The sequence below is a fragment of the Mangifera indica genome, chromosome 18, assembly GCF_011075055.1.
Source record: "Mangifera indica cultivar Alphonso chromosome 18, CATAS_Mindica_2.1, whole genome shotgun sequence".
Classification (NCBI taxonomy): Eukaryota; Viridiplantae; Streptophyta; class Magnoliopsida; order Sapindales; family Anacardiaceae; genus Mangifera; species Mangifera indica.
The window spans coordinates 10,435,669-10,545,271 of NC_058154.1; the positions used below are offsets into that span (position 1 = coordinate 10,435,669).

The following is a 109,603-nucleotide window of genomic DNA, read 5'->3' on the forward strand; positions in this document are numbered from 1 at the left end:
AATATAATTTTATCTTTAATTTTCAACTATTCAATCATATGATAATATATTGTTATTTATGTATAAAATTATACATAGAACACTACTAAAAAATAATTCAGAAATAACTTTACCTAATATGCATTGGCCCCAAATAATTTTTTTTTGAGTAGTGTTATCTGTATAATTTTATATACAAATAATAACGTGTCATCATATGATTAGATAATTAAAAATTAAAAATAAAATAATATTTAATTATATAGAAACATGTTATTATTTGTGTCTGAAATTATACAAAAAAATTCTATACATAGTATTATTGGTTTTTTTCTTTTTGGGTTGTCAACCATTTTAATGGGAACCCATTCTGTCTTTAAATTATTGCTAATGGAACCAACAAAAGCAATAATTGGATTCTATAATTTCATAGTTGAATCTAGTTATTAAAATGCTATTTTACACTAACAAGAAAAAATGTTAGTATCTTATAATAAAGAAAAGAGAGGAAAACAATCAAATCGAATTGGATTCTTATTTATATTTAAAATTATAATAACAGGCCAAAAGACTTATTCCCACCCAATATTTAGTGAAGTCCAAAACTCTCGTATATTAACTTTTAAAAATTTAAATATCTGTTTTTTTGGTTAAAATTTATTATTAATGTTAAAAGTAAAAATATAATTTAGCTAAAAATATAAAAAAATTAAAAATTTATCATATTCTCTCTTTTTCCTTTAGTTTAAAATTTTAATAATTTTTTTACATCTAAAATTTAAAAAGTGACCATTTTTAAATCATTGGAGACAACAACTTCTCTCTCCCTCCCTCTGACAAAGATGAATCAAATGAAATTGAAATCAAAGGGAAGGAGAGAGACTGACCAGGGAGAGAGAACACGTTGGAGACACAAACTTTGTCATCTCTGGTGAGTTAAAAAACTCTAAGAGAGAAATTATCACTTTTTAAACTTTAAATAGAAGAAAATTGTTAGATTTTTTAACTAATAGAGGGGAAATGTGATAAATTTTTAGTTTTTAAAATATTTTTAACTAAATGATATTTTTACTCTTAACTTTAATAGTAAAATTTAACAGAAATATAAGTATTTGAATTTTTAAAAGTTAACAGATAAGAGTTTAGGATTTCACCAAACCTTGGGTGGGAATTAGTGTTTTGGCCATAATAAAAATTATAAGGCGAGGGGACCAAGTGTCCATTGCCAAGAACAATTTGATGCTGCCAAAGGGATCACATTCTTTCTTACCAAAAATCATTATTGTGTAGAGTGTTTAGTGCTTAATTAATCATAAAGCAAAAAAATTATTAAAAGATTAATTAAGCTTAATGGTACAAGCATTTGTTCAAAGCACAAACCCAAAAACTCACATGTCATTTATACAAATAAGTGATTTAATTTTTTATTTTATTTTTAATTCAAAATCACACGATAATATGATAACAAGTCAGTTTATTATCGTTATTTATAAAGTTTAATATTTGTACATATGATTGTTGTAATACATTATTTTATGTTATACTATGTTTTTCAACTCATTATAGATCTCTATTTTGATATTTGAGATTTTTTTTAATCTCATTTTAAAATTTAAACAGAATAAATTTAAGATTAAGAGTGTACATGATTCAGTTTAAGTCATAAAACTAGACCAAATCATTTAAAAAATATAGTTTAGTTTGGTTTGAGTTGTTTAATTTTTTAAATATAGTTTTTAGTTTTGGTTACGGTTTAGACAATTTTCAAACCAAATTAAATCATATACCAGTTTAGGCAATTTTTAAACCGAATTAAATCATACCCCATATTTTTTTAAAATATAATGACTATAATAGATTCATACTGGATCAAACTATAAATAATATATATTTAGAAGTGAATGATTTTAATATATTAAAATCGGACCAAACGTATTTTGTTAGTTTAACCTGGTTTCAAACCAAAGTGGTTAGTTTTGGTTTGAAAATTTTGCAAATTATTATTTTTTTTTAAATTTAGTTTTAAAAAACTCTCAAATTATACCAAATACACAACCGTATTTGGGATGAGACAAAATTTGGAAGTGGCTATTGTATTTATTTATATTTAAAAATCTAAAATATGTAAATTTGAAACATCACCACACAACATTAATTAATTTTTTGCAATTCTATTATTAATAGAATTTCTAGTCCATGACCAGTGAACTTTTATGTTAACCAACAACCAATATGGAAAAATTGCATTTAATAAATTTATATTATTATTATTCTAAATATATTATATAAAACTACGGTTAGATTCGAACCGAGCCAAGCTGAGAGCTCGACTCGGTTTACATATAACTGAGCTCGACCTCATGAAAACCAAGCTAAAACTCTATTCGAATTTAGTTCGACTGGTTTTACGTTATTAAAATAACGTCGTTTTAACACATATTGGTTAAAACAACGTCATTTTGTATCAAAATTTTTAACTGAAAAATTTGACGAGTAACTCGAGCTCGACCGAGCTCGTATAGGGTTAGCTTGTTTGAGTCAAACTCAAGCTTGAGCTCGAACATGCTTGGTTTGAGTCTAGCCCTATATAAAACAATGTTACACGTACTCACTTTTGAGTACATACATGATGGTTATTATGTGATTGAATATTATTTTATTTTTAATTTAAAATTATTCAATCACTTGATTACATACATAAAATATGTACGTATTTATATACTTAAAGTAGATACACATAGTTTTATTTTATTACATATTATGATTAATAATTAGATGACTAGAGAAATAAAACAAAAAGTGGTCACATGCAATTGTTAAGTTGTTCCCTAAAGTTGTGACAAAATTCCATGAAATTTCAATTGACCCATTAATCACTTTCTTTAATGACACTAATGGCATCCATAACCATAGGAACCCAATGTTATAATGACCATTTCCCACCCAAACTTTGTTGAAATGACAATTTACTACATTGAGTTTGAAAAGCTTATTTTTTATCCATTTGTAAACCATTATGTTTAATGTAGATTTGATAAAAAGATTATATTAACCTGTAATAGTTTCAAATGAATGTTATATAATAGTAAAACAATAAGTAATTAAATAATAAAAATATTATAATATTACGACATTTAAATATATATTATTGATAATAAAAGAACTAAATAATCTAAGAGAATTAATGACACATAGTTAAAAAAATTATGTTCCATTGTATTAAATAAATATCTTCCAACTAAATATGGTAATAAGGTTTGATTAAGACAAGACTCCGAACACGGTGACCTTTCTCTTATTAGTATAAAATTAATCTAATATTAAAAATTGTTTTTGCTATCCATTCTTACATTATTATCAAATTTTTAATAGTTCTCAAAAGCAACGTGTAGCTTTTGAAACCTAAACATGAAGAAATATGCTTCTAATACTTAGACAATTGAACGAATATCAACATCATAACCTACGGCAAAATAGTGATTAAACATGTGGCCAGGAGCACGCACGTGTTATAAAATGCGCGGTAATCTTCACCTTGTAGTTTTTAGCAATTGAGTCGTTTTTCATATCTTCAAGTAGCCACATAAATTGCCCCAACTTTTAATCTTCGGTGGCATACGACGACATGCATGTCACTATTGTGATAATGGTTTATGTTAAATATTCGACCCCAAATCCACTTTGTTACTTGATTTAATAGTAATGAGCACTCAAAACTATACGATATGTGTTGATTGGAATAAAAGAGGGTTTTATAAATCTGACAGTTGTGGCAAGACAATAACCTATTACCACCAGAAAACCCATAATGCAAACCCTCACTAAAACTTTTTACACACTCATCTATTTCGTAAATTGTTTTTATCAATTGATTTTCATAAAAATTAACCTTTATGCCCTTCTAATATTAATCTTAAGTGTCGAAATTGACGGACGAATAGAAAAATAAAAAATTATTGTAGCAAAGTTTGGGTGGGACATAGTGATTTGGCCTTATTAATATGAAGAAAAGTAGAATTGGCCGGCCTCTCTGATTGGGCTTAATAAATTGCAAATAGTATTAGGTGGCATTAACATAAATGTTTTTGTGACTTCGTAGGGTCCGCCGGAAAAACAGCCTTATAATTTGACCATCGCGGCCGCTCAAATCTAGAATAGCTAAGTGCTGTCTTGTGCTCTGGTTGAAGAAACCGGCCGCTTTAGGTAATTAGGCTCAGAGTTTATCTTATTTAATATAATTAATTTGATTTTAAATATAATAATTAGATTCAAATAGATTCTTTATTATAAAAAAAAAACCGACCACTTTATTCCACAATCATAAACTTTTTTACCAAATAAATTCAAATGCATAGTATTATCTATGCAAATAATCGGTATAAATTTTTATACAAAAGATAATATATTATTATATGATTAAATATTATTTTATCTCTAATTTAAAATCGTTTAATCATATTATGAGATATTATCATTTGTGTATAAGTTTGTGTTCATTATTTGTGTACATAATTTTATTGAATTCAAATCCCTCTCACCTTTTGTTTGGAAAATTTTTTCAATATATAATCAAATAATAAAACTATGTATATGCATTTTTAAGTACACAGACGATATATTATTATATGATTATGTGATTTTGAATTAAAAATAAATGAATATTTAATCATATGATAATATATTATTTATGTACCTAATTATATATAAAAAATATATGAACATATAGCATTGCTCATAATCAAATTCAATTTTCTTAGTTTTGAAGGATGATATTACCTTACATTAAAACCCATCTAACAAATTTTTCATGCCAATAATCCTTACGAATCATATATTATCCAGTTATATTATATGACTTTATTGAGATTTGTTATGGGTAAAAAATTAAAAGTTGATCCTTATAGTTAGCAAAATTAGTGGAACATTAAAATTTTTATAGAAAAGTTTTGGGTTTGAGTCTCGGTCACACATGTCAAACCTTAACTTATTTGGTGTAATAATTGTGTATTAAAAATCTAATTTTTTATAACATGCATTAAGTATCGTATCATATCATATGATGCGACTTTTAAAAATAAAAATAATAAAATATTAATAAAATAATAAAAAATCTAATCAACACATCAACATTTTGAAAAATATCATAAATATCCTTAAAAATTTTTCATAGATATTTCTATTACATCATCATTTTCTTTAAAGTGTATTAATTCGTATTAATAATATATATTACATCATATGATATATCTATTATATTGTATTGATTTAATACATCTCATGATTGTATTGTTTTACATCTATATTGTACCGTATAATAAGATACGTATCATATACGTAGGATAATGATAACTATATTGGTAAAAGTTTAAAAAAACTAAAAACTATAACAAAATAAGATAAAGGGCTTATAGAATTTTCAAAAAAATTTGTTAGAAAGTATGCAAATTTGTCATAAAATATTTTGAAGAAAGTTATAAAGGTTTAGTTCAAAGTAGATAATATATTTATGAATCAAAATAAATGGGTATAGATTTGATTTAAAGTGAACAATCCCTTTGTTTTTCTTTTTTCTTTTTTCTTTTGGGTAGAAATAATTTGCATAAAGAAAGATAAAATTTGTATTGTTTGAATGGTAATAAAACTATATGTATTTATAATAATTTGGGTATCAATAATAATATGTTATCATATAGTTAAATAATTTTAAATTAAAAATAAAATAACACTGATAAATAAGTGTGTATGTAACATTGGTACTTAAATTTGTACTATTCCAATTGTATGTAACATAACTCGTTTAATTAAATAATAAAACTTTGCTGCACATTTTGAGTATATAAATAGGAATACACGAGATATGTTATCATGTGATTGAGTAATTTTGAATTAAAAATAAAATAATATTTATGAATAAATATATATTTATAGATTTAAAATAAATATATATAATATTATTTTTAATTAAATACCCATATATAATGTTGATGGTTAGAAAGTTTGCCCTTGGAGAGTTCATGGACAAAATTGGAAGATAACAAAGTAGATTTTTCCTGGTGGGTGAGTAATATGGTTGGTTATCAAAAGTTTGGATGGAAAATGGAGGAAAAAGACCTTAACTTTCTTTCCTTTCTTATCCAAGAACTAAGAAATTTGTCCATAAGGTGTCAATAACCAAAAAAAAATAGAGGAAAAAAATTGGCAGAGACATTGAGAAAGAAAGTTTGTTCACAACTTAATTGATATGAGTAGCCTTATGTATATAAATAATATTTATAATTTTATATATAAATTATAATATATTACTATGTGATTGAATAATTTTAAATTAAAAATAAAATAACATCAAATTATATACTGATATATTATTATTTGTATATAATTTGTATATATTATTTGTGCACATAATTTATTGTATTAATCAATATTTTTAAAACTAGATTAGTGATCAAATCGGTTATCTTACTGCTTTACGGTTTGATCGGTTCAATCTATTATGAAATTATTATGAATTTTTTTAAAAATATCAAGCATTTATCCTATTTTTGATATATATAAAACATAATTTCAAATATATTAATTAAACAATTGACACTTTATTACATAAATAAAGTGAAAACCCCAATTATAAATTATTGATTTTTAATAATTTTTTCGGTTTAATAAGTTTATTAATTTTAATCAAATTTTAAATAAATTAATATTTATATATAAATTAGATTAAATTATAAAATCAAACTAAATTATAGATTGGTTCAAACGCTGCCTACAAGTCAAAGTTTGATGGGCCTATTTGTCTCTTGGGTTGTTCTCAACAATCATCATAATAAATTTGTTCATCAATTCTAGTTGACTTAAAGAAAGAAAGAAACAAAAGGGAAAAGAGAAAACAATAAAAAGTTAACAGGGTGTTGATTAATTATTAACAATCTTCAAGAAAAACTTTTGTGAAAAGATTACTTTGTTCCATAATATTCTTTTCCCCCACTTGAATTTCTCCCTTTCAAATGATGTTTTTTTGGGATTTTCCTCTTGATTTTTTTTCTTTTCTTGATTTTGGTATGGAATGTGATGATAATGTCATCATCTTACCTATCATGTTGTACAACTTGACCTATATATTTATTGATTTATAAAATATTTAAAATTAGAATTATGAAAGAAGGTTTGAATTTAAATTTTTATTATATTTGTAAAACTCTAATTTATCTAATACAATAGTTATAAGTTTAGTCATTGTGTCTTGGGATTTATCTGTCCTGTCAATACAGACAGGATTTCTTAGTTAACAAAAAAAAAAAAATTTAAAATTATTCTATAATTTTTCATCTTTTCAATGTGAATTAACACTATTATTTATATCATATTGAATCATGTTTATACATTGTATGGTGTGATCCCTTTATTTATCTAGTACAATAATTATGAGTTTAGTCATTGTACCTTAAGGTTTATCTGTCCTACCAATACAAATGGGATATCTCAGTTAACAAAAAAAATATTTAAAATTATTCTGTAATTTTTCATCTTTCCAATGTGAATTAACACTATTATTTATGTAGTATTGAATCATGTTTATATATTGTATGGTGTGATCCCTTTATTTAAAAAAACTCAGATAAAAAAAAAAACTCCTACAAAACATTAATACTCTTTATAATATAGTAAAATAAACCCAATAATAAAAGAATAAAACTATACATATAAATAAATTATACAAATTTACATGTGTAAACTGATAACTTGTTATTGAGTAAGGTTTTTATTTACTATTTTCTCTCATTTCAAAATTATCCAATTGTTCCGGATTGTTCAGGAATAAAAGATAAAACCTAGTTTATGAAAAGAGTATAGGTAGAGAATTTATGTTTATGAATTTGGATATGACATGGAATCTTGCATGTAATTGTTGAAATTGAAATGTCAAAAAGGAAAGAACAACATGATGAAGCAACATGGTAGAGGATCAAGTTGCAGAAAAAAATATTTGTTGTCTCTAATCATTGTTAAGTTGTTGTCTTTCAAATATGTCATGAGTTGAGACTATAAATTTGGATTCAAATTGATTTTAATGGAAGAAGGCAAATCATAAGATTCTACTCAAATTTTGAACCAAACAATTTTGTCAAAGGATAATGTTTCTTCCAAGTGAATTACATTTCCCACCCAAGGTTTAGCGTTAAAACCCTTTTCCACTCCTAGTTAATGTAAATAACATTTTTCACCTAAAAATCTAGCATAAATAACAACTTTCCAGCCAAAATTAAACTCGGTTTATGAAATAATGGTATTAGGAAGTAAAATTACTATTGTATCCCTACTATTTTATCTTTCAAGATTATCATATAACTTTAAATTAACAAAAATTTAAAACAACATTTAAATATCTAAATTATATAAGAAATTTTCTTTTTTTTTTTTCACTCTCATTCTTTCTTCATCTCTTTCTATAGAAAGGGATGTCTTTATCGTATAGTCATATGTTATGAGGTAAACTATAATTTTTAAAAATGCCATGAGTCTTTATGAAATTTTTAGAGGGTTATTGAAAATTTTAAAAAGTTTAGGGGTGGGGTGGGTCTTTTGAAAATTTTTGAGATATCATTTTATCTTTAATAATTTTAAAAATAATAGTTATATTTTTAATGAATTAAATAAACTGTAATAGTATTTTTTTAAGATTAAATTATCATGTTTAAAATATTTAACTCTAACAGAAATTTATTATTTTTTATTTTTAAAGTCAATATGTATTAAAATTATTATTTTATTTTTACGCAATTAGTTTTTTAACATGTTATTTATACAAAACTAGGAATGGAAAAGTGTTTTTAGACCAAACTTTGGGTGGCAAGAATGTTATTTAAATAAATTGATTATATTTTTAAAAAAGAATTTAAGAAATTAACTAATAAATTAATAGAAATTAAATTAAATTAAATTAAATAGGAGACATAAGGGAAATAAAAAGGGTGCTAAATAGCCATAGGCATGCCCCATGATTGATGAAAAAGAGCTGGCACTGGCTACCCTTTAGTTTAAATAGGCCGAAGGACTTATTCCCACCCAAAATCGTTGTTTTTTAAAATTTTCACCCTTAAATTTTGAAAAACTTTTTTGTCCCCCCCATAGACTATTAAAATTAACCAAATCTATTAATTTTAAAATTTTATCTCTTATCTCTTAAACTCTAAAAACTAATAATCTCTCTCATAGGCCAAGTTTTAAAAAATAATATTTTCTCTTTAGGATTTAATTTTCAATCTTTAGTTCTATCGTTAACTATTTTTCTCTTTTAATGTTTCCTCTTCCTCCGACGGCCTCTCTTTCTTTATTTGTCCTTTTGATAGCCCATCCAAGTCAGGAAGATGAGGAAGACACTTGTCTTCATTTGAAAAGACAAAGAGTTTTGTCTTCCTAATGAAACTCTTCTTCTTCTTCTTAGCTTGTATGGGTTGCCAAAGAGAGAGATAAGAACTACGAGACCGTCAAAAAGAGATGAAACGTTAAAAGGAAGAAGCCACCATAGATGACACCAAAGATTCTTTAAAATTAAAGAATGAAAACTTAAAATAAAACGACATCTTTGGGTGGGAAAAGTCTTTCGGCCTTTTAAATGTAAATATATTTTTATTTATTTGTTCACGTCAGAAGTTTCATCCTTAACCATTGGAATTTCAGCTGACCAAATTCCAATCATTTTCATTTCATTTGACAATCTAACTTTCAATTTTCCGGGGACCCAAATTACCAGCACAAAAACAGGAAAACCCTATCCAAAATTTGCTTTTCATGTATGATTAATATAGGTAAACATAATCTATTCAATACAAAGGATATTCCATTAAAATTAAGGATTACTAAAATACCTTATTGAGTTATGCTTTCTAAATCTGTATAATTTTTAAAATTTGTATAAATACGGTGACTGAGCATCTTTTCCTAATACATTTTTAAATAACAATTTTCACTGGATAAAACTTTTTTATTTTCATTTTGTGTTTGGTTTTGAAGAGAACACTTGTCCAATATAGAATGAGCAATGTTATACTACCCACTTTTAAGTACATACATGAGGTGTTATTATGTGATTGAATGATATTTTATTCTTAATTTAAAATAATAAAACGGGTATTAATTTATATACTTAAAATTGATATTCATAATTTTATTGTGTAAAATAGACTATTGGATTATTTTGATCAATGGTATAATAACCGTTGAAGCCCAAATTGATGTGGTTAGATCAAATTATATTATTTATAAAGTGTATTGGATAGTCCTGATTGATTGTATGAAACCCATCCAAAAATTTCGTTGGACTTTAATCTACTTGGCTTCACAACATTGAAACATAACTAACGTTGGGGAAATTTTCTAATTGTTGTGCAATCCAAAAAGGTCCTCCAAAAGTTGTGCAATCAAAATGGGCTCTTCCAAAAGTCCATTTTCGAAGTGCAATCAAATGTGACAACTAATGGGCAATGACTAAGTAAATTCTCCGGCATGAACCCTCAGCTCTAAGGAACTCAATCTATGGCTTAGACATCCTAATAGGTGATCGATTGTTAGGTGACTCAAACTCTACAATTCATGACTTTGAAAGATTCTCCACAAGATAAGGCTACATTTACAATTTTATCAAAAGAGAAACTCATCCAAAGTCTATCAAACAGTACCTTTATAACGGTCTTCTAATAACATGTTAGCTTTCCCCATAAATAAAATGTCGTTGATATATAACTCTTTCCCATTCAAATTCAAATAATCAATTTGAATTTGACTTTGTTTGAACCTTGCCATGATCGATTATTCTCAAGTAAATGTAATAGATCTTGTGACATAGTATGTTTATCTCACCCATGACTTCTCTTGTGAGTTATTTGAGTAGAAAACTTCAACCTGGACATGACTTGAACATAAATCTGAGCATATTCATAAATTACCCAATTTTACTTGAAGAATGTGCATTTTGGGTACAATGAATCCCCAGTGATACATATAAAATATTGCTTAATGAAGATAAGGTAATAGGTGAACTTCTTAAGTGTAACTTATACACAACTCTTCTGAATTATACAGAAGTAAACAGGGAAGCATAAGAATTCAGTAAGACTGGCATGTGAATCTCTTCAATCTAATTCCAACCAATTTCATAACATCCAGGATTCCAATGTACAATAAGAGCGAAACAAGAAGAAGATCGAATTAAAAAGAAAAGTGCAGCACAGCAGTCCTAGCATCACAAATACTAGAGCTTCAGGTTATCTATGATGGTAAAAGATAAACCCGACTGCATCCATGGTTTTAATTTCATATGTGTAATGTCAAACAAATTGTTACTCGTTCATTATGCGATAGACTGGTAATTCCATTCTAGCCACTTCCATCAAGCTGTCCTTGAGAAAGAAGGTGTGCCATGTATTTCTGCAAGCACCAAGAAGAAAAGGATAAAAAGAGCTTTCAAGGGAAAACTGGAGAAATGAAAATCTTATTTGATGCAGAGACCAATAACTACCAACCCCAAACTTATCATAGTATGTATCACGAATTTGCATGAACTGGAAAACATCCTAGATTCATCCATAACAGAGATGAGTATCGTCCTCTATTATGTGCAAACTAGAATGTAGTAAAATATTGATTGGGAAAATGACAGCAATCCAACATGCACAAGAATAAGGTGTACATTTGAGAGTGGATTTAAGCTGTAGGATGTAGTATTACGTTTGATTCAATGATTTATTGAGCTCCAAAAGTTTTAGAAAATAACAGAATTCAACAAACAAGATTTTGAATCTCATTTTCAGTAATAGAAACTATCAATCCGGGGAATCAATGAACCCATACACACAAAACCACCCCCCCAACCCCCAAAAAAAAGAGGTGATATGCAGGTAGTCTACACAGAAGGCATTGAACACATGATACTGTAAAATCGGAATTAAGCATATCCATGCCATTTCATATGTTCACTGTCAATTTTCATCATAGTCTTCTCATGTATACAATGGTACAAATGATAAACAAAAAGCAAAGAGCACATATGAACAAAATGCTAATCAATTACTGGCCTTCAATAACTTACCGAATGGTAAGCGTAAGGTGATTTCCCTTGTCGCTCAAAGTGTTTAGCCATGATGCAATACTCAATCGGACCCCATTCCTCAATTTCGAAACAGTTACCAAGTGCGGCTTTATATAACTAACAATGCATCAAACAAACAACTATCAAACTAGACACGAAAGAATAAAACAAATTGTACAAATTTATTTGTACAAACTGATAATCACAAACTACCTAGTCAGTTTGTAAAGAGAGAGTTATATAATTTATTTGTACATATAATATTGCTAGACACACAAACACTTAAAAAACTACAAAACAAGACCTCTAAAATGCAAATACTGACGGACCTTAGTTGCGTCTGTTAAAAGCTCAGTCCCAGCTGGGTATGCTGCATACCATTGATCAGCATTAGAATAACCAGCTCTTTTCCTGCAAAATAAATAAACCCCACAAAAAGCAAATGAGTAACAGCAGCTAAAACAAAATCAAAGACAACAACAAACCCACAACAAGAAAAGAAGAAAAATTAATAACCTACCAGTGAAAAGAAGCAAGAAAACTTACGTGTTATTAGTGTAAAAGTAGTTCAGGGCAGCAGAAAAGCAAAAGAATCCAGTATAAGATATCACCCGTCGAAACTTTTGAATCTTGAGAATTTCCAGGAAAACATCGTATATCATCATTTTGCTTTGAAAGATATAAGTGAAATTGAGATGCGAAAACAGAGTTAATGTTGTGATATTTTATCGAACAGGATGTGGGCGTAAGCTATGAGCCTGTATACGTATCCTTGGCTGCTTAATTGAACTGGCACTGATTCTCCTGTTTTTTTTTTGGTTAAAATTGACTTACTTTATTGTAAAAGGCTCATAGGAAAAGAAGTTCTTGGCCCATGGGCCTTCTACCTTACTCTGCTGGGCTTTAACAAATTGTGGTAACTTAGCAATGCACCGGGACGTAGGTTTTAATATTCAATTACTTATAAAATAATGTGAGATCATGTTAATTGATATTTTATATTTAATTTAAAATTATTTAATTATATGATAATATATTATTTAAATATGTTAATGAGCATTCAAAACTTAGTACAAATCGGATTAGATTTGAACCGAATTTGCTCAATCTTGAAAATTGACTTGGCTCGACTAGACTTTGTTTGATTCAAATTTGGATTGAAAGATTCGGCTTATTTTTTAAATCAAGTCTAACTCAAGCTACGAGGCATTCAAATCTGTTTAGCTTGAATTTATAGTTCAATTCAGTTTAAATTCATAGTTTAAATTAATGGTTTTACTTAGTATTAAGCAAAACGACATTATTTTGTAAATAAGTCACAAACTCAAACAATTGATTCAAAACATAAATTCGAGTTAAACTGAGTTATGAATTTAAACCTTCAATTCAAATTTATGAATTCAAATCAAACTTGAGTTGAATCATTTTTTATTCAAACCAAATTTGAGTCATCCTTAATTTTGACTCAATGAACTCGAACATTAATATTTTTTATTTGCATGAACTTGAACTAAGAGGAGTCTGAACTCAATTCAATTCGTATCCACCACTAAGTGCATATAATTTTATTGGTGGAAAATTCGAAACTTAGTTTATGTCTCAGTTCCAATGTGGCTGATCATCCTCTCGGATCAGCCATTGAGAAGGCGTTGGAAGACAAGAAATATACTTCAAATTTTTTAACAATACCTTCTATTCTCAGATTAAGATTGAGAAGTTCAAGTTTAAATTCTAAGTTGTAATTAATTAGTCACCTTCAAAGTCAAAGTCCAGACAGATGGAAGTTGGGAAGTGGTTAATGGGGGGCCCAAAGATTGAGACGAAATTACCAGGCACCAAATCATTTTCACAGCATGTGACCACAACACTGTAAATTATACATTAACTTAAGTTTATGAAAAATGGAGAACAGAAATTGAGAAGATTTTGCATATTCACTAGATGTGAAACCATGGTATCAACAGGAGAATAGAGTTGTGAGTTGCCATCATCAGAGTGACCGAGCAACATTCTTGAACTCATTTAAGCAAGATTGTAGTATCTTATGGCGTTTTTCAAGAGACTTTCTTTCCTTTTCTAGCACCTCCATGGCACCAGGTGCAACAAACATGTCCATGAATTTTTCATCATTCACAGCAAACAAATCCAATCCCATTGCCACCACAAGCCGGTCTCGGCTACACAGAGAAAAATTCAGAAATCTAATCCGTTAGATAAAAATGGGCAAGCTCATTCACCAACATAGACAACTTGAAATGATATGTTGCAAGATACTGTAAAGAAGAGCTTACCAAGGGGTTAAAAATCCAGAGTTTAAAGTTGATGTAACACTTCGCTCTACAAGAGCTTGGCGTATCCGGGCAAAATGTTGGGCAGCTGATAAACATATTTCCGAGAATGCTGAGTTTGACCTTGAAACAGTATCACCATTTCCAAATAAAAGACCTCCACCGTTTTGAACTCTTAAATTTTCAGCATTTCTATTGCTTGTAATCCTTGAAATTCGTTTCCGGGGTCCAACTTCTATGAAGTTCCCAGGCTCCTTCTTGACAGCATAAACTACATCACATGATTGGTCAGGAGATGGGGTCTCAGGCACTGTCATCTGGCATTCTCTTAAAGCTTCTCTGCCTTCTTCACCTTTTCCTGGAGTGGTCTGCCGTGTGTTTTTTCCAGAAGGTATGTTCTCCTGATCTCTCGTTGTTTCATCTTGGGATGCAGCCCCACCATCAGATAGTTCGAAACAAAATAAACTATGGTTTAATTTGTAATTAGAAATTCCAGTGCCAAATCCTCCTTGAAATTCATTCTCATAACAAACCAGAGAATATGGACTTGTGACCGAATCAAGGTGGTGTCGAACTAGTTTCTTGCACTGCTTGGCTAGGTCATTAACAAACCGACTGAAAGCGTGCCTCAAAGCTGCATGAAAACTAACATATCCATCCATGTTTCCAGATTTTCTTCCATCTGCACAATCAAAATACAACCGATATCAATTTCTAGTAAGGGCATTCAAATCTAACAAAGAGGAAGAACACAAAATGGGCAGACACTTCAAGAATCAAAAGTTGATCACATATCTCAAAGGTTTCTTATCTATTTCACCCTGCCATCCTAAATGGATCGATGATGATTTTATTTTTATACCAGAATCTGAGTAATATTGAATAGAGACCAGCCATCAAATTTGAAAATGAAGAGGTGAGGTATATTGAACCATATGTACTGTTGATATAATGGAAACATAAGAGGCTTGAAGGCTTCTCACAGTCAGAATCTCTGCTGCGATTTCTTTCAAGAGCAAGATCAAAGAGGTTCCCTAGGACAAAAGCAAGCCGATCACAAGCTGTGTCAAGAAGAGGAGCAAACCATGACCCGGCAGCCTCACGTGCAATCTCTGCAGCAGCCTCTGTTATTCCTCTACTCCCGCCTCGGCCAGCATGGGCTAGTAATATATTTGCCACCTGATTCAGTAAAAACAAAATATTTACTAGTTCTTTACTTTTGAAACCAAATGCTCCAACTACAAGTTCGTGGGCTATATGGGTTCTTTGTGTGTGTATATGTACCTTCTCCCTTGATACTGAGGGGCACTCAATGGAATATGCAGCACAACGAAATTCATGAATCACCCTTTCAAAAGCAGCTCCTCCATAGAGCCGAAGAGTGGCATTAGGAGGTTTTACATCCACAATAACGCCGGCCCAACCTCCAATACCACTCTCTGACTGTTCCTCAGCTGTGGTTTTCCCCCACTGCTCTGGTGCAGGATCCGCTGCTCCATCAATTAAAGCTCCCTAATATGAAGACGAGAATGTTGGAAAATTTTTTTCATTGCAATTTCAATTTCTAAAAACCACTTATTGCTGTGTAACTATGACATCTGAAAGTAAAAAGGATTGGACAGATAGCAAATTTAAGATGAAACATGAGTAAACAGATTCATGGGTAACTATGATCTCATGTGAAACCACTGGCTTTGTTAATTTGAGTAAAATCTTACTAGAATAATAACCCACCACATGATTGCTGATAGAAGCTGCATGCAACATGGCATATCTACGGAGATAAGCAACATCAGAAGTGGCCTGTATTTTAGAATCCATTTTAGCCAACTCAGTGGTAACTTCAGTGCATCGTTGCTCAAGCAAAGCTAGAGTTGCCGGAGCAGCTTCTTTGTATCTCTTCTGAAGCTCAGACTCCAAAAAGTTCCTCAGACGTCCAAAACCTATATTGGATTTGAACTTCTCTTCATCATATCCTCCCTGGATCCCTTCACGCAGATGACGCTGGATGTCTGAATCGACCTGAGAAATTTGTCTGCGAAATTCATCATTTGAAATAGTGCTCCGGTCCTTTGGCAAGGCCACAAAAAATGGGTGAGTATTCTCCCCAAGGTATCCACTAGCGCTCAAATACCGATCTACTTCCCACCTATCACTGAATTCCTGCATTGGTTTAACAAAGAACACAAAAATTATACACATAGTTTCAATTCTATCAGGTACAGCAAGTCAGACAATATAAACAAGGTCTCTTTAACAATTTCATCATCTAATACACAAACACAAGTTTGAGCTTTTCTACTATTAGCATCATTATAAACCAACGATTATGAGCAACATGTAAACGATTTTTCCAGTAATTTTTTCAGTCTACAATTTTTCCTAGATTTTAATCAATATAATTAGAACAACCATAACTATAACAAGATGGTGATTCTGCAAATCACAATGCAAATTACAGAAAATGCATTACTCTCAATCATTGATTTCAACTGCTTTTTGTTTCTTTAAGCTCAAACTTATATTCCAAGAATAAGTGGAAAAAAATTGTTGATTTGTACCTTGAGCCGATTATCAAACTTTGAGACAACAATTATTGTCCTTCTGAAGGTAGGATCAATTTCACGAACTGCATCCAACCACAATGATGAACACCATTCCACACTACTCTGTTGAAGAAACAAGAGAATCCGATGGGGAGGACTAGCCAGTGACCTTACCATTGAAAGAATTTCATCAGGCGTGTTCTCTGGCTCTCCCTTCTTTGCCTGCCAAAAATTTTCAAACCATAAATGAGATAGTCCACATGCGAACATAATTTATCTATTTGAAAATTCAAACTTCATCTACCACTGTTTTCAACATACCTTGAGAACAAAGCCCGGAGTATCAATTATTGTGATATTAGGACAATGTGCATATTCAGCTCTCATTACAATTGGCTTGGAAGAAACTGAAGTTTTAGTCTTTTTCAAAAGTGCCTCAGTTCTTGATTTTATAGTATCCGCAATTGCAGATGCCAAAACAACAGGACTTCCATATTCTTCAGAATCCTCTTCCTGTTTTCAATGCTAAATTTCAGCATACAAGCATTAAACCATCATGAATGGCAGAGAAGACAGTAAATAAATGAAAGAACCAGCTGGGACTCTATGCACATGAATCGATAGTCTCATCAAGAAAAAACTAAAATTTTTAAAAATAATTACCACAAAATAGCCAAAACTAAAATTTCAACACTGTATTATCTAAAGAGCATGCAGCAAGTTCTCGTTAAACACCATTTCAACCAAACAATACAAATCCTAGAACTAACATTTTAATCACGACCATATATGACATTAATGGAAACAATCCAAACAAAGGAGAATAAAACTAAGCTTTGAAAATCTAACGGGATGACCTGGAACCGGCAACGTGGATCGAGAGCAGACGGGTCGTGAACCATTTGTAAAATGAGAGGTCGTCGAGTACCCATCTCAACTTCCCGCACATTGAACCGGAATCCGAGGAGGGCTTCGAGGAGAGAGCTCTTGCCATCAGATTGGCCTCCCAATGCCACGATTTCAGGGATCGGCAGCTTCTCTCCGAAAGCTACCGCCGCCGCTTGCAGGCGGTTGTAGGCCTCGAATCGGGAGGAGCGAGCAGAGGCCGACTCCGAGGAGGCATGGTAACGCTTTGAAGAGGATCTTTCCGATGTATTTTTTGTTGGCGTGGTGAGATAAGAATCTGGAGTCGCCATTGAAGAAGAAAAAAGTCACCGGAGGAGACACGGCCACCGGCGAAGGTGAGAGCAGAGCGGAATATTTTTTGAATTTGAAATTCTGAGTGAAGCCTGATAAAGCCGTTGGGAAGGGGAAATCATGTTGGGCCAATCTCGTGGATTATAAATAAGCCCAATAACTAGTTTGTGCTTAGACAAAGCCGTAGTGTACTTAGCAACAATGTTTAGATTAGTTATATAATCCAATCTAATTGGGGTGTTAAGTATGAGCCGAATATCACATCCTACACCGTTATCAAATGAATTCGAGATTCACATTATAAAATTTTGGGTCTCTATGACTAGAGTTGGTAGTTCATGTTAACAAATCGTGTCATGTTTTTTCATGTTTTTAGTAAAAAAATATTTAATTTAAATCTGACTCAAATTAAAATTGTATCAAAAAATTCAACCCAAACATGTCCATTTGATTGAAAAACGAGGCTTCTAAATTGACAAAGACATTCCTTCAACTATCATATGCATCCTCATATGATAAGTTATCTTTTGCATGTCAATGGTCAGTGTTTTCATGACATGTGTTAATATCTATATGTCATGAATTGACACTTAGATGACATAAGGTATGTTATGCACATTATTAGTTAGTGTCATTAGGACGTATGTTATGTTCTATATATTGTTGATTAAAAGATCACTGATATGAGTTATATTCTACACATTAAGAGTCAAAATCGCCTAAGTATGAGTTATGTTATGCATATCATTTACTGGTATTGTCTTGATGTGAGTTATGACCTACATGTGGTATGTTGGCATCTTCATGGGTGGTAGTAAGTTTGTTACATAAGCTATCGTCCATACGTTGAAGTGGACTCTAAGTTAGTGGTTTAGGGGCATCCTAGTACTGTCTTTGCTAATTATGATAGAAAACAATCATATAAAAAATTCATTACTATAAATTGACTAATGGTTGATAGGGAATCAATGTCCTTGATGTTTGTTGTTATGGAAACATTGTCCATTTGTTAGATTAGGACAGTGATAACATCGGTAAAACCTTCAATGACGTCATGTAATTGTGTTTGTATGTTAAGTGATATTGGTAGCTTTTAAAGTGGTTTAATATTCAAGAATCTACATTTACTATTATTATGTTATCGAGTATTCTGATATAAAACTAGTAGAGTAATAGTATCTATATCAAAACTTTTCGTGCCTAAACCTCTATACAATTCTCAATTTATATGACAAAAAGGATGATGTTATATGTGTTTACGTAATTGGATATACGAAGTCTTAATACACTGAATTTAAGCTTCTAATCCACTTCCGTTTATATGAGAAGTGGATAATTGCATGATCCCATGATAGAAAATGATTACTATCCTTTATGGTCCTCAACATGAATCTAACATGTTGGAGAGATCATAAACATGGTTGAAACCGTTGAATTTCAATTGTCTCGTTTGAGGTAAACGATTTTTATCCGTATTTTGGATTGATGTGCAATATATAACTTATATTATGCAAATTTAACTTAGAAGGTGTTTCCTGGCACACATTGCAAGAACATGCTTATGTAATTAATCTAGAAAAAGGAGAATTATCCATAATAAAACTATATATATAATTTTACATATAAATAATAATATATTATTACATAATTAATTATTATTTAATTTTTAATTTTTAATTATTTAATTATATAATAATATATTGAGCAATACTATGTGTACCTATTTTTGGTACATAATTCATGTATACAGTGATGTATTATCATTAATTAGATGATTTTAAAACATGTGTTATCATATAATAAAGAAATATTCAATCACATGATAACACCTCATCTGTGTATATAAATTATATATCAAAAATAAATATACATAATTTTATTATAATATATTATTATTTATACATAAAATTATATATAAAAATTGTGCTAAGATATGTTTTGACCTGTGAAACTTGAAAATGTCTACGTTCAGTGCATATGCAATTGGTCTGGACTCTGGCCTCACAAAAGTCAAAAACCAGAGAACAGAATGAAAGATTGTTAAGTCAACACGCATAATCCCGGTTGGAGTTCAAAGTCTTACAGTATAATTCCATGGAGATCTGCGTCCGTGATGTGATTAGTGTTGAAATTCTCCGATCAACCATGGAGATTTGAACACGTGTTCAAAATAAACCCATCGGACCCAATCTATTAATCTAATGCGGGAAAATTTGAGCCCGTATTTTTAGCCGGAAAAAAAGATCCTTTACACGTGTCACAGCAGACCTCTCCTTTTTTTTTTTTTTAATTGTAAATTGGCAATTTGCTTGTCAATTTGAAATTTTAACTCATGACTTGTTAATTGATTTTGCAGTCTAATTTTCTATTAATAATAATTTTTTTTGATGACTTTGTAATTAATTGTTTTTAAGTAAGTCATTAGATCAGTGTTTTTAAACCCAAATAAGCCGTCAAATGATTATCTATTGATTAACAGTTCAATCAGTTTAATTAAACAATTAACTGATTCAATATATTAACAAATTAATTTATATTTTTAAATAATATCAAATATTTATTATATTTTTAAATATAAAATATAATTTTAAATATGTTGATTAAAAAATTAATATTTTATTATATAAAAAAAGAAAAAATCAATTACAAATTGTTGATTTTAAAAATTTTTTTGATTCAACAGATTTATCGAATTTGACCCAATTTCAAATAAATCAATATTTATATATAAACCAGATCAAATTATAAAATTAAATCAGATTATAAACTAATTCATGATTCAACTAGTCGAACTAAACAAACCAATCCTGTTTTTAAAACACTGGATTAGATTGATTTGGATTAATATTCTTTTGAGTTCAGTGCTATTGAGTGGAGTGGGTATCATAATAATTCATTTTTTTAAAACTTATTATAAAATATTCTTTAAAATAATTAGATTTACATATGAACTCCAATCTTGAATGCTTTGCATGAAAAAATTCAAGATTTGTTACTATAATTGGTAGACAAATCCAATCGAACAATTCCTCTCGATTCTAATTAATAACACTATGTATACAATTTTATATATAATTTTATATATAAATAATGATGTGTCACCATGTAATCGAATGTTGTTTTATCTTTTATTTTCAACTATCCAATCATATAATAATATGTGTATTGTGAGTCTTTTCTAATTAATCATTATTATTGTGAGTCTAATTCCTGTATGGTCGAGTAATCAAGAATGAGTATTATTATGTATAATTAATTAGCAATATTATACATATTCATTTTGAGTATAAAAATAGGTATACATTTATGTGTGTCATCACGTGATTAGGTGTTATTCTATTTTTAATTCAAAATCACTGAATCAAATAATAATACACATAATTGTGTATCTATTTATGTACTCAAAGTAGATACACATAGTTTTATTGATAATTTTTAGGTAATAATTAGTAAAAACAAAATGACATTTGATTATATGATTAATAATTCAAATTCACGTAATCATATGATGACATATTGGTTTATTAATTCATATTGATACCCACATTTGTATATGTAGTATAATACTAATTACAAATGTATAATGAGACCATCAAATTTAAGGTTATAAATGAGCCGAGTTTGAGTTCAAGTCACTTCAGTTTGGCTCTCAAGTCAAGCTCAAACTTGATATTGGTTGACTCAATAAGCTCACAAGCTCATGACTTGGCCTAAGAAAAATATTACTAAGTCTCTACAAGTTGAAATATTTAAACTACACTATTAAAATTTTATTTCTTAACTTTAGATTTAGGGGGAGTAATTGATAAATATATAAATAATGGGTTTAAAACTTATTTTAAAAAATTAAGAATTTTAAACGTAATTTTTTAAATCTAGTTTGAGATAATTGTTTTTACCTTTAACTCGAATCAAAATTTCAACTAGTTCAACAAATTCAAACTCGAGCTCAAGTTGCCAAGCAGTACTTGACTTGGAATTAAGCCATCTCCACTTTAAATTATTTAATTCAAATTGCCAAACATAATTTAATGAAACTAAAGTCTAACCAAGATTCTAATTTCTGTCACCAATAAAATACAACAATTTGTACCCTAACAAATATTATTGCTTTAATTATAAGCACTTGTCTTGTCCCTCTTATTAAAAACTCTACCACCTTCACTTCCCTTGGCCTTTCATCATGCAATAGCTCACAAGATTTTCTGCTTCAAATACCCACAATTTCCTCCCTCTCCTTTTAACATGGCTGTTGCAACTTCTACCACTTCAACTCTTCTCTCCCTAACCCTAACTCTCCTCCTATTTTCACAATCCCATTTGGTTTTTTCTTTTCCATTCGATGTTGAAGACGATGATGAAGTTTACGTTCTCGATAACCCGGTTCCGAATTTTCAATCGAGAAGCCGGTTCTTGGCGGGGCGATGAATGTGGTAAAGGATGGAACATATTGTAATCACAAGTACAAGAATATCTGCAATGGCGTATCAGCCAACAGTGGCGGCAGCGTGCTGTACTGCTGCAAGGCATCCTGCCGGAACATTCTCGGCGACATGAACAACTGCGGCCGTTGTGGTAGGACCTGCAAGTTCGGAGAGCGGTGCTGCAATGGAAGATGCATAAATGTTGTTTATAATCATAATCACTGTGGGAAGTGCAACAAGAAATGCCCTCATGGGGTTAAATGTGATTATGGAAGCTGCGGCTATGCATGATCGTATTCATTCATTTAAGAAGCCGAGGTAGAGGAATTGAGGAAGGTTTTTTTTTTTAAAAAAAAAAAATTAATTCGATATAAATAGGATAAGTTTGATAATAATAATGATAATTCTTCATTAATTTTATCTTATTATGAATAATGGAGAATTAATGGCTATGTAATGATGAACTTTGATCATGCATGCATGACATGAAATTGATATAATTTGAGTTTGGGGAAACAATGAGAAGCCAATTGATGAAAAGCCACATCATGTGAATTTTTGTATTTTTTGAGGTGCGTTAAATTTGGATAATTTTATCAACAAAAATAAAATATTATTATAAAAATAAATTATTTAAAATATATATGTATAAATTATTATTATATTTGATAAAAATTTAGTAAAAATTAAAAAGCATAAAAATATTTACGGTATTTGGTGAGAAACAATAAAAAATATTAAAATATTATTTTATTTAAATATTTTTTTGATATAATTACTCTAAAATATTTTTTTTGTTATTTGTTACATTAATTAAAATAAGGTTATATTTGTCTTAAAAATTACTAAAATAACACTTAATCACATAACGACATGTTATCTTATATATCAATCATGTACAAAAATTGTTTACAAAAAGTGTATACACATAGCATTATGTGTGCCAAAAAATAAAGTGTGTTCACTATGTGTATACACTTTGATATAAAATTTAAGTACACAGATAATATGTCATTATATGATTATGTATTACTTCATCTTTAATTCAAAATCATTTAATTGCATACCCAAATTGTTACCTAAATTGTGTCTCAAAAGCATGTAAACATAGTTTTATATAGAGCTAACAATTTTCAACACGACACGATACGAAAAAAATAGAGGTAGCGCTACGTTTTTCTAATACAAAATTTATTTTTGGTCAATCCGACACAATTCTAAATAAAATTTAGTAGTGTTAGAACTCACAGAAAAGTAATTTAATATTATCTGAATCGATTCAAATATTTAAGGATTGAGTTAGAGTTAAAATTTCGGTACGATTGTAATTTGAGTTAGGTTAATGTTAAAAGTTTCTAATACAAAACCTAATTTAATATGATATGAACTCAATCTGATAACATAAACTGTCAAAGTTTAGTTTTATATATATATATTTGACATGAAAAATTACTTTTGAGTTTACTTTCCATAAGATCCCATAGGGCCTTGACTTTAAAGAATAAAAGTCCAAGTTTGTGTTAGATATTGACTTAGACTTCAGAATCACAGCTCAACACTAACTGGCATTAACACCTCAACACCAACTGCTGCTAACCTCTCTTAACAATTCAAGCAAAATACTTCAGCTAAATACAGTCAATATTATTTTATTGCACAAGTTCCTTTTGGAGGGGGTTGCTCTTGAAGATCTTTGATTTTGAGCTTGACAACTGGCATATGAGTAAATGTATAAATGATTATTTCTTTTTTATAATTGAAATTTTCTAGTATTGAATTTCAGACTCGATAGAGCGTTAAGTTTCATCTGTAAGAAAATAACATAGATAATCATTCATGGGATGCAAACAATTGTTAATAAGTATAATCATGAACGATCATTGCAAAAATGGTCTTTCTTAGATTATGAATAACCGTTCAACAAGTTGTTACATAGGATATGAAACGTTAACAATCTTAAGTTTTGTGCACTAAGAAATAAGTAAGAATATAAATTTTAAGGTGTGTGAAACAAAACATAAGAATAGAAGTCTTCGGCTGTGTAAACTAAGACATAAGAAATAGTAAAAGTTTAAGATGTATGAACAAAAATGTATAGATATATAGGAGTCTTAAGTGGTGTGAATTAAGACATGTGTTGAAGAAATACTGTAAATTATGTGAAGTATGACAAAACGTATAAGAAAGTATGTCACTATTTGTCTGATCCGTGAGAAGAATGTTTGAATATTTGAGCCATTATTATGTGATATGTGGCTCGAGAAGTGAGCAATTATGTCAATGTTGTGTGATCTATGACAAAAGAGTAAGTTAATGTGCTACTATTATGTAATTTGTGGCATAAGGTTATGTAAATGTGCTTTTATTGTATGATTTGCGGCATGATATGCTACTGTTATGTGATCAAATCTTTCAGCTCGAATAAATAAACAAACCAAATCTTTTAATTCGAATTTTAATTTAACATATTTGAACCGAGCTAAATCGAATCAAATTAACTTTTGAAACCGAACCGATTCGAATCATATCTAAGCCTAAATGGGTGTCTATGTATTTGCAGCTTAATACGATCATCAAAGTGAAAGTAATTGTGCTAGAGAAAGAACTTCCCTGCTTTCACGAGAGGTTAGAGAGAGATTTTCCCTAGAAGATGTTAGTTGTGTGCAGGAACATGTGAGCACAGACTCATCAATCATATGATCTTTAATTGGTACCACAGAATCATCCACTAGTAGTTTCTTTAAAACCATAAACCACACAGAGGATCTGCTGAAAATTATTTATGCTTGTTTGTTGGGTAGAATATCCTAAAGGGGAATATTTTAACAAGAAAAACAGAAGCTGATTTCTTCCTCAATCAAAAGCATTTTCAATACAAAGTAGTAAAGATCTCACAGAATATACCCAATTCATTGTATATATATAGTTCTGGTAGTCAAACATGGGATTGTGCTCTCACTGTTCAAGCTTTGCTTGCTACCAGTCTCAAGGATCAAATCAGACCAGTGATGATGAAAGCACATGACTTCATTAAGATATCTCAGATTTCAATATTAACTCGTATAAATACACTTTTTTTTTAATAGTTAATTGTAAACTTTCTATAGCTCTGTATCACAAAGGGAAGAAAAGAAAAGATTCATCATACACTGAGAATGTAATCAAAGGGATCAAACAGAAAAATAAACATACAAGAAAATTATTTGACATAAGAATGTAACACCATTAGTCCTTCTTGGGTTGACTTTCCATAAGATCCCTGTTGGCTCCTGAGAAGATAAATCTGTCTGTGTCATTACTTGACTTCACAGGGGAAGGAAGAGATCAAATCAAAGATAGGCACATAGTGGTAGAGCACTTCTTGGAACTCAAATTATACAGTCAAGATATCGAACATTAAGATCAATGGCGAATACTATTAAGCTCTCTACCACTTCAAGTGTCGAATCATGTAATCTAGATGGCACCCATCAGTTTAGCTCCAAGACCATAAAATAGTTCATGTGGTAAGATTCCTATAGATATCGAATAAGCTCAACTGCGAATTTCCCTTTCTTTGTGGAGTTTATTTCTCCTATCTGAACAACAGCAAAAATAAGATCATCCTAATACTGAGCTACATACAGTAAAAGAGAAATTTGAATCATCACACAATGGTGTTACATCAAACCCAAAAACTCACCTGTAGTCTTCCTTTGCCACTAACTGAGACAATATCACCAGTCTTGAGAGCAGCACCATTTTTTGTAACTGTGGTCCAATTAACTCGCACATCCCCGTTACTGCCAAGGGCAAAGAATTTTAGCTATGTCTCAGTTAAGTTTACCCATTGCAAATGTTAACTTGATGGTCAGATATAGAACCTGGCTCATATTGCCATTTGTACTCTCAAATAGCCATATATAATTGGGTGACACATAAAACAAATTATTACAAAATAAATAAATAAAAACACAAAGAGAAAAATACCAGATTAGCAGTACCTGATCAAATTAACTAGTTTTGACCGTGATATCTTAAAACCTGCACTTGCTAGGGCATCAACCCTCAGTGATGCTTCTATGGTTTTGAATGACTTAGTCCTGTAAAATTTGAAGGTGCCACACAGTCATTGAAAAATACCAGATAAAGAGCATCACAGAAATTGAAATCCTTAAATCACCAAGATGATGACAGCAACCTTGGTGGTTCATATTCTAGAGCAAGCAACGGTATCTTTGTACAAGAGACTGAAACATTACCAACCTGTTAGAAGCCAAATGAATTAGAGATGGTACAGGAAACACTATTGAAAGCACTTTTTAGCACTGTGGTCTGTTGCAATATGCGTAATATAAACTTAATTATATTGCATAAGAAAATTCTACCATGCTAAGCCTGAATATATTGCACTTTTACATTCCCCATAGTACATTTATCCTTTTGCCACAAAATAATTTAGCCAGATGAAAGCAAATAAATACATTCTTCATACAGTGATAAGATTATATAAACTAAATAAAACATTTCTATTGCAGTGATTTAGGCAGGTGAAAGCAAATAAACATTCTTATTACAGTGATAAGATTAAATAAACTAAATAAAAAATGTGTGACATATGGTTAACCTGGTGAAGTGAAGAAGAAATTCAGGTAATTGTGGTAATGTTGTTTTCTACAGCTAATCCCATGAAGTGGTAGCGAATTTTTTAATATGTTTGTAAGGGCTGAGGCAATCGAAGAGAAAGAATATATCAAAAAGTAGCAGCCACCTTCTCCAATGATGATATAATATAGTCAGCGAGTTCTGGAACAACTAGAATCTGAGCGCCCTTTTCTCCCTGAACAATATCAAGAATACAAAAATATATTACTAAGTCAACCCTACAACCTCTATCCCACATTTTGTGGTTAGCTAACATTAAACACAACATTAAAATTATCTTTCGAAGTTCCCATTATGTGTTGGCAAGCTACCAACAAAGTGTCCAGCATAAATCAGTAAATCCAAAGCGATGAACATGAAAGAAGCATGTTTTACACATGCTGATGTATATAACCGGAAAACAAAAAAATAAGAAACTGATAGCTACTTCCTTGATGTGAAAATGATGTTTTGGTAGTTAAACATGCACTCTGAACCAGGTTAATTAAGGATTTGGGCAAAGGAACTAAGACAGCTCTATAAGCCAACCTTTGTCAAGTAAAAAGAGCCTACCATGAGCAATATGAACAAATTATAGATGATACCTGTAAGATAATATCTCCAAGCTTTTCCCTAGCAATCCCAGTGCCAAGAATAGCACCAAGGAAGTCACCATGAGAGCAAGGTTGAAATCCAAAATTTCCTGCAATACTGGATGAAGTAAAGTTTAACATGATAGAATTGAATGTTTCATATTACTGACACCCTAAAGTTAGAATAATTTAAAAAATGGGGCAATGAATAACTTACCTCAGTGCAGCAACTACATCTGGACCACTTGTCAATGCTTCTGGATGTCCAACAGAAATTCGGCATCGCTCAGCCTAGAAAATTAGGAGGGTATATAACATATAATGCCTAAGAATTATGTCATGTCAGATAAATCACTCATCTGACAAGGAAAGAGGGTATATGTAAATTACATGTACATGAAAGCTATGCAAACTACAGCTGCAACCATCATAGACAGCATTATTACATGCTTTACAGTTATAGTCATATCAATGAGAAGATGAAGCATGAAAAACAAAACCTACCCTGTGATCCTTTATTGTCCTACTCTTGAGATGAGATACTTTCACTACAATGTTCAACATGCTTTCTATTATTTTTCCAAGTACAGGTTTATAGAAAGAATTAATAATGTGAATCTCAAGTTCATGGGAATGCCAATGTGAAACTAAAATCTAAATGCATTTGATCCTTCATAGTTAAGCCAGTTACAAATATATTCCAACAATTTCACATTCTCATAAATATTTTCAAAGAAATGCACTTTGTCCTATTCATTTGAGCTTAATTCACAGGCACAGCCAAAAATTATAAACCTGAGGGTATCCTCCCTGTGCAACTGCTTTAACATCAGCTAATTTTTCCAACACTATCATTGATTCCTTCAAAACTGGAGGGGTTACAAAATCTGTGTGTAGAACTCCTCTCTTTAACGAAGCCCGCTTCGCCTACACAAGCAAAAAAGCACACGCACTAACAAATTCTCACAAACTCAAAAAAGGCCTTTATCATTCTCAGCGCAATAAATCCAAAGTTAAAAAAAAAATTCCGGAATTTTTTCTGCTCACCATTTCCAGAATATGCTTCACTTCCTCAATGGAACTTTTATCTCCAACACCCTTAACTAAATCATCAACATCACCCTTTATAGCTTGTGCAAGGTGACATATTCCTAAACAAAATGAATAGCAGTTCGACAAAATAAAATCAAAATTCTTACTTTTATACACTGACAGTAACAATATACAATCTTTTCTAACTCTTCTCCTTCTTCACTAAGCCTAACCAGTTGCTAAATCATAAAGTTCGATAGATGGCATGTTTCAGCAATTAAGCCAATTCGGTATGTATAATTTACCTAATGAGTGTTGTTTGAATGAAGGGATGAAAATGAGAGAAGAAGTTGGATGAAAAGAAAAAGTGTGAAGAGGATGAGAAACTGAAGACGCTTGAAACGCTTGTCTTGCAGTGAAGCCGGCGGCAACCGTGGCTAGTGTCCGTACTGCGCTCATTTCAGGCTGCGGGCGCCGGAGTTGACCCCTTAGAAAATTTTGCGTTTAGAATTTGGGCTAATTATATAAAATCGATAAATTATAGGATTTCTTTAAAGACTGCTTTATGCCGGATAACTAATTAAAAATGCCCTAATTTTGTGAAAATAAACCACAAATACTTTATAAATTATACCAATAAAATACATATCTTAAAAAGGCCAAAAGACTTATTCACCACTCAAGGTAGAGTGAAAACTTAAAGTCCCACATTCAAATTTTTAAAACTCAAATACCCACCTATCAGTTAATTTATGTTAAAAATTTCAGTTAAAGTTAGAGGTAAAATCATTATTGAATAAAAAAATTTAAAAAAATAAAAGTTTTATCATATTTTCCTCATTAGGTTTAAAAATTTAATAATTTTTCCTACCCAAGGTTTGAAAAATGACTATTTTTTTCTCTTTCCAAATCTCTGGGTTTTCTTTCTTTCCTCTCTGACAATAGTGACAAGCCGAAGTATAGAAAAAGAGACAGCGACATTCCTGGCATCGTTGTCGTCTCTTCTTGGATGGAGATCCATCGATAAAGAGACGTCTCTTCGTCGACGGAGACAAAGAGATGTCTCAGTCTCTTCTTCTTCACCTAGGATGAGAGGACCATTGCTTCAAAACCAAGTTGCATCATCATCACACTAAAACCATGTCGTTGTTAGATGTTTTGTTGTCGTCTAACATCGAGAGAGAGAGAGGAGGAAGAGAGGCCACAGAATTGCATTGTCATCTCGCTAGAAAATAGTGAAATCACCAGTGACAGATGCTGGGCTGATCAAGTACTTGATCTCTGATAGAGGGATGACAAGAGATGGAGGGAGGAGGTCATCGAAAGAAGGGCAACAAATGTAAACAATTTGGGGGGTGTAAAATGAATGTTTTAAAAGTTTGGGGGCGTTGCAAAAGAAAATTTTGAAACGTATGAAACCCTAGGGTTGGGCTGGGTAAATGGTCATTTTTTAGACTTTGAATAGAGAAAAAATTGTTAGTTTTTTAAACCTCGAAGAGAAAATTTAATAAGTTTTTAGTTTTTTAAATATTATTCTAAATGACATTTTTACTCTTAATTTTAATAATGAATTTTAATAGATTTATCGGTATTTAGGCTTTTAAAAATTGGAAGGTAAAAGTTTGAGTTTTCACTATAGGAATAAGTTTTTTGGCCTTATAAAAAATATAATAATAAAGCTATATATATATATATATATATATATATATATATATATATATATATTAATTCACAAATTAAAAAAATATATTATATATCATCATATAATTAGATTATTTTGAATTAAAGTTAAAATAATATCCGACATCATCTACATACCTAAATTATGTACAAAAATATATACAAAAAATATTGCTCAAAATATATACTAACATAAAAGTGGTTTCATCTTTGTTGACTCAATTTATTGAGATAATTGAAATTTCAAAATATACTATTTTCCTTTAAATTTCCATTAAAATTAATTTCCAAAACGAGTTATAAAATTAGTATTAATTAATTTATTCAATTTTTAAAATGTTTATAGTATTAGCTGAGACAATTTTTCAGTCATTTGAACACAAAAACATATTAGGGGTGATAGTGTCTACTTAGCATTCACCACATCCAATCACTATTTATAAAAATCAACACTAACAAACATGTCGCAATTATCTATTTGCCCCCAAGTAAACGTTTTGCCTATTATTTTGCCCTCTGACTTTGTCAAACAATGAACAATAATTGGGCCAATAAAAAATATCAATGGACACCCTTATTTAGCCGTAAAAAAAATACATAAATACGAACACACTTATTAGGCTTTTCACACCCAAAAAAGTAAAAATCGTGTTATTTTCAATAAAATTCATTGTTTCACTAAACCAATTAATTAATAAATTAACACCGGATAATTTTTCATTATCTAATAACAAATTTTTGCTAAAACAAAAAAAAAAAAAACCTTTAATATACTACTCAATAATTAAAAATTTTTATTCAAAACCCTAAACCCTAAACTCCTTGCCGATAGAAAATTTGTAATTTTGTGACAAAATAAACCGTTTCTACATACACATCATGCCCTAATATAACCAATCTCCTCCCCACGGTTCTCTGCTCTCCATTAAAACAAAAAATAATTTTTTTTTGATTCTTTTATTACCCGGCCGTACCAAGTTGGACACCGACAATTTCACAAGTCGTGCCTCCGTAGGCTGTGCCAAAAATATGAGCCCAAGTTGAACCACAAGCCAATTCGATCCCCCTGCCATATCTTCATCCTCTCAAATATGGTTATTTTCATTAACTGCCCTGCAGATGTATTAATGAGTTTACCTAAAGTCAAATTTTGAAAATGCATCAATCCAAAAGCATATTAAGTTTCCCCTTTAGTTCACACCGATTGAGCTACCAACAACATTATGAGTTTTGAGTCCATCCCTAGGACAGGATGCAAAGAAAAAAAAATTAACTTGAACGTTTGAGTGTCTTTTCTGCTTCTAAAATCCCCTAGGAGACCCAGCATGAAGCAGAAAATTGTCAATAACTCATTCAACTCACTTTCTAGTTTCACATCCTCACTGAAGATAGTAGTAATATATCAGCACCAGAGCCAGCAAAACTGCCACAGCTGCAGGCACAGCCCATACCCAGTAGTTAGTAGCCTTCCTGCGCTTTAAGATGGCTTTTGGAAGTGATTCGGTACCCCTTGGCCGAGTCCTATGCCTTATTTTGTTATCCTTATAAACCTTGGCTTTTGCCGGAACTGGAGCTTCGACTGAACCTTCTTCATTCACATCAGCGTTTTCCTCTTCTGCTTCCGTGATAGCTTCAGCTGATTCCTCATTAACACCAGGTCCAGATGCTGCAGCCTTCTTCTTTGCTTTCTTTTCACGCTCCTGAAATGAATTAAAGAGAAAGTCATATCAGTTTCAAGTTGAATCATCATAGACTGTGACATTAATGATAAGAGAATGTATAAATAATTTCCTTGAGCTTCTTTTCAGCCTCCTTTTGTGCTCTTATAGTCGCTTTGGCTGCAGCTTTCTCAGCCAACTTCTTCTTTCTTTCCATCGCTTGCTTAGCTTTTGCTATCTCCTCTTCTCTTTTCATCTCCTTTAACTTAGCTTCATCAACTTCCTCCACTGGGGTAGGCTTTTTTGGCACAAAGATCTCCCCTGTCTCAATTTTCTCCACAGGGGGTTTTGATTCTGTTGCTTTGCCAGCAGCTTCTTTCTGAACCTTCTGTGTCGGCAACGCATCATGTTTTGGGGTAGATTTGGCTTCTTCCTTTGGTTGTTTTACATTAGCTTTTGTCACTGTCTCAGGCTCAGGTGCTGGATTCTCCACCACCACCAAGGGCTTTTCATCAGGGTTCCTGATCCTTCCATCCCTGCTCAATTGTCGATTGTCCAATGATGTTAAAATTCTTTTCTCATAATCATCCCTCACAGCCTTCTTGTTGTTCCACAGGCTCATAAAATTTTCAACCTAATGAAGAAATAATGATAACTAAGATAAGACAACAGAAAATTTTTATGTTGTGTGACATCAAAGAGAAAAGACAAGTACAGGTGTAACATACCTCTGCTTCAGTAAATTCTTTAAGAGCTTTGACATCCTTCTTTACAGCAAGCTCTCTGGCTTTGGTCAAGACTTGACGAGATTGATAAAAGTTGGCATTCTAACAAAAAAGGTCAGATTTATTATAGGCTCCTTTCATTATAAAAATCCAGAAGCTTGAAAGATTACAAAATAATGTAATTCTATGAGTCATCAACACCAAAAAGGAAGTCGAGCACATTGTATTTATATTTATCATGAGGTACAATTTTCTTTGCACCCCTTGATAATTGAAAAGTTCATTGCTGCCAAATAATGGTTGAGAGACAGAAAATTTTACGAATTATTGCTTCAAAAAGAACCGATTAAAACCAGCATTTTGAATCATCTTTCAGTGCCCACATATATAGTTCCTAGGCATATAAGCAAGCATATGCACACAGACGTACATGCCGTCTCTTTTCTGCTCACCTAATAATAAGAAGTAACAAAATCAAACCTCGAACTACAAAGCTTCCCTGGACCTCCTCAGGGTAAACAACTACAAGCCTTGGCTTCAAGTATCACAAAACCAAAGCATAAAGAAAAAAACCCACCAGTATAGGATAGCTTATTTAAAAGACCCTATCCAAGTGTCTTTCTCATTTAGTTGATGTACGCTAAATATAATAACGACTAAGGCTGCATGAAAAACAAGTATCGGAGGCTTCATCTAAAACAGAGCAACTGACTCTAATGCACAAGAGACCACCACCCTTTCTAAGACACAGAGGGAGAAGAAAAAGGAGAGAGAGATTTGTTGTTGCAATAAATTCTAGAAATGACAGTAAAATGCATTTACCCTCTCATCACGCATTTTCCTTAGTTCCTGAATGCTTGCAAATGCTTTGTCCCGCATCTCAGTCACAGTTTGCAACTCCTCCTGTAAAGCTTTAATGTCCTCTTCAATTGCCTTTACTTTCCCCTCAAGAGGAGTGATCTTGGACAAAAGTGCTTGTCGCTCCTTCTTCACTCCATCCAAATCAACACCGATGAGCTATCAAGAGACAAGTATGCTAAATTATTAGCGTCTATTTGGTTATAACAAAAACATGTATTTAACACCAAGCATGGAATCAACAAAAACGTGGGCTCAAACGTTCAACTTAAACTTATGGCATCTTACTTTAACTTGGTCTTGAATAACATCTTTCTGACCCAATGACTCCTGAATCTTTGCTTTAATGGCATCATTTGCCACAACTTTTTCTCTTGTTCCCTCAAGCTGTTTGATTTCTCTGAGGAGTTGCTTCTCCTCAGACAATGGGATGCTCTCATGTTGAATACAATATTGCAAGCTATGGATCTGCATTCACCAAACCTCAGTCAGAGAAAGACAAGGAGTCACTACAGAAAGAAAATGGTTAATATATGCAGTATATCATACAAGATCATTTAACTCTTCCTCAGATGAACAGATACCACCAGAACGACCACTGTTGTTTGAAGGTCGCAGCTTGCCAAGAGCCTGCTGCAGAGGTTCCAGTTCTTTTTTCTTCTCATCCATAATTGACTTAACCTGCCTACCCTCAGACCTCAAAACCTTCAGCTGATCCAATAGCTCAGATCGATCTGCCTAAAAGAGAAGAGAATAAATTATATTAAAAAATAATACTAGTTAAGGTGGGTTTAAATTAGACATGCCATTCAGTTAAATCTTCATCTAAGGATTGTATAGAACTTGGCTCAACACACCCCAGCAATAGAATCTTATGCTGGTACAAAACATTCAACATAATTTCTTTACAAATTTCTACACTTCAATTAATTCTTTTTATCACAAAAAACCAGCTTTTATTATTTAACATCCGAATTTCAAGTATCTAAAAGGATTGCCAGAAACAACTGTCCAGTAAAGGGGTTGATCTGGCAATTTTTCTTAAAAAATGTTCAATGAAACAAAGATGTATGCATGTGTGTAGAAAAATGCATGAGAATGAAAATTCTCCGGAACTTCAATTCACTATTATGAATACCTATCAACTCAATACCTACATAGCTCACCTTTATGCACCAAGTAATTTAAAGCACGTAGACTGTCATTGGTTGCTCAATTGTGAACATGATCAACTTATTTACTTTATTGTAAAAAAAAACTTATCTGATTGATACACCAGCTTCATGATATTCTACCTGATATTATACATGTTAGGATTTCAGAGGCACGTGCCAACAGGACAGCATTTAGTAAGACACTCAAACTATAGAAATTCAACTATACAAGATACTTCCATGGCTAACATTTCAGCAATTTTACATAATGCTGAATCCAGTAACAATAAATTCAAAGAGTTAAAACTCACCCTTTTTATTTTCAATTCGTCAAAGATCTTTGACCGAGCTTTATTCCTCTTTTGAATCTCTTTATCGGCCTGGTCAATTTTTGCCTTTATTTTTGGATCATCATAAGTCCGGTACCTGACCAACCAAAAAGAATGGACCTGCACAGGCGTAGGCCACTCCTCAACAGCATCCCGTGATGAACTGGCCTTTGATGCATTATTTTCTTCCCCTTCAACAGGTTCTTCTACATGGGAACCGAAATTAAGTGGTTCCTTATTCCCTGGACCCTGGACCAGTTTCCCATTTTCCTTAGACTTGTGCACTTCAGTGATAGTCTCCACAGGCACTTGAGCCATCTCAGCAACCTCAACACCCATTATTTCCAGAAAATAACGGCCTCACAAAATCTGAAATTCCAAACAGAAACAATACATTAGCAATAAGAGCAAAAGCCGAATTTAGCAAACATAATTAATAGCTAAGATCAAACAGATTAATAAGCATACAGATAGACCCAACCATCAAACGAAAACTCAAAGAATTTCACACAAAATAAAATTAAAAAAATGAGACAAAGATCTACCCTTTTTATCAGGGATCTTCTACTAATCTATAATCAAATCTACAATATTATTATGGCAAAAGCTTCACCGATTATCCAAATCCCAAACGGCCAAAGAAGATAAATATATATCCAAACAAACAAAAATTCACATATTTTGATGAATTACGGAAGCATTCAATTGATCAATATACAGACACAAAACAACTTCCTCCACACATCAATAAACGAAACACGCAATAACAAATCCTACAAGTCAAACACACAATCGATCAAAACAAAATGCTTTTAAAATAATACGAAAAGAAAAACGAGGAAGATCAACGAAAATACAAATCAACCCAGAAAAAATATCCCTGAAGATACTATTAAAAAAACAAAATAAAAAGCGGAGAAATGAAAGATCTTTTACCAGGAGAAGAAGAAGAAGAAGAAGACCCTTTAGAAAAAGGGCCCTCAAGTAGAAGTATAGGGTGACAGAAAAAATCAAAATACGGATAAAAAGGGAAGCAGATCTCTGGGCTTCTCTTTTAACAGCAAAAAAATGGTGCCAAATTGGAAGAGAGAGATTTTCGAGGTCAGGGAAGGTGAGTGTTAAGTTAACATCTATAAATATTTTTTTATTTAATTTAGGTATGTAAATAATATATTATAATATAATTAAATAATTTTAAATTAAAAATAAATTAATATCTAATCATATAATTATATATTATTTATATATTTAAATTATATATTAAAAATATATATACTAAATATTATTTTATATTTATTTAATATATAATTAAATTATCTTAAATTAAAAATAAAATAATATGGTTTAAATATTTAAAATTAGTTATATATATGCAACTTCAAATAGAGATATCAACAGAGTGGATAGAGATCGAAAACCTTAATCTTTATTTTTATCTTTATAGGAAAAATATTTCTTCATCCTGCCATTTTTGATACAAGGATGATGAGAATCCTCATCCATTCTGTATAAGAAAAATTTTTTTTTCATCTTTTACAAGAAAATTTTTGACACTTTCGACTCTTCAATTTTGTTAGAAAAATAATTAAATATTTATTAGATAAAAAAGATATATATATAATAATTTAAAATTTTTAATGATAATTAAATTAAATGATTTATAAATATATAAAAGAGGAAACAGATTAAAAATATATTTATTTTTGTTTTTATTTTTATTTTTTTATTTGAAAAAAAGTGAGCCAAAAACTTGATTTTACAAACCAAATTATCATATCTGTGCTCGAACACTTTTTCTTGTCCAAGTCACATATGCTGCATTTTTAAGTCCTTTTTTTCATTTAATATAAATTTATAAAATATCAAATATTTGATAAATACGATAATATCGTTTTCAGAAATGTGGAATTTTTTTTCTCGTATTTAGACTGATAATTCCTACGTAATCATCAAAACGGCAAGTAAAGTTACCGTTTTGTCACCTTCTGTTTGTTTTCGTGTAGCCTATATAATTTGTCACATTTTGCCTTGGCTTGGCCATATAAATTTCTGTGCCTAAAACCCACGTGTCTTACGTGACCCTCTTTCTTGACACGTTTTGGCGATGAATACGAGATCTCCGTGTTGAGCTCGTCATTTTACTAAAATACCCCTACTTTTCCTGCAAATTACGCTTTTACTCAATCCGCGTGTCGTGTTTGTCAACTCTGACTCTTGGCTGTAGAATCAAGTCTGATAGATTTTTTTTTGCCCTAATTGGACTAGGTCATGGGTCCCAATTTGGTAAAGGGTGAATTATTTGCCACCCAAGAATTAGCTTGAAAATCTTTTCCCACCCCTATAGTATAAATTACACTTTTTCACCCAAAATCAATCTCTATTAGAGAAAAATGTATAGTAAAATGACAGAATAGCCAATTTCTTAATCCTGACTCATGTAAGAAAAATAGAATAATTTAAATAAATAGATAGAAGAGAAAAAAAATAACTTTTATTAAAGATGATAATCGATCGTACTAATCAGTTTAGATAAAATTCACTATATCTATAGATAAAACCCTTGTAATGTAGGTCTTGCTTATGACATATTCTAAGATCTCCGAGTTATACCTTTGCAAACTTATCGCAGGTTATCTCGTTAAATTATATAATTTATATAATAGTTTAATAATTTTTAATTAATATTTTATTACTTTTTAATAATTTTTCTTTGATCATGCCAAAATAAAAGAGTTTGAGTCATGTCACGGGCCGGTCTGGCCTCCTTGATATGTTTAGCCTTAATGGACATTGAAACCTCTCTCTATATCTTCTTCCTTTCTCTTTTCTCATACACCATCCATTATGGAAATTTCACCAAAACAACATTAGCATGACAACAGCCTTAAACCTCTTCCTTCGCCCAAAAGCTACAACCCAAAAGAAATCCATTTAATGGAGTTTCCCACAAAGAAGATAGAAAAAGATTGGACATTGTTGCTATAAAAGGGGAAAGACATCTATTTCTTAAAGAGAATAGTACCATGCTTGCCCAATAAGAAGACTTTCTTCCTAAATCTTCTGAGAAAAAATGATACTGAGAGGAATGTATACACCAATGCTTCTATAAATTCAATCATGGTGTTGAGTGATTGGTTGTATACTATGTTCGAACCCAATTTCAGATCAAAATCTTTCATGGCTTAATTTAAAACCCTCATCAAACGCTTGGATAAACTTAGATTATGAAAAATCTTTGAATAACATCTTGAAAATTGAACACCTCTAATTAGCAATAGTACTTTCAAGAATGGGATTAGGATGCTTGGAGAGTTCGGTTTCAATGCTGATTTTGACAAATTTATCAAGTTTTAGTACTAAATTCTTGGCTTGAATTTGTCTTTGGAACTTCCATTATTCGCATAACCTGATAACGTAATTATTTCAAAATTTCATAGGTTCTAATGAAATAACAAAACTATGTATATATATTTTTTAATATATAATTTGAGTATTCAAATAATATGTTATAATGTAATTAGATATTGCTCATAAGGGAGAGGTTTAATTAAATAAATAAAAATGAGCATATGGTGAACAACTAGAATTTTGTGACCAAAATACTGTTAATTTTTGTGCTTGAGTTTAAAAAAATTTAAAAATCAGGAACTTCTGGCCCTGGTGTTGTCTTTGGGCCTTGGCCTTTTTTTTTTTTTGAATTTATAGTTCAAAGATTTTCAAAATTATATAAAAGAGTAATTATTTTATAAATAGTATCATATGCACTCAAAGTTTTATAGAAATGATGATATAACACTATGATTTGATATATATATATATATATATATATATATATATATATTATATATGTATAAGTTTGTGTATATTTGTTTGTCCACATAGTTTAATTGTATTTTATAATATGAATCTCTTATTTTATAAAAAAAAATTTTGTCAAAATAAAAAAAAACCGTAATAAATTGGTCAAAAAACTTATTTCCATTGAAGGTTTGTTGTATTCTCAAACTGGTATCCGCTAAGTATTAAAAACCTAAACTTTCACCCAAGTTTGCTTTAAAAGTGTTTGAACTTAACTCAAGTTTAAGTTCAAATCGAGATTTGAGTTTGGTTTAACACTAAAATAAGATAATTTTAATATGTATTAGTCAAAATGATATCATTTTAATTTATTTGTATATAATTTTTTAAATTGATAAGCTTTACAAACTGAACACTTCAAAAGCTCGAATTTGAGCTCAGGCAAATATTGTTAATTTTTGTGCTTGAGTTTGAAAGAATTTAAAATTCAGGAACTTCTGGGCCTGGTGTTGTCTTTGGGCCTAGGCTTTTTTTCTTTTAAATTTATAGTTCACAGATTTTCAAAATTATATGAAAAAGTAATTATTTTATGAAGAGTATTATAAGCACCCAAACTTATATATAAACGATAATATATCCACTTAATTGAAAGCATATATCATCGTATATACATAAATTTATGTATATTATTTATTCACATAATTTAATTGTGTTTTATAATATGAATCTCTTACTTTAGAAAAAATAAGGATTTTGTCCAAATAAAAAAAATAATCATAATAAATTGGCCAAAAGACTTATTCCCACCCAAAGTTTGTTGTAATCTTAATGGATATCCATTAAGTATTGAAAACTTAAATTTTCATCCACGGACTTTTAAAACTAATAGAATCAGTTAGTTTCAGGGTAAAATTGTTATTTAATTATTAATACATTAAAAATAATAAACCAAAGATGTAATAAATAATATTTTATTATTTTTAATATATTATTAATTAAATAACGATTTTATCTTTAAAACTATTGATTATATTAATTTTAATAATTTATAAATAAAAATTTAAATTTTTAATATTTAATAGGTACCAGTCTAGGAATATACCGACCCTTGGATGGAGCCTAATAAATTCTTGTATAACATTCGCCGCTTTTATTAATAAATGATGCTCATTCTTAATTATGTATACATCTAGACCTAACTTTTTCAGTTATTTAAATTTGTGCACATTTCAGCCCATATTTGATCCCCAAGTCAACCTCCTATGCCCAACTTCCCGCATTAAAATGTGGTGGATGGGCGGTTTATCTCAAAGACCTGAGAGCCTTTAATTATTGCTGCCGGGTAGACACAACACGGGTCATATCGGATCAAATTTGACATAGTCTATCGTATCTATTAATCACATGTGAGTTACGCTTATCCATACCATAGTAAAGTTTGGGATACGATCTAGAATTCTAAACTATTCTTTTGTAGGTTGATTTATCATATTATATATTTTTTAATATTTTAAACGTTCTTATTTTTTTAACTAATCATGTTAGACCGGAATGTTCCGAGTTATGCTCTCGATAGAGTATGCCAAAATGGAGCAACACGGAAGCTTGATGCACCCAACTCCTTTGAAATCTCTGACTGTGGGTCTCCATGTTCAAAAATTATGCCCATTTAATTTTTATTTAATATCTCAAAATCGGATTTTACAGATAAATTCATCCATAAAAAGCAAATTTAAATAAAATATAACTGTAAAATAATTTTTTTCCTTTGATGTCCTAGAAATACTATAATTTAAAAAACACGAAACTTTTATTTTTCATTTTTTTTTTGTGAAATATTAATTATTATATCTATTTAATAAATTGTACACAAAATTATTTAAAAAAATAAAACTCATGGGATAGATTATTTTACATTGTTCTCCTAATTCTTCTTTAGGCCAAAAGACTTAGTCCCACTCAATGTTTGGTGTATTCACAATTTATATTCACAAAATTTTTAAATCTCAAATGTTTATTATTATGTTAAAATTTTGTATTCGAGTTAAGTATAAAATTATTATTTAATAAAACATTAAAAAACTAAAATTTTATTTCATTTTTCTCATTAATTTAAAAAATTAACAATTTCTCTCCACCCAAAATTTGAAAAATTGTTATTTTTTCTTGAGTTTTTTTTCTTTTTTTTGGTCACCGCCTTTGTTTCGCTCGAGAGTTGGTGCTTTCCACCTGTCTTCTTGTTCCAACCACTCATGAGAAGCCATTGACAGTTGAAGAAACAGATAAAGATGAATTTGTCTTTGTTCAATGAGGAGACAAAGACATTGTTTTCGTTCGCTAAGAAGATGTTCTGTCTTTATCTTCTTATCGGACGAAGACAAATTCATTTTCGTCTTCTTGTCGAATGAAAATGAATTCATCTTTATTCATCTCTTCAGCCTCCAAGAGCTTCTTCTAAGTGGCCAAAATGAACAAATGGGTGAAAAACATCTGTTATTGGTCTGAATGAAAAAGTGATCGAAGAAGAGAAAAAATCTAAAAGAAAATAATAATTTTTTAAACTTTAAGTAAAAAAAATATTAATTTTTAAAAATAATAAAAAAATAAAATAAAATATTTTATTAATAATAATTTTATCTTTAATTATAATAAAAAACTTTGATAAAGAGATAAACATTTAAGTTTTAAAACCTTCCTGATAAAAATTTGAAAATACCCAAAATTTAGGTGACGGTAAGCCGTTAGGCCTTTTCTTTAATATTTATCATCATATTATCATTTTTGCCGTCGTAATTCTGACAATTTTATCATTGTTTTTGTTATGAAAAATAATTTTTAAAATATATACATTTTTTTCCTTAATATAATTTATTAAATAAAATTTGCATCGTATTCTATGTGGAAAGAATTAATGCGCCTGCAAGCAAAAACACGTGCTTAATTTTGAAATCTCGATTTATTAGATCTAACGGCTGAAAATGAATTTAATAGCAGCCTACTGATTACATAATCCATAACGTCACCGGCTTGTGAAGTCTCGGAAACCCATGTCATTGAAGAATGTTTCTTGGAGGAACCATTTTCCGCAGCCGCCTGTCACGGAGAGAGAGATTAGGGTTTTAAAAGTCCACACGTCACATAAATGAGAAATTTCTTGACGGTCGTTTGATTCTAAAATTTTTTTAAATATTTAAATAATTTATTTTTTATTATTTATAATATTTTATTTAATTTATTAATAATAAAAAATTATGATATAATAAATAATATAAATAATAATCTAATTACCACTTTTATCTTAAATATTAAAAGATTATCAAAATAATATTTATTTTATTATAATTATATTATTATTTATTAATTTTTTGAAGAAAAATAAATTTATTTTTAATTAATATAATAAATAATTTAAAAATATTTAAAAATAATTATATTCAAATATATTTAAATAAAATAATTTACTAATATTTTTTAATTATTTTTATTCAAACACGATAATTATTTATATCTATCAAAATTTATCAAATATAGTACTTAATAATTTTTAAAATAATCTATCTTTAAGGTGATCTCTCTATTTTTTGTAATAAAATATTACTCAAACTAAACGCCCCCTAAAAGATTATTGGGTTCTCGTTATTTAGTTTATTAATAATAAAATATTACGATAATATTCTATTATTAATATGATATGATAATTTGATTACTATCTTCAATTTAGGTATTAAAAGATAATTATGATTTTATTATAATTATATTATAATTTATTAATTTTTTTAAAAAATAAATTTATTTTTAATTAATATAATAAAAAATGTTTAAAAATAATTATATCCAACAACATTTAAGGAAAATGATTTATTAATATATTTTAAATATTTCTAATCAAACATAATAATTATTTATATTTACTTATTTTATTAAATTTTATTTAATATAATAATTATTTATATTTAATAATCTTTTAAATAGTTAATTTTTAAGGTAATTTTTTTATTTTAATATTAAAATATTTTTCAAATAAAGTATCCCCTCATTTTCGCCGTCGTTTCCATTCTACGGGAGACTTCTTATTTTTGGTTTTTCTTTTGTTCACAATATATTGATGACAAAGAATCCTCTCCCCTCTTCGTCAAAAAAGGTTCTCTTTACTTCTCACTGTTCTCATGGGAAAAACTTATTGTCCCTTTCCTTTATTGACTTTATAATAAAAATAATAAAATATTTATTATATAATATAATGTATTTATGATCATCTAAATTTTAAGAGTATTTTAATATTTAAAAATTTACTAGTTATATAGAGAGAGAAATTTAGAAGACGATGGTTGAAGACGGAAAACAAATGTATTTATTTTTGTCCCTAAAGGTAGATATGAACTAAATCGAGTCTAAATATTTTTCAATTGAAGTTCGATTTGATTAAAAAATGATCTGATTTGAGTTTATTAACCTAAAACTAAGTCAAATTCAATTTCGTCTTGAATGAAAAATGGTATGATTCGGTTCGGATCAATTTTATAATTCGAATTCATGGTTCAAAATTATAGCTCAGATTCATGATTTGAATTTGTGATTTATTGACAAGATGACATTGTTTTATACAAATAATATTCAAAAACACTTATTTGAGCTACGAATTCGAACTATGAATTCAAATTGATTCAAATCACAAATTTCAATCAAATTAAGTCATAAATTTAAATTAGTGATTCGAGCTATGAATTTGACACAAATATCTTCTAGCTTGAGTTTAATTCAATTTAAAAATGAGTTAATTCTTTTAACGTGAATTCGATACGAATTTAAACTAAACTAACTTTTCAAGATTGAGCTGATTCGTATCATATCCAAACTTATTTGTCTCTATTTATAAGGATTTTAATCATTTTCATCTTTATCATTGTTTTTATTTTTATTAAAAAATCTCTTTTTTATACGAGGAGAGACAAGCCGAAGATTTAGTTTGGTAGGTCAAATTCCTTCCATAACTACTAAAATGTCAATAATATTTTTCATTGGGATTAGGGTTGGACTCGAACCGAGTCTGTTCGAGCTCGAACAGGCTAGTCCTATACAAACTTGAGCTCAGTTTGAACGAGTCTGAAACAAACCAATCGTATACAAGCTTGATCGAGTTCAAGCTCGAGCTACTCGTTAAATTTTTCAATTAAAAATTTTGATACAAAACAATATTGTTTTGATCAATATGTATTAAAATTATGTCATTTTATTAATAAAAAATAAATCAAACCGAATTCAAGCTACTCGAATCTAGCTCTAATTGGGATGAATCACATCCCCTTCCGTTAATTATTATTTGGTTAACTAATATATTTATTTATATATAAATAACATAAGTGATTTGACATTTTTCTCTTAATTATAAAGTTTCCTATTAATTAGGGTCATTAACACTCCATTAAGCAACCCAAAGCTATATTTAACTAACAAAGAGACTTATGAGATTTTGGGATTAGTTATAATGATCATGGATAGTTCATTAATGACAGTAAGATTTACCATATCCTAGGAGGTTTTACTCTTTAACTTTTACAGGATATTTAGTATAGATAATATTTTATAATCAAAATTAAAAGATTATTTTAAAGATAAAATATTTAAAAAATTATTAGGTATAAATAATTATTATATTTAATAAAAATAAATAATTATTGTATTTGATTAAAAATAATAAAAAAATACTAATAAATTATTTTCTTAAACATTTTTTAGTACAATTATTCTAAAATATTTTATTATATTAATTGAAAAAAATTATTTTCATTCTAAAAAATTGATAAATAAAAATATAATTATCATAAAATCAAGATTACCTTGATAATTTTTTAATACTTAAGGTGAATGTAATAATTAGATTGTCACTTATTAGATTACTGTAATATTTTATTATTAATAATCAAACAAAATAATATACGAAATAAAAAATAGATTGTAAAGATAATCTTTATTAACCAGGAATCAAATAGACCTCTTAAAAAATATCTTGTTTAAGAGCGTCACTTTGATGATAAAAAGTGAGAGAGATAATGACATCGAAAAAGAGAGAGAAAAGGGATTTCAATCGTTGTAGAGAGGGGTGTCGAAAAAATATAAACCTAATAGGAAAAAATAAAATATTTCAAAGTTTAATTTTGAAAAAATTATTAGTTGTCTAAACCAAAAAAATAAATGAGATGAAATTTTATTATTTTTAATATGTTACTAGTTAAATGACCCTTTTATATTTGAAACTAATTGATTAGTTGATTTTACCCGATCATGAGTGTGGTTTTCAATACTTAGTGATAATGTTGAACCCAAACCGAGCTAACTTGGTTTCACAAATTGACTCGATTCAATTTGAGTTTATTTAATTTGAATATAAATTGAGTTTGAGTTACGAGATTTGACTCATGAGCGGTATAGATAACTTGATTAGATTTAAACTTGGCTAGTGTCTTAATTCAAATTTGTTAATTAATTATTAAATGACGTTGTTTTGTCAATAAGTCACAAATTCAAACCATGAATTTAAGTCATACATCTAAGTCAAGAATTTGAATAATAAATTCGAGTTAAACTTGAATTAAATTATTTTTATTCAAACCAAACTTAAACCACCTTTAATATTGGCTCGATGAATTTGAATAAAACTCAAACTAAATGATATTTAAATTTAATTCGATTTGTATTTGTCCGTACTTAACGGGATATTAGTTTAGAGATTCATCGAATCTTATGTGGGAATAAGTCTTTTGCCTTTTTTATATTATTATTTTTTTATAAAAATGCCCTATAAATAGTATTAACCTAAAAGGTCTTCTAATCTTTAAGGAACTTTTGGAAAATGATTAAATTATAATAATATTTAGTGTAGAAAAATATAATCAAGGACGAGATTTAGAAAAAGCTTCAAACAGAGTCTTGTCACTTTGGACTCTTTTGACCACGCAAAAATGGTTTCCTCCAAACAATCCAATCGCAGCCGTCAGATCATGAAAAAAAATGTTCAGTCGAGACCGTATAAAACCACAAGCAATGGAGAAAAGAAAGACAACAGATATATATACAATTCACATAAACGTAGCCTCGAGTCTCTCTGTTACAGGAGAAAAAACAGAACAGTGGAGCTAAACGTGTTTCTGTATGTAATTGTTGCTTCCTGCCGCCTTTGATCAATCCTAAAAGGCCAGCTTTGAACTTTCAACAGCTTGCCAAAACATGTTTTTCCAACAGAAATGAACTCAAAAGCTTAACTTTCTTCTTCTATTTTCTGTTCTCTGTAGTTTTTTTCTTCAGTTTGAATAAACTTAGAAAGCCAGGAAAAAACTTATCTTTTATCAATCAAATTTGTAAAACCTGCTCAAACAATGCCTTTTCTCCTTGCCCATTGCGTCAGGTTTCAAGAAAAAGGTTCGTTTTCTTCTAAAGTTTTGGTCTTTAATCAGTTTTGGTTCATTTGATTGAAGATTTTATTTGCAGTTTAAGGGTTTAAATTGATTTAGTAATGATCGCAGCTTGTTTATGTGATCTGGGTATTCTTTGCTGTTTATAAAAAAGTGATCCTTGGCTTTTGATGGTGTTTTTAACTTTGGTGAAGATTATTAGTACTGTGTATTGGCTGTAAATCTGCTGGTGAAATTTGGGGTTTGATCATATTTGTTCATAGATTTGGCATTGTAAAGCTACTGATTGTGTCTTTATCAATGGATTTATATTAAACCACCTATTAGCCCATTGAAGAGTAAATTAATGTTTAAGTAATTGTTTATTCTTGTTTGATTCGTTTGTTGTCTCTGGTTGATTTTCCTAATGCATCTGTTCTGTTCTTTTATGGAATATTTTATACCATATTTCTCATTATATGCTTACCCAACTACCATATTTCTCATTATAGTTAAATATGCATTTCATCTTATAGTATATGTGTGTTTAATTTAGAAGTAATTTCATGTTTTCATTCCAAGATTGCTGCTTGCTTGATGTTTTGCAAGCTTCAGTAGCTTTGTTTTGGGGGAAATCAAATGATTTGAGTTGGTTTAATATTCTAATTTTCTTGTTGAATGTTGTTTTAATAGACATATATTCGAAGACTGGAATTTGTAGTGTTTAAGATGTTTCTAATCTGAGCGCTGAGGTATAGCTGAAGATCTTGTGAGGGAAATTGGGATATCAGAATTGTGGATTGAAGGGTTGATAAAGTTGAGCAATGGGATCTCTAAATATGGAGAAGAAGTGGATTTTCCCTTTAGTGATAAGCTCTCTTGTATTTATATTTCTTCTTGCAACTTCCTTCAACATGGGTCTAATCTCTTCGATACACACAATAAATTCTATCTTCGCGGTTTTCCCTTCCCATGTCTCAGCAAACCATACTGATCCAACATATGCCGAGATGAAGGTTAAATGGGCTCCACCGCCACCTTCTGGCCCAACAATTCCTCGATTTGCTTATTTGGTTTCTGGGTCAAAGGGTGATTTGGAAAAGCTTTGGAGAACTCTTCTGGCTTTATATCATCCACGGAACCAATATGTTGTTCATTTGGACCTTGAAGCCCCAATTGAGGAAAGATTGGAGCTTGCATTGAGAGTGGAGAAAGATCCCATGTTTTCGAAGGTTGGGAATGTCCACATGGCTATTAGAGCTAATATGGTTACTTATAGAGGACCAACTATGGTTGCTAATACGCTTCATGCTTGTGCTATTCTTCTCAAGAAAAGTAAGGACTGGGATTGGTTTATTAATCTTAGTGCTTCAGATTATCCTCTTGTGACTCAAGATGGTAAATCACGTTTACTCAACTCATATAATTATATAATCTTATAATCATGCTTTAATTTTTGGTAGGAGAAGTGCTAGTTCTGCATTGAACAGACATTCATTAATTAGCCTTAATTTGCAGATCTTCTTTTTGCATTTTCAACTCTAAGCCGGAAACTTAATTTCATTGATCACACTGGCAGGCTCGGTTGGAAAGAGTAAGCTCTTTGTTCCCTCTGACTACATATTTTCAGGACTTATTTTATATGTTAAATGATAATAAATGTTATTGTTATTCTGCAGGGATAGACGAGCAAAGCCTTTGTTGATTGACCCTGGACTTTACAGGTCGACTAAGTCAGATATATTTTGGGTCACACCACGGAGAACTTTGCCGACAGCATTTAAATTATTTACTGGTTAGTAATCGATCTTTCACTTATTTTGCTTGCGAAAGATGAAAAGTGATGAAACAATATGTATTCTTCCCATTTGAGCATGTCGTGGTTAACTAAGCTTGGCCTCTGCGAACAATCTGAACTTTGAATTCATTTTATTTCCTTTTTTCGGTGTTTGAGGTTTGAGTAAGTTAATCATTTTAAACAATTCGAGCTGATTCTGGAAGCACTTTGCGTATATCCTTATTTGTACACTTTTGGTGTTTAGCTATTAAATAACGTTTTCTTCTGTTACAGGCTCGGCATGGATGGTTCTCTCTCATTCATTTGTAGAATATTGCATTTGGGGTTGGGATAATCTACCAAGAACTTTGCTCATGTACTACACAAACTTTGTCTCTTCTCCTGAATTCTATTTTCACACTGTCATATGCAACGTGCCAGAGTTTGCTGATACTGTTGTTAATCATGATTTGCACTACATTTCTTGGGACAATCCCCCAAGACAACACCCGCGTGCCCTCTCACTTAACGACACTGATAAGATGATTGCAAGCAATGCTGCTTTTGCCCGGAAATTCAAAGAAGGTACTCCTGTCTTGGACAAGATTGATAAAGAGTTACTTGGTCGGAAGAATGGGACCTTCACCCCTGGTGCTTGGTGTGCTGGTGACTCCACTTGTTCAAAGCTTGGAGATGCAAACAAAATCAAACCAGGCCCTGGAGCTGAGAGACTTCTCCGTTTAATACAAAGGCTTGTAATCAAAGCTAAAAATGGTCAGAACCAGTGTAAATAGGTCCCATTATAGTTCGACGCATATGACAGAAAGATTACTACCGAGAAGCCTGCCAACAGCTTTGAAATCTTGAAGGGAAGAAATGATGATGGTGAAGCTACATTTTCAACTTTTTTTTATTAGAATTCCAGTTATCTTAGTACATCGAAAACAAATTTACCCAGAAAAATTGATATGGATGGGATCAAACGCTGTCATGTTCCTGATCATCCATTCTTTTGCTAGGCTATAATTTCTTAGGCCTTCCACAATGTACAATTTGGAAGCTTTCTGCAGTCATTTTTTTCCCACATCTTATTGTTAATAAAATTTTTCACTCCCAGATAATTAGATGTACTACTACCTATAAACTCAGCGGTTTCAATTTGGGAACTATTGCTATTGTATCATGGTTGAAGTATGTGATTGGTTAGAAGATCAGCATCTTCTAATAAAGTCTATGAGATGGTGCTAAATTATGATCTCAAATCAATGCAAATTTGTTCCTGAAAATCTGAACTTCACAAGTTTCCAGACATTTTAGGCCTGAACAAAGAGTTACGGTAGCCTATAATTGCCAATGCGCAGATTCCTGATTATGGAAGGGTGTTGATTTGATCGTATCCTAGGAAGCACAGAGACGCACCCATGGTGTATTTCTGTGTAACTAAAACATCTCGAGACTAGTACGAAATGTTTTGAGGCATTTCAAAAATACAAATACGTTTCTTTTTTTTTACTCAATTTTGTGTTTCGTTCTCTTTCGCGATTTCGAAACTAACTCTAGTTTTGTCTTCTTTATTTTTGAGAGTGTTAAAATTTATTTTCTCTCCATCTCCAATTTCTCTAACTATCTGTGAACGTTAACAAAATCAGTTTTATCAAGTTTTGATATACATTATTTATTTGATTATTAATTGATAGACTAATTTGGTTAAATGTACACCTTATTGTAACTAAAAGTTTATCGTATTTTTTTTTATAAAATTTGATATAAATATATTTAAACACACACACACACACACACACACACACACACACACACACACACATATATATATATATATATATATATATATATATATATATATATATATATATATATATATATAACACTCTATATTTTGTATATTAATATATTTTCTTATATTTCTGTTTCTTATATTTTTAGAAATATACTTTTCAATATTTTCATTTTCACGTTTTTACTTTTTCGTTTCCGTACTACCTAGATCATATCAATAGAAGATCATTTGCTTTGCAATATTAGTGTGTACAAAAAGGATGGTTAGTGGTTGGGGTTATGAAGCATTCAAAATATTTTGCTTCACATGGAAATGATCAATATCAATATTTTTGTATTGAACGTGCAAAACCTCAAAAGTACACAAAACCATTTTCTTTGGATTCTAAGAATCAAGCCATCGCAGCCTTGTATTATTGGGAAAAGTCTAGGAGTAAATGATTTTTTTTTTTAATGAGAAATCACATCCGAATTATATTATTATATTGGGTCAAATTTAATCTTATCGCGTAAGATGAATTTTGGTCTAATAACTTATATTACAAAAACTGAACTAGATAAATTAAAAGTTTGATCTTAATATATCAATAGAAAAAATTTGAACCTATCATCTCTTATACATGGATTCTATTCTTTTGCTACTCAAATTATTCTTGAGTGTAGGAGTAAAATTTGAAAAGACCAAAACTGAATTTCACTGTCAAATGGATTAATTGGAATTTAAACAGACTCTTGTCTTATGCCCTTTTCTTCAGTTTCAACATTTCTGGTATTAGGTGTATGCATTCATTATTCTAAAGCACAACTTGAGAGCCCATTTATGGTCATTTTCATGCTTGAGGTTTGACTTCTTCGCTATTTTGGCTATAATTCCATCATTACATAGTGGCCCAGAAGTCAAATAATTTTCTAGCAGGACTTTCTCATTATAATAGCACTCTCTTAACAGGGTAGATTTGAGTAGAACTGTGTTGGGACTCGAGTTTTAAAGTCAGCTCAATTTGAGTAAAGTTAAGTTTAAGTTTGAGTTTAAATTTATCAAGTTTGTTTCAAAGTTATTCGAATTTAGTTTATTTGAAAAGAATCAACCTTGATCAGAGTTTTAAATTCAGGATATTAATTATTTTAACTACTTTTTTAACCGCTTTTATATATATATATATAAAATCACTTTTTTACTTAATATACATTTATAATCATATTTATATTTGAATTCTTTTTAAAAATAAAAATTGTTCGATGAGGTGTTTGGCTATGTACTTGGTTGGCCAGCCAACTACTTTTTGTTAAAAAAGTTGCAAAAAAAATGGTTAATTGGTTGATTAAACAACTTTCATTTTAAAGGATTTTTTTTTATTTGTTGACTAACAAAACACTCGGCTAAACAACTTTCATTTTTAAAAGAGTCTTTTAATAACAAGTAGTTGGTTGGTCAACCTAGCATTAGGGCAAACAATTTTTATTTTTAAAAAAAGTTAAATATAAATATGATTATAAATATATATTAAATAAAAATATGATTAGATATGTATAAATAATTAAAATAATTATGCAAAAAAGACTAAAACGATAATTATTTTAATATGTATTAATCAAAATAACACCGTTTTAATATATTCGTATCAAAATTTTCAAGAATCCCGACCTTAACAAGCTGATTTCAAGCTTGAAAATATTTAAAAATCATACTTAAACTTGAGCTTAAATTTGCTTGAGCCAAACTTGTTCTCAAACTCAAATAAGCTCAATTTGAATCCAATCTTATTTTCGAGCCAAAATTTCTTCTATCACAATTATAGTTATCAGTATCTTATGATACACAATAATTAATACTTTTAGAGATGTATCACAATTATATAATATAGATAAAAAATGATACGTATTATGAGATGTATCATAATTAATACGATACAGTAAACATATTGTACAATACGATACAATATATATTACTGATACATATAGATATATTTTTAGAGAAAATAATGATATAATAGAGATGTATGTGAAAAATTTTAAATTTTTAAAGATATTTGTAATATTTTTCAAAATAATAACGTGTCAATTATTTTTTTATTATTTTATTTCTTAAAAATTATATCATACTACATAATACGATATATCTAATAGATAATATATAAAATTAAAATTTTAATATATAATATATTACACGGTTTAATTAACTTTCCGCAATCACCGATCTGACCTGAAACCTTGTCTAAAATGATAGAAGGTTCTGCTGCTAATCCGCTAACCTTTAACAACATTTCTAAATTACTTTTACAAGTTTTTGACGTTTTAATTCTGCAAAATTAGGGCAAATCTGAAAGTATATTGTCAAATAAATTCTTACATAAATTTCTTTAAATACTTAATTTATATGGACCCAATTATAGGGACACAATGTGTGACTACTTAGTTATAGGGACCCAATGGATGGATGTAGTCCAAACTAGTTTGGACTCAAAGCGACATTTGGATTAAGGAAGCTTGGATTGAGCTCGAAATTTAAGTCTAAATATTACTTAAACCAGTTTAACTTAATTTAGTTTGATTTAAATTTATTTAATTTAAATTTGAACTGAAAGATTTAATTTGTTTTTTAAATGAAATCAAACTCTAGTTAAAAAGTGTTCGATTCAAATATATAATTTGAATTAGAAATTCAAATTTGTGGTTCGATTCAGTTTAAATTCACGACTAGAATAAACCTGAATTGGTGGTTCAAATTCGTGACTCGATCCAATAATTTTGAATATTATTTGGGTAAAATGATGTCATTTTGTCAATGAACTACGAACTCGATCATTAAATTTGAATCAAACCGAGTTACAAATTTAAACTATTGTTCGAACTATGAAATTGAACTGACTACGCTGAGCTATTTTTATTCGAACTGAACTTAATTTTGGCTCAATAAATTTGATCCAAACTTGAACCAAACCATTTTTAATGTCACTTGAACTTGAGGGGTTCGATCCAATTTGTATCTACCCCAAGCTCAAATAGATTAAGTTTGATTCAAACACAAGTTGTAGATTTCACTCATTTATTAAAAATGAACCTCTCATCGTATTAGATCTAAGAAATAATTTGTTTATTGTTGTAAATAAGACACCTCTCTTTAGAGGACCATCCTCCAAGGAGAAAGGTCGACAAGAAGTTTAGTGTTTATCGTTGTAAATAATAATAAAACCATATATATCAATTTTGAATATACAAATTAATACATACTAATATGTATTATCATTTGATTGAATGTTTTGAATTAAGAATGAAATAATATCTAATTAGATATTAACACATATAAATATATACTTATTCCTGTACTTAAAACGAGTATATATAATATTGTTCACCATATTTTGCATTTGATGGAATCTCTACACTTTTAAGTAGTACAATGTTCCAATTTCCGGTCAAAATCTCTACACATTGCAGCCAAGGTTACAATTTAACATAACTTTTTTCCTAATTCTAAAGAATACAAACCGCTCTAGTTCGAGCTCGAGCTCGAGCATTCAAGCTAATCCCAACTTGGATCGACCTCAAGTTTGACTAAACTCTGACAAAGATTCAATTCACACTGACCAGAGCTCGATCTAGAATTTTACAAAATCAGTCGCTCTTGAACAAAGATAATTCTAGCCCATTAATTTTTTTCTTGGTTCAATCTGGCCCTTCATTATTTGAGTGGCTATTGAGCTCACACCTATTTAGAATTAGCTCAATTTGAATACACTCTAAATAAGACACAGTATACCATCCTAGTCGGGATAGCACCAACAGACTCTACCAACCTTCTTCAAACATGGTTCAAAGCTGCATAAATATTCATTTTGATCAAACATTAGAGAAGAACTTGCAGAAATACAGAGTCATCCATAGCTCCACCAACCCAAATGTACTTGCAGAAAACAAAGGTTTAAAATATATGCATTACATAATATACAAAAGTGATTTGTCCACCCCTTTTTTTTAATATGATCAATTTACATAAACTTGATTAAAGATCAACCTGCTCTTCTTCTTGTTCATGTCCTTTATCAGCTAATGCCAAAAATTGTTTTGTTCAAATACCCCTATACCCACCTTAAAACTATATAGCTACACAGTTTCCTCTGGTTTAAACAACGTCCCCTATCATTTTAACTAGAAATCAAGAATTGTTTGGAAAACACAGGCCAAATTAAACCATCTCCAGGATTTTTATTTTCCCGGTGGAATTTGCAACTGCTATGGTGGTTGAGGGTTTGCCACGCCAACAGACGGATGAGGTAAACTGTTCAGCATCATCAATTTCATGGCCAGAGTGGGGGTCGCTGCTGTTGAAGTTGAATGACAGTGCCGGCATGGGGAAAGCTTTATGGTATACAAAAACCTGTTTCATGAAGAGTATTTGACATTGATAATCGAATGAAACAAAATGTGAAAACTAAAGTGCATACTTTCAAACTGGAAATTTTGGCAAGTGCAGATTCTACTGTAATTCTAGGCTTTAAGCACATACATCAATCATACCCCACCTATGAAGAACTGGCTATTTGATCAATACTGCATAAAGTTTCCTGTCATTGTTAATAAGGGGCAAAACATCCAGTCATAGTTCATGCAGCCAATTTCCAACAGTGGAGATCAAGGGAAATTATTGTAGTCAACAGAGAGACGGAGAGTGATAGAGCTCTAAAGATAAAGGTTCATTCATGCAGGAGGAATGAAGGAGCAGCCTCCCTCTCCTTCATCTGCGTGAATAAACTTTTATGGTTAGAGCTCTATCAGAGAGATGAAAGCATTAGCACTAATGACTTTTTCCAGGTAACTGTGCCTGAATGACAACAGAGATCCAAGTGCAGGAAATAAACATTGGATGTACCAAAAAGGTGAAAGAACCCAACTAAAAACTATTGACTTTTCCAGCATAATTGTGCTTAAATGCCATACTCGCAGGCGACTGCAAGTACAAGGAAATTAGAAAACATCAGGGGCTCAGTTTGCAAATTACCATCTAAAATTTCTAGAGTAGGACATAATTTTTATACATGGTGATCTGCGAGTTCATTGGGAAATCGTGAAATGTGACTTCCAAACATGAAGCAACCATGTGATACCCGATTTTCTAGATTTTCACTGAAATCAGTTCTAACAGTAGATGTGCATGTAACTCAAAACAGAATGATCTGTTGATCTCCTTGATATTCGGAAATCAGTCCAAGTAGTGTATGTGGATGTAAATTAAAAGCATATGATTAGTTGATCTCCATGCATATTGGAAGCTTATAGTAGGGACCATAACCTTTATTAGGGTTCATTCAATTATCAAAATATGATATTAGCTCGTACCTCGTTAGTTTCTGAGCCTGTAGCAATGTAACCATCAGATACTGACAAACCCACAAAGTTCTGAAACAAGAAAAGCATGCATTGCAGCAAAAGTACGTCAACGATGGAGGGACAATAGGATCAATGTCAACATTTGATAACAATAAAATCAGATACTTGGAACAAGTTCATCATACAAAGTTAAGAGAGTTCATTAATAAAAATATTAAAAAGCAAAGAGGCATGAGAAGCAGCGATTGATGCAAAACTAAAAATACATGAAAGCAATCAAAAAATAACATCATGCCAAAATCCTTCCTTTCATAGGCTTGTTTGACTACCACTTTCAACTAACAATTCTTTGATGATGATAGAACATGGATCATAACCTAAAAGAATGAAACTAAATCTTTCAAATAATTGCATATATTAGCTGTTTGCTCCAGTTCATGTGTCAGTCGTGAAAACACCAGGATTCCAACCTAGCCAGTTATGTAATAAAAGCAATAAAACATAATGCAAGTGATTGAACATCTTATGTTCCAGAATCATTGGTTTCATCCTTTTAACAAATTTCTATTATGGTTAATCACTTTTGAAATAAACAGCTCCCTTAAATGGAAATAAAATTAAATTCCTTTTCTGGGTAGAGGAATACTAGGAATTTCGGATAAAATGTCTAAAGCCTCTCTCTTGCTTGATTCTTATAAAACTTCTTTGTCAGGAAGGGAACCTACAAATATTCCTATATTATCAGGATTTTTGAATCCTCAGTTACTTATCATCCAATGGGTATATTAAATTTCTAATACAAAAGGAAGAAAAAATGGAGCATGATGTATCAGATAATGCTTTCCAAATTTATTTATCTATCTGTTGCAAACTATCCAACAATGTCATCTGAAAAACAACAGGAAATTTTTCTTTGATAGAATAGATGGACGTACTCCAATAATTAACTCCTAAAATTTTTATCAAGGGGAAAATTTTGTACATATTCAATGTGGTTTCCAATTCCAAAAAATAAGTGATGTATACATACATAGATACATAGATACATACATATATATCTATATATATATATATAGACCTCATATAGGCTTTCCTAAACTGCAGATTAATAAAACATCCTGAAGTTTATACCTAATAATATAAGCATAAAATCAGTCATATGTACCTTCTCATTCGTGTGACCTGTGAATGACTGAAGGGGAGTATCAATAACCCGTGATGTGCACATTGACAGGTCCCAAAGCTTTATAGTGTTATCGATGGATGCTGAAGCAAGAGTTGTTGTGTCCACAAACTTGACATAACTCACAGTTTTGTTGTGCCCAACTAATGTGTATAGTGGAATCCTCGCATTTCGGAGATCATAATAATAAATCCTATGATCAGCTGAACCAAGTGCAAGTGAACGACTATAATCCAATGGAAACTGCACACAGCAAACATTGGCCTTTGTTTTTATGGTACCAATACTTACTCCCTGCAGTAGCAACCCACATAACAGAAATGACTCATCACATATCCAGAATTAAATCTACACGGTATGAAATTAGATGAATGCAGTATGTTTAGTTTCAAAGCTGAAATCCACCAAATGCAAAAGTGGAATTGCCTGATTGATACTCCAAAGCTTAACTGAACAATCATCGCTCCCGCTAGCCAATAATGTTGGATCTGATGATGAAAAGTCAATGGACCAGATGCGCCTCTCATGCTCTTTCATTTCTATAAGTACTTGACTTCTTGAAACATCCCAAACCTGAAAAAATAAAGCAAATTGTTCAAAACAAAGTGGTAGAAAGCTCAAAGGTGAATAAAATGTACAGCTTGTTCTACCTGTACCACACCTTCAAAGTTACTCGAAGCAATCTGGCTTTTGATATAAGTATTCCAACATATGCTGCTGAGCTTCGATCTACTATCCATTTCAACCACAGGATAATGGATATCACGATTTTCATTTATGATTGTATCATATTCAAATACTTTAATCCTCTTGTTCACGCCAGCTGTAGCAAAAAATTCTCCATCACGATCAAAACTGAGGGAGCATACTAGGCTGGAAGAATTTAATAAATCCCCTTGGTTCAAATCTGCCTTAACCTCCAACTTACTGAATGAAAAATATTTGCACAAACCCTCAAGGAATGGACTTATCCACCCATTTTGTATATCTTCATTATATCGCTCTTTCGATCCTAAATTATTGACTGAACTTCTTTCAGTTACAACAATAGATCCTCTACCATCTCTACTTAAAGGTGAATGTCTAATCATAGGTTTCCCAGGAGGCTTGATTTGTCTGCATCTTGTTAAAAAATATGCTGCCTCCAATTTCTTGAAGTTCTTCATCAACCGAGAGCTTTTAAAAAGATCACTTCCTTTGTTTTGGGTGAGGGTAGCCGATTTCTGATTACCATCTAGATTATCAACACATTCTTCTATGTTGTGAACCTGAAGTCCTGGTCTACATGGTTTTCTAGAACCCAAGGTAGAAGAATCATCATTATCATCAATATTCAATGAAGGGAGATTTAACATTGAGTGTTCACCCTTCCCCAACTCCCCATACGAACCTCCCTTTTTCTTGAGTGCTGTTTGCTGCTTCTTAACTTCTTCAATATCAGAACAAATAAAAGAAAGACTGGCCTGCAACTTATCAGCTGCTTCCTGCTTTCTTTGTTGCATCAGCCAAAGGAATTCCAGCAACAACTCCTGCTCATCTGTTCTCTCCCTTAGCTCTATTGCTGCTTCACGTTCTTCCAAATCAGCTCTGGGTTCATTCAGAAACTCGCTCTGTAACAACTCACTGTTAACAAGGCATGGAAATGTAAGACTCCCACAGACATAAATTAATGGAACCAGATCAGATGCAAAATATGTTAGAGAAGGTAGGATGATATTTTTAAAATGTAACATCACAATTAAATGAATACAATGCAAACAAAGAGTCTCCAATTCAAGGAAAATAAACTATAGGAGAATAGTAATCAATCACATAGGGACTCATAAAATCTATGAAGTCTATCCATAAAATTACTACATGGTGATTATGCAAATCTTCTAAAAGTAAGGGGACAAAAAAGATTCTTAAACTAGATTATATCCTATCAGTTGAACATTTAAGAACTTATGTATCAATTACCTGCCTTGGACATGAAACTATCTCCTAATTAGTAGGTGCAGACCTGAACCAATATTTATGTGAGAACTCTAGAACAAACACACTCAGGCAGCTAAATTTAGACAGGTTTCAAAAATTCCTAAGTCCTAGCTCCATTCTTACATTCAATAAATCAATTTCCATTTAATTTATATACTCCAAAATAATGACGACAAACTTCTTATTGTGATTAGAAAAACAGTAAAATAATTTTTCACATAGGGTCACAAAAGAAAACAAATTCCTAATCAAATTACATAGCGAATGCAGTTAACATTAACACATGCTAATGCAAACTATTTTAGCAAGTTAGCACAACAAAACCTTGTGCATTCATTATTCTTAAATTTTCAAAAAAGATAGCAACTTTTATGCTTCTATGCTCACACAAACAATCACCCCAAATTAAGCACCTTGGTAAAAGGATTTTATATCATATTTTAAGACGTAAGTATAATAATAGCAACAAAATTCAGTCTAAAAATTACAATTAAACCGAATTTTGCAATGTCCAAGTCAACAAAGATCTTTAAAAAGAGGTTAACCAGAAAATGGTGAATCTAACCAAAGGAGTGTGATGTGGAATAAAACTAAATTCGAAGAGCTCCACATACTAGACATTGGGTATAATAAAGATTAAAATTATGATGTATGTGAAAGGTAAAATGTGAGGAGAAATCACCCCATTTTTGGACGACTACTTGGCTCAGGGTGCAGTAACCATAAGCAAAATGAAGCTTCCTTTGGAAACTTCAGCAGCAATTGAGGAGGGAGAACTCGATGTCTCAAACTAGACATAGTTCTGGCTTTTTCTTCTCTTGAGCTAAATGGACAGAATAACTACAGAGAAATCAATCATCAAATAAGTGTACAAATGAAATCAAACATCAGATTTAGCAGTTTGATCTAGTTTCAAGTATTAGCAAAGATAGCAAAACAACAACAAAGACACTGCTCAGAAAACCTACACCATATGAATTAGGGAGAATAGAATAAGTTGCTGCATCTTTTTTGCATACCTCAAAAAGAAGAACACCCAATTGATAAATGTCTGAAGCACAGGAAACTGGAGCACCAGCAATTTCTTCAGGACTAGTGTACCAATTTGTCTCCATAAGTAAAATCTGTTTCATTGGGAATGGTTGCCTCTTTTCTTCAACTTGTTCCATATTCGTTGTATCCAAGATTTTGTTTTCTTCAGTCTCTTTTACTAAAGTTACATGTGTTCCATACATTGAGCTTGATTGAATACAACTAGCTTCTGACAAAGCATTTCTTTGAGTTGTCAATGGCTGAATCTCTTCACTTCTCAACCTTCCTCTTTGCCAAAGCATGTCATGGGGCAAAGGATAAGATAAATCTTTAACCTCCAAATTTTGGCTATTGAATCCTTCCTCAGAAGAATCAGACCCAGAATCTGAGCATGAAGCAGATTCAACGAAAGAGACATGATTAATTGAGGACATGACAAAGCATGACGGCCGAACATTATGAACAACAATACCTTCTGAATGCGCTATATTTACAATCTCCACTATTTGTCTAAATATATGCAAGCATTCAAAGGCATCTAGGACTCGTTTGGGTCTATCCAACCACTGCCTCAAACTAGCATCACCCCACTCTTTAGCATGAACAAAAGGGTCAATAGCCGTGTTATCCTCACGAACCCCAGATAAATCACCCTGATTTCTTAGAGAATCACTGTGAGCCACCACAACCCAATCACCCTCCTTCATAAACTCAAAATCATGTGATGTATCAGCTGAAACCCCAACTCCTTCCACATGACGAAGTATAGGTCCAGAAGTATTCAATGCCCTAGAACTAACAGATTCCTGCCAAGCAGAGTCAGAAGAACCTTCCATTGTCATCCACCTGGGGCTGCATGAAGATTAATATCACACATCTAAGAAAAGGATGAATTAACTAGCTTCTACCACACTCCCTCAACTCCACCATTACCATTTTCAATCAAAAACTCATTTCCAACTATGCTGTTAAAAATACTATAAACTTCAGGCCAAGCTAAAACCCTCAGCGCCAAAAAAATAAACACGGGACCCTGTTACACACACAAAAGTAAACAACATGAAACTCGCAGGATAAAAAAATAGCATTAAAGATAACAACAACAGCCGCACCACAACACCACCCCCTCCCCCAATCACCAGCACCACCAATCAATAAAACACTCATTAAACTCCGCAACCACTCCAAAATGCACAAACCCATGACATAACCAAGATCACTTATATGCAATTCCAGCACCAACATCAAAAAGCATATGCTACCAAAACCCTTCAGTGGTATACGATAATATAATAATAAGAAAAATACACATATGCTATAGAAAGAATGAGATACACACCAGTATAGCCTAGAAGAGATCATTATTGTGATGTTGCTAAGGTAACCTGAAAACTGAACCACACAGCCAAAAAGACTTGTAGTTTACATTGTAAAGTGTAAACAACAAAAGCTCTGCAGCCTCATAAAATTCTTAACTTTTATTTTATCAGAAACAAAATCAAACAAACAAAAAACCAACCCTCGAAAAACCCAGACCGTCTGTTGAATAAACAAATATTTCTCCTCATGCACGTAGCAAATTATTTAATGTTTCTCCATCTAGGCTACGTGGCAGAATTACAACCTAGAGTACATTTATGGATATTGGCGAAAAACATAAGTTAAGACATTTAGTGGGCCATCAAATGAAAATGTGAGAAATATTATATTCTGCAAACAAGTTAAAAAGGCCAAAAAAAAAATTTATTACTCAAAGAAGAAAGTGGCCATTATTAAATAATTAGCATAGCATACGATTAAGTACACAATCCTGTATCTCTTAACGATGTAAACGATCTTATAAAAAAAGATTCAGTTTTGATCATGTAACGTAGATAAACTGAACTGAATCTGAAAAACTTAAAAGCAAGCAAAGCAGTTGACTGCAAAGCTACAGTAACTGATAGAGGAGAACCCACCTTGAAATCATAATCAATATCAGATCTTTTTCGCGGTTTGTAGTAAAATCGTGAACTGGGTATTAAAAAATCAAAGCTCACACATCCCAGTTAGAAGAGCTGACTTGTAGCTGGCTCTTCAGTTTCAATTCATCCACAGATATTAAAAATTAAAACTTGTTGTTTAGGAAGACTAGTGAACTGAAAGAAAAGACGCTGTGGGGATCAGGTTAAGAGAATAATCGGTAGGGGTGTGCAAAGTTCAAACCTTCAAACCGGATCAAACTGTGTGAAAATTATGGTTTGATTTGCAAAACAGTTCAGTTTAGGTTGAGAAAATTGGAAAAAAAAACAGTTGATACTTCGATTCTGTGAAACTTCTGCCGACTTTCCATTTCACGCGATTTCCCGACAACAGCGATGAGGACTTTGACTGCGTTGAACAACCGACTTCATTGCGTCGTTATTCCCCAAAAATAGAGACTTATCCTCAAGAGGGGCAGTATAATTTTTTCCCACTCTTTTCTAAACTCGGCGATTTTATCAGTAGATTTATACTGCTTAATTTCATTTTATCAATCGTGTTTGAGGAATGTACCGCTGCAGAATTAGATATTCCTACCTCCAGTTCATGGCTAGCGCTAAACCCCAACAAGAGATATCAAAGGTGAATTCTTCCTTTGCTTTTGGGTTTGGTTTCAGTGCTTCTTCCTTTTTTTATATCGATATTTCTTGTTGGAAGGTTAAATTCTCGAGTTCTGTTTGTAAGATTCTTTTGAAGTGTTCCTTAAAATTATGGTGGACCAATGTGTGTTAGGCTACATGTCTTGATATTTTAATGTTTTGTCTTCCCAAGCACAGCATGAAGGCTAAATTAGCCATAACCTAACATGCTATTTTTGGAGAATTATTCATGCTTTGCAATGGATTGATTTGTCATAATTCATCACAGTTGATTTCCTCTTGAACAATCTCTTCAATGTCAAGCTTTCTCGTTGGTTTTCTAGCTGATTCAAATCAAAGCCTCAAGAGAACAATTTGTTGCTCATGAACACTATAGACTTGTATGGTTTTGAATGCCTGGGTGGGAGGACAAGAGAGGAACCCTAACTTGAACCAGATCGCCCTCTCAGGGTTGGAACGACCACACCAAATATATGAAACCTCAAACCACCACTCTCTTAGGTAAGTCCAAGAGTTTATGTTGATATGTCATTAATAGGTTTTGAACCCATGCTTCCTTGCTTGGGCAGCCCCCACCAGTTAATTCCATACTCTATATTGCTAGCAAATCTTTGGATGATACTTTTTAGCTATGTTGGCAATTATCTCTCGACCCAGTATTTCTTCATAGTTTGGGAGCTTCATATACATTTTTATCATGGAAGATGAACATGGTAAGCCACTTCAAAACATTACCCATATAGTGTATAAAAAATCAAATATTTACAGTCTTTCTATTGGTTTCTTATGCCAGTTTTACTTATACAATAAAAGTATGTATACAAACAACGATGTGTCACCATATGATTGAATATTGTTTTATCTTTAATTTTCAATCATATAATCACATGATAATACGTTGTTATTTGTGTATAAAGATTATGCACATAACACTGCTCTTATCTATATATGCTATTTTCAGTAGGCATAGCATACAACTTTCCTTCTTACCCATATCTGCTTTTCATTTTGCCATGTTTCATCAGACCTATCGTGTTTGGTTTTCCTTTCCAGTACACATTAAGCAAGTCAGCCTCATTTCATAATGTCTATGCTTACATTGTTTTAGGTAAAGTTGCTTTTCCAAAACATAATTGTTCTGCAACTTTTGCCTTTTAGTCATGTACTCTATTTGGCAAATTGTTTCCTTATCTATTTAAATTATATTAACTTAATTTATAGGAATAATTTAACTAGAGTTAAATTCGAGTCCAACCAAGCTCGAACTTAGATCAACTTGAGTTTAGGTCAACTTGAGGAGAGCTAAGCTCAAACTCCTCTCAAAATTGTTTTAGTTTGACTCATTAGAGGAAATCGAACTCGAGTTCGATAGAGTGTCAAGTCGGTTTGATCACAATAAAAAAATTGATCAGTCTAAACTGTAATCCAAACCAACTTAAATTACAATTTTCCAATTTAGTTCGATGCACAAAATGGTTAAATTTAGTTTGAGATTTTTTTGAAGCTTTTTTTTTTTTGTTTGGTTTAAAATAAATCTTAAAGTGGACAAAAGCGAATACGAATATTTGCAAATTATGGTCTTCTCTTTATTTTTTCATATTAAAATTTATCCCTTAATTTTCATCTTTCTCATAATTGCCTTATTTAGATAATCTATCAATATACAAATTTATCTTTATTTGGATATTAAACATTTTCTGCTGTTTTGTGTATATAGCTTAGTAAGATTTGTAAATCTCTCATGCAATGCTAATCGTTCTCACAGGTTGACCATGGTAAGTGAATTTTCTTATCTATAAGTCAGTGTTTCCATGAACAAACAGTGTCTAGGTTTTGTAGATTTAGTATGAGGCGTTTAAGGAGACTTGATGGAAATGCCAGAAAGATTTACCCGTCATAACCTCAGAATGTTAAGGACTTCTACCTCAGTCTCACAGGGATTGAATGCCACTGAGATTTGAAATATATAGTACGAGTGCTGAGAGAGGCATAGGGTGCACCCCGGGCAATACAAGTGAGTCAGTCATAACACAGTTGACAAATGTGGTTCTGGAGGGGATGTAAGGGGAACAAGACATGAAACCAGTGGGAAGACATGCTCAGTTGCATTCAATGTACAGGCTACCTAGCATGAATCAACCCCTAGGATTTTCAAGCATCAGTGATCCCTCTCTAACAGAGGAGTGGTTAGAGCAATGGAGAGTGTTATGTCATTGTTTTTTTTTTTTCTTTAATGAGAAACCCTTTTCTAATCGGATCGTCATTTCCTGGATCAAATTAATCATATTGAATTGACAAATTCTGAATCCAATGAATGTTATATCATTGTTCCCAATGTCATATTCTAAGAAAGTCAAATATGTCGGTTATTTGTTGAATGTTAAGGCGTGGTGGAGGATTGCCATATAGACACAACAGGTGGTGAGCATTACCGGGGCTGATTTCAAGAGACTCCTTGAAGCAAAGCATGAGCCAATAGATATGACATATTCAGAGCTCAAAAGCTTATAAATCTACAGCAGGGTAACAGTATAGTTAAAGAATAATCCATCAGGTTTAATGTCTTAGCAACAAAATGCACCCGGGATAGTCAACACCATTTAGGGGAGAATGGAGAAATTCATTTATTTGCTTAACCCCGAGATCGCAATTTGAATTTATGTGTGACTCTGGTTAAATTACTCTATTCTAATGTAATTTTGATTAAAATCATAATATTTTGATGTAAATTCTAATTAAACGGCAATATTTTGTCGTTAATGATTGTTTAAAGTTGTAATATTTTATAGAACATGGGTAAAAATGTATTTAATAAAGTTTGAAAATAAAATGTTATTTATCTTTAATAAATATTAAAAATTCAAAACAATATTTTTATCTTATTAGTATATTTATAATAAAAATTAACTAATTTCACTTACGTGTCCGACATAAAATGGGTAAATATCATTTTTTTCAACTTTAAAGTGGGAACTTAGACATTTTGATATGGTTAAGATGGGGCTGGTGGACAGCTAGGGACCATTCAATGTGACTTATCATGCAAAATACAATAATAGGGTTTGATTGATAAGATGAACATATAATCTCTGAGACAATTTCTTGTCCACATCTTTATTTTTAATAATTGGGGATCTTACTTTGTAATCACAAGACAGAGTTTTACAAATATAATAAAAGTTTGAATTTATATCTTTTTTTTTTTTAATTTTAGTGTTTTATCAGTTTTATTAATCTTTGATATCTTTTTAAATATCTCTTAAGTTTATCTTTCATTTTTCTAGATAGAATATGAAAACAAACTTCTCTATTCTTTTATCACGCATAGTCCATTTCAAATAAAATCATAGTTTTAGAAGCAATGTTGTAATTGGGAATATATGATTTTCTTCTAATATTATAAGAGCGTTTGTTGATTGCAGATTAGTATTAATTTATGAACAACTAATCATTGTGAAAGAGTCTAAGGGTTAGTAAAATTGATGAAACATTAAAACTTTTAAAATAAAGGTTTGAGTTTAAACTTTTTTTATGTTTATGAAACTATAGCTTATCTAGTACAGTGATTATAAATATAGTCAATGTGTCTTAAATTTACCCGTCCATGCCCCAATAAATCTCGCCATTGTTCTTTGCATTTTTCTCAAAACAGTGGGACGATACAAAGATGAAGGCTAGACCATGGCCTGGAAGTTGATTTTTGCAGGGGTGATTTTGAAGGTATAAATAATCGAACAAGTGTAGAGTTTGGAACCTTTCTGGAGATCTTCCAATGCAGAAAGGAGTATCTTGGGTGAGAGAAATGGAGAGTCAAGCATTGTGCACTCCATGGAGCTGCATTTCTGAAGCATTATAGTCATCATTTAAGGAAAACTTTACAGCATTTGCAGATTGAAGCCAAAAAGCCTACTAGCAACGTAGTAGTTTAAGAAAGTACACTACTAAGTAGCTCTGTTGTTCAAGTTGTATCTATCTGCAAATGTATAACAGATCCAAAAACAAGATCTTTCTACTCCTTCCTGAAGAGAAGAGACGTGTCTAGAGGAAGCAATCAAACTTGACTTTCCAAAAAATTTAAAAAAAAAAAAGTAATTCTGTGCATTAATACTTTTAAAGATACAATTAAGAACACATGATTTATTATCGTATGATTATATTTTATTTTTTTAATTCAAAATAATCAAATTATCCAAATATCCAATTATGTGCACATAATTTTATTGAAAAGAAAAATTCCCATTTGCCCCTTTTTCCAACCTAGCAGCTGTGGGGGTGGACATCAAAGTTGCGTAGTAGACACAACTTGATATAGCAGGGAAACAAAAGGATGTATCCATGTTAAAGAGGAAGAAGAGATCAACACCCTACTAGGCAGCTGTGGGCAACATATTACTTTCTGTTATCACAAAATAGGAGTGTAGAGCAGTCATTTTTCCAAAATAAATTATGGCTAATAATAGGCTCTACAAGAATGGCCAAGATCTTAGAAATTACAGTTGCCGAGTGGAAAGAAAATACCTTTGACAAATTGGAGAGAGATTTCTCAGTGAGCTATTAACATAGCTAATTATGGCCGCTGGCCATCTACCTAAAACACCACCTATACAAAGGCCCCAATTAACAACTGAGATCATATTTGAGAGGAGAGAAAATCACCAGCCAAATTATTCTGCAGTGATCTTCATGATAATGCTGTTTGCCATCAGGGAACAGCTCAACGCCCAGAAACAAATAATGACTTCGTTGATAACCGGTTCCCTTCGGCCTGAACTTTTCTGACCTTGGCCTTGTCAAGGCGTGCTCGTCTAACAGCTTCCTGAATCTGGCGATCATGGTCTTTAAGCATCTGATCCATGTTACCGGGAACTAGCAATGGACCAGAGTAATGGATTTTGGGACCCTTTGACCCATAGCCAAGCTACCAAAAAATAAAAGAGTCAGACACTTCAAATAGCACCGCCAAAGCAAAATCCCTCATTCAGCCAATTATTTAGGAGGCTAATCAAGAAATCTATAAAACAGACTATTGGGAGGAAAATAAGGTCCGGTGATACTAACCATAATTGGATCGTTGTTGACAATGCTTCCATCTTCCTTCTGATGACAAACAGCAGCACCTTGAGAGTGATCCTTCTGGTCCTGTTGCATCAAAGATTCCGAGGTTTCTTTGAAAGATCCTGGAAACCTTGCTATTAGCTTTGGAACTTCCTGTTGTGAAGAACCAGACCTATCTCTACGATCTTCAGACAATAAACTCCTCCTTGCTGCTACTAAACCAGACATGGATGGCAGGTCGGCACCAGTAGAAATCTTTGGAGCATCATCTGTGTTTTTCAGAGTCTTTGCCCAAGCAGCTCGGTGAGACAGCGGCCCTGAATGAGAGGCTCTCTTATGATGATGCCCCTGCGGCTCTGCAGTTGATTCTACCATATGTGATGGTCTAGGAGGATCTATGGGAAATCCAGAGGCAACATCTTCTGGATGAGGATTAAACTTCTCACTGCGGCTCTTAGAATTGGACTGGCTTTGTCTTTTCTGAAACAAGAAAGCCATCATATTAGTGTGTACTTTATCAAGATTAAAGCCTAAGTGAGATGAAGCAAATGACATAAAGCAATGAAACAGAGAGACTGAAACAGTGAATTACATGTACAGGATACTTAAAATAAGGCATAGCCGCCTAAGTTGCTAAAAGGGGAAGAAGAAATTTGAAAGAATTTGTTAGAGCCACAGTTTATGTGAGGAAGAAAGGCTAGATCAGGGCAGCAAATTCGGCAAGGGCAGAAATTACAAGTGTCCAAGACTTAGGAGTAACAAGTGTCAAGCCGAAAGAGAAGGAGCATGCAACAGAAAGCCATCTACCAGTATTATGCACAGCGGGCCTACAACCAACACAGGGGACCACAGGGATATTCATAGAAGAGGTGGCATCACAAGATTGGAGGATCTGAGGTTGGTTCTGCAGTTGAGGAAACTTGTTGCTGCTGGTTTCTGGAGAGACATTCCCAGGTACCTATCAGTATTCAAACTAAAATGGTGTAGCATCACCATATTGAATGGCTATCCTATTAAACAGCAGAGTTTCAACACAACTTTCCTACACTGCTCAAGCCTAGCATAGTTGAAAGCCACCAAGATTGATGATTTATTTCTTACCGGTATCTTTGTTTTGGGTACCAAAACATGATTAAGAAACAAATTGTGAGGGTTTCTCGTTGTTTTGTTATCACCAGACAAGAAGATTTGCAACTAGGATGCACTAGTTACTGCATGCATGTTACAATAAGAAAATGTGGTACAGGAGGAGCATATTAATTTGAAGTAGATTACCTGCATGGACGAAACTAATTCAGCATTGGCATCAGAAGCTGGTATGGCTCTGGACTCTCTTGTTCCTTTCCTTTCAAGGTCAAGCCTCTGGCCCTTGTTTCCTACTGCACCTAGTCTATGGATTAAAAAAATACAATCTTGTCAGTATTCAAATCAGCATTTCAGTAGCATATATGTTCAGAACAGCCAAAGAACAGCTTATTAGATGAAAATAGGAAATGCAGTAACTATCCAACAAATTGAAGCCCCAAAATGAGAAAATCAACAATTGAACTCGTAACTACATAGTTTATGTGAGAACATCTGAATTAACATAATTTTCAATGATATCGATAAACTATGCCAGAGTTGTTAGAACATGCACCTTCTAGCTTCCTCATCCCGTATTTTTGCATCAAGCTCTTTGCTTGGGGGATATTTTGGCAAACTGTAAGGATCACAAGGAAGAGGTTTCGCCGTAAAGAACTGGAGAACAAAAAGCAAACACCAATCAGAACACAGGGTAGGAATAGAAGCTATTAATTAATTACCAAGATAATAAAAATAGAACACTATGATTGCAATAAATGAAAACATATACAAGCTACAAATTAATGGATCAAGTAAATTTATAAACTTAAGGAGAAAGACAAAATTAAAACTGCACAGGAATTCCTAGGCAATGTGATCTCCACTATCCAATAAATTTGAAAACCAATAAGCCAATCCAAATACATCTTCCAATAAGAGAAATGTACCGAAACACCCACACAAGAGTATTGTCTTCACTCTTTAAAGGAACTAATGCACAGGGATTGCAAACTAATGGATAATAATCAACCTAATTAGGAGTCAAGTAACAGTGGAAGAACATCACTCAAAGAAAGAAACAATACACAAACACATTTGCTCAATAGAAGAACTATGGCAACATTTAAAATGATCTGTAAAATTAGGTTAATCAAAACTTCATACCTCACTCTTCAGAGCAGATGCTGCAGATCCTCGATCAGATGGATCGATTGAAAGAAGAATCTCCATAAGCCCTAAAGCTGGTGTAGGGAAATCCTTAAATGTTTCACCCACACAACGTTTATAAGGCTGTTGGGGCTTAAAGATTGTAGCATGCGGCAACTTTGATTTTCTCCAATAATCCTCAGAAGGTGAACCACATAGCTTAAAAATTTTATGCAACTGCTCCACCTAATAAAAAAAATGCAAATTTTTGAATGATAACATAATATAACAAAACATCTTCGAACTAAGCAGCCAAAAGATTAAAAAGGATAGAAACTCTTCATAGGATCTCTTCTTTCACACAATCCCACATGCATATTGGAGATATCTTAGGAGTTCATACTCCAAACATTGCTCCTTCGAGAGGTAGTAACTGGAAAAAAATAGTGTACAACTATATCATACAAGCTTGTTCATATACCAACTCCATGAAGGAGCCTTTTGCAGATCATTAGAATGTAATTTTCCACGAAATTTCAACAGAGGCTAATTCCAACATACTATTGGGAACTCTAACCATGAGGCTACTCCTAACATCAAAATGATTGCATTGCAGCAAAAAGAATTAAATTGAAAAGTGGACATAAAGGTGCCAGATAAAATAACAAGCAGCAAAGAGTCTGAACTCTAACTGGCAAAAGCAAACTCCACAATTTATACCTCAGTTCTTCCAGGCATAATAGGCTTGCCAGCATACAACTCAGCAAGTATGCAACCTGCGCTCCATAAATCTACAGCAGTACCATAGTTAGTTGCTCCAAGTAACAGCTCAGGTGGCCGGTACCAAAGAGTTACAACACGACTCGTCAGTGGTACATTTTGCTGGGGATCATAGAAACTAGCAAGACCAAAATCAGCAATTTTTAAGATTCCATTGTTGTCAATCAAAAGATTGGAACCCTTTATGTCACGATGTAGAACACCACGACTGTGACAATGATCAAGCCCATGCAAAAGTTGCTGCATGTAACATTTAACCTGTCAAAGTATAGTATAAGAAAAATTAGAGCCTGAAGACCGTAACAATAAGTGTTGAAAGGAATTCAATACCTAAGTATATATATTTCACAGGCTATGTTCCATGTAATTGCAATGTTAAGAATAAATACTGTAATATAAATGTAAGGAAAACACTAAATTTGTGCGGTAAAAAGATCATGAATTGCATACACTATCACTCTTCCACTAAACCAGTTGTATCCCTAGAGAACAAAATAAAACCTTTTAGCATGTACCTGTGATTCTGAAAATTTCAGACCAGGATGCGAGGCAAGACCTGCCAAATCATGTTCCATGTACTCAAACACAAGGTATAAGCTGCAAGACATCCTTGATGTCACTAGGCCTTCCAGCTTTATTACATTCATGTGATCAAGCCTACGGAGAATATGAATTTCTCTTGCCATGAAGCGAACACTCTCAGGCTCCAAATTATCAAACCTAACTTTCTTTAGTGCAACAATTTTCTTCTGATCAAGATCACGAGCTCTATAAACATTGCTGTAAGTACCCTGGCCAATCTGTATCAAAATATATTTCATAAGACTATGTATGGAAACAAGCCAACAAACAATGTCAGCTTTAATTAGATTAATTAACCATTCATAAATACAATGATCTGATTTTAATTAACTAGGACAATTTTACAAGGGTAAGTTGCTCGAAAACCCAAATATATAAATAGGACTCAGAATTTCCAGGCGTTGGCTAAAGTCATGAGATGACAGGAAGCTTTTATTCTGAGATCTCGAGTTGCATTCCATAAAGATTTGAGGAAAAAATAATGTGAAAACCAAGCCACAGACATAAAATATCTCCAAGTTTTAGCTTGCATTCATTTCACATGGAATACAAGAAACTCAACTTACCATGGAGTTGCATAAATACAAACTAAAACTCAAGCACTCGATGAATAAGACAAACACATGCACTTTTATATTCATCAATAAAGAAAGTTAGAAAATTGATAATAGAAACAACAAAATAAATCTCTGCAGTATTTTTAATCTATTACCAAACCAAAGAAGAAGCTTACTTTGTCCAGCTTCTCAAAAGAGTCTGCACGGCGTGGAACCCATCCCCTGATTGCCTCTCCTGCCACATTAGCCAACCAGGCCGGCCACCCTGCAGCCACCTGCTCTCCTTCTGTAGCTTTTGGAATAGTACCCATACCTGGATGGTGTTGAGCAACAACATATTCCATCTTGTTCCTCTTCCACTCGATATTCTCACCATGCAACCGAACAGACCCATTCACCTGCTTGTCAATCAACATTGTCCTCCCCTCATTACTATCATATCGATCTTTCACTCGATATGGATCCTCTCTCCTTGAGGAAGTTGCCCTCGATGCTCTCAAGTCCGATGAGACCTTGCTCGAGAGACACTCTCTTGGACTCTCTTTACTATCTTCAATAGCAGAGGGTTTACAACAAATGCAACCCATATTATGCTCCAACACCACTTAAAAACCTTCCTTCAAAATCAGTACTTACCCCACAAATACAACATTTTCAAAGTACAGCTTTCCTCTTCTTCTACGACAAGCTCTATAAAGCATAACTTTTCCATAACTAAATCAAGGATATTCAACGTGTAAACCCCACAAAAAATCAAGATTAACGCAAACCCAATTGTTATACCATCAATGTACTCTTTCCAACTCAATAAAGCAACAAACTTGCAATAAGAAAGAACCCAGATTCCCACTCCCAAATGCTTAAATCTTCCAAAATCATGCACAATACCTCAAAAATAACAGTTCTTAAGCAACATCAAAAAACTTCTATATGAAAAACCAATAAATTCACAACTCAAAACACTTTAATACTAACAGCACAAAAAAAAAAAAAAACTAAAACTCACCAAGCCAATTCAAAAACAACACCATAATCTTCGTACCTTAAGCCATAATTGCTATTCCTCCGCAACTAACACACTGTTCCAAGCAAAGTACTTGCAAAATGATTGAAACCCTGAAGGTTCATAATTTAAAAAAAAAAAACACAGAAAGTGAGTGATCTAGGGTTTGCAGATCTAGGGCACAGAGATTTTTTATTTAGAAGGAAGGAAAGACCCAGTGATACGTTTTAGTAGGGTGTAGGATTTTTTTCACAGAAGATGAAAAAAAAAATTGTTTTTATTATTATTCTGAGGGTGGAGGGAGCTATTGAGATTGAATATTTATGTAAAAAGCAGGTCACACCCAAATTTTAATAAAATTACAGTTCTCACCCATTAGGTTTGGAAAAGCCAAATACCCCCACATCATCCATTTCTGTTAATATGTTCGGCCAAACGACTATTTCCCACCCAAGGTTTAGCGTTTTCTCAAAAGTCCCCCCTTTAACTATGGAAACACCAAACACCCACCCATGGCCGGTTAGATTTAACCAAACCCTAACGGCTGAAAATTTTATCTCCTTTTGCCCCCCTAAACTTTAAAAACTGAAATTTTCCCCCCGCCTAAGTTTTAAAAAATGACAGTTTCACCCTAGGGTTTGGTTTTGAAATCTCCGGCGACCTCTCCGGCTCCGTTGCCGACGGCCGCTCCCTCCGGAAGCAACCTCTCCTTCCGACGATCTCTTTCCTCCCATTTGGAGGTCCGATCGGCGCCCAGAGACGCCGTGGGAGACGAAGACTTCGTCGGGAAGACGAAGTTCTTCGTCTTCCCAGACGAAGCCGATGCCGTCGTCCTCGTCTGGGAAGACGGTCGTCTTCCCAGAGGTCTTCTTCTGGGAAGACGAAGAACTTCGTCTTCCCGACGAAGTCTTCGTCTCCTACGGCTTCTCCGGGCGCCGATCGGACCTCCAAATGGGAGGAAAGAGATCGTCGGAAGGAGAGGTTGCTTCCGGAGGGAGCGGCCGTCGGCAACGGAGCCGGAGAGGTCGTCGGAGATTTCAAAACCAAACCCTAGGGTGAAACTACCATTTTTTAAAACTTAGGCGGGGGGAAAATTTCAGTTTTTAAAGTTTAGGGGGGCAAAATAGATTCTATTTTAGTTTATTTTTAATATTATAGCTAAAATGACGATTTTACCCCTACCACCGTTAGGGTTTGGTTAAATCTAACTGGTCATGGGTGGGTGTTTGGTGTTTCCATAGTTAAAGGGGAGACTTTTGAGAAAACGCTAAACCTTGGGTGGGACATAGTCGTTTGGCCAATATGTTCCGATACTTTTTAACTAAATTACTTATTTACCCTTGACAAAAACCACCCCTCATCCATGAAAATAAACACCTTTCTTTGAGTCGAAGAAGCCACTGATGAAGAGGACGAAGACACTGAAGTAGGTGAAGTAGAGGATATTGGAGAAATGGATTTCGGACTCGAGATTCTGTATGGTCTCGGACCACTCACTGTTAATATTCGTTATCACTGAAACCGCTTCACCTTCTTCATTGTTGTCATCCAACAGCTGCTTCTCAAGTTCTTGAAGACAATTAAACATCTTCTTCTCCGAATCTTGCGCTTAAACTCGAATTTGCCCCGTATTGTGATTAGTATTATTATTCACGTACGACGAATTCGGGGTAATTTGTTGATGAGGTCTTAATTGTTATTGAAGAAGCGGCAAGCTGTAACGGTGCTCTTTGTCTGTCTTCATTGCTTCATCGCTGTCGCTTTCACCTCTGTTATTGTCGTCGCTTCTCCGTCGTTCAGCCGCTGTCATCGACCTCCGTCGTTCATCCCTTATCACTGAGGATTGTTATGAGTGGAGTGTAAGTTTTGTGACTGGATTTGGTTCTGTGGATCAGGAGTTGGTTGTTTGAAGGTTCCTGTGTTTATGCACATAATCTGTTTGTTGAAATTCCTCTATACCGAGATCGCTTCGCAACTGGAGTAATCCATAGGAGATGAAATCATAGTTATTAGAATCTTATGGGTATGATACATAGTTATTAGAATCTTATGGGTATGATGATAGTTATTAGTATATTATGGATATGATACATATTTTATGATATATATTATAAAGTATATTATAATTAATATGATATAGTGAATATATCTTATGATATAATATATATTATCAATATATTTTTTTAAAAAAATAATTATATAATAAAAGTGTATATAACAAAATTTTAAAAATATTTATTATATTTTTTAAAATAATGATATATTAATTATATTTTTTATTATTTTATTTTTTAAATATTATATATATAATATGATATTTAATATAATATATATATATATATATATATATATATATATATATATATATATATAAAATTAGATTTTTAATAGATGAAATGGGGATATTAATTAAAATAGGTAAAATTTTTTCGGTTTAAACCTTTTTAGATAAATGCATAGTAGTTTTATTTTTATAAGTAAATTTTTTTATAACTCCAAAAATACCTTCCCAGTCCGGTAAGTATAGGCTCTGGAAGGAAGGTGTGGTGCGCGTGGTGCGTGCAGAGTGCGTGTGGTGTGCGCGGTGCATGCAGTGAGAGCAGTGCGCGCGGTGCGTACGCAGTGCGCACGGTACGTGTCCAGTGCGCAGTGCGTACAAAGTGCACGCACCCTCATATAATATATATAAACAATTGCGCGCACCATTTCTTATATATATATTAAATAATATAATATAATATTTAAAAAATATAATAAATAAATATATATATTAAATATTATAATATTTAATATAATATACATAAATAATAATAATAATAATAATTTTAAAATATATATTATATTATTATATATATTTATTATATTATAATATTATATATAATAAAATATATATTATATTATTATATATATTTATTATATTATAATATTATATATAATATATATTTAAAAATTATTATTATTTATGTATATTATATTAAATATTATAATATTTAATATATGTTTATTTATTATATTTTTAAATATTATATTATATTATTTAATATATATATAAAAGAAAAGGTGCACGTATTGCACGTACTGCGCGTACTCTCGCACTCTGTTTATATATATATATATATGAGTGTGTGCATACTTTGGGCACACCACACGTTCCTTTCAGCGTTTACACCTACAGGGTTGGGAGGGTATTTTTAAAGTTACAAAAAAATTTACTTATACAAGTAAAACTACTGTGTGTTTGTCTAAAAATATTTACACAGATAAAATTTTATCTATTTTAATTAATATTCTGATGAAATGACATATGATTTAATTATGCCAATGAAATAACTTTATTCATTGAATATTAAACAAAACAATAAAAAACACAAGGGATGGAGCAAAGAAGAGACTTTGGAGAGAGAGAATGAAGATGACAGGTGCTTCAGTTACAGGGAAGAGTTAAAAAGGCCGAGAATGGCAAAAAGACTATTGTGTCCCCATCTTCTATAGATTTCATTAACGGAAATGCTTTATGGGTGGGTATTTGGCTTTTCCAAACTGAACTGGGTGGTAACTTGTCATTTCAACAAACCTTCGGTGGGACATAGTGCTTTAGCCTTATTTATAAAAATACCTTATTTCGGCGTCGTATTTATAGTGCGAAGAACTGCAACTTTCAGTAAAAAGGCATTCTTATCTTTTGTGTTGATAAGCCCACGCGCTCTAAAGAGGATGTTGTTACAATCTCTCAATAATTACTCTTATCGTTCAAATAAAATAAGATATTGGCAGCCCTTAAAGCCGTCAGGGTATGATCCGAATCGATTCAGTTTTAAAAATTGATCAATTTAATTCAAATTGATTTAAATTTATTTTGTTTAAATTGAAATCAAATCTAAGTAAAAAAAATTTAGCTTATTTTTAAAACTGAGTCAAACATCGAACTTGAGTTATGAGATGTTTGACTTAAATTCAAAGTTTAAATTACTAATTTGAATTTATTGTTCTATTCACTCAAATTTGTGGCTTGAATTGACTTGAATTTATAATTTGAAATAGTGGTTTGAATTCGTGACTCAATTCAATTCAAATTCATAACTTAAATTAGTAATTTTAAATATTATTTCGGTAAAATAATATTATTTTATCAAAAACTACAAACTTGAGCTAGGAATTTGAGCTGTAAATTTGAATCATCAATTAAAATTGAATTGAGTTATGAATTCGAATAATTGATTCAAGTTACAAAACCGAACCAAGCTAAATAATTTTTTATTTAAGTCAAACTTGAGCCAAAGAATATTTAGATTCAGTCTGACTCATGTCCACCCCTATCCAATAAGATAGCTTAAATAAAACAGATAAATGTGCCCATGCATGAGTTTGAGAGTATAGATTTGAAATCTAGTAATAATATATCTTTATTATAGTATGGTCGGTTATTAAATTTAAAATTTTATTTATTTAGACTAATCGATTCAATCTTAAAAAGATAATCTAACACATATATGATTTAATTGTTACAAAAAAAATAAATCTATAATTCAAATAAAATAAAATAAATTCAATTATGATTTATTATTGATAATAGAAAATGAAGTTACTCAATTATTGAAAAAAGTACTTCCATTCAAGAAAATAAATTGTTATTATGTTTTACAAAATATAGTCTAAACAATTTTTCAATGAAAATATTTTCCCCGAAATGATTATACTAATTATTTACGTATATGTATTTTTAGGAAAAAGTTATAAAAAATAAAATAATTTCATGAATTACATAAATTGTAAAATAATATAATTATTATTTTTTATATTGTCAAGCATGCATTTGTAGTAAATATTTATATTTCCTATTTTTTATTTTTTTGAAATAATTTTCCCTAATTATCAATATCTTATAATATAATATAATATAATACAAGTATAAAATAATACATATTATGAGATATATCTAATTAATACAATACAATAAATATATTATATGATATAATAATATCTTATAATATGGTATATATTATTGATACAAATTGATATACTTTTAAAAAAAAATAATGATAGAATCAAAGTGTATATAAAAATTTTAAATTTTTTAAATTAATAACTTTTTAATTAAATTTTTTATTAATTTATTTTTTGAAAAATTATATTATAAATATTTAATATATAATATAAAAATTGAAATTAAAATTTTAATACAAAATACGATATACAATCCAATTTCCATAATATTTATAACAATTAACAAGAAAAGGTATTTAAAGCACATTTTTTGCTCTAAAGTAGTCAATTTTAGCTTTTGCACGGGCGTGCTGTCACGGGCGTGCTGTCACGTGCATCATGAAGCGCGGGAAAAGTATCAGTGAAAGTTTACTAAGCTCCTAATGAAAAGTTGGCCTGTTGGGTTTTTATCTTTGTTTTATCATTTTTATTAAATAATTAATAAAATAAGATTTTGTTACGTTAATAAAATTCCCATTTTACCCTTTACCGCCACGGCCCCAAGATCTTGACTCACCTGGATTTGATTTTAATTATAATTAAAAAAAATTTATTTCATTGTCTTGTAAAAATTACTTTGATTAAATTCAAAAAACGAGTTAAATTCAAACAAAACTTTTTTTAAACTCGACTCAAATCTTTTAGTTCGGTTTATTTGATAAACTAAAAGTTTGTCAAAAAAATTATTAAAAAATTATCAAAAGATAAAAATCATTAAAAAAAGAAAAAATTACCCAAAAAAAAATTATCGAGAAAATGAAACTATCATTGAAATTTCATTGATTTGATTATAACGAGTTAACTTGGCTCAATCTCAAATTAAAATTATATTTATTTAGATTTGATCTATTTAAATTGAATATTATTCTGATCTCACTTTCAAATTAAATTTATTGTTTATACGAATCTCGAACATCTCCGTAATGATCAAAAAATACCCTATGAGATTGTAAAAATTAACTTTATAATAATAAATGGTTGATGTGCATGAGATTATCAACCTCTCTAGTAAAATAAAATAAACTCTAATAATAATAATATATAAATAATATATATTATAAAGAAGACATAGGTCAAGACTTCACTGTCAATGTCAACTCGTCTAGAAAGTCATCGTCTTCCGATGAAAATTATAGATGATCCATGATTAGACCCATGAACAATTTTATGCCTTTTTTTTTTTATTTTAGTTTAGGCCAAATGATTATTTTTCACTCAAATTTTAATACAAATCTAATTTTTTATCTGTTATTTATGAAAATTTTAAATACTCGTATATCTGTTAAATTTTATTATTATTATCAAAAGTAAAATTATCATTTATTAAAATATTTAAAAAACTAAAAATTTATTATATTTTCTCTCATAAATTTAAAATTTAACAAATTTTCTTTTACCTAAGGTTTAAAAAATTAACATTTCTCTCTTAAGGTTTTTTAGCCACCACTGTCAGTAGTGGAAGACCGTAATAGCACGTTCTCCCTCCCTCTCAGGTTCTCTATTAGACTCGCTCTATTTTCGACCATCACCAACCGATGAAGAGATGATTCTTCTTTATCTCAGACGACAACAACGAGTCGTCGTCATCTTCATTGACAGACTAAAAAACGTCTTCATCTCTAGCTCGAAGTTGGCTGGGAAAGGAATGGGATTGACAAAGAAGCTAGGAAAGAGAGAAAATATCGTGGACATTATACTAGAAAAACTAGGGTTGGATACGAGCCAAGCCAAGCCGAACAAGGTCTGACTCATTTTTTGTGAGCCCAAGTTTGGGTTCGGGTTCGGGTTCGGGTTCACGCTCACCAAGCTCACTAAACACATGTACGTGTTTAACTCGTTTTATAATTTTAGTGTTCAGTATCGGCTCACACTTAGCTTGGGTTCACTTTGATTGGCTTTGGGCTCGCATTTCAAGCTCAACAACTTAGCTTTAGACTTGTATTTTAGGGAATGAACGGTGTCATTTGTTCCAAGTTAAAAATTTTTTCATTTGAGTGAGTAGCTCGCGAGCTAATCTCAACTCACTCAACTTGTGTTCGGATTCAAGCTCGTGTTCATTTTTTACTTAAAATCTAAGCTCGCATTCGTACTTGGACTCGTTTAAGACAAGTTCGGCTAAGGCTCATTCAAGCAAAACTCGTTTCGAGTTTGAATAAACTCACTTTAAATCTAGCCCTAGGAAAAACCCTATAAGGAAATGTAAGTTTTTCAAACTTTGAGTGGAGAGAATTGTTAGTTTTTAAACTTGGAGGGGGTGAAAATATATTAAAATTTTAGGTTTTTAAAATATTTTAATAAAAGATAATTTTACTCCTCATAATAACATTAAAATTTAACAAACAATTGGGTATGTGAATTTTTTATAGTTAGCGGGTGAAAAGTTAAACTTGCATATGGGTGGGAAGTAGTCAAACTTGTTTGAGTTTGTGATCGAGTTCAATTGAAATGATTCCATAATGAGTTTGATTCAAGTTAGTTTAAGTTTAAGAGTTTAATATTTTCGAGCATGAGTTTGAACTCGAGCTTTAAAGATATTCGACTAGTAAAACTCGTAAGCCTAAAAAATTCGATACAAATAGACTAAAATGATATTGTTTTAACTAATACGTATCAAAATAATATTGTTTTAATATCAAATTGAATTCAAAAATCGATTCGAACTTAAACTTTACTCATCTCAAATGAATCAAACTCAAACAACTTTAAAACAAACTCAAACTTAAATGAGCTCGAATCCAACCTTAAATGATATGGGTAGAAAGCCATATTGTTGACATACCCAAAATAAATTCCTAACCGATGAAAACGTTATTAGTTAATATCAAAGACCCGAAACATTATTCTATTTCGAAAATCGAACGGCCGTTGAGAGATTTTGAAAATGCAAATAAAAATTTCAATCCCAAGGGTAGCTTCAATACAACTATTGATTTTTGTGGAGTTTTTTAATTTAGTTTTAGACGTTTAAGCCAAATCACTCGTAAACCTTATACGCCATAGGGTTGGATTCGAATCGAGCCAATTCAAGTTTGAGCTCGGCTCGGTTCGAGCCCGAAATGAACCGAGCTCTGCTCGGCTCGATCGAGCTCGAGCTGGCTCGGTAATTTTTTTAAAAAAATTTTTTATACAAAACGATGTCGTTTTGATCCATATATATATACAAAACAGTGTTATTTTGATATGAAAAACGAGCCGAGCTGAAAACGAGTCGAACTCGAGCGGAGCCGAGTTTGGCTTGACTCGAGCTTGAGCCGCCAAAAAAACCGAGCCGAGCCCGAGCTCGGCTCGGTTCAAATCCAGCCCTAATACGCCAAAATATTAATGATAAGAGCTATGCTAACCCCAACCATCGTACATAGGGTTGTTTAAAATTATCCAATTACTAAATTGAGTTAATTTTTAAATTAATTTGTCTAATTTTCAAAATTAGTTAATCAAACTAAACCGATTTAAAATAGTTAAATAAAAAATTAGTAAAATATTGAACATATTTTCAAAAAGAATTGAAAAATAATAAAATAGGATAATTCTTTGAAGATTAATGCTATATGCACAATTTTTATATACAAATAAATACGTGTTATCACGTGATTGGATATTTAAAAATTAAAGATAAACTAACATCAAATGAATAGTGACATGTCATTGGTTATATATATAGTATTATTATTCTTTGAAATTCGCTTCAAAACCGGTTTACTAAAAATTTGGATTAGTTAATTGGTATATTCGATTTAATTCAAAATCGATTAATCTTTAAATCGATTCGACTTCTGTTCATAATTTTTTTCAAACTGAAAATTTGATTCAATTAAAAAAATTATCAAACTAATTCGATTAACCGATTTTAAACACCCTAATGATAAGGTGTAGCGGTGCAACATTTGTTAGCACAAACTCTATTGACAGTCACCAGAATGCTACAAAAAAATCACTAGGACTACAGTGAACTTAAACCAAACTTTGGGACGAAATATTATTATCCAAAATATAGGAAATAAAAAAAGAAAAATTAGAAGAGGCATAGAGAATGAAAATGCAAAGGGGGGGATTGTCATTTACATAGAATGGTAGCCAACAATGGGTGTCCATGTCTATTAAATAATGAAGACTTTTATCTTTATGATCATGCATAGCACACTTGAAATTTATGGTGGTGTCTTCTCTCTTAGTGACAAAGAACATGTTCATGGACCCAATTAGGCCCACCTTTTGGCCCATGGAAAGGCCTTGTCTCCTTGCATTTCAACACATATGAAGCCTAGAGACAACAATGGAGAGGGGGAGGGCTGGGCTGACCATCCATGTTTCTGTCTCTGTCATTGTATGTGAGACACATCTCGTCCTCTTTATAAAAATTACAGACAATTCATGTTCTCTAGCTGGGGTAAGTACTATTATAAGAATGATATTGGAATAAATAATTAAAAATTTAATACATATTTTGTAAATTATATTTTAAAAAAAAGGTACGAGATGAAAAAAGTATAAGATGTGACAAAGATATATTTATCTTTGTGTTCGTTTATGTTAGGGAATCCTCTTCCCATATGAGAAAAGGTGCGGTGGGAACCCTATTTTTAGGGACAAGTTGTCATCCCTAACGTAGTTTCTTGTGATCATAGGTTTTTCTTTGGTTATTTGTTACAACATATGTACAACTTCATTTTGACAATCTATTCATTGAAGGTAATGTTACATGTAAATATTTTTAATACACAGATAATATGTTATCATGTGATTAGATATTATTTTATCTTTAATTCAGAATCATCCAATCATATAATAATGTATCATCTATACACTTAAATTATGTACTAAAAATGTGTACATATAATTTTATTGATTTATTGAATAAACCGAATGGACTTGAACCTTTTTTGGGTAACAAGATTAATGGCATAATAATTATGGAATGATTTTATATTCTTATTTATTCTAAGATGCTAAAGTTAAATAAATTTTGTTTCAATTGTAATGTTGAGACGACATTGTTAATTTTTTGCTATCTAATATTAATATATTTATACTAATGTATGAAAAACTATATATTAAAATTGGGAAATTAATTGAGTGAAAATGGGATCTTTCAAATGCCCCACAAATTACTCACAAACTTTTGAATACATAAAATTATACGTATATATTTCTGAGTATACAAATAAAGACATATATTATGTGTCATATTTAAAGGGTTAAGATGAAAGAGTATTGTTACGTTCATAAATAATATGTACAACTTTGTGTACAAGTAATGATATATCAGTATATGATAGTGCAGTTTAAAATTAGAGATAAAATAATATTCAATCATATAAAAACATATAATTATTTGTACATAAAATTGTATAAATTATTTATGCATATAATTTATTATAAGGTGAAATATGTAAAAGAGTTAATTTTAAAAATATTTCAAAATGTTTAGAAAGTAAAATTACCATTTTACCCTTATAACATTAGTTTTTTTTACTAAGTTTAATTTTATGGAAAGTGTGATTTATACCATCAAAGCGTGAAAAGTATTTTTGGCTCAACCATTGGGTGTAGAGGTGTTGGTAGGTTGAGTCAATCTGAAAAATACAGAAGACCCATGACCTAACCTTATGTAAATAGGGTTGGGTAGTGCCAGGCCAGATCTCCGATTAATTTTAATAAAAAAAAATATTTTATATTATAATTATTATTTAATTATTTATTTTTTAATAATTATGTAAACAATAGCACACTAGGTTGGCTTGCTTGTAGGTAGGGTTGGATTCGAACCAAGCCAGCTCGAGCTCGGCTCGGACGAGCCCGAAACGAGCCGATCTTAGCCAAGCTAGGTCGAGCTTGAGCTACTTGCCTGATTTTTTAATTAAAAATTTTGATAGAAAACGACATCGTTTTAATCAATATGCATTAAAAAGATGTCGTTTTAATAACGAAAAACGAATCGAGTAGAATTCGAGCTGAGTTTGAGCTTGACTTTAACGAGTTCGAGCTCAACTATATGTGAACCGAACTGAGCTCGGTTCGATTCAAATCCAACCCTACCCGTAGGCCTAATGCCCAGACCCAAAGCTCATACGCTTGGACGACTTGCTATAGTATTAGATTGTCTTTTTAGGTTAGACAATTTTTTTGTGCTTTAGATTGGGCCACGAGTCGGTTCGGCCCATTTGTCGTGTCCACATGCTGGGAAAATGCAATTTACTTTTCTTTTTTTTTTTAAATATAATTGAATTCTAATTTATGTATAATTTTCTAAAGTTTTAAAATCAAATATTTAGCTATTAAACAAGGTTGTCACAACATCATAAAATAGGAACAGTTACAGTGGACAAAATCTTGAGGCTTTGTGTTGTTTTTCAATTCATGAAATACTTGTCACGTTCCCGGTTCCCCGTACCAGCAACAATTTCACCAATTCTCAAATTCCTATAAACGCTTTTTCATGTATTTCCACCAATAGTACTTCAATTTTTCACGTTGGAAAACACAACCCACATCATAAAATTCTTTAAAGGTATGCATTTCAGTAAATTTTGTTTTTGGAGTTCGGATTAGAAGTTAATAATAATAATCTATTATAGCGGGAATCAATGCAGGCAATCAATTTTGTAATTTGATTTATTTTTTGGTTGTCAGATATGAAATCACATTGGTTTTTGAAATCAAGTTTAGTGAGATTGATTTTGCGGCAAACCCAGAGTGCCATTTTTTTTCATAATTTTGGAATTTTAGTGAACTTTTCGGTGATTAAGTTTTTGAATTCTTGTATTTTTATTATAAATTGAATTAATTCAGCTTTTTAGTGAAATTTCAAGAATTGGGCCATTGCTTTTTTTGTTGGGTTTTTGATCAGTTGAGTCAGTTTCATGAATTTGTTGGGAAATTTAGTTAAAGTTTCAGGAGTTGGGCTATTGTGTAAAGCGTAGTAATTTGATCTAAGCAAAATTTTTGTTTGGGGCAAAGTCTGACTGTGTAATTTGAAGGAGATGAGAGGTGAACTAATTGAGGAATTTGAGATACAATGACTGGAGGGTCATTGGGGATACGCACGGCGAGTAATGGGTCACTGCAGTCACTCAGCAACGGTGTTGGTTCAGTGTCATCCCATCAAACGAAATCGATATCAGCAATATCTGGAAGAAAGCCTCCTTCAAAGATGTTACTGTCAGGTTCCAGAGAAAGGGAGAAAGACAGGTTTTTAGCATTTGTATGTTGCAAATATATAGGCCGTAGAAAAGTAACAATGCTGCTGCTTGTAGTCCTTGCTCTCTTGGTCTTTACGTTGGGTCCCTTCATAGTTAATAAAGGTTCGCACTCCTTGTTTTATTGCTACATTTTCATTTACTATGAAATTTAAGAATTGTTTTCTGTATGGCTGATGAAAATCGGGTACTTGCTTAAGTTATTTAGCATATTAAGGACTGTAATAATTTTTACTCCACATTTGCTTATTATAGAGCTTGCCTCAAGTTTTATTTAGACTACAGAGCATTAATAATGAGAATGTAATTGATAACAAGCATTAAGGTTTTTTTGAATACCAAACATGAGAGAATGTAATAATTGATGCTTTCTACAAGCCATTATATTATCAGCTTGCTTTCTTTAGTTTTTTGAGGTAATAGTTGGTATCATGGTTTTGCTCACTGTGCAATTGATGCTCCAGAAAGTAGCAGTTTGAATGTTGATAAACGTACTGGAAGGTTGGTCCCATATGGCAACTCAGGGGCAGGCAATCCTGTAGTTGATATGGCTTTTCTAGAAAATAACTCAGAGGGTAAAAATACTTATACAAGAATTGACATGAGAGGAAGTGATGAAAGTAGAGCCCAGCATCCTCCTCCTCCTCCTTCCTCAATCAAAGCAGTTATTCCTCTGTCACATCATCCATGCAAGAATTTTGCATTTCCTCCTCCCCCTCCGCCTGGTTTCCAGAGACCAGGACCACGACGTAAGTTTTTAGTTGTCATTCCTCTTGTTTTTGTTAACATCATTAAAATTTAAGGAATATCGTGCCTTAAGGACTGGTTAAAATAAAAGATGATTTTCTGATACCTTAGCATGAATTAGTCAATAGGTTGATTATTAGTTAGCAACTGATTCAATTATTTAAATTCTTTATGGTTTTGATGCCATTCATTTCTGATCATCACCATCACTATCACGATCTATCTATTTTATCATAGAGGATTGATTTAAACGTATTGTTGTAAAAGAAATTTTTGGATACTTTGCTAGGACCTAGTGAATGCTATAGTTTTAATTGAAATAGCAAATCTGCATGTCTGATATATATCCTGTGATTATGATTCAGTCTTGTTCTTGTTCGTCCATTTATACAGCATGTCCTGTATGTTACCTCCCCGTGGAGCAGGCAATAGCTAGTATGCCAAGTTCCCAATCAGCATCCCCTCTGCTCCAGAAATTGACATATGTTCAAGATGAAAATCCTGTTAAAACTGAACCACATGGAGGTTCTGACTTTGGTGGATATCCTTCTTTAAAACAGAGATTTGATTCTTTTGACATTAAAGAGTCCATGACAGTGCACTGTGGGTAGGTTTATTATTTGTTGGTTGTTTAATATGATACTCTTTTAGCTGTTTTAGATTATGATTATATTATTAATTATTATTATTATTTTGGGTATGATTCAAATTTTTCTTTTTGTGCCATTTTTGTTGTTCATATATATTTTCATTTTATTTAGATTTGTCAAAGGAAGTAAACCTGGAGTCCGAACTGGGTTTGATTTTGATGAAGCTGACCTCGCAGAGTTGGAGCAATTCCATGAGGTCATTGTTGCTTCAGCTATATTTGGTACTGCTGAGCAAAACTGAGTTATATAGAGAAGTTTTTACTTCTGCCTTCATATTTTCTGATCATGGCATCTGTGGCAGGGAATTATGATTTATTACAGCAGCCCCAGAACCTTAGTGAAGCAGCAAGGAAAAATATCCCTTTCTATATGTTTATTGATGAAGAGACAGAAGCTTATATGAAGAATTCTAGCATCCTAGACAGCAGTAAGATAGTTGGATTGTGGAGAATTATTGTCGTCACGAACATCCCTTATAGTGATGCAAGACGTAATGGAAAGGTCAATTTTGATTTATTCAATTTTAACCTTTAAGAAATGTGGTTAAATTACTTGCAATTTTGTTTTTGTTCCTTTTCCCCTCCGATTAGCATCTATAATGTCCTAATATTATTTTGTAGTTTTAACTGTTTTGATATTAAAATATCTGCATGAGAAAATATGACAAGATTTTAGTAAGCTGTCATTAGCATGGCATTATATCATTTGGGAATGACTAAGTGTACCAGCCTTTATTTATCTGTGGGATGTACTTTTATTAGTTTCCGTCAGTTCAATGCACAAATTCTTCGGAACAAAGATGGCTTTGATGGGTTATCTCAAGTATTAGATCATTTTGAGATACATCTCGATTATAATTATTTGTTCAAGTATGCCTTGTTTGAAAGGATAATTTAGTTAAAAAATATATTTATGTATTATGACAAAACAATGTTTAGTACTGGAGAAATAATTTTTATGCAGTATAGATATCACTCTTATGTGCTGTTAGGTGATGTTGATTTTGCTATTGTGTTAAGTGGTGCTTTCATTTTTCAGTTTGCTGGATGTCATTGACCTGGCATATACATGTTTCAGGTTTCAAAGCTTCTTTTGCACAGGATTTTCCCCAATGTTCGATATTCTATATGGATTGATGCAAAGCTCCAGCTTATTAAGGATCCATATCAAATTCTTGAGAGGTGCAACTATTTTCTGTTTGTGTCATCCTTCATTTAGGCATTGTTGGACCTGAAGTGGTGTATCTAAGATTCTAAGAAGAGGGTAATGCTATGCAATCTGTGGTTTTTTTTCTTTCGTGCATACATCTTGTTTTGATCTATTTGGCATTGAGGTTATGAAACAATAATCTCCCAGCCTCTGGGCTGATTTTGTGATATTTAAAAGTTGTTATCCTGAAATTCTGGTAAAAGTTGTAGGAACTAAATATCAATGTACTGTCGGTCTTGGCCAAGCTATTAAGAGTTATGATGGATTTAGCGTTTCTTTTCATTTTCTTTGTGAACAATCAAGAATAAATTCTGCCTTTTTTGCTTGCTTGAAAAAAAATTTTCCAGTTTTCATAAACCAAAAGCTAGTCACCATTCGGCTTGACACACTTGACCTCTAAATTTCAGTATACTGTGTTAAAGTAGTTTGTAAAATATCAATCACATTGACATTTATGCTTGAATTATGCGTCTGGTCTGTAAGGGTGGGAACAGAATAGAGCTCTGGTGATAACTTATTTTGACCACATTAGTTTGTCATTACTTCAAACTATTCTCTTTCCTTCAGATTTTTGTGGCGCCAAAATGCTACTTTTGCAATTTCAAGACACTATAGACGCTTTGATGTGTTTGTGGAGGCTGAAGCTAATAAAGCTGCAGGAAAATATGATAATGCCTCTATAGATTACCAGATGGAATTTTATAGGAACGAGGGTTTAACACCATACTCTGAGGCCAAGCTTCCTATAACTAGTGGTTAGTGCGTGATTATGTGTAAATTTGATCTCTTTTGTGTCATAGGATTGAGATTCTGATTTCTGATCATATTACTGTAGATGTTCCCGAAGGCTGCACCATAGTTAGGGAACACATTCCAATTACAAATCTATTCACCTGCCTATGGTTCAATGAAGTAGATCGTTTTACTTCAAGGGACCAGCTAAGCTTTTCCATTGTTAGAGACAAGATAATGGCAAGAGTTGATTGGAGTGTCAATATGTTTCTTGATTGTGAGAGGCGAAATTTTGTGAAACAGGTATGTATTTTGTGCTGCATGCTACGGTGATTGAAAAATCAATTCTATGCGTTATAAAATTATGCTTTTTTTTCAATGTGTTACTATTGCTACTTCAGATTTTGGTAATTTAATCTATACCCCTTGCAATCTTACTGTGAGGCTTGATCCCTATGTTCCTGTACAATCCCAATATATTCAACCAACTCAATCAATTTGTACCAACAAACTAAAGAATAAAAAGTAGTTAAATATTTATATGTCAACAATTTCCTTTTTATTAATTGTGTTCTTCTGCACTGAAGAGCTTGTTCAGGTTTTCTGTCAATATGTTGTTGAGGGATGAACTAGTTTGTCTCTTGCATCCTTATATTTTATTCTCTGGGAACTTGACTCCTAAATGAACTGTACCCGCTTCTTGTGAAAAAAGTACTTTGCTTCTATATCTGGCTGTGCAATTTAATCTTGGCCAAGTTTTTTTTAATTTTTTTTCTATATTTACTGAACTTGTGTAACTTTGACAACTTACGTTTTTCACACTGATCATTTAATCTCAATTTGTACGACCACAACATTTGAAGTTTAAAGGATTGTTCTGGACATACCAGATATGGGGTGGGGTGGGGTGTGTTGTTGTCTTTCTCGATAAGGATGAAAAAAGCGGTTTTGTTGTTAAGTCATATCTGTTTTCATCTGGAGTAGGTTTTTAAACAATGGAATTTACCAAAAGATGACAGAAATGCTTCTTTTACATCCTTATTCTCATTCTGTAGTTGTTCTTTGATGCTCATTGTGTGACTGTTATATGTGCAGGCATACCACAGAGATGTGTTGGAGAAAATGGCCCCCCCAACTGTCATTACTCAGTTGCCAAGTAATTTGCCCGTTGCTACCAATGTCATTGGAGGCAACCCTGTGAGGAGGAAGCGCGCCAAAAAAGAAAAGAAATCTGGTTCCAAGCGAAATCGTAAGGTTTTTGCTGGAAATAAAGCCATTAACATTTCATTTTAAGTGTTTTTTTTTTTTTTTTGCCCTCTAGAAAAAGGAAAAGAAATGAAGTAGAAGAAGAAGAAGAAATTATGTAACCATGATTTTAGCCCAGTTTCTAATTATACATGGAGTAGGAGTACTAATTAGAGGAGTTTAGGATGATCAAATTTTAGGTTAAAGAATGTCCACATGCCTTTTTACTGGTGTTAATTCTTTTAACTTCATCTCACACATGCTGCTGCCCGGCAACATTTTTGAGGTGCTTATTATTTTTTCCAATTTATTAAAAACAATTCTAAAGTTAGGGGATAGTAATTAATAAAATTATACGTACAAACAAATTATATAAATTGATATGACATTTTGTGATTTGATAATATGATTGTTTATTTTTTTTAATTTTAAAATCATCTAATCAGATACTGTTAAATAAGTTTGTAGAATTATTGATTAGTAATTGATGCACATTTAATGTGTACAAAGGTTATCGGCTGTAGCAACATGCAAATAAGCTTTAAGATGAGCTCTAAAATAACTTTCTTTTTCTTAAAATATTTTTGTTTCTAAATTTTTATTTAGAAATAAAATGGGTTTATTTGACAATATCACCTGTTCATTGAAAAAAGAAGAAGCATAGATTCATGGCATTAGATTTGGGTTTAAAATGGGTCCAATTTAACTTGGTTAGGGTTCTGACTTTCTTAAGGGTTTAAATGATAAAATTATAAATTATTAAAAATATATTGGTAATTAATATTTGTTTTGAGGATAGTTTCATAGTTTCAATAAAAAGGTAAAATAACAATTTTCAAGAAAATTAATGGGAATTCATTAGCCTTTGAAACCTTTTTTAAATAATAATAAATAAGTAAATGAGATTTTCAAAGTTAATCGACGGGGCTTGGATGGGAAATAAACCCTTGGCCTGACAATAACAGTCAAAGGCAACAAATGTTAGAGGGGCATTTCAAAATTTTACTCAACCTTAGGTTGGGGTAAATCTTTAATGATGTACCAGGAGTTGGGAATTAGCTTTTCAAAATTCAAACTTAAATGATCGGTGGGAAATAGTCATTTAGCCGATAAATACACACAAATTTCTAGAAATATTATAACGCAATCCCCCTTTACCGACTTGAAATACAAATGGTGACAAAAATCTTCCCAACATGATTCCAATTCCCAACATCATTGCAACAACTTGAAAAATCATGTAGGGCCATGAATCCATGACCCCACTATTGTTGAATTGCTTTGCAGAAGCAAGCAGGCAAGCTCTTCAGAAAAAAACCAATGTGGGCAGTTTGTACATGGGAGGTCCGGTTGGCACTCACTCGTCTCTATATCTTAAATTTCACTCTAACAGCCCTGCCCAAGTTCAGTTCCTAAAAAAAGTTTTTGTTTTCTTTCAGAATCAATATGGCTATTTTACAACTCATGATTATGCAAAATTCGGACTTTATAGTTGAATAGCCGGTTTTACAGTTCCATGTTTGTTTAATCCAAGGAATTTTTGTATCTATCTCTCTTGTGTTGCCTATAGTGTGAAGATTCAAAAGGGTTTTGATAGTTAGCCGCTGTGATGATGTGTTTTGATTGGTAAATTGAGTTATTTGAGGTCTTTGTGGTAAATGAAGGTGTTAGGGTTCTTACGGATTGTTGAAAGTGTATAAATTTAGTCAGATTTAGGGTTTTGACCACTTCCTTCATGTGCCAGTTTCTTCTGTAGATTCCCATGTTGTTGATTTGAACTAAAGTTGGATTGTTGATATGGTCAATGGGCTCAGCTGGGTTCTTTCTGATATGTATTTTGCATTCTGTTATAGCTCTAACATGTGGAACACTGATGATGTTTTACACCAAAGAGATTTCAGTGTTTAGTCATGGTATTGAGGTTGCAAGTAAGCTTCAAGGCTCAACACCTCATGATCAGCTATTGATCCAAACCTATGACTCCTTTTCTGGGTTGCTTTTGTTTGCTATTGGATTTGTGTTATTTATGGTAGCATTCGTTAACGATCGAGAATTCCAGAGCTTCTTTGCAAAAGGGTGTGTTCTTCTTCATATTTCGGTAGCTGTTTGGAGAGTTTACTTTGGAGGGGTACTAGAGGATCTTGCTCATGATTTGCCTAGGCAGGTTGTTGGTGATATTGCATTAGCTCTTTCATGGATTTTCTTTCTTGTGTATTCATGGAAAGAGAAGTATGATTAGTCAAGATTTTGCATTGTCAAGTGCAATTTGGTTAATCTGGTAAATAGCCTTTAATGGATGGAACTCTGAATCTGATGGTGGGTTGAAATTGTTGATGTGAATCATAATCATAATTGTGTACAACTCTGGGTTTTTGCTAATTGGAGTTTCTTGTATTCTATTGTAGATTTCTGGGTGAAACTTTATTGTTTCATATATTTGAGAGGAAAAAAAACTGTGTACAAACAAATTGTACAAATTTATCCATATAAAGTGATGTGGTAGAACTGGAATCTGGGTTATGCTGTGTGCAGAACTCTGTTTTGGATTTAGAACATCCAAGTGCTAGAAACTGGGATTGCAGAGTTCACTTGAAATTCATTTGAGGATATTGAATATGCTTCAGTTTCTGTTTATGTTCAGCAGACTTTAATCTGTTCTTTTATACGTTTTTTAATTTAATGAAAAATTCCTGTAAATTCTCTTCATCTTTATATGAAAATGACAAGAAAATATATTCACACACTGCCTTTTCTCACCCTCTGTGTTAAATCTTGTTGCTTTTGTGTTTTTCAATTTTGCTGGGGCATAGCCCTCTTCATAACTCATCAAGATTTACATAGCAATTGCAGTGCCTTGACTTCTTCATCATCAAAGTGAGAAAAAGAGGGTGATAATTGGCAGCTTTCATATGCAAGGGAAGGAAGTAAGCTCGCAGGCCTTTTCCAAAAAGGAAACATTATTGGAATGGGACCGTTGCAAACACTTTGATTTGACCTGTTAAAAGTTTAATTTTAAAATGTTTTTTTTGAAGGGATTCAAACCCTTGTGAGCTCTTTTTTTTTTCTCTGTAACAAATAACTCTATTCAAATTGGACCACTATATTAAGATCAAATTAATTATATTAAGTAGGACAAATTTTAGGTCTAATTATCAATTTTATAATCATTGAATTAGGTAAATCAAAATTTTAATTTTGATATTTTATTAAAAAAAGACTTGAATCTAAATTCTTTTATACATGAAACCATTTTTTTGTCACTCATATTATCCTTTGGGGTCTTTGAATTTTTGTTTTTATACTTGAAACCTTCTCTTTTTTTTTTTGGTCACTCAACTATTTTGGGCCATTGATAGTACTGTTAACTCATTGCAAAAATGTTGAGCTTCTTACATGTGATCATTGTCAAATTTTGTGGATATGAATGTTGGATAATGGTCAGTTTTAGGTTTGTTTGAATCCAACTTGTAAAAAAAAAAAAAAACTTATTTGGACTAGAGATTATGAAAGTGCAGCTTTTATGAAAAAATTGTTGAAAATATAGTTTTGGGAAATTAAAATTTTTACCTTTCTTTTTACCGTGTATACATATATACTACTCATTTTAAAGTTTAAACAAAATTACCACAACAGTATAATATTTTTCTAAAATACCTTTATTGATGTAACTTATGCAGAAAGAGAGAATATCATCTTTCTTTTTTTCTTTAGCCTTTCAGTGAGAAAGAAATCTCTATAGTATGGAAAAAAAAATTCTTCAACAAAAAAAACATGTGATTAAACAATAAAACTTATATGTTATGTGTTTTCTTTATGAATAATTGAAAATTAAATAATGTATGATAGATTCATGTTCATGAGTTCATGTGAAATTTAATTTTGTTGTTGTTTTATGTTTTTAGAGTATTTAATACTGTTATTTCATATTGTTTTTATTGGTTAAAGTTATTATAATATTATATTAATGGTTATAAAATACAAAATTTTAAATATGAAAAATTTTCAGACGAAGAACCGGTTGGCGTCGCCAACCCCTTGACGTTAACACCAAGGGGTTGGCGACGTCAACACCCACTAGCTTATGTTTTTTTAAAATTTAGTTTACTGTATAAAAGATTCAGTTTACGTCAACATTTATATAGTGGGTCCTATTGAATTTAAAGATTTTTGGATTCTCTTTTATACAATGGGGTCCACTGCATTTGAAGATTTCTATATTCTCTTTCATATAAATAATATTTTAACTTATATAGTCTTATCACATGAAAGAAAATCCAAAAAATCATAACAATCCAATAAAAAGGTTGGCGCCCAGGGTTGGCGACGCCGACCGTTTTTAGTTTTAACGCCAACCCTTTTTAATTCAACACAAACTTTTTTTTAAATTTTTTCATAATTGTTTTTTTTTCAGTTAAATGTAAACTCTTTATTTTTCTCAGTTAAATTCTATTAAATGATTTTTTTTACTCATCACAGTACAATTCTAAGGTTATAGAGAAAAAAAGAGATGATTTTTTTACATTAGTTCTCACTTGAAAGCTGAGGAAGAAGAGAGAATAAATTTTAAAAGAAAAAAGAGAATCTTTATATGAGTATTTAAAAAGGGGTATTTTAGGGAAGCAGATTACTGTTGTGGTATATTTGTTTAAGTTTGGAAACGAATGACATATATATATACACGGATTAAAATAAGACTAAAAATTTCAATTTCCGTATAGTTTTTATGAAAATTTTGTTAGTTGTTTGTCTTGGAAAACGTAATAAAAAGGTTTTTTTTTTTTTAACTCTCAATTTTTTGGCAAAGGCTTCAATGTACAAGAATAAAATTAGTGAATTTGATACTTTAATTAAACTAAAAATAGCTTATGGAAAAAGGCTTTGTGAAGCTAGGAGTAGACTTAAGGTGAGTCTGAACTTAAATAAGGGTTAATTTAAATTTGATTCAAATAAAAAATATTCAATTTAAATTTAAATTCGGTTTGATTAATTGGTAAACAATGATATTGAAAAAGAAAAAGAATTGTTAGAGTGAAAAAGTACTAGGGCGATGAGATTAGTAAGTTCTAGATCTTTACTTAAGTTTGACTTATTCGAATTGAATATAAATTTAAATGCAAATCAATTCAATTCAACGCCATCCCTACACAAAATAAATTATTTTAATTTTTGTAATCACTTTTAAAATGCAATCGACCACACATCACTGTGCATAAAAAACTCTATATTATCATCACAATAAAAATATTGAGTATTGACACGAAAATAATAATAATAATTTATAAATACCTTAAGAGTTAACAAAATTAATGAAACATTAGAATTTTTACAATAATGTTACATGCATATAAACTATACATATAATTTATGTACAAATTGATGTGATAGTAATGTGGCAAATCTCATGTGTCAAAACTGTCATATCAGTGATATCTCCAAAATTTGATTCTTGCAAAAGAAGGCAAACTGATATGAGAGTTTTGACACATGACATTTGTCACATCATTATCACATTAGTTTATGCATAAATTTTGTGCATAGTTTCTATGCATATAGCATTATCTGAATTTTTAAAGAAAAGACCTAAATTCGAGTCTTTGTCACGTTTGTAAAAATTTAACTTATTTGGTATAATAGTTATAAGTTTAGTTATTGTATTTTAAATTTACCTACCTAACTAGTACGGACCCGAGTCTATACAATTGGTATAAAATGTGCTCATACCTAATCAAATAATGTGAAAATAATTTTTTGTAGATATTTGATTATTTGGAACTTTATGTAGAATTTAAAAAAAAAAACGTTTTCTTTTTATTTTCAAACTATATTTATTTATATTTAAAGCAGATGGAATATTAATAGCATTCATCAACATTCGGCCAAGAAGCCCAACATAATCAGCCACCCGACTGCTACTTTGGTTCACAACCTAAAACCCCAGCCAAAGGTTTAATCTTTCTTGCGAAAGTTCACCTGTGGCTGTGAGCCTGTGAGTCTCGCTTCTCTTTTACTGTGAGAGGCACTCCTGTTATCTTATAATTTATTGTGAAAATGTTTATATTTTGTTGCTTTTACCGTTTTTAAGGTCTCTCGCTTTAAGGGTTTGTCTTTTGCCCTCTGTATAGTTGTTTCTGTGGGAATGGTTTAATGTAAGAATTACTGCTAGCTCGCCGTATTTATGATAAAATCTTAAATGGGTTTCGGTTAAAGATTTATTTTTGAATTAAATTAGGAATGCGCTGTTTGTTTCTACTATATTTCCAGGTTAGCTTGGTCGAAGAATGATGCTTTCTTTATTTTTGGGTGGTTCAGATTGATGTTGAGTTCAATAGTTTGATTTTCAGAATCGGGTTTGAACCTTAATTTAAATTTTGGAGCGTTTATTTGAGTTTTTGGATTCCTTTCTATTGTATAAATAAAATTTTCTTTTGACTTATGGTTTTCTAGGTATTTATTTAAGCCTTTTCTCAAGCTTAAAACCAATGAATATTGTGTTGCTTTGATTTTGGAAGTCAATTATTTTGGTATTCTATGGAATGAATTGTTGCTTTCTTTATTTATCATATTTCTTTTGATGTTTAATTTTTTAAAGCTATGATTGGAAGGAAAAGTTTGTGTGATTCTTACGGTTTAAAATTTTCACATTTCTTATTTTTGTGAGATTGATACTGCTGATCAAGGTTTGGGCTGTGATCTATGGGTGAGGGAACTCTTTTTTTGGGATGGTGGGGTATGCTTGATCCTTTTGCTGGAAGTCCAAGTACTGGAACTCAATCTGAAATTCACTTGTTTGCTCACCAATCAGTCAATCTTTCACCTTATTATCAGTTTTCTCGAAAGCCCGCAAGTGGGCTCTACCATTTTATTTTACACTTGATCTATTTGATGATTTACACTTCCTGTCTGTATTGATTCTGTTTCATTATTTAGGGAATGTATTATTGCAAGTGAAAGATCCTAGGAAATCAATTGGTCTAGGGGTATATAGATAAGGGCGATAAACAAAAGTTGGGAAGGAAGTTGAGGAAAATTTTGATTCATTGTCACTGATGCCTCATGTTATTATGATTGATCATTTCATTTCATGTCTTTTTGACTATGTTTTGTTGCTTTTTCCATCATTGTTGGCTTGCTTGTTCTGGTAAGAATGAATACAAGTTAATTAATGCTAAGTGTTAATGCCATAATTCGCAGTTATACATGTTTTTTTCATGATTTGGATTTTACATATGTTACTGATATGTATATGTTTGGTTAGAGCACTAATCAACACATCCACCGTGCTGCCTCAAGCCTATTTTCTGCTTTTAATTGACACACTTTTTTTCTTGTTGCTCCAGAACCGTATTGCTAGTATTCTGGATTCTTCTGGTACTTGTGAGAAGGGGTGGACTGCCCCTGCAAGATGCTTCCTCTGCCTTAGCTTTTCCAGGGTCTCTGCCAAACCAAGGTTTGGCGATCGTATAACCTAACCAAGAGTCAAAGCCTAAAAAGAAGATCTGCTGTGCTAGCCCTGAGACTAAGAAGCTGAGACATGAATGCATTGTGGAGCATGGTGAAGATGCTAGTGCAAAATGGATCGAAGCTTATTGAATGTGCCTTCGTGCTGAGGGCTTTAATGTTTGAGATTAATAGAGGTATTTCTAAAAATTCAAACCAGAGGGGTATACAGATATTACATTTATTCATTTAACAATTGCAGATAGCAGATTATGTGCAAAAGAAATAAAGCCATAATTTGTTATGAACTTTTGAATGCAATACTTGTACTTTATTTGATTTCAAGTGCAAGAGAAATCAAGAGACCACTTATGTATTTCACTTTGTTTTGAAGCAAACCAGGACTGAATTTACCCTTTGGTTACTTTACAACTGCTAACATAGCATACGCCTAGTTGTATATTAGGATCTTAAGTGTAATGTATGAAACTTAGATCTCATATTAAAAAGTATGAGCTTCTGATGTGGGGTTTATATTGTGTTGAGTTCTCTAATCTCAACAACTAACTTTTGAGGTGTGGATTTTCCAAAATTCATATCATTTGGTATTAGAACCACTGTCACATTTTTCAGTCGCAATTATACAGAGCTAGGCATTGGGATTGTGAGGCGTGGTATGCTAAGATCTTAAATGCAGGATACAAGACTTGGATATCATATCGAAAAGTATAGGCTTCTGATCACTTCGGTGATTATGCATTAGATGGCTATGGTCTTGGATAATTGGCATTTAAATTAGGACAAAACCTGCACAAACCAATGCAGCAAAACTGAAACGTTTCTGAGTAGAATCTCCATTTTAGTTTTACCTTCCATATTATCAGGAGTGGGTTCTTGAGGAAGCCAGTAAAGCAGTTCGGTGAGAGCAGTGTATACTAAACAACAATACATTAAAAACCATACAAGGCCTCAGCCAGAGCCGTCAGCCATGGCCATGGCCATGGCCATCACATGATTACAGAAGGAAATACAAATATGACTCTTTCTTACACACACACACACACACGCCACACTCACAAGTATTATTACGACGGATAACTTCACGACTACATTATTCCAACAATTTCATTCTCTTGAAATTATTGTTATGCTTATAGCATTTGCTTAAGGACCACCACAAGTGCAGTCCACGCAAGAGCAGCTGGTGCCACACTTGCACTGGCCGTCGTTCTCAACTGCAGCCGGAGTGTCCATGACTATAGTGGTGGTGACGCTGCAAGAACAAGAACCAGAATGTATCAGCACATGCGCCATGGCCAAAACCAAGAACATCAAACAGAAACAAAAATATTATGCAATGGAAACAGTCTGTTTTGTTTCTTTATGTCCCTTTATAGAGTACCTCTTCTCAGTCTCAACGAAGTCAGCAACATAGCTGCTTCCCTTCTTCCTGCAAATCCGAAAAATTCAACACTGTAAGAAATACAATCACATAACTTCAAAGCTTCCCAAATCATGCTCAAGCAACTCATGACATGAAGAAAACCACTAAATGGTTCTCCTTTTCAAACATTTTCAGCTTGCAGCTGCGTGCAAACCTCTTCCCATCAATGGACATCACAAGAAAACTGTTCTATACTGAAAAAACTTCATTCATTATTGTGCAAATTCTACATTGATAAAGCACGAAAAAGATGTCAGGTTTATCTGTGCATTCTATCTTGTTTGGGATGCTAAGATTAAACTAGTTAAATATCATGTGAATTCTTTTAAACTGTTCAGATGCATTTTGAGTTACAAAACTTAAAAATTACTATGAATACTTTCAAAATGGACAATTTACAGCATGGCAATCATGATATGCATACAAGAAGCGAGATAACCAACCAGTTTCATAGCATGATCATCAGCTCAATAACAAAACAAAGGCACGAACTCCACACAACGTGAGCTCCAAAACCATGCACACATAAGAACATAACCACAACATAATTTTACCAAAACAGCAAACTGGTGTTCAAGATATGGAGATTCGAATCACTTACACACACTTGGTCTTGTCAGCGCAGTCGCAGTTGCCGCAGTCCGACATCTTGAACTTGGAAAAACTGAACCCACGAAATGCTTCTAACTAAGTTGAAGAATTTCTGTGAATGGCTATATCTGGAAGCCTTGCAGCATGGCCGGTATATAAAGAGGGAGGGGAGAGGTAATGTAGTTGGGTGGCGGGCCCAGATGGGCATGGGAAAACCACGGGCCAGGAAAAACTCTAGAGGAATTTGCATATAGTGATACTATACATATTCATTTTAAATACACAAATAAATATATATGTGATATGTATTATCATGTGATTAAACGATTTTAAATTATAGGTAAAATAACACTCAATCACATGATAACTCATATAAATATATATCTATTTATATATTTAAAACAAATACACATAATATTACTCGTCTGGATAATGGCAGAGATTTGGCTTCTTCACCTCCTCTCATGTCAACTTCTCCTCTCTCTCTTTATTTTCTTCTCCCTGTTTAAAGCTTGAGGCCTTAGCCTCTCTCTTTTTCATAACAGTGACATGACCACAAGATGACCAGTTAACCTTTTATTAATAAGATTTTTTACTAATTCATTTGGACACGAAGAAAGAAGTCTCTGGGAGCTTTTCTAATAAACAGTATATTATGCTTCGAACTACTTTGAGTTGACAGTGGTGAAGGGACTGGTTATTCATCGACAGGAGCATTTTTACAGAGAGCTGAAGAAAAATTCCATTAGTCACATGCTATGGAGCACATAAACACATTGCATGGCGCGATGTTACGTTTCCGAAACATCCTGAAATTGGCACGAAATGTTTCAAGAAAATTTTGGAAATATACAAAAAATTCAAAACCTGTTTCAGGTTTTCCTTATTTTTAAATAGATTAAAAAACGATTTCATGTTTTACCCTCGCCCAAAATTTCTAATCATAACTTTGATTTCGTCTCCTCTTCTTTCAGGCATTTGAAGTTCTCTCCTCTTCAGCTTGTTAAAACCTATTTCTTCTCCATCTCGAACTTCTTCAACTGTCGATGAGCACTTGATAAATCAACTTCGTCAAGCCTGATATATTAACTAGATTAGTTGACCACTAGTTACAAAAGTTGTTATGTTTAACTTCTTTTTTAAAGAAACATAAATTGTTCCCATTTTCTATATTTTTTAGAAAATACATTTTTATGTTTCCATTTCTGCATCTCCATTGCCATGCTAAATAGATTAGTTAATAAATATGAAAACAAAGAAAAAAATGATACTTGAATTATACGAGTATAATATGATAAATGGTGAAAAATAAGTTTATAAAAAAATAGTCATAAAATTTGGATATGAAAAAAATATAAAACATGTATATATGAGTTTAATACGATACATTGTTTATAATACGTTTATAAAAATACAACAATACTAAATATAATTTTAACACTTTTTATATATCTTTTAGCTAATAATTTAAATATAAAGTATTTAATTGGTTATTAAACCTAATGTAACATAATATATAATGAAAATTTAATTATTATAAAAAATTATCGAAAGAGATTAGAAATTTAAATGGTAAAAAAATAGATTTTTTGTTTTATATAGTTATGATATTATAGTAATTAATTGAAAATATAAGAGATATTTTCGTGATTTAAAAAATTTATAAAAAAGAAAAACGTAAATTAGCAAAAATACGTGTTTAACGTGTTTTAGATTTAAAAATTCAAAATAATGTATTAAAACGAGCATTAAATATGAATAATTCACGTTTTATTAACTAGGATAAATAGGTCATAGGCCATTGATCAGTAGATTATACCTAGTTAAGTAATTACAAATCAAAAGGTGAGCACTAAAATTTGAGATATGGGGTAAGGAATCCAAGGGTAGAAATCTATGAAGAAAGAACAAAACTTTAAGATATTGGGCATCGAATTCAAGATATTGCGTGTCCAATCTACCCATGCAAGCAAATCTGAAGGTATCGATGGGATAGCAAGAGGCTCCATCAATGGCAGAAAAAAAAAAGCATAGATTCTCTGGAATTGCAGCCATAATTAATTGAGAAAATGAATGTGATAAGAACAAGCAAGACTTTAGTGGGATTGCTTCTTCAAGTAGGCAACGTTGTTGTCAAAGAAAGTATAGCCTTACATACATGTTTTCAATCTTTCTATCCATATGAAATTTGAGAAGAAAATGAATGAAGCTAAGTATGGTTGTCCCTGTTTCTTCCTGCTTTCTCATCCATTCATGTCTCCATCAATATTTTGTTTGGTTGCCTAGAAAACAATTAGTTACAATATTGAATAGGCCAAAGGAATTATTTTCACCCAAAGAGTACTATTTTTTTAAGTTTTCACCCATCCACTTTTAAAAACTTAAATACCTATTTATATGTTAATTTTTAAGGTTAGTGTCAAAGGTAAAATAATCATTTAGAAAAATATTTAAAAAACTAAATATTATCACATTTCCCTTATAAGTTTAAAAATCTAACAATTTTACCTTACCCAATGTTTCAAAAATGACAATTTTCCCCTAACGCTCATCTTCATTGGATGGTTAGGGATGGATTGGGGTGGAAAGAGAAGTCGGAAGGGAGAGAGAACGTAGCCATCGTTGTCTCCGACTATCAACAATGGTGATTGGAAAAGTTCTAAGAGAAATAGTATTTTTTCAGACTTTAGGTAGAGTGAAGTTGTTAGATTTTCAGACTTAGGGAGAAAATGTGATGAATATTTATTTCTTAAAAATGTTTTTGTTAAATAACAATTTTACTCTTGACAGTAACCTTAAAAATTAATGAATAAGTAAGCGTTTGAGTTTTTCAGAATTAATGAGTGAAAATTTAAGAAAATAATATTCTTTGGGTGGGAATAAGTTTTTTGACTTATTAAATATGGTCCAAAGTTTAATTTTGAAATGTTGTTAGAGGGAATTTAAACATTTACTTTAATTTGTTCTATTACCACTCAGACTACTTTTAGGGCGTCGGATATTAAACCATCTCTATAATATAATATTTGCATTAGTGGAGGCCTCCTTGAAATAATACACTTTTCTTATGGTGAAAACAAGTATGAATATGGAAACATAATAAAATAAATTAAGAAAACAACTATCAATTGATTGCCAAGTTATCCAAAACCATATCTAATCAAACAATTAAAAGCCCTAAAATGTATAATCAATAACATTAAGATTAATTTACATGAACAAACATAACCATTCAATGTTAATCCGCATAATCGACACAAAAGTTATAAAATACTAAATTAAAACTTTAGGGTTAATTATATTAATATCTGAAATGCCATGCATTCTGAATCCACCAATTTCCTGTAGTTTGACATTGAAATGATAGGTCTTCTCCCCTTGAAATCTTTCTAAATGACACTTTTCAATGAGTAAAACTATTATGAATGAGTTTTGGAGAGGGGCCTTACATTGGACCTCATCAACGTTTCTATAAACCTTAAAACCCGTACTAATGACGTCTATCTATATTATAACTTTTAAGTATATTATATTTATTTTTATAGATCACTTAAACTCATTTATAAACTTTTATTAAAGTATTCGGTTATCCATTTTGTTAAACTAAAATTATAATTAATCGTAATTCACATTAAAAAAAAAATTCCAACGTAATAAACCTATAAAATCTCAAAGAGCAACCCTATGTACACAAATAATGATATGTTATTATGCGATTTGACATTGTTTTTTTTCTAATTCAAAACTCAATTACTTCGTGACATATCATTATTTGTACATAAATTTGTGCTAATTATTTATATATATAGTTTTATTGAATTTCAAAACATGAGGTGGCAAGTTAAATACTAGAGAACTTGACCTTTAAATAATCTTAATTAACCTCAAAACATGTTTGTTCAACCCACATAGATGGCATGCAAATAAACTATATATATAAATTAAGATGATAATATATGATTGAGTAATATAATTATTTACTTTTCTCTCTTTACAAACTCACTCTATCAGATATTATCACATTATATTATATAAATAAGTTTATACTATATATATATATATATATATTACTTACTCAAACACTTCTAAAACCCGGTATCCACTCAATCTAAAATCGTCGTATCCTTCTTCAATTTGCATTTTTTTCCTACAAAAAAAATACGCCATATTGCAGTTTTTGTAGTAAACGACATGGTGGTAAATGCCATTACATGCATCTTGTAATATTGAAGTCCAAGCTTTATCATCACCGGTCTACGACATGCCTAATTTCCCTTGGCTTGCGTAAATTACCATCAAGGTGAGGTTTGGCGTTTCTTGTTTGAAAAAAAAAAAAGGCCAAACAACTATTTCCCACCCAAGGTTTGATGTTATCTCAAAAGTCCCCCCTTTAACTATGGAAACACCAAATACCCACCCATGGCCAGTTAGATTTAACCAAACCCTAACGCCTAAAAATTTTATCTCTTTTTGCCCCCTCTAATCTTTAAAAACTAAAATTTTCCCCCAGCTTAAGTTTTAAAAAATGGCAATTTCACCCTAGGGTTTGGTTTTGAAATCTCCGGCGACCGTTCCGGCTCCATTGTCGACGGCCTCTCCCTCCCGAAGTAGCCTCTCCTTCCGACGAACGTTTTCCTCCCATTTGGAGGATCGATCGGCGTCGGCTTGGCCTTGGGAGACGAAGAACTTCGTCGGGGAAGACGAAGTTCTTCGTCTCCCAAGGCCAAGCCGACGCCGATCGATCCTCCAAATGGGAGGAAAACGTTCACCGAAAGGAGAGGTTGCTTCGGGAGGGAGAGGCCGTCGGCAATGGAGCCGGAACGGTCGCCGGAGATTTCAAAATCAAACCCTAGGGTGAAACTGCCATTTTTTAAAACTTAGGCTGGGGAAAAATTTTAGTTTTTAAAGTTTAGGGGGGCAAAATTAGATTCTATTTTAGTTTATTTTTAATATTATAGCAAAAATGACGATTTTACCCCTACCACCGTTAGGGTTTGGTTAAATCTAACCGGCCATGGGTGGGTGTTTGGTGTTTCCATAGTTAAAGGGGGGACTTTTGAGAAAACATCAAACCTTGGGTGGGAAATAGTCGTTTGGCCTTAAAAAAATTATAATTATATATTATTTGATAAAACACATTCAAAAGTACGTTATGTGTATATATTTTTAGTTCATAATTTAAATACATAGATAATCTGTAATTATATAAATGTACGTTATTTTATCTTTACGCAATATTATGTAAACCAACTTTGATTACGTAAATGTGTACAGACTTATACGTATCACCATATAATCGAATATTATTTTATTATTAATTCAAAATCATTCAATTACATGATAATATAGATAAATATATGCATATTTGTATACTCAAAGTGAGTATATATAGTTTTATTATTTATTTTTAATTTATAATTATTTAATCATATGATAATATATCATCTGTGTACTTAAATTATATATGAAAAATATATGCATATAGTTTTATTATTTATTTATATGTGGAAGTTGGATTTAAAAGTAAGAAAAATTATTCAAAAGATTCATATATACCAAGTTTATGATAATGTGCCAACCCTTTGAAGAAGAACACTATTCCCAAATAGCATACCTGATCCATATCTTGTAATCACTATATTAAATAAGTCAAAAATTTGATTTTGATAAAGTAGATATAAACCCTTGCTCTCACAATTATAAATTTCTTTCCCTCATAACTCCGCTGTCGCTTCTTGTAATATTACACGTTTAGCCTTTCTCTTGGAGATTATAGCAATCATTACCATCCTATTTGTAAAGAAACATGTGTCTTTGTATTATTAATCAATAAAACTATGTGTACCCACTTTAGGTACACAAATGTATACATATTTATATGTGTCATAATGTGATTGGATGATTTTGAATTAAGAATAAAATAATAATCAATCATATGATGACACATATGAGTGTGTATATATTTATGTATCTAAAGTGGGTATACATAGTATTGCTCATTATTAATATAGGATAAAGGAAAAATAGGGTACCATGAGGTATGAAGGAAGTGATTCCAAATATAAGACAATAATAGTTAATTTTTGAACTTAAATTTGAATTATAATCAAATTTACAAAAGATAATTGAGGAGGTTCTTAAAAAAATCCAGTTACCTTCCTTAATGTTTTTCCAAAATTGAGTTCTTCACAAAACAATCTTTCTTATAAATATCAGTCATACTTAACCAAAATAATATTCTAGAGTGTTAATAATTAATCAAACCATCTTAAAAATTTTATTATGTCCAATCCACACATCTCATTCATATTTATTATAATGGCTGTCATAGTTATATTACTAATTTATATGATAATATTGTAACCTATCTTCCTCAAAGGTTAGAATTGCCTATATAAACAAAAAAGAAAGTGATCATGGATATTATCGTTTATCTTCAGTTTAATGTTTAAAGTAATATTATGTGTATATATTTTTAATATATAATTTAAATATATAGATAATGTGTCATCATATGATTGAATATTGTTTTATCATTAATTCAGAATTATTTAATCACATAATGATATATTTTTTATATACTCGAATTATATATCAACATTGTGTTTTTATAGTTTTATTGTTAAGTTTTGAATGGAGAATCCCAAGTCTTCTTGAAGCGTAGTTTGTCTTTTCATGGTGCTCCTAGACGGACTCCTCCATGTACTTGTAATGTGTATTTCATCTTGACCTAACAAAAGACTGAGTAGGTTAATGAGGACTTCACATTTCAGTGGAAACTACACTTCTTCAATCATGAATCCTTCTTCAATGTTGTCATCATGTATTCGTACTGTGATTTTCTCCATTCTGTTCAACGCTTTGCTGTCTTCTGCAACTCAACTACCCTCTTATGCCGATCATTGTAAATCTCTTGTCCCTGGATCGTCCAAAACAAAGCATGAACGTGCGCAGTTCCCATTTTTTCCTTTCAGAACTGGGTATTACAGTGGTGGCAATAAAATTCTGTCTGAGGGCTCAAACTCATTTATATTTCAGGTTGAACATTTATATAGAACTGAGCAGGATGGTGTGGTTAGCATTGCAGGACTTTTGGTGTTTCTATCCCAAAGCTATCGAAGTCCAACAATTTTCCGTCTAAGAGGGCTCTGGTCAGGATCTTCTGGCAACCTTTGTATGGTGCGTAATATGCTTATATCAACATAAGAAATGGTCAGATTCTCCTTCAGGCTCTGCTGAAGCTCAGAAATCTCAAGAATTCTAGTGGTACTAGAACCACTTTGGTTACAGGAACTATGGAAAGCTTGAGTTCTTCTGATGATTTGGGTTATTTTGAACCGATTTCTATAATGATTCTTCCAAGACTGAATTACAAGTACACTTTGGTTTCAAAAGGTGATGAGTTTTCTGGTGGAGATGATGGTGTGAAGGGTTTACCAATCAGTTCACTGCCATCAGAAAGTTTCTGTTCATTAATTTCAGGAGAAGTTAACGAATTTAAGTTGAGGTACACTGATGACTGTAATTCTTCAAAAACCTGTGGTCCTTTTGGTGCAAATATTGGAGATTTGCCTACTGCTGTTTCCTTTGAACAAATTCAGTGCTTGGAGAAGGAAAAAAGAATGCGAGTCTTGGTAGATTTTCCCAGCCGTGGTTATGATGAATCTGACCAGACTTTCAAATCCAATCTCAATAAAAAATTGGTAGGGGAAGGATTGTGGAATTACAAGACAAATCAGCTCTGTATTGTTGCTTGCCGGTTTTGAACACCACATATTCATTGTCAAATGCCCAAGTTGGGGATTGTTCGACAAGGCTGAGGTTGGGTTTCCCTGCAATTTGGTCAATCAGAGACCCTAGTAATGTTGTGGGGAAAATTTGGAGCATTAAATCTGTGAATGATTCCGGCTACTTTGAGAGGTCATGTTCCAAAGCTCTTCCTTTTAGGACGTTTTCGGGTTGGCAACAGTGTTATATCATGTGGCATGAGTTCAATGTTATTAGTACAAATTTATAGTACAAGTTCATTGTTAGATTATCATCAATGTTTATACATGATTCATGTATTATGTCATGTAATACAAGTTCATAATATAAGTTTATTATTACGATATTAATTATGTTCATGTATGATTCATGTATTTAGGATTTAAAAAGTCGTCTTCATACCTATAAATACTTGATTGGTTTTGTATTTGAGATATGAATAAAAATTTACAAATCTTTTTTGCAAACAATTCTCTCATACAAAATCTTTCCCTTCTAAAATTTCTCTCTTGTCTAATAAACGGGTTTTAGACCTTAAACCCTAAAAAGGAGAAGCTGAAGGGGAAAAGATACCCAAAAGAGTAATCTACTTTTATGAAATTCGCTAAGTGGGTTGAAAGCTCTAAGATCAACCCTTCTTGGGGTAAGGCAACTCCCCTTTCTGTTGGTGATGAGTTTTATAGTAGCCATGTATATCCAACATATCCAGATATAAGCCCAAGCCCAAGAATTTCAGGCCCTGCATTTCAAGCAAATCTGAGGGATAACAGCCCTGTTAACATCAGCTACATCATTGACATCAACATAAGATCCGGTGTGTTTGGGCATTATGAGAGCCTAAAGTTATCTGCTGAAGGCATTTATGATGCAGAAACAAGACAGTTGTGTCTAGTAGGTTGTAGAGATATTCCAGAGAATCAGTCATCCATAAATGATTCTAAGGACTGTGAAATTGTTATCACTTTCCAGTTTCCTCCATCAAAACCTGAGATGAATGAAGGCTATATCAAGGGAAGCAGCAAGTGCACACGGGTGAAATCAGATCCTTTTTATTTTGAAACAATAGATTTTTCTTCAGTTATAACCATTAGAAGGATGGATCTAGAGATCACCATTGCTGTTATAACCAACACACTTGAATGTGTTTTTGTAGAATGATATAAATTTTGGGAAAATCACACTTCAAAAGTTAACTATTGAAATTGAAGAGTCCAATGTTATACAAACCCTATATTAGAAATTCATACTTTCTAATATGAGATCTAAATTTTACACTTTATACTTAAGATCCTAACATACTATCATACTTCATAGCCCCTACGCTCATGCAGACTGCCTGTACACTAGCTCCCTACTAACTCTAGGTGAACACTACAATGTCAGTGTCATACCTGCATCACACGATTGTGGTTAAGAAACGTGATGATGACTCTGATACCATAAGATATGAACCTTGAGAGAATCACCTTTTAAAAACTAGCTATTAAGATTGAAGACCTTAAGGTCATACAAACCCCACATTAGAATCTTATACTTTTCAATATGAGATTCAATTCTCATGTTTTGCACTTATGATCCTAACATAGGATTGCAGCTTTTCCATGTGAAAGACCATGATGTGCTTCCCTTCATTTCATTGGTCATGCTTTTGATTCTTACTTTGGGCCAAATGTTATCTTTCATGCTCAACTTTGAAGCCTTGATCTTGCAAAATCATGAACTAAATGTGACTGTGAGGATAACAACTACTGTTGCTTTCTTATTGGAAGTTCACCTTCTGCAGCTTTCATGGTGTGCAAGATGGCTTAATGCATACGAAGCGGGCTTGTGGTTTGCTAAGATGCCGACTCTTTGCATGTCTTTGCCATTATATGCAGCTGCGGCCTGGAGAAAGCACAAAATGTAGGATTTAATTCACATTAACATATCACCTTGATCATGCAATCCTAGTATCCATATAGATACGACAATGGGTCAGGCCGGCTTCGACTCGGCCTATTGGGCTTATGGGCCAAGCCAAGCTCAATACCCATACAGTAATGGGCTTTCGGGCCAAGCCAGCTCATATATTTTTAAACCTGAAGCTCGACCCTATATATAAATGAGACGTGCTAGCCTTAAATGGACTAGCCCATTTAAACATTTTTTTAAAATTTTTAATTTAAAAATTTAAATACAAATTATTTTTCAATTATTAAAATTAAGAATATTACCTCAAATATTTTAATTATAATCCTTCATTTGTGACGAGGAAATATTATGGTTATATGATAAAAAATATTATAAGCTTATAATATAGTATAAATAAATTGATTTACATACTGTATAAATTACAAATATAAATAAAATATATATACTATATCATTTATCTATCATTTTTAATATCTAAGTCTCTGAATTCTTTTGACATTAAATCTATTTGTAATATATTATAATGATAAAATTAAAATGAAAATGAAATTATAAACACAAAGAATTATTATTTACGAATTCAAATAATTTTCAAAAGAGAGTTAATGAGAGAAAATGAGATTGAGAATATAATGAAAGAATTAAGATTGAGAGAAATTGAAATCGATAAAGAGTTGGATTGATTTATATGAAGAAAAATAAATAAATAAATAAATAAAAGAGTTAAAAGTAACGAGCCTTCCACTTCTGAAAACTCGGAATAAGAGAGTTAATCAATATATATAGTAAGTTAATGAACTCATCAAAAATCCAATAAATTTTATGACTCACACATTATTATGCGTAAGGCAATGGAGGACAATTGGTTATTTTTTAACTTAATAATATTTTTAGAGGTTGTTTGGTTGAAGTTATGTTTTATTACTTTGGTAATATATTTTTTATTATTTTTATTATCTCATTTTATTTGTAAAATTATAAAGAATTTTGGTAATCTTTCATTATTATTGCTAATGTGACAGGTACATAGAATAACCAAAGTAATATATTAATATTCTTTTATTACTTCCAACCAAACATAATAATTATTTATATATACTAATTTTATCAAATATAATACTAAATTTATACTTAATAATTTTTTACGTAATATATTTTTATAATAATATTTTATTTTCAGTAATAAAAGATTACTTGTACTGACTGACTTAGGTGGGTCAACTAGGGATCTTGTTACAATTGGATAATTCTATAACACGACATATAAATAGACAAAGTCATTAGGGATAAATATATTACTTAATTAAATAAGTTAATAGTTTAATTTTAAAATATTATTAAAAAAAAATTATACTCATACTTTTATATATCTAAAATTAGAGTTAGACTTAAATCAAATTTGTTTGAGTTTGAGCTTAAATTCAATTCGAA

The 109,603-nt window shown here is 31.5% G+C and overlaps 9 protein-coding genes and 2 long non-coding RNA genes across 15 annotated transcripts; 5 read left to right on the top strand and 6 right to left on the bottom strand.

Moving 5' to 3' along the window:
• Window positions 1-11,092: 11,092 nt before the first annotated feature.
• LOC123202090 lies at window positions 11,093-12,881 on the bottom strand. 2 transcript variants are annotated; one of them, XM_044617819.1, is made up of 4 exons: window positions 12,611-12,881; window positions 12,394-12,475; window positions 12,051-12,181; window positions 11,093-11,403 (listed from the first exon to the last, which is right to left on the bottom strand). In XM_044617819.1, the coding sequence occupies exons 1-3, from the start codon at window positions 12,727-12,729 to the stop codon at window positions 12,053-12,055; spliced, it is 330 nt and encodes a 109-aa protein (XP_044473754.1). In that variant the 5' UTR covers window positions 12,730-12,881; the 3' UTR covers window positions 11,093-11,403; window positions 12,051-12,052. The 2 variants fall into 2 exon arrangements, with proteins under 2 accessions (XP_044473754.1, XP_044473753.1); XM_044617818.1 differs by having other exon boundaries at window positions 12,065-12,181; window positions 12,611-12,879.
• Window positions 12,882-13,844: 963 nt separating this feature from the next.
• Window positions 13,845-18,166, bottom strand: LOC123202091 (dynamin-related protein 5A-like). Its single transcript, XM_044617820.1, has 8 exons — window positions 17,756-18,166; window positions 17,220-17,411; window positions 16,914-17,120; window positions 16,087-16,515; window positions 15,637-15,864; window positions 15,336-15,531; window positions 14,356-15,034; window positions 13,845-14,241 (listed from the first exon to the last, which is right to left on the bottom strand). The coding sequence occupies exons 1-8, from the start codon at window positions 18,092-18,094 to the stop codon at window positions 14,055-14,057; spliced, it is 2,457 nt and encodes an 818-aa protein (XP_044473755.1). The 5' UTR covers window positions 18,095-18,166; the 3' UTR covers window positions 13,845-14,054.
• Window positions 18,167-25,641: 7,475 nt separating this feature from the next.
• Window positions 25,642-29,315, bottom strand: LOC123202092 (putative RNA-binding protein YlmH). The gene is made up of 10 exons (XM_044617821.1): window positions 29,073-29,315; window positions 28,783-28,886; window positions 28,531-28,662; window positions 27,953-28,026; window positions 27,748-27,853; window positions 27,270-27,338; window positions 26,700-26,764; window positions 26,503-26,601; window positions 26,202-26,301; window positions 25,642-26,097 (listed from the first exon to the last, which is right to left on the bottom strand). The coding sequence occupies exons 1-10, from the start codon at window positions 29,224-29,226 to the stop codon at window positions 26,035-26,037; spliced, it is 966 nt and encodes a 321-aa protein (XP_044473756.1). The 5' UTR covers window positions 29,227-29,315; the 3' UTR covers window positions 25,642-26,034.
• Window positions 29,316-31,595: 2,280 nt separating this feature from the next.
• Window positions 31,596-36,284, bottom strand: LOC123201962 (proton pump-interactor 1-like). Its single transcript, XM_044617644.1, has 8 exons — window positions 36,108-36,284; window positions 35,154-35,540; window positions 34,238-34,426; window positions 33,977-34,156; window positions 33,653-33,847; window positions 32,834-32,932; window positions 32,239-32,739; window positions 31,596-32,147 (listed from the first exon to the last, which is right to left on the bottom strand). Exons 2-8 carry the CDS (start codon window positions 35,508-35,510, stop codon window positions 31,827-31,829), a joined length of 1,842 nt encoding a protein of 613 aa, XP_044473579.1. The 5' UTR covers window positions 35,511-35,540; window positions 36,108-36,284; the 3' UTR covers window positions 31,596-31,826.
• Window positions 36,285-46,018: 9,734 nt separating this feature from the next.
• LOC123202482 (beta-glucuronosyltransferase GlcAT14B-like) lies at window positions 46,019-49,300 on the top strand. The gene is made up of 5 exons (XM_044618447.1): window positions 46,019-46,385; window positions 47,051-47,755; window positions 47,876-47,951; window positions 48,037-48,152; window positions 48,429-49,300. Exons 2-5 carry the CDS (start codon window positions 47,182-47,184, stop codon window positions 48,926-48,928), a joined length of 1,266 nt encoding a protein of 421 aa, XP_044474382.1. The 5' UTR covers window positions 46,019-46,385; window positions 47,051-47,181; the 3' UTR covers window positions 48,929-49,300.
• Window positions 49,301-53,794: 4,494 nt separating this feature from the next.
• On the bottom strand, window positions 53,795-61,531 carry LOC123202340 (protein SPA1-RELATED 3-like). Of its 3 annotated transcripts, none has more exons than XM_044618220.1 (8): window positions 61,410-61,531; window positions 59,439-60,484; window positions 59,102-59,259; window positions 57,093-58,065; window positions 56,869-57,015; window positions 56,425-56,736; window positions 55,269-55,328; window positions 53,795-54,309 (listed from the first exon to the last, which is right to left on the bottom strand). In XM_044618220.1, exons 2-8 carry the CDS (start codon window positions 60,291-60,293, stop codon window positions 54,118-54,120), a joined length of 2,697 nt encoding a protein of 898 aa, XP_044474155.1. In that variant the 5' UTR covers window positions 60,294-60,484; window positions 61,410-61,531; the 3' UTR covers window positions 53,795-54,117. The 3 variants fall into 3 exon arrangements, with proteins under 3 accessions (XP_044474155.1, XP_044474153.1, XP_044474154.1); XM_044618218.1 differs by lacking the exon at window positions 61,410-61,531 and adding an exon at window positions 60,791-60,981 and having other exon boundaries at window positions 59,439-60,303; XM_044618219.1 differs by lacking the exon at window positions 61,410-61,531 and adding an exon at window positions 60,791-60,981.
• Window positions 61,532-61,973: 442 nt separating this feature from the next.
• On the top strand, window positions 61,974-64,801 carry LOC123202341. The gene is made up of 2 exons (XR_006498944.1): window positions 61,974-62,055; window positions 62,341-64,801. It is a non-coding gene; the product is annotated as an uncharacterized LOC123202341 (long non-coding RNA).
• A 1,647-nt stretch (window positions 64,802-66,448) lies between these two features.
• Window positions 66,449-72,520, bottom strand: LOC123201913 (probable serine/threonine-protein kinase At1g54610). Its single transcript, XM_044617515.1, has 8 exons — window positions 71,434-72,520; window positions 70,634-70,918; window positions 70,059-70,376; window positions 69,357-69,584; window positions 68,767-68,867; window positions 68,403-68,517; window positions 67,131-67,607; window positions 66,449-66,990 (listed from the first exon to the last, which is right to left on the bottom strand). Exons 1-8 carry the CDS (start codon window positions 71,842-71,844, stop codon window positions 66,787-66,789), a joined length of 2,139 nt encoding a protein of 712 aa, XP_044473450.1. The 5' UTR covers window positions 71,845-72,520; the 3' UTR covers window positions 66,449-66,786.
• Window positions 72,521-83,543: 11,023 nt separating this feature from the next.
• On the top strand, window positions 83,544-89,353 carry LOC123201463 (probable hexosyltransferase MUCI70). Of its 2 annotated transcripts, XM_044616979.1 has the most exons (10): window positions 83,544-83,751; window positions 84,221-84,544; window positions 84,904-85,188; window positions 85,580-85,793; window positions 85,948-86,057; window positions 86,138-86,337; window positions 86,914-87,017; window positions 87,613-87,800; window positions 87,881-88,080; window positions 88,873-89,353. In XM_044616979.1, the coding sequence occupies exons 2-10, from the start codon at window positions 84,259-84,261 to the stop codon at window positions 89,068-89,070; spliced, it is 1,785 nt and encodes a 594-aa protein (XP_044472914.1). In that variant the 5' UTR covers window positions 83,544-83,751; window positions 84,221-84,258; the 3' UTR covers window positions 89,071-89,353. The 2 variants fall into 2 exon arrangements, with proteins under 2 accessions (XP_044472914.1, XP_044472915.1); XM_044616980.1 differs by lacking the exon at window positions 83,544-83,751 and having other exon boundaries at window positions 83,783-84,544.
• Window positions 89,354-90,133: 780 nt separating this feature from the next.
• On the top strand, window positions 90,134-91,763 carry LOC123201480. Its single transcript, XM_044617002.1, has one exon. It carries the CDS (start codon window positions 90,827-90,829, stop codon window positions 91,259-91,261), a length of 435 nt encoding a protein of 144 aa, XP_044472937.1. The 5' UTR covers window positions 90,134-90,826; the 3' UTR covers window positions 91,262-91,763.
• Window positions 91,764-94,787: 3,024 nt separating this feature from the next.
• On the top strand, window positions 94,788-96,883 carry LOC123202396. The gene is made up of 2 exons (XR_006498956.1): window positions 94,788-95,008; window positions 96,360-96,883. It is a non-coding gene; the product is annotated as an uncharacterized LOC123202396 (long non-coding RNA).
• The last annotated feature ends 12,720 nt before the right edge of the window (window positions 96,884-109,603 follow it).

Excerpts from the sequence above, each read along its gene's own strand:
- LOC123202340 (XM_044618218.1), bottom strand. The coding sequence starts at position 60,813 with ATGATCTCTTCTAGGCTATACTG. Across the intron at positions 59,260-59,438 it reads TGGGTGTTCTTCTTTTTGAG|TTATTCTGTCCATTTAGCTC; the intron begins GTATGCAAAAAA and ends ATTTCTCTGTAG. Across the intron at positions 56,737-56,868 it reads AGCTTTGGAGTATCAATCAG|GGAGTAAGTATTGGTACCAT; the intron begins GCAATTCCACTT and ends TTGCTACTGCAG.
- LOC123202092 (XM_044617821.1), bottom strand. The coding sequence starts at position 29,226 with ATGAGCGCAGTACGGACACTAGCCACGGTTGCCGCCGGCTTCACTGCA. Across the intron at positions 28,887-29,072 it reads ATTCAAACAACACTCATTAG|GAATATGTCACCTTGCACAA; the intron begins GTAAATTATACA and ends CATTTTGTTTAG. Across the intron at positions 28,663-28,782 it reads TGAAGCATATTCTGGAAATG|GCGAAGCGGGCTTCGTTAAA; the intron begins GTGAGCAGAAAA and ends TTGCTTGTGTAG.
- LOC123202482 (XM_044618447.1), top strand. The coding sequence starts at position 47,182 with ATGGGATCTCTAAATATGGAGAAGAAGTGGATTTTCCCTTTAGTGATA. Across the intron at positions 47,952-48,036 it reads GGCAGGCTCGGTTGGAAAGA|GGATAGACGAGCAAAGCCTT; the intron begins GTAAGCTCTTTG and ends GTTATTCTGCAG. Across the intron at positions 48,153-48,428 it reads AGCATTTAAATTATTTACTG|GCTCGGCATGGATGGTTCTC; the intron begins GTTAGTAATCGA and ends CTTCTGTTACAG.
- LOC123201480 (XM_044617002.1), top strand. The coding sequence starts at position 90,827 with ATGGGCTCAGCTGGGTTCTTTCTGATATGTATTTTGCATTCTGTTATA.
- LOC123202090 (XM_044617818.1), bottom strand. The coding sequence starts at position 12,729 with ATGATGATATACGATGTTTTCCTGGAAATTCTCAAGATTCAAAAGTTT. Across the intron at positions 12,476-12,610 it reads TACTTTTACACTAATAACAC|GAAAAGAGCTGGTTATTCTA; the intron begins GTAAGTTTTCTT and ends TTTATTTTGCAG. Across the intron at positions 11,404-12,064 it reads CACCTTACGCTTACCATTCG|AAATACATGGCACACCTTCT; the intron begins GTAAGTTATTGA and ends TGGTGCTTGCAG.
- LOC123201913 (XM_044617515.1), bottom strand. The coding sequence starts at position 71,844 with ATGGGTTGCATTTGTTGTAAACCCTCTGCTATTGAAGATAGTAAAGAG. Across the intron at positions 70,919-71,433 it reads CTTTTGAGAAGCTGGACAAA|ATTGGCCAGGGTACTTACAG; the intron begins GTAAGCTTCTTC and ends ATTTTGATACAG. Across the intron at positions 70,377-70,633 it reads TGAAATTTTCAGAATCACAG|GTTAAATGTTACATGCAGCA; the intron begins GTACATGCTAAA and ends ATACTTTGACAG.
- LOC123201463 (XM_044616979.1), top strand. The coding sequence starts at position 84,259 with ATGACTGGAGGGTCATTGGGGATACGCACGGCGAGTAATGGGTCACTG. Across the intron at positions 84,545-84,903 it reads TCCCTTCATAGTTAATAAAG|AAAGTAGCAGTTTGAATGTT; the intron begins GTTCGCACTCCT and ends TTGATGCTCCAG. Across the intron at positions 86,338-86,913 it reads ATGCAAGACGTAATGGAAAG|GTTTCAAAGCTTCTTTTGCA; the intron begins GTCAATTTTGAT and ends TACATGTTTCAG.
- LOC123202091 (XM_044617820.1), bottom strand. The coding sequence starts at position 18,094 with ATGGCGACTCCAGATTCTTATCTCACCACGCCAACAAAAAATACATCG. Across the intron at positions 16,516-16,913 it reads AGTTTGATAATCGGCTCAAG|GAATTCAGTGATAGGTGGGA; the intron begins GTACAAATCAAC and ends AAACCAATGCAG. Across the intron at positions 15,865-16,086 it reads CTTCTATCAGCAATCATGTG|GGAGCTTTAATTGATGGAGC; the intron begins GTGGGTTATTAT and ends TCTTCATATTAG.
- LOC123201962 (XM_044617644.1), bottom strand. The coding sequence starts at position 35,510 with ATGGGTGTTGAGGTTGCTGAGATGGCTCAAGTGCCTGTGGAGACTATC. Across the intron at positions 34,157-34,237 it reads AGGAAGAGTTAAATGATCTT|ATCCATAGCTTGCAATATTG; the intron begins GTATGATATACT and ends TGGTGAATGCAG. Across the intron at positions 32,933-33,652 it reads GGAAAATGCGTGATGAGAGG|AATGCCAACTTTTATCAATC; the intron begins GTAAATGCATTT and ends CTTTTTTGTTAG.